General features: G+C 38.3%; 9 protein-coding genes, 1 long non-coding RNA gene and 1 pseudogene across 18 annotated transcripts in view; 4 read left to right on the forward strand and 7 right to left on the reverse strand.

The window, feature by feature from the left end:
- LOC132098391 (uncharacterized) overlaps positions 1-10,383 on the reverse strand; it is a 23,264-nt gene extending 12,881 nt beyond the window's left edge. Inside the window, exons 1-2 of the long non-coding RNA XR_009422902.1 lie at positions 10,111-10,383; positions 230-325 (exon numbers count right to left, since the gene is read on the reverse strand). This is a non-coding gene — a long non-coding RNA (uncharacterized LOC132098391). The remainder of the gene's footprint in view (positions 1-229; positions 326-10,110) is intronic.
- Positions 10,384-25,033: 14,650 nt separating this feature from the next.
- Positions 25,034-26,481, reverse strand: LOC132098990 (V-type proton ATPase subunit F). The gene is made up of 2 exons (XM_059505328.1): positions 26,224-26,481; positions 25,034-25,915 (listed from the first exon to the last, which is right to left on the reverse strand). The coding sequence occupies exons 1-2, from the start codon at positions 26,379-26,381 to the stop codon at positions 25,714-25,716; spliced, it is 360 nt and encodes a 119-aa protein (XP_059361311.1). The 5' UTR covers positions 26,382-26,481; the 3' UTR covers positions 25,034-25,713.
- Positions 26,482-26,671: 190 nt separating this feature from the next.
- On the forward strand, positions 26,672-28,741 carry LOC132098392 (ragulator complex protein LAMTOR4-like). Its single transcript, XM_059504517.1, has 4 exons — positions 26,672-26,774; positions 26,974-27,054; positions 27,497-27,614; positions 27,920-28,741. The coding sequence occupies exons 1-4, from the start codon at positions 26,772-26,774 to the stop codon at positions 28,015-28,017; spliced, it is 300 nt and encodes a 99-aa protein (XP_059360500.1). The 5' UTR covers positions 26,672-26,771; the 3' UTR covers positions 28,018-28,741.
- A 2,090-nt stretch (positions 28,742-30,831) lies between these two features.
- On the forward strand, positions 30,832-35,845 carry LOC132098992 (GRIP and coiled-coil domain-containing protein 1-like). 2 transcript variants are annotated; one of them, XM_059505330.1, is made up of 3 exons: positions 30,832-30,952; positions 32,518-33,666; positions 34,103-35,845. In XM_059505330.1, the coding sequence occupies exons 2-3, from the start codon at positions 32,566-32,568 to the stop codon at positions 35,405-35,407; spliced, it is 2,406 nt and encodes an 801-aa protein (XP_059361313.1). In that variant the 5' UTR covers positions 30,832-30,952; positions 32,518-32,565; the 3' UTR covers positions 35,408-35,845. The 2 variants fall into 2 exon arrangements, with proteins under 2 accessions (XP_059361313.1, XP_059361312.1); XM_059505329.1 differs by lacking the exon at positions 30,832-30,952 and having other exon boundaries at positions 32,181-33,666.
- Positions 35,846-36,908: 1,063 nt separating this feature from the next.
- On the reverse strand, positions 36,909-45,848 carry LOC132098993 (protein DENND6B-like). Of its 3 annotated transcripts, none has more exons than XM_059505333.1 (21): positions 45,585-45,848; positions 45,347-45,385; positions 45,157-45,199; positions 44,945-45,057; positions 44,756-44,836; positions 44,494-44,599; positions 43,992-44,071; positions 43,776-43,838; positions 42,433-42,488; positions 42,207-42,329; positions 41,926-42,021; positions 41,373-41,467; positions 41,200-41,265; positions 40,977-41,041; positions 40,791-40,880; positions 40,623-40,676; positions 40,401-40,504; positions 40,111-40,213; positions 38,428-38,464; positions 38,273-38,347; positions 36,909-38,155 (listed from the first exon to the last, which is right to left on the reverse strand). In XM_059505333.1, exons 1-20 carry the CDS (start codon positions 45,735-45,737, stop codon positions 38,301-38,303), a joined length of 1,614 nt encoding a protein of 537 aa, XP_059361316.1. In that variant the 5' UTR covers positions 45,738-45,848; the 3' UTR covers positions 36,909-38,155; positions 38,273-38,300. The 3 variants fall into 3 exon arrangements, with proteins under 3 accessions (XP_059361316.1, XP_059361314.1, XP_059361315.1); XM_059505331.1 differs by having other exon boundaries at positions 38,428-38,520; XM_059505332.1 differs by lacking the exon at positions 38,428-38,464 and having other exon boundaries at positions 45,585-45,847.
- Positions 45,849-46,447: 599 nt separating this feature from the next.
- LOC132098994 (serine/threonine-protein phosphatase 6 regulatory subunit 2-like) lies at positions 46,448-77,204 on the forward strand. Of its 2 annotated transcripts, none has more exons than XM_059505335.1 (24): positions 46,448-46,763; positions 49,349-49,502; positions 51,702-51,965; positions 56,872-57,058; positions 57,183-57,320; positions 58,632-58,697; positions 58,811-58,923; positions 59,053-59,160; positions 59,293-59,419; positions 60,473-60,625; positions 60,760-60,990; positions 68,585-68,649; positions 68,819-68,934; positions 69,040-69,125; positions 69,516-69,596; positions 69,708-69,805; positions 69,955-70,012; positions 70,100-70,227; positions 70,312-70,451; positions 70,532-70,667; positions 70,821-70,873; positions 72,746-72,920; positions 74,138-74,239; positions 74,327-77,204. In XM_059505335.1, exons 3-24 carry the CDS (start codon positions 51,739-51,741, stop codon positions 74,373-74,375), a joined length of 2,637 nt encoding a protein of 878 aa, XP_059361318.1. In that variant the 5' UTR covers positions 46,448-46,763; positions 49,349-49,502; positions 51,702-51,738; the 3' UTR covers positions 74,376-77,204. The 2 variants fall into 2 exon arrangements, with proteins under 2 accessions (XP_059361318.1, XP_059361317.1); XM_059505334.1 differs by having other exon boundaries at positions 46,449-46,763; positions 59,053-59,166.
- Positions 52,610-52,726, forward strand: LOC132099304 (5S ribosomal RNA; annotated as a pseudogene).
- A 532-nt stretch (positions 77,205-77,736) lies between the features above and the next one.
- Positions 77,737-89,058, reverse strand: LOC132098996 (protein FAM3C). Of its 2 annotated transcripts, none has more exons than XM_059505338.1 (10): positions 88,965-89,058; positions 88,110-88,171; positions 84,595-84,699; positions 84,383-84,409; positions 83,853-83,976; positions 83,658-83,716; positions 83,485-83,535; positions 81,940-82,024; positions 81,723-81,849; positions 77,737-79,041 (listed from the first exon to the last, which is right to left on the reverse strand). In XM_059505338.1, the coding sequence occupies exons 2-10, from the start codon at positions 88,123-88,125 to the stop codon at positions 78,952-78,954; spliced, it is 684 nt and encodes a 227-aa protein (XP_059361321.1). In that variant the 5' UTR covers positions 88,126-88,171; positions 88,965-89,058; the 3' UTR covers positions 77,737-78,951. The 2 variants fall into 2 exon arrangements, with proteins under 2 accessions (XP_059361321.1, XP_059361322.1); XM_059505339.1 differs by lacking the exon at positions 88,965-89,058 and adding an exon at positions 88,261-88,350.
- An 859-nt stretch (positions 89,059-89,917) lies between these two features.
- Positions 89,918-98,508, reverse strand: LOC132098995 (sortilin-like). Of its 3 annotated transcripts, XM_059505337.1 has the most exons (21): positions 98,065-98,416; positions 97,549-97,611; positions 97,260-97,336; positions 96,781-96,883; positions 96,193-96,360; positions 95,968-96,041; positions 95,800-95,846; positions 95,503-95,639; positions 95,281-95,364; positions 94,519-94,579; positions 93,835-93,990; positions 93,015-93,112; positions 92,475-92,574; positions 92,233-92,404; positions 91,924-92,117; positions 91,337-91,529; positions 91,135-91,251; positions 90,924-91,035; positions 90,573-90,679; positions 90,321-90,438; positions 89,918-90,210 (listed from the first exon to the last, which is right to left on the reverse strand). In XM_059505337.1, the coding sequence occupies exons 1-21, from the start codon at positions 98,287-98,289 to the stop codon at positions 90,196-90,198; spliced, it is 2,421 nt and encodes an 806-aa protein (XP_059361320.1). In that variant the 5' UTR covers positions 98,290-98,416; the 3' UTR covers positions 89,918-90,195. The 3 variants fall into 3 exon arrangements, 2 of the variants coding, with proteins under 2 accessions (XP_059361320.1, XP_059361319.1); XR_009423007.1 differs by having other exon boundaries at positions 90,573-91,035; positions 93,835-93,987; positions 98,065-98,508; XM_059505336.1 differs by lacking the exons at positions 89,918-90,210; positions 90,321-90,438; positions 90,573-90,679 and having other exon boundaries at positions 90,934-91,035; positions 91,129-91,251; positions 98,065-98,420.
- A 616-nt stretch (positions 98,509-99,124) lies between these two features.
- Positions 99,125-106,027, reverse strand: LOC132098997 (centrosomal protein of 83 kDa). 2 transcript variants are annotated; one of them, XM_059505341.1, is made up of 16 exons: positions 105,942-106,027; positions 105,106-105,311; positions 104,851-105,001; positions 103,832-103,924; positions 103,502-103,633; positions 103,172-103,423; positions 102,438-102,569; positions 102,211-102,325; positions 101,982-102,126; positions 101,742-101,891; positions 101,461-101,536; positions 101,218-101,375; positions 100,332-100,461; positions 100,059-100,162; positions 99,801-99,969; positions 99,125-99,652 (listed from the first exon to the last, which is right to left on the reverse strand). In XM_059505341.1, exons 2-16 carry the CDS (start codon positions 105,309-105,311, stop codon positions 99,491-99,493), a joined length of 2,175 nt encoding a protein of 724 aa, XP_059361324.1. In that variant the 5' UTR covers positions 105,942-106,027; the 3' UTR covers positions 99,125-99,490. The 2 variants fall into 2 exon arrangements, with proteins under 2 accessions (XP_059361324.1, XP_059361323.1); XM_059505340.1 differs by lacking the exon at positions 105,942-106,027 and adding an exon at positions 105,391-105,924.
- A 5,743-nt stretch (positions 106,028-111,770) lies between these two features.
- Positions 111,771-125,472, reverse strand: LOC132098998 (leucine-rich repeat-containing protein 17-like). The gene is made up of 3 exons (XM_059505342.1): positions 124,752-125,472; positions 121,404-121,559; positions 111,771-112,349 (listed from the first exon to the last, which is right to left on the reverse strand). Exons 1-3 carry the CDS (start codon positions 125,470-125,472, stop codon positions 111,946-111,948), a joined length of 1,281 nt encoding a protein of 426 aa, XP_059361325.1. The 3' UTR covers positions 111,771-111,945.
- Between the last annotated feature and the right edge of the window lie 17,187 nt (positions 125,473-142,659).

The following is a 142,659-nucleotide window of genomic DNA, read 5'->3' on the forward strand; positions in this document are numbered from 1 at the left end:
TTTTTATTCAGTGTTTACCAGTATTAGTATTTTTTGCTGTGTTCATTTTGCACCCTGCCTACCGATATCAATGCAAAACAGACATTTCAGATACATTGTTCATCAGCATACTGTATTCTGAATAAGTCCTGTGTGTGAAAGCAAAACATTTCCCAGAATGCTTTGTGCCTTTGGTTTACTCCAGGTTGGGGAACAAAACCTATCTCAAGGGGCGTTTTGAATCACAAACCTCTTAAGATGTAACAATGAGACGGACAGCAGTAAATGATGTTGGTATCCATCACAAAGACGATTTAGAATTCATATCGGTCTCTTCATGCTACACCTGGCGGGGGTAAAAATAAAGAGGTTAGCAACATTTCAAATTGTTTTCTGGCTTGACATCTGGCCAGTAATGTGTATCTATCTATATTCTTACCTGCAACCTACAGATATGATATAATTTTGACAGAGGTGTCCCTAATGGCAGCATTTAGATAAAACATGATCTGTAGACAGCTAAAAAAAACTGGCCCTCATTATTATTGAGCAGCAAATTAAATGTATTGTAAGTATTGACAGATGCATTAAATTGCCTTTAAGGACAGCCAATGTGAGAAAGCATTTCTGCTGTCTGAAGCGATATGTAGTCCCCTGACGAAGACAATTAGTTAATGAGGTTCATCAGGGCCTTCATAAGATGACACTCAGTGTGAGAGTAATGAAATAATGTCTGTGACTGAAAACACATCATATTGTATATCGGGGCAACAAATTATGATCCTGACAAAAAATGTACTGTGGCAGTATTTCTAAAGCATTACTTATACCATATAATCCAAATCAGCAAAAAAAAAAAAAAGTTTATTATTTCTAAACTATTATAATATTTATTAATATTCAGCTTTAAATTATCAGTTTTCATTTTCAATTTTGATTTAAACTTTAGTATTTATTAATGTATAGTTATCATTAAATTTATTTATAATTTACAATTTATCTATATTTCCGTTTTAATTTTATTAGTGTTACTTAAACCTAGCCAAGGCAAAAAATTTATAATATTTTTTTTCATAATACTTAAATGTAATATTTTCAGCTTTATTTCAGTTGACTTCTATTATTTTTGATACTTTTAGTTTTAGAGTACATTTTCAGTTTACAATTAAGTTCTTAAAAAAAGAAAAGGTTTTCCTTTGTATTTTTTTTTTGTTTTCATTTTATTTGGATAGAATGTTGTCAAATCAATCTACATAGATCAGCTAAAAATGCTGTATGCCAGGCCATAGTTTGCCAATGTCACTTTGTAAAGAAACACTATATGCACACATAAACATAGACTGAATACATGATATGCAATATGACATTTTTTTTTTCAAAAGTTTGTGTTTTCAGGCCCCCAAAATGCATAAAAGATTTTCCTTTTTTAGTTGAAAATTGAGCTATGTAAACACCCACTTAGTTAGCTTAGCTATGCTAACCTAATGGCATCAGATTAGCCAACCTTACAAAATCCAGAATGTTTCTCAAAACTTTTGTAATCAATCAATCAGTAATCATAATAACTATATCTATCACATGATGTGCAATATAAAACCTAAAACACCTGAGATGACCAAATAACAAATAACAACAACAAAAACCTCAGTGTGTCATAGCATGGGTGGTCTATCTTTGCAGTTCAATTTGTTTCATAATACAATGCTAGTTAAAGGTTGTGCAAAACTCCTCCTCTCAAACACAAACCCTATTAATTATCTCTGCAGGTATTTTGAGTAAGTACTTCTGAGTATACTTCTGAGCTAAATTGTACAACCTGTTAGGATCCCCTAAAGCAAACTTGTCTCATGATGAAAACAACTTCGGATTAAACAGCTGCTGAAAGGCTCAGGTAAACATCATTAAAAAGATTATAAGGTTGATAGATAAAAGATCTAAAATGGAAAATACATTTTTCACTTTCTTAGAAGTGTTTTGAAAAAAATGTGCAGTACATAAGGGTGTAAGGGTACTGTTTACTGACTGACATATCGGCTCTGATGCAGAAGAAAACAGAGGTTGAATCTAGTGCCAAAGCAGCAGGCTAACTCATAAAACCTTTAATGAAGGCACTTACTATCTTCACGAGTGTCGAGATAAAAGTTTCCAGCTGAAATTTTTATAATGTCTGTAGGGTGTTTAAGCTATGTCAAGTTTTGCTTATTGCACGTCTGAGTCTTTCAGGAAAGAGGATATTGGTTCTGCAGGAAGCATAATAATGTACAATGTTCATGTAGTGTTTACTTGAGATTTTGAATACCATCTTGAGACATGTACTACTAATGACTTCCAAAAGCATGAAAAATTTTTCATCAAATAATTCTCACACCATCTTTTCTTTTTGTTTTACAGAAAAAATAATGCACAAGCTTTGACAGAAAAATTAACTTTTACGCATTTTTTTAGCAGACACCTTTATCCAAAGCGTCTTACAGTGCATTTAGGCTATAATTTATTTTTAACCTAACTTGTGTTCCCTGGGAATCAAACCCACAACCTTTTTGCACTGCTAACGCAATGCTCTACCACTGAGCCACAGGACCTTGTATGATTTTATAAAATTATAAGCTTCTACCATCAGTTCTGCTAATAAATCTTACAAAAATGTAACACATTTGCTTCCTTTGTAAGGGCCTAACTGTAACCTCGGGGTGTTAAAGAAAAATTAATTGCACATTTTTTTTTGTGGTTATCAACATCATGCCAAAAATGGCACTGATTGAGTTCTATCGACTATCTTTAAGCCAGTCTCCAAGCTGTTCCAGCAAAGTAGAATTGACAACATAAAGATTTACCTCTTCAATAAAAGATAAAAGGTTTACATATAAACATTAAGACAGTAAGTGTGTGAGTCATTTCTAAGAAGCATTCAGTGGTAATCGCATTATTATCCTTCACATCGGTTCCAAACAGCCTCTTCTGACCCTTTAACTTCATTCAGCCTAGAAGCCTGAGAGCTCTTCCTGGTTCCCCTGCACACTAAATGAAGATGATTCGAGAAGATGATGAGAACGCTTTGCGGAACGTTTCTCTCTTTCTCTGTGTGTGTATGTGTGTGTGTGTGTGTGAGGTGAACTAACAGCCCTCCTGAACATCACAGTCATGAAACACTCTGACAAAAGGATCTCAATCCTCCACTTTGATCTTCAAAATAACACAGTCAGAATGAAATTGAAGCAGACCAACGATGCAAAGCAAGCAAATTGATTTCTTTGATATCTACATGAGTGGTGTGGCTGGAGAGCTGATTCCAGAATGAAAGAAAAAACACGCATTGATCTATTATGGATTTTCATAGGAACATTTTTTTAGAGTCTGGGTTTTACAGCATGTCTGAAGACATGGCATTTGTAACCTGTGAATTTTCATCAAAAGTTTTTTTTTTTCAGACTTAGATTCTTGGCAAATCTGAGTTTATGACAATGCTTTTAAGTTCATAGAACATTAAGTTCATAGAATTAATAACTTGACTCTATTAAAATATGTTCAATGACATCACATATATTTTACCTAATTTACTATTCTGGTCAGTTACTTTTTTATGTTAATTTTTAATTGTAACTTGTTTCAAAGGATTCCATCACTGTACTCAAGCCTGAACTTTAAATTCTAAAAGGAATTAAAATTCTGTCTATACCATTGCGTAATCATGTAACTTAATTACTTTTGATCTTTTTTGCAGTAGGATATAAAAATAATGATTGAAATTGTACATTTATTTACCTATTAAATTAAAGGTTTTTAAATATAAATGTACAGTATACAAACATATTTATAATATTATTACAATAAGAATAATTTAGACATATTTGTTTTTAGAACTCTGCATAAAAATATTTATAATATTAATATAATATATGCATATCGTTGGGTGGTAGGTGCACTGCTATAGCCCTGGATTACAATGACCTGTAGGAGTAAATGCCCACTTTACTCATCTGAACAAATCAGACTTCAGTATACAGAGTAAACAGGAGTTTAACCCAAAGCATTCAACACAACGCTTGTTCCCTTATCTCTTTTGACAGCACTGATGTGTATATATACACATGTTTGAGATCAGGCTGTTAGAACATTGCCAGACATAATATTGCCTCCCTGTAGCTGTGGCTGCACATTACGTGCTTTTTTTTAACAGTACATTTGGACTGATGGTGCACCTGGCTGTGATGGTGAAAATGAAGAAAGTAAATGGAAAGATTTAGATGACTGTGGACAGGAAATGTACTTATCGCTTCAGGACACCTAGCCAAAACAATCAGCAGCACCGAGGGGGAAAGTAGAGGAGCAGGTGTCTCTGACAACACAGAAAGCAGCTCCAGTCAACTCTGAGACACACACACACACTGAGGACACAAAATGTAATCTGTGGACACACAGTCGTGCAGACAAGCCATAAAGTGCATGGACAAGATGCACATTCAGTCAAAAACAGGTTGCCACTTTAGTTGTCATTAAGAGGGAACATCTGGCACTGAACTCAAGCCTTACTGAAAGAAAAGGGGAAAAAACTCCACACACAGCAGGTTTAACTGCCTTCTGCAAAAGGCTGTAAAAAAAAATTACATTTAATAGCATGACACTCATAAAGACCATCCTCTAATGGTTGACCATGGCTTCCCATCTTCCCATTTCATCATATTAATATGATTATATGTGTACCATGACCAGAAGAGGACATAATACATAATTCAGGACTATCGCATCTGAATTTTATATGTATATTTAAAGGATTATTCCAGTTTCAGTTCACAGATTCAACAGCATTAATATACAGTATGAAAGCCTGTTTCAACCAAGGATATAATCCGAGATTATATCTCACAATTTGAATTTTTTTCCCACAGAATTCTAAATTTACATCTCGCAATTCTGACTTTATTCTGATCTTACGTTTCACAATTCATTTCATTTCTGCCCCTAAAAATATAATTATTTATAATTAATTAAAAGTCCAAATAAGATTTTTCTTAAAAATAAATGTAAATTAAAAAAGAAAGAAAGCAAATGGGGCCAATTTTTTGAGAATTTACATGCATGAAAGTCACAGAAAGGTTACCAAGTGCAATTTTTCACACTAAATTCATGTTAGCATGCATATTATTTATATCTTAACAGCAGTGAGTTTAACATTTACAGATTTGCCCTATTTGCCAGTTTTTGGTAATCAACATTGTCACAAGTGTTGTTTGATTGAACCTAACTTGTATTGAACCTGAAATATTCCTCTCTCTCAAAGAGACATCAATTTTGATGTAGAGATGGGCGGATCAATCTTGAAATACCAGACAGAGTGTCCTGCGGATCGATCCTCACATAGCAACTATTTCTCTTTGTGCTCATCTTGACATTCAGAAACTCAGCAGTCAACAACAAACACAGAATGCATTCATACAGAAAACCACTGATGGCTACAGGTCAACATAAAAAAAAGAAGAACTGAGTCGAGTTATTTCACTCCATTAAATATCAGTGTCACAATCTGTGATAGCGAGGAACAATGGAGACAAGGAATAAGCACAGGGTACATCCGACACTGGGAACAGGAGGAAACACATGAACATAACAAGCAGACCTGACAGAGAACGACTGCACAGACTAGGACATAAATACTAGGGCAAATGGATAATTACTGGCACACACCTGGACCATAACACAATCAACGGGAGACAGAAACTGGGTCACGGAGCACATGGGAAACAAAAGCACAACAAAATCAATCCAGGGGCATGACAATCGGTGAAGCTAAATATGAGATAGGCTTTTGTGCTGTTTGATAATGGTTCACATCAGACTTTTGCCTTTGGTTTTTAGCTTATTCTGGTAAATCACCGGCCAACTAGACAGGAAGAAATCATCTGATGATGTGAAAAAATGTATAGAAAAATACATACACTACAGCAGTGGTTTTCAACCTGTGGTCCGCGGCCCGTGGTATTGCAGGTGGGCCGCAAATTATTTTCTGTTAATTTCCAGTTCATTCTAGGGCTGTGCGATTAAAAGAAATCGTCATAAAATCACGATTTGAGCGTGCGCGATTTATAAATCGCTTTATAGCACGATTTTCCACGGCCCTGACCTCCCGTAGTATGCTATCCGATCCAATTAGAATGCATTGCGCCTAGCGCGAGAACAGACTGGGCATATGCCTATTTCCAGGTTCACACACTGTCTGTGATGCGCCTTTTTTCCAAGCCCATGTAAACGGATCAGAGCGTTCACACTGCACGCGGTAAAAGGCGTAGAAATAAAAACGTGCGAAAATAATTAATATCTAACACATGAGCAAAGAGAGAATTGTGAGTGCACAGGACGCAGTTTAAGTGAGAAGAGACACGTTTTAAGTGCACACTCTCTCCGCGCAGAGCAGCGTGTATCTGAGCAAGCACGTCTGGTTTTGTGACAGAGCAAAGGAAATCTTCGTGCGAACAGAGAGATTCGCACTCGTGCATTATTTTAATGTGCTTTCACGTTATTTTTATGCGCTTTCGCTGCTGACCGCATACACCTACTGTATATACACTGCAAACACCTGAGGCACCGCTACAATTAATGAGCTCTATGAACAATACATGGCAAAAAATAAAAAAAAGTCCCTGTAGGCCTACATGGGATTTTTTTTTTTTTTTGCCATAAGTCTATACATTTTGTTACATCTTTACTATAGTGATAATTTTGACTTATGTCTGTTCTAGAGACGTTACAACTTTTTGATAAAGCTCTAATTGGTTTTCTTTTGGAAATATGTTTCAAATTAATCCAGAATGCATTTATGACTGGCACAAGACTAAGGTTGTTAAATAATCAGGTTTCTTTGTTTTGTTTTTTATTTAAAGACAATGTGGTTGCTATTTTACAGCATGTGAGCCTGACACCCTAATTACAGATCTTTGGCGTTTACTGATATCTGCCAATACACAGCAGGTTTGTTTACTTTTCTTTTTCATGCAATAAGGTAAGCACTGCATCATTTTTCTGTGCAACCTTCAGCTGTGAATATGTCAAACTGATGAATAAATAACATTTTGCATTCAGCATTCGTACAAAACTAAGCTTCCATACTACCGTTAAACCAACCAGCTTTTTTGATTCTCCGGCAAGGAATAGTGTGTGCTAGAGCAATAATTAGCACACTTTCAAGTCGAGCATGTGTGAAGTGAAGGGAAAGAAAAATGCTGTCATCCAAAATCTGTGCAACCAAATGGCTTCGGTGAAGTAGGTGATAAAGAGCTAGAAAGAGGTTAATGGAGAAATGTCACAACCTTTCCATGGATCAAAAAAACTACTTCACAAACTTACTGACTGCTCTGAACTTTGGCAGCAAAGATGTTTAATGGCTTTGTGACTGAAGCTGATGCCTTTTTGCCCTGGATACTCAACTGCTCCCGCTCTCATCACTCAGAGTAGGTGCTTTTTGTGTGAGTCTCAAGTAGAAACTCACACATCAGTAACAGCTGAAGACACGGTCACTCAGACCCTGACTAGGTCCTGCATGAGGGCGTCTGGATTAGACTCAGACTGTGAAATGGAATTTTATAGCTCAGAGAGAAGGGAAAAATGTCATTTCCTGAGAGAGAAATATCATTCTTCTTTCAAAACAAAAAGAAAAACATTTATAAATGTAAAAAAAAATTATAAATAAGTCCAATATCCCACTGTAAAAAAAATATTTGTTGGTATAATTTAATAAAGTAACCTGGTTGCCTTACAATTTTGAGTTCATTGAAACTCTCAGTTATAATAAAGATTTCTAGTCATTTTGTTGTGTCAACTAATGTTTTGTTCTAAGACTTAAAGATAATTTTTTAACTTAATGTTGTTCTGTCAGCATAACTTTGGATTAAATATTGTATGAATTTATTAAAGAAATCGAGAGGATGAAGTAAACTTTAAGTAAAATTTACACTTAAATGAAGTGTAAATTAATAACTGCTTGAATGAAAAAATTAAAAAACAAAGCAAAAAATCGAATAATTTTGTCTGTAAATGCTGAAAAGTCCAAGATAGTCTAACGCAGTACACAACCCCACAACGTGTTATAACACTAGATCATAAAGATTTATTCTTCTATTACCAGGACCATTTCATTGCAGAGTGCTCACTTTGGTCACCCACAATCAGTCATGTCCATGATGAATTCCTGCTCAGAACCTTTGTGTTTTAATAAAAACAAAGGGACTCAATATTATGTGCCTTACAATCTTAAAGATTACAGATTCAAATATGTGGAGCTTATGAAGCAAATACAAAGTCCTTATTGCTGGGCTGTTTATATAAGAAATAAACTATTATTTCTGTATAATGCAATATACTTATTCACACAGCATTTGCACAATATATGGTGTCACAGCTGCCACTATTTCTTATTATTTTGCTTTATCAATGTACAGTATTATCAAAATTTATGGAATTTTTTATGTTTTTTTTTTAGTCCAATTACTGGCACCTAAAGTTAATGAGTTTGCTTCCCAGGAAAAACATGCAATAATAAAAACTAGCTTAAAAATGCTTTGCATAAAAGCATCTGCCAAATAAACTGTCACAGGAATAAGTATGTGGGATTTGCTTAGTCCAAAGAACTGTCTGCTTAAACAATCACACCAACAATTGTACATTTTCAATAGTTTATCGAGCATACTTTTTCCTGCAAATTTAACTGAATATGAAAGATATGAAGATGAAAGAAGCTTAGACAGAGAGAAAGGTCTGTCAGACAGATGCTGTCGTAGCTCCTGCTAAGAGAACCAAAGCCCCAACAGATTGCATCACAGACCTTGATATTATATATATATATATATAGTCCGGCAGTAAACTTTAATATTTCAAAGAAAATAAAAGTAATTATGAATTTTTATATGAAACTGTTCCTAAGTCATCTTAGGTGGGTCAATAAAAATATTTTAGTATAAATGTAAACTACATTTTTATTTAATTGTAAGTAAAATGTATTTGAATGTCTGAAAACATTACATTCAACTCTCATTAAATTCATGTAAAGTATATTATCTTTCTAACTGTGCTAAAGACTACTACTTTTTCACAAGGGCAATATGTAAATGGTAATTGTTGTTTTTAGTCCCACGAGAGTACCTTTCGGTTATGAATATAATTTAATCTACTTGTTTCTTGCTATTCCTATTCAGTGACACCTCTAATAAGGGGCTAGATGACCCTCAGTGGTCCACAGGGTTTAGCAGTTAGTACATTCATTACTAGCACCAAAAAAAAAAAATGTCAATCATTGCAGTCTGGTCATTAACGTGCAGGAATTTATTTATTTATTCTGTGGCCAATCATTAATGTGGAAGAATACCTTTTATATGTTTCCAAATGGTGTTTGCACCCCACAATGTCCATTGGTCGTCCTCCTGTGGTGAGATATCGACCGCCATTTAAAAATCCCCTGGTGTCAGTCAATGGCTTCCCCAGCAAATCCATTTAGAAGTGACTTATGGGACCTCACATTTACTCGTATTTGTCAGGAGCGGGGAGAGAGAGATTATTTTATTTTATAAATGTTGTGTGTGTACATATAAGACAACATATTTTGGAAAATTGTCAAACAATAAATCAAATGAATTACTATAGTACTATGCTGTATTATTGTAAGAAGTCCATTATTAACCGAAACTCCATCTTTAAAATATTTAAGCTATTTAAAAAAAAAAAGATTTGTCCAATATATAAATTTTCCTATCATAGGCAGATGCAAAATCTTCTGTATTATATTGATGTATAGCTTCATTGCAATTAAACATCTGATTGAACCAATTCACTTTAATGAGCTGTATTTCACAAAGACATTCTAGGGAAGTGTGTTTCATCATCTAAACTCTTCAGGTTGTTCGGCTGTGTGCTTAATAATGTGTCATGAAAACAGTGATGCCAGAAATAGCTTGTTACTGAAAAAGCTAAACAGGTGTTGTACCGCTGCTTAACATGTGGTTAACTTGTATAATATAATTTAGTTGCTGGGTTGTTCTATGTGTTTGCTATCTATATGCCATCTGGTCTTTTGTGCATGTGTTCACGTTACCCTCTCCTGCCTGTTTGCCTTTTGCCCATTACTGTCTTAATCCAATAACTTGTTACCTCACACTGCCAGTTGGAGGCAGTTCCTTCGATCTAACTACATTTTGATGTTTGGTATTCCAGCGCTCGTCAGCTGCCATGTTCACATCTCCCCATGAAAGCGGCCTCCCTCACACCTGCTCCTTTCTCCCCCTCAACCATGGCTGATTGCTCATGGAGCTCCCAACCCCTGCAGATAATCATCTAATCAGGCAGCTACGGTGGACTGTGATTGCTTTTCCAATCAGTTAGCCCTCCGTCACCCTGATTCACTCACTGTTCTGAAGGTTCCCAGTGCAGCTGCCATCAGCACCACTAATTAAAACAGGAAGACCATGACTGAGTATGAGGAGTGATGATAAGATGGCTGGAAAGTCTCATGATGTTGGCACACTGTTCATATTACATCTTAAATGGATTGCATTGTTTGTATTTTTATTTAATTATAATTGTATTAAACATTCATTGAGCAATGCCATGATAGCTCTCTCTTGTTCTAATTTTCTTTTTCTGGTCTTAATAAAAATCATTATTAATAAAGCTGCAGATGCAACACAGACATTTTAAATGGTAAATGGTTAAAATGTTAAATGATTTTTAAAATCAGTACTACAGTAGTGTAGTGTAGTGCTTGAACCACAGTTCACACTGATTTTTTATATATAGTTAACATTTTTAATTAAGCAATATTATGTGCAACTCCATGCATACGAACGATTGCATCTGTAATATTGTTTTTAAACAACAGTACATAAACAAGACAATTAGTGGCTTACCCTTTAGATACAGAGGGCCATATTTTTAACGATCAACGCATAGTTTAAAGCAGGGGTGTCAAACTCAATTCCTAGAGGGCCAGAGCCCTGCAGACTGTTGTTCCAACCCTGCTCCAACACACATATCATGTTGTTTTCAAATAAGCCTGAAGTACTTGATTAGCTGGATCGGATGTGTTTAATTAGGGTTGGAGCTAAAGTTGAGTTTGACTGCCCTGGTCTAAAGCGCACTGCGCAAGTACACTTAGGCTATGTCCGAATCCACTTCTGCTAGTTAAATGATGGAAAAAATGATCACAGCACCAGACACATGGTCCAAAAGTATTTTACCTATTCTATTAATGATTCAAGTCTGTGTATTTGGCATCACATGCCATAAACCAATCAATCGCATCTCCTATTCCCTGCATGCGAGCAGACCATAGGCACGTATTACTAACGCACTCTTTATTGAACAAAAAAATATTGCCACTGAATTTAGACCAAGTTTCAGTTCGTCAAAAGCATAGTCTATTTCAGCTGCCTCAAAATAGCAAAGCACCAAGTCGCCAACAATGTGCCTGAACACCTCGTTTTCAGACCACCATGCCCATTGGCATACAAATGGTTAAGGCTAGATGGCATACAGCAAGAACTACTGGGCATGCGCATATATATGTCAGGTGGGAGGAGTTGTGCCATGCCCCCTGGACTTATGTTCTGCAGTGAGGACCATCTCGAAAATGATAAATGTGTCGAACTGAAATAGCAAAAAACACTTGGGTATTGGGCCAGGTGTATGATAGGGCCCACAATGTTAGATATCTTGCCTATTTACGGCCCATAAACAGTTTCAAACAAAGCTGCAGCAGAATCAAACACCACGCATGTCCTAGCAAAACACAGCAGCAGTGTTTCATTCTTCAATGAATCAGCGTTTTAAATGAATTAGCTGAATGAATGATTCAATGAGTCGCCAGTCCTTTGTCATCTTCTACTGGATTGTCGATGTAGCCTGCTGAAAGAGTCACTGAAATGCACTATTACTATGATAAATGCCCAAACTGACGTCTGTCTGTAATGTGCAGTCAAGCCTAGTGATAGAAAAATACAAAAATACACATATAAAAAATTGACATAAATATGGTCACTTGTGCCAATCAAAATCAAAGACTGGAACTAAATAAATTTGATCTACAAGCCTATAATCAAAAAACATAGCAGTTTTATTGACATTTGGATGGATTAACTGATTTCGTGTATGTGACTGGCAACCAGGCCAACAACAACAACATGTGGCACCCACATTCATTCGTCAGCTCCGGTTCCAGCAAGTCTGTGGCAGGACTGTAAACACCTGAGGAGGAGCAGATATCTGGCTTGGAGCAGGCGAATGTTGCTTTCTGGCAGAGCAGGGTAACAAAAGTCTTCCAACACAGCTGAGAGGTGACACCCTGACATTTCACATTTATATTCATCTGGGTTCTACAGGGACATCACACAAAAGATAGAGATTGGGAGAGCGGCCACAGGCGCAGCCTGAGGAGAGTAACAGAGTATTAAAGCAGATGAGTCAATAACGTGTGAAAAACAGATGAATGGGAGGAAAATAAATGAAGAGATGCAGGGAAAACAGAAAAGGGATTATGTATTATGGATCTGATGGTCTTGCTATGAGCATAAAAAAACGTCAATTTTACTTTATCAAGGATTTCTAATTTGCAGTCACTGTATGTCGGCTCTTGACCTCTGTGGGTAACAGGAAGGTGACATGAGCCAATATTTGTCCTTTCTTTTCAATTAGCTTGAACTTTACAACCTGATTTGTGTATTAAATTAACAGTGAATGACAAATAGTCATAGGATTCAAGGTCATTTGCCAATTTTCTTGTGACTGTGATTTCCTTTTTTATCATTAATAACCAGCATCAAAAGTTCTCCTGTTAACTTGCTCACATGTTGGCAGAGACTTTAACACTCTAGTCATCTCTGTGGGCATACGGCTCTCCTCTGTATTACTGTATAATGTTTGCCATATTTCATGTGTATAAGAGACTGAATCCCAAATACAGAGGAAGCTCAGTTGGCACGGACGTGTGTGTAGGGAGTGTGAAGGCATTTGATTGTGTCAGTTGATTGTGAGCCATGTGAATTTATTGCCAGGGTGGCTGACAGCCAACTGCCTGTGAGATTCCTTTGCAGAAATTAACTGCAATTTGTTTCCATCTTTCACATAATTACCCCACTGATAGTCCAGGTTTAAGACAGAACAGAGGGGGTACATGCAATTAAAGTCATAGAGATGAGCTTCAGTTGAGGTGAAGATTAAACTGAGGATGATTTGAGACTGAAAGATGAGGTGAGATGGAGAGGGAGATTAGTTGAGATGAAGAGCTGAATGACATAATTGAGATGAGATTTTGATTGATATGAGATTGAGGTTGAGGTTGAGACAAGATAAGATGAAGCTGTGATGAGATAAGGTGAAGTTGAGATGTGATGAGATGAGCTGAGATTAAAATTTAATGAGACTGAGGACAGGTTGAAACAAAGGATGAGATCAGACTGAGATGAAGTAAGATTGAAGAGGTGAAGGATGAGAGTTTAAAAGATGAGACTGAGAATGAGGTGAGATGATATGTGATGAGATGATGAGATAAAAGGAAGGTGAGGTGGAGTTAAAATGAGAATAAGTTTAAATGAAATGTGGTTGAAATGAGATAGAGGATGAGGTGAGATGACATTGAGGTTTTGAGATACAAGATTGACGATGAGATGAGATGGAGTTGAGACAAAATTGAGGATGAGATTTAGTTTTAGATTAAGATTAAATTGAGATGAGATTGAGGATGATATTAAATGAGATGGAGTTGAGAAACAGTTGAGATGATCTGTATGAACCATCATCACTGTATTTATCCGACACGTATCCACATGCTTCTCAATGGGGGTTAGTTTAATATAAGTCGCTTTGTGATATAAAAGCATCTGCTCAATGGCAAATTACAATCCAACACACATCTATAATGACAGAGACTAGTGCGCCTTGCCCTTGTGTGGATGTAGAGAGGGCTGGCTTGTTCTTTAGAAAATGAAGAGCCCTCTAATGAGCAGTGGCTGTGAGCAGAGACAGGTACACTGTCATTATAACCTTTAATGATCAGCCTACATTGACTGCTCCATCAGGAAGTGAGTGATGAAGATAAGGGGAGAAGGTTGGACTGATAGGATAGAGAAGACAAAGATGAGGACCATCGACCAGGCCTATTTTTAAAAAGAGAGGAAGGACTTGGGCAACTCAAGTGATTGGTCAATAAGAGGTTGTTATGAGGCAACGATAGGCATTTCAATCTGAAACTAACAACCCTTGATTACATCAAAACAGCCATAGAGAGGAAATGTGAGTAGGAGTGAGTGAGTGAAAGAAAGAAACTTCTAGAAAGTTCTACTTACCCAGAACTCTTACCCTTTCATGTCAGGATTAAAAACCACTGAAAGACTTTTCATCTGCATTTTTAGTAATGGAGTGAAATTGGCCTGGCTGTGAAGCCGACTCCAAAATGCTGCGGTTATTATGTGTGAATAGGTGCATGTATTGTGGTTTGGCAGGCATCCACTTTCGTGGCACAGCAGGAGAGCTTCACTTTTGTCTTAATCCACTTTGTGGTGACCTCACTGTGGCATAAAAAGCTGTCGTTCGACACAGAAGAAAGTAGTCCAAACTATTAAAATCTATCAGACTACCTTTAGGTTTACTGAAAAAAAAAACAAGTAAAAGAAAGAAAATTAAAGTACAACAAGAAAAGGTACATGGAAGGAAACAGATAATCTCTCAGCTAAGTCATCAAATCTAAGTAACTAATGTCTGCAACTGTTCACATTAGACCAATATCAAATGTACGAGGTTAAACATTACAGCAAGAGTTTGCATAACTCGTGTGAAATTGAAATGCTATCCAAAACTTATTCTTGTTAGGTTCGGCAGTTGCTGAAAATAATTTTACCCTGCAAACACCAATGTGGAAACCAGGAACGTGGAAGTGTGAAAAAACGATTTGGACTTGTTTCACGTCAACTGTGACAAGACTTTCCAGTGTTATGGATGTTGCCTTATTAGTCATCATGATATTCTTGGCTATATGGTGAGAACAGAAAACAAATTAACAATGGTTATTCAGTTATAGAGTGCTTTTTAAAATACAGATTGTTTTAAAGCAGCTTCAGAGTAATAAACAGGACAATAAAAGAATCAATCATGCAGATTTCATCATGAGACAAATTCAAATTCGCTTTTAAAGAAGCTCTGAAAAAACAATAGTGTCTTATTCAGCTTTAGCGCTGGTTCAGTTCAATAATAGTGTAAAGTCAATTAAGTATGAAACAAGTTTAATTCATTTATAATCAGCTCTGTAAAAGACAGTAGAGTCGTTATTCAGCTTGAGTCAGTTCAATGGAATTCATTTCAGTTCAATAACAGTGTCACTGTTGGAAAACTGATTATTTATGAAACTAATTCGATTCAGCTATAAAGCAGCTCGACAGAAGACAATAGTGTCATCATTCAGCTGAATTCAGCTCTCATCCAATAGTGTCAGTAACAGAGATAGACACACATAAACCACTTGAGGCCCCTTTTTTTAGTTTATAGCAAGATGATAATCGCAAGCAACATGACGTGTCACATTTACCTTTGAATGAAGAGTGGATGTGATGATGAAGACCCTCTGATTAACCCAGAGTAATCACAGATAATGGTTTCTATCTCTTCTGAGAGCTCAGTAGTCAGTAAATCTGTTGGCCTCTTCCCTCCTCAGCGTGTGAGTGGCAGCAGAATTATTGGAATCGTTCAGAAGGTTGGAAGTGGGGTGGAACTAATTGGCCAGAACTTAATCTTTCACAGCACTCTTTCTCATAAATCTGGAGACCGATGACAGTTCAGAAACATTGTGATGCTCTGTGAGACCTTTGTTCTTTGTTCTTGATCTTTAAAATGAGGGACAAATACCTGGTTATTAGAGACTTTATACAAATTAAAATAGTATTGTTAGATTAAATTTGCATTACCAACCTATCTTTAAGTTACTGATATCCCCATACAGGATTATTGCATAGTATAAACTGTTTTGTTTTGGAGAGTAATAAAACAACATTTTTATTATAGACAATGTTTCTTTTTGGAAGCTTGCTCAAGTAATATTCAAATATTTTAAGTGTTCCACACTTAAATATAAAGTATATAATGTGACAATATAGTAAAGGAATAATTCTGAGAAATAAAGTGATTTCAAAAGTATAAAGTCGCAGTTGAAAATTGTCATATTGGAGATTTTTAAAAATCACACTTGTGAGATGTAAAATCGTAATTAGCAGACATAATGCTGCAATTGTGAGATGCAAAGTCATACTGGGAGATAGAAACTCAAGTATAAAATAGTATAAAGTTTAAAAAATAAAATATAAGACAGTCTTCGTACAAGTTTATTCAGTGAGATATAAAGTCACAATAATGAGAAATAAAGTTACAATTGTTAGATACTGTGTAAAGTCACAATTATCTTTTTCTATTTTTTATTTTCTTTTTCTTAGAGGTGTAAGTTGATTGTTTTATTTCTTAATGTCTCGTGATGAGCCCTTTAGAAAATCTTCACTATTTTTGTTCAGCTTACTGTTAAACTGTTTATTTGTAGCTTTCATTTGGTTTCATGAAATCAGTCGACCAGAGCAGACTGATACAGTTGAACTGTGCTCAAATAAAGTGGTAAAATATCCTCTAGTGCCAGCTGTGCCACTGTTACAGTTTTTTACGATTGCTATGACAGATTTTTCAATACTTTTAACAATTTACCAAAACTCTTAACACAGTTAGCACTACATCCGCCTGTGTAAGCTATACTATTAACACATTTCTTGTTGCTTTAACACAAAATGCATACAATTAACACAAATTTAAAATGCTTGAACTTCTTTTACACACAAACTCAAACAAGACCAAAACAATGGATTTTAGCTGCCAAATTTACCAATGATTTAACACTGTATGTCAGAACAGATAACACCATGTTCTAAACCTAACCTTACAGGCTAAAGTCAAGGTAAACAGCTGTTCATATTGTGAATTGAAACACAAATATATTCCCTGACTTTTATTCCATTGCTCATGAGAAACAGCTTATTGAAGTTATGCAAATATATAAATCACAGCTGATTCCCATCTAGGAAGCACACTCAGGTGTTGAGGTTCTTTCAATCACATGATCATATGTTCTAAAAGAGGACTCTTTGGGCTGATCTTGTGTGGAAAAGAAACAATATAGAGCAACACAAAGAAAGAAAGAAAGAAAGAAAGAAAGAAAGAAAGAAAGAAAGAAAGAAAGAAAGAAAGAAAGAATGCCTGCAAGAGGGAGAGGAAGACGAGTACCAGGACAAGGGAGAGGAGTGGGGCAAGGACAAGGGCAAGGGAGAGGAGTGGGGCAAGGACAAGGGAGAGGAGTGGGGCAAGGACAAGGACGAGACAGAGGAGTGGGGCGAGGGAGAGGGAGAGGAGTTAGAATGCGTGGTGGCGCTCAAAGAAGGACCAGAGCTAGGGTAACTGATCAAATAAGAGCAACTATCATTGACCATGTCATAAACCATGGGCTATCATATAGAGAGGCTGGTGAACGAGTACAACCAAATCTCAGCCGGGACACAGTGGCATCCATTGTCCGTATTTTCAGAGAAACCAACAGGTAGGATATTGCTTCTCCTACAGCAAAGTGTACTGTAAATACTGTAATATTACCATTTACAGTATTAGAGTGACTGTATGCCTCCGGTCTCTAATATGTAACTGTATTTTGTTCCTCTAAGGATTCAACGTCTACCTCCCTCAGGGGGCAGAGGAAAGCTCCTGAATGAAGAACAGGAACTTGCTATTGTCAACATGGTGATTGCTGACAATGAAATAAAACTGAAGGACATTCAGTCCAGAGTTGTAGAGGACAACCTTGTCTTTGGGAACATTGCAGCAATCAGCATAACATCCATTTCTCGGACTCTAGCTAAACACAGAGTCCTAATGAAACAACTATACAAAGTTCCTTTTGAAAGGAACAGTGAGCGCATCAAAGAACTCCGTCACCAATACGTCCAGGTAAGGTTATGCAATACAGTCATTACTGTACTATACACAGTGTGTTTTGCAGTAAACTACTCTATAAACCTGGAGTACATTAGGACATACAGTAGATATACAGTACAGCACAGCATGTACATACACTGTGTCTAATTACTTTCAGAGAGTCATGGAGTTGGAGGCCAATCAAGTCCCACATGAAATTATCTATGTTGACGAGGCTGGCTTCAACTTGGCGAAAAGGCGTCGCCGTGGGAGAAACATAATTGGCAAAAGGGCCACAGTTACCGTGCCGGGCCAGAGAGGAGCCAACATCACCATGTGTGCCGCAATCTCCAACAATGGTGCACTCCTGCATAAATGTGAGATTGGCCCCTACAACACCGACTGCCTTCTCCTATTTTTAGAAGACCTGCACGAAAGATTGGTGCCAGAGGTAGAAAGGGGACAGGTGGGAGACCACTTGCCAATATATGTGATCACATGGGACAATGTGGCATTCCACCATTCCCGTGCAGTCACAGCATGGTTTGACGCCCATCCTAGGATGGTGTCCCTTTTCCTTGCTCCTTACTCCCCTTTCCTCAACCCCATTGAGGAGTTTTTCTCATCCTGGAGATGGAAGGTTTTTGACCATCGCCCACATGACCAAATGTCCCTCCTGGATGCAATGGATGCTGCATGCCAAGACATCACAGCTGAACACTGCCAGGGGTGGATAAGGCATGCAAAAAGATTCTTCCCACGATGCCTTGCCAGAGAAGATATCAGGTGTGATGTGGATGAGAACATGTGGCCAAATGCAGAAGACCGGGCAGATTAGAAGTTTACTTTGTTTTTTTTAATTATTATTCCGGTGCTTTTTCTGTTTGTATATCTTGCAGTAATGTCCTTTTGCAAATAAAGTCTTTACTGCAGCAATTCTGTCTCTGTCTTTTTTTTAGAACTGTAACTGTACATTCTATAAAGCTACTCTGAGATGGTCATTCATTTTTTGTGACAAAATGCATGCATTTACTAAACCCAACAAAACAAAAATGTAGAGAGGCTTCAAAAGAAACTACAGTGCAAAACACAATCTCTGATCAATACAATATACTGTACTGTCCATTGTATAAGGGCAGACCTGTCACATAAAATAATGCAGTTTCTGTAATTTCAGCTGATGATAGTGTTTTTTTTGTCATTGTGTTATGATTGACTAAATGTTCCTGTTGGAAGAGAACATGTGTTAGTGTTTTGAATAATTATTTGATTTTGAAACATGTTTGCAGTGTTTTGGTAGACATAGTGTATTGTGTTAGTGTATTATTGTATTTTGAAAATTAGATTTGGAGTTTAGTTTACAATGTGTGATTTTGAGCATGAAATTAACCGTTTTGCCAATTGTGTGTTGGTGTGTTAAGAGTTTAGGAAATTTGTTAAATGTATTGAAAAATCTGTCATAGCGATTGTAAAAAACTGTAAGTCATCGCTATATTATATTATAATATATTATATTATATTATATTATATTATATTATATTATATTATATTATATTATATTATATTATATTATATTATAATATATTATATTATATTATATTATATTATATTATATTATAGGGCCCTCTATTGGTGATCACATGCAGTTGCAGTTAGACATTTTGCCTCCACCTTTCATTCCTTGTCTGTAAAAAAAAAAAAAAAAAGGTTGTAAATTAAACAAAGATTATTAGAGTGTATTTTATAAGTAAATACTATTTAAGTCTTTCTACTTCAAAGTTTCCTTTTTAATTCAACATGTTACATGCCTTTTCTTTGTAACTGATTGTGAAAGTTATAGTTTCTGAGTAAAATTACACCAGTTCTTTTTTTCACTGTACTGTGAGTGAGAAGCTTTACAGTGTGTAACTGAAATATTTATGAAAATATGCAGCCTAGATATGTTAGACAGATTTGATTCATAAATTTTGCAGAACATATGTGCTATTAGTTGCATGGATACCTATACATAAAAAAAAGAAAATAAAAAACTTATTTGTAGATATATTTTCATATGTGATAAAAAAAATAGAAATAAAGAAAATCAGTCTATGGATATTAATAAAAATAATTGTATTCTTTATTGGTGTGACAAGATGACATTAGCAGAGTTGCTAACATATTTCTGCATCTTCTCACATGAATAATAAAACGTGTAAAGAAAGTTTGCATTTTTGAATCAAAGCATGGTTCAAAGTAAAGATATTTTACAATTAAATGAAAACAAGCAAATAAAAGTAACCATCTTTCTCCGAGATAGCTCTTATTTTTTCCCAGGTCCATATGGGTCGCTTGCACTCTCCCCTGCGTTCTCATCCCCACTCTGCAACTTGTGGCCTAGATTATGCGTGCCACAGGTAGGCAAAAGACATCCTCTGGGACTGTGAAGAACAGATATTTAGATGCCATAGATTTTCCTGGAAGAATTTTAGCTACTCATGTGAATGTGATTAATTCGTTCATAAATAGCTAAATTCATATTTCAATTTAATAATGTTAATTATAATTTCTCACCCAATGCGTCTGGTGAAATTTGACCTAAAAAGCAAGAAAAAACAAATTCAATATTACTAGCACATCTGTATAACAAACAACATGACTAAATAGACAAATCAAGACAGGACTTGGTATCATTAATATAGACTCAGATTTGTGTTCGCAAGGATAAATTATTGGATTGAATGTTGTTACGGTGACTCAGAATGAAATAATTCAAGTTAAAAAAAAAGGGGAAAAAAAGCTGTGTTTTTGTTACTGGGTACTTTATTTGCAGTCTTAAAATGTGATACAATGTTGTGTGTAAAAAATCTTTACATGAAATGATACTGAAAAAAGACACACAAGTTTAATTAAATTTTAAGAACATCTTAAACCCTCCACCTTCCCCAGCTCCACATGTCTAGATCTGCTATGGGATTATATATACTTATTCATACAGCAGCATATTTTATATGCTGACAGCAGTCTGTGTATCTATCACTAGCAAGTCCATACATGCTCTACTCAAGCATGTATATCAGATCTAGTCCACAAGACCAAATACATTAACAATGTCATGCTCATTAATATACTAAAACTATTCAGAGAGTTGTCGTGATTGACATTCTTACTTATGAACAGCAGTAAATTACTACAAATATTAGCCATATGGTTACAGTGACAGAGGAAACACTGTTTATGAAAAGAGTAGATTTCATCATGTTTATTGAAGAAATGAAGACATTTTTCTTACCTGATTTAAGGAAAAGAAAAAGAGCCCAACATGCATAAGATGGTCAGAATTCTGCATATTTACTGCTTTCCCACCCTAGTCTGTTAACATCATTCACGCTGTTTTATTTAGTCATCATTAAGCATGTTTGTGTGTATTTATACCTGGTCTGATTGGTCCCACTATCTGTGAAGTTCCCCTCGGTGACATTGAGAAAAGATTCCATGTGAGATCCACTGCTGAAAATGAATGCAATGCAGTAGAATTTGGTCTATTTTGAGGACAATATTCCAAATATGCTTGAAAATATCTTACCTTGTGCTATTAGGATTGGGAAGCCCAAGAGTGTAGCTGAGGATCAGAGAGCTGAGAGTCCAGACAAGAAACATGCTGCTGTTCATCACCAGCACTGACTTACTGAACAGAGTGAATATAAAAGTGAGGCAGACCAGAGCTGAATGAACTATGTATTTCTTTCTCAGAGGATTCAAAGCTCTTTAAATATGTTAGGCATCTGTATATGTGTGTGATTCCCACAGGCAGGAGTTGGTTTTGTCCTCGAATGAGACAGGCAGAGACGATTAATTAGACTTTATCAATGTTTTGTAGTATAAAGAGAGAAAATAAGTCACCATATATTAAACAAATCAATTCCTAGAGTCACAATGTTGGACCATAATCATGGGAAAACCTCTGATTTTGCTCTGAAGTGTGTGGATATTCATTTACTTACAAGGTATTTCAACAAAGTGTGTTTTTATTTTGAGAAAGAACATTCTGTCAGCCATATCTTTTGTTAATGTCAAACCACATAACTGCATTAACTGATCTATTATCTGTTGTTTCAGGGCTGTAGTAATCTTGTAAAGTCTAAATAAGCTTTGCAGATCTCTATTAGCAAGGGTTTAAATAATGTTCTTCATGCTTGTTCAATGAACCATTATTGCATATGCACCTGTGAAACAAGTGTAACAAGGGGTCATGTCTCAGTTCTTTATGTCTCAGTTATTTGACTTTTTATGTTTTAATGTATATGTTAAGAAATTGGCTGGAAATAAAAGCTGTTGAATTTTATAGGACATTGTATATTGTGTAAATTCATTATTAATAATAAATATTCAGAAACAGAAGTCAAGAAAATACGTTCTTTTAAAAAAATAAAGGAAAGATAATGTAAAAAAAAAAATCAGCTTCCTCTTAACATACATGAAACAAACTTAGCACATATAATGTCTCTTATAGATTTGTCATACGGTTTTGCAATCCAACACAAAAGACAATTTAATCTAATCTAATTATTAACTAAGCAGGAATTATTAACTAAGGAGACAGGAACGAAACTGAAGGAAACAAGAACAATAACTCAATAAAATTAAATGTGGCACTGGCAGTTATGAATTCCCATGGATCACTGGTCATGTCCCCAATCTCATTTCCAGTCTGTAGCAATGACCCCAGGTTCCACAAGGAGCAAGTGGACAGAAGACAAAGCCTTCGGCTGAAATGAAAGAGAATCTCAGGCACCAAGAAATACTGAATGAGGATTTCAAATGGAATATCCTGTCCTTTTGACAGTAAGGAAATTATTTAAAGGCCATTTGCTGCGATACAAATAGTGAATCTGTTGAGTGTCAAAAAGAATGAAGGTGATGCAGAGAGTGACACGGGAATAATGAGACAGGAAGTTATTTGTTCTACTTTATGGTGACATTTCGCTAGTGATTTAAAACGATTAAGGAAAGCTGTCATGAATGACTCCATTTTCATTTGGCATTTTAGATGAGTGTTCCTAACAGAGGCCGAAAACACAATGTAATTGTTATCAGCGTGATTATGAACAAAACAAGCATTCTTTGTGCATGTAGTCTTTATGTTATATGTCAGAAGGGCAGCATGCATTAATGAACTAATTAACAACTACAATGGGAATAATGATTCCATTATTTTAAATGCAAATGTTAACATTATTTTTAAATACAAGAAAAACACAGCACATTACAGAATAAATAGAGTTTATATTTATATACAAGCTACCAGTAAAAAGCTTGGACAAGTTTGCACATGCAAAAAAAAAATATATATATATAATATATATATATATATATATATATATATAATATATATATATATATATATATATATATATATATATATATATATATATATATATATATATATATAATATAATATAATATAATCTTGCATGCATTTAAAAAAATAATGATAAACGCATGACTTACAGAGAATGCCTTTTTTTATCCTTATTTCGGAACTAGGAAAAGTCAAAACGATTGGTTTAAATGAGAGAACTGTTTTGGCATTCTGTAGGACTCAAAATTTTCTATACCTTTTCGTCAGATTGGTCTTGATATACTCTGTGGAGTTCCTCTCTGTAACATTGGGAATAGTCTCCATGTGACATCCACCGTTGAAAAGAATACATCATAAGTATGGATTAGGGTTTGGGAAAATTATTATTATTATTTTTTTGTGGAAGAAATACATGTTAACTTATAGGTATGCATGAAAATATCTTGCTTTGTGCTATTAATGGTGGAAAAATCAAGACTCTAGCAGAGGATGAGAGAGCCGAGAGTCAAGACACATGCTGTTCATCACCAGCACTGACATACTGAACAGAATGAATGTGAATGAAGCAGACCAGAGCTGAATTAAGCTTATATATAATTCCCTGATTATTCAAAAGCTCTAATCTTTTTGGGATCTGAGTTGTGTGCAATTCCCATAAGCCGGAGTAGATTTTGTCCTTGAATGAGACGGGGACAGAGAAGAGTGATGTGACTTTATCAGTGTACTTTAAAAAACATTTTGTAGCTGAGAGTAAGAAACCACAGAATGATGAATCACTTCCTATCATCTTAAGGTCTTTGCACACCGAATCCGAAATTTTCGCATATGTTTTTTCCGGGGTTTTTTTTTTTTTTTTTCGTATTCATCATCCTTTCCTATCAAAATGCATACTATGGATGCGAAAACACTGAAAATTGAACCTGATCTGAATTTTTTTTTTTTATGTCCGAAAATTTCAGACTCAGTGTGCAAAGACCTTTAGACCTATACAGTAAACTTTGATGAATACGTTTTTAGTTTTCAGTTAGACTTTGATGTGTGTGACAACCAGTGTTGTGCTTGTTACTCCAAAAATTTTATTTATTACTCGTTACTAGATACTTTTTTCTAAAGTAACATTATTACTTTACTTATTACTTTCTGGCAACAGTAATTAGTTAAATTGCTAGCAACATTACTTTCCTACACGCCCCACAGAAGTTGTAATTGTGTATCATTCTTCCCCATAAAAATCTTCTATACTTCTGCCTCATCATTTGGCCAAAATCTACATTGAATCGCAGTCAGAAGTTATTACAAACACTTAGTGGTGATTGATAGTGAGTAAACGTGTTGTATTAAAGAAGTGCTCATTAACACAGATTTAGACAGATTTGTGAACAATATTTAAGAGAAATAGACCTTTTGTGTACATAGAAAAAGTCTTAAATCTTTGAGTTCAGCTCATGAAAAATGGGGCAAAAACAAAGTGTTGTGTTTATAATATTATTCAGTATAGTTAGTTGCCCAACACTGGTGACAATAGAGTGATAATATGATTTTCAAGAACTGGCACCAAAGCACTTCATTTCTCATTTCTTATGATTATTAACATCATGTGGTTTTACATTTGCTTTTTATATTTTTTATTGTATACTAATATATTGTAAATAATATACCAATATATTACTAATATAATACTAAAATAATACACATTTTTACTATTGTTTTTTAACATCAGACATTCATTACACAAAATCAAAGATTCCAGTCAGACTCCATTACTTTAATAAACTGCAAGTCACAGTTCTGAAGACATAATTTAACATTTTAATAACATCTCACCATGCAAAGTTCTTTGCAGTGCTCAAAGTGTCACCCTATAAAAATTTAAAAGAAAGATTTCAGAGATCCAAAGATGTCCAGTTAGCATTTTAAGTTATTTGAGACTGATTTAAATTGGGTCACTAAGTGAACGGTTGTTTTGCAGTCCAATATTATGATATTACCTTTCAAATGAATATATATGACATTACCTTTCAAATGAAAGAACTTAAAGGTCTAAAAATTATTTATAATAAATTATTTTAACTTAATCTCTTGTGGTATATAATGTCTTTTACACAATGGGTAAAATAGCACATATTTTTGTCATATATATATATATATATATATATATATATATATATATATATATATATATATATATATATATATATATATATAAATATTATATAAAACTTTATTATTAGGAGCACTAACAAAAATGTCCTCTTCTTCACTCTTGGGAATGGCAAAATACACATCACAGAACATCACATTAACAACACATCATTATTTAATCTTTGTAAAGGGGTTCCAGCTTCAGCAATATGGATGAGATCAAGAAGTAAAACTTGTTTCTTCTCACGTCTGCCCAGGTCAGACCATGCCCCCACGGGGGTATCGGCTTATCGGAAGTCTTCTGCTGAAAACATGCCCTTGGCCCGTCGCAGGATGGAGTCTTTGGAGGCGTCATACGGATGCTCTTTTGAAGGAATCTCCAGAACGGCCGGGATCGACTCCATGTGGGCATCTATAGCGTGACGAATCATCTCTGCGATGAACTGGTTGATGAGGATGATGCCAATGTCACTGCGAGCCAGGAAACTCCTGGAAATAGATAGAACTGATGTTAAAAATCAAGTTAAAAATGACCTGTGCTGTGTATTATAAAATTATGCAGACTACTATTCTCAGTCAAAATTTATTATTTGAAAACTATAGATAGACAGACAGACAGATAGACAGTGTGTGTTTGTGTGATGAACCTTATAACAATGATAAAAAATTATTATAATAGGCAAAATCTCATACATATATGATTGCACCATTTTTTATTTTATTTTATTTTTTATGGCTGTTATATGAATTGTAATAGGTATGATCTTAAATCATTCAGTCATCAAATCCTATCCTACTTGAAGGTCTCCTCTATCTCTGCGATGCTAGTGTCCTTTTCCACCACCAAGAAATTGGGTTTTCGGTTTTTGTTCAGCTCTCCGATCCCACCGAGGAGGAATCCGGTACACGTGTCTTCATCCCCTATAACGGCGATCAGTTTCCCCCGTCCAAGCATTTTGTCTTTTTGCTTATATTCGTTGAAATAACAGACGGAACGGATGAAATGTTTCTTTTTCCGTACTGCGGGATCATATGCTTAAATCAGCTGACTACTGGAGAGATGCACTTCCGTTTTGACTAACCCGTGAGCGCTGATCTGGGATCTGTGCTGCTTGTGTTATTGTGCAAATCTGATGGCTAAATGAGAATGATTAACTCTGTAATCATTTCGCGGATATATCACCTGTTGTACATTCCCGGGCATTAAAAAAAAAACATAAAAGTGATGTCAAATTTACAGAAAAAGATGCGACGTTGTAAACACGCGACGCCTGCGTGCTCGTCAGTCACGTGAGGCGGGGTGTGCAGGAACACAACAGTGTGAATTCATCTGCACTGCCTAAAAATGGTAAATACAAGGTTTACTATGGGAGTATTTGTCCAGCTTATTATGTCTTTTGATGGAAAGTTTTTGATGTTGTGAGCGCATGCGTACGGAAAACAGAAAAAGTGATAGAGATTGTAAAAGATGTGATAAAAATGAGAAGCCATTAGCCAGATGAGCTCTGCTGATTTTATTTCCTGTATTATCTTGTGTTGAATTGCAGACCACCGCTCTGACCCAAGGTTTAGAGAGAATACCCGATCAGACCGGCTATTTGGTTATCAGTGAGGAAGGAGTACTGGCGGTAAGTCATATGAAAATTAACCATGGTTTTACTACAAATAAAACCAAAAAACCATGGTTACTATAGTTAAACCATGGTAACTACAAATTAACCATGGTTTTGCTAAATTAACCATAGTTTAACCATGGTATTTGTAGTAAATCTGTGGTTATACAAATGGTAGTCAACACGCCAAAAAACCATAGTTTTACTATAATAAAACCATGGTTATTTTTCGTAAGGGATTAAACACTAAATGTGCAGTAAAGTTCATCACCTTACATTTTGCAACCACTTGACATGATGAAATGTCTTGAAAAACAAATTCCAGTAGAATTGTCCAAACAAACAGGACATTTTAATGTAATATATAATTTATATTAAATAAAAATACGGATGTGTGTGTAAATGGGGAAAGATAGATGGATGGATTGATTGATGGATAGATCTTGCCCTGTTACAGTCCGCAGGAGAGCTGGAGAATGACGAGCACACAGCAGGAGTGATCATGCAGATGGTCAGAACAGCTTGCCGTTTCAGATTGCATGGGACAGCTGAGCCCCCTTTTAAACGCATGTCAGGTAACAAATATACATATTTTCAAGTGGACCTCTACATCCCACACAGGTGAATCTCTTGAAGCCTGCCAGTAATGTGTTTGTCTATAATTTCTAATTTTGCTTTTTCATGATACAATTTCCCCTTATCTGTCATTACTGTAATATATAAAATAAACATATTTATAACACAAATATGCTTGCTTAATTGTAATTTAAACAATTGTGTCCTGATTTCGATATTACAGCAAAATCTATGTAAATTTGTCACTTAGTAAATATCCTGATGCCCTTATAATGTTTTTTTTTTTTTTTTTTTTTTCTCACAGTGATGTTTGAAGATTACGTTTATGCTGTGACCATCTCCGGACAGAGAATTTTTGTAGTCAAAAGGCAGAACAACCAGCGGGAACCTGTTATTGTGTAGTAAAGAGGACAATATGGACTGATCTTACTTATTATTACAAGTTCAAAATGGTGCCCTCACATTGAAATGACCCGGCCATTACCACCATCTGATGTTTAGCACAATCACACTCAATTTCTTTTGTAAAAGATTTAATTACACAAATTTGAGGGTGGTGTCCGGTATAATTGTCCTGAGCCAGAGTAACTGAATGGGTTTTTCTTGTACAATTACAATGTTACAGACTGGTTAAGGGGTTCATCTGATGTCTTTTCATGCAGGAGTAAATTCTGTCAATATTTTAGCTCCCATTTATGCTTGAGTGGTCACATTTACGATATTACTGGATGTATACTATATGCGTAAATACATTTAACCAGTACAATCCATTAACCTATGGTTTCCTCATACAAATACAGGACCCTTACGGACCTGCTTATCGCATCATATTTTTATGCAGGAATCATAATAGACTGGAATCATGTATACAAACATGCATTAGCCACGGAAGCAGTTTGTCTTTGACAGTTTTACACTGGGTGTTATAATTTCATTAGAAGTTTCAGATTCCAGTGTGAGACTTTGTAGTGGGGTGAATGTATTTTCCCTTGGATCTGTGATAGCTTATGTGCACTGAATCCTTTTTACGGTCTATTTACAAATGTGTTCAATTAACATGCTTGAAATCACATCTTTGAATTATTGCATTAACTGTAATATATTAAATAAAGTACTATGCATATTTGACTTTCCTTTTTTTTTTTTTCTTTCTTTCTTTTTTTTTGGGGGGGGGGGGGTGTTGTAGAAAGTAAAGCTTTGAATTATTTGTGGTTGAAACAATGAATGCTGAATAATTAAATATTATACTATAACCTTTATTTCAGAGCTTAAAATGTTTGTCTTGGTTTTACCATTCATTAAGCTTATACTGAATACTTAATAAAGTAAAATATAAATACATATTCAAATACATTTAAATGATTCCACTCATTAACATAATGTAGAGCAAGAATAGTTTTTATTTAACTAACCTATTACGAATTGACAAAAGTGCTTTAGTCTGACATAATCTTGACTGAATGACCGGTACTGTATCGTAATCATAACCGTTATTAAAATTTAATAGTGCTTCATAAACTTGAAGGAAACTTGTTTTCCTATAACGTAGTCAGGAATGAAATGCTTTATGAGAGTACATTTTGGAAATCACTCATTATTCCAGAAGTCCTTTATGCTTTTATCCCTGTCTTCCACTAAAATAGTACAATATTTGCCTTAATATTTCATCTCTGTTTTATAGCAATACACACTTATACTATACAAAGTCAAATGACTAATAAGGCTTTAAAAAAAGTAATATATGGAAAGAGTGACAAAGAAAGGGGAAAAGTGCTTTAGAACAGGAACTGATTACAAAGTCCCTAAATGTGTTGAAACAAACCAAGAACATTTCAACATTTACTGAACTGTAACATATGTTATTTATTTGCATCTTTGTTCTTAATAGTTAGACAGTTTTCATATTCTTTAGATAACCAGTCTAGTCCCACATTGAGATCTGTTCCTTGGGTGGCACATGTGGCCTGAACATAACACTGACAAAAAGGGAAAATGAAGCAATTCCTCAACATATGTAAAAGCAAAAGAGTAATGAAAGTAGATGTACTACTGTTAAGACACTTAGTAAACATTGCATTAAACTCACTGTCTGTCTTTCCAGATTTTGGCAGGTCAATACTAGCAGCGCTGCCTATCTCAGTTCAACCTCCTGTGGCTGAATAAAAACAGAGCAAGATGCTTTTAGAAACAGCCCCACAGTGCACAGTTTACTAAAGAAGTGTGTGATGTTATAGCACAAATCGCTCATAAGGTTTTGGAGAGTTTTTTTTTTAAGAGGACACAAGGCAGTGCAAGATGATCCACAGAAAAATAGTTACAAAAAAGAAGAAAAAAATGACAGAATGTGATAATTATTATTTTATTTTATTTTTTTGTACCGGACAAATCATGTGATTATAATTTTTTCACATATTTTAAGAGTACTCCGATGGTGTAAAATATTCCAGAATTATGTTTACGCATGCTACGGTGACAGTAGGAGGCAGTAGTGCACTTTTAATTTTGCGAATCGCAGTTAAACATAACAAAGAAGAAGAACCTTACCCCTTTTCCGAAATCAAGGTTATGGTTAAACTCCTCTAAAACTAAAACAAAGAGACGTTTTTGTTACTTGAAATAAAATAAATATTATTTAAAAACAAAATACACATAAATAAACCTATACTTCAGCCAGAAACATTTCTCACTGTCAATTAGTTAACTGAAATAAGAAGTAATGAAAAGAATAGACATTGAAATAAAACTGAGAAGAAATACACCTTTAGAATATTTTAGAATAATATTTTAACTAAAGTTAAACTGAAAGCATTTAATCTAAAAATAAAAACTAAACATTTTAATTCTTAATTATTATTATATTTAATTTGTATTAAGATTTTTGTCTTAAGGTTTAATAAACTGTTAGAATTTAAAAAGAAAAAAAAGGGGGGGGGGGGTTAATATTATTGTACATGGGTTTTAAAGGTTAATACTGCCACACTGGAATATCAAATAGAATATAATGCTAATGCCAAAATATGCACATTTGTTATACATAACTTTGATTTTGAAAGCAATGAGACTTCTTAAAGTATCAATAGGTGGCGGTACTGACCGTTTAATTTTGAGAACCGAATTAACCACAATAAGCAAAGTACTGAATTTTTCCATTTCTATTCATATTTATTATATGGATATTTTTATAGATAGCATTTTTTTAAGAAAAATTGAATATTTTGCCATATAATATCGTTTTGTAATGCACTATTTTGTAATACTCTTAAACTTTTAATTTTCACTCAAACGTCACTTCCCATCCAGGAAGCGACGGCTGCGAGTAAACAGGACACGTACCCGGGTAATGCGATATTTCTTCCTTTAAATACGTTTATATGATCAGCAAATGAAATTAACCTTACATTCTAAGGCAAGAAATACAGGATTGTGTCAATTACAGTAAAGTAATACATTACGGTCTCAATTTCTTCCATTCCTCCTTGTTTATTCCCTTTGCCAAATGTTGACCTCAGTGAACAACTTCCAATATGGTATATACAGTCCAGCATTAGTTTGAGAAACATTACCCATAATCAGTGTTTGTATTCACAGATGGATCCAAAGATCCTGAATCAGGATATGCAGGTGCAGCTGTATAACGTTATATCCCAATGAGTGTTTTTTATATTAAGAAAAGAGTAACCAATCATTTGTCAACACAATTATTGGCAGTATAATTGACCCTGCAGTGGATAGAGGAGAAGAAAATAAATAACACTCTCATTACATCTCATAGCTACTCATCACTTGAAAGTATATAATCTGGCAGGTCATCGTTTAGGATGGATATCATAGTTGAGATATTCCGTATGATGTACAATATAAAAGTTACGGGTATATTTACATGTTTCATTTGGGTTCATGCTCATGTTGGTGTGGAGGGAAATTATAAGGAGGTTATTCTGGCTAAACAATCTCTTAAGAATAAAGCAAGTAGATCTACAAGTACCATTGATAAAGCAGAAGCTAAAGGACTCATTAGAACATTATGTACAATTATTAGTATGGCATGTATATTGGCATAGAATAAAACAGGTAGACATTTATACAAAAATGAGTCATTGCTGGGAGGAGGGAGAGCAGGAATTGAAAGGAAGGAAGTATCCTAACTCAGATTAGAATGGGTCATACTGGACTTAACTACATTATATAAAACTGAAATCGCCCAGCTGGGGAATGCATTCACTGAAGCCAACTAGAAACAGCTGATCATGTAATACTTCATTGTAGGAAATAAGCCTACAACAATGGGAGACGTCATCTTATTCAGTCATTGAAAAGGTAAAACGCCTCAACTTTATCAGGTCTTTTATGGAAAATGGCAAGTAAGATATATGATGATATTATTACATTTGAAGAAAGTAAATTAAACAAGAAAGTTTTTGTTTTTGCTTGTTGTTTATTTTTTTATTTATTTTTTTTCAATCCTATATACAAGCAAATATCCTGATCCCTTCTCCGGTCCAGTTGGTGGTGGTAATGCACCAATAAATTAAGTTGCCAAATGCTGCCAAAAAAAAAAAAAAATGTTTTGCACAGTGTTTTAGTTCAAAATGTCACAATGTGGGATTTAATATAATGTATGTATTCTAACACCTTTACAATTTGGTAACTAGTTAAAGGCAACAATCAACAATATGAGCAATAAATACAGTCAGTATTTTCTTAAAATACCAGACACAAGCTGTCTCAAAGACTAACAGCAAACAAAAAAGTTTAATGACGAATTATAAGTATTTTATTTTCCTTTTATAACTTGTGCCTTCCATGGATAATTCTGAAGTGTGAAACAAACATTATTCACAAAAGCATTTTGGAGATGTTTAGGTTTGAAGCAAAACTCCGAATATCGTGTTTACTTTCTAGGTGGAAATCACATCAGAGAGTATGAAACCCGACTGACACTGGTACACCATGGAGAAGTTCGGTATGAGCTTTGGTGGAGGCCCAAGCAAGAAGGAACTGCTGGAAACCATTGAAGTGCAGAAGAAACAGCTTGTGAAGTATCAGACACGTTTTAAAGATGTTGTCAGAGCATACCAAAGCCTACTTAAGGAAAAAGAGGCATTGGAAGCCAGCCTGAAGGTTCTGACCATTTCGCAAGAGGTTGATTTAAGCCAGCATGGTGATAACCTGTCGTTTGGTGGAGGTTCAGAAAACGCTGAACGACCTTTGCCCTCTGACCTTGGGGATGACCGATCTTCACTTCACAGCGAAGACAGCCTGGATACAGCAGCCTCTGCTGAAACGGCCACTAGCGTCACCAGCAACAGTACTAAAGGAGACCAAATAGAGGAGGACCAAAGCTGTTCTGTAGATGGAGCCATCGCTGGGACTGTCGCAAACGCGATGCCCCAGCAATCTGAGGAGGCGAGTGGGTCTGAAAGTGGTATCAGCTCCAGCAGCAGTGGATGTACAGAGATGCCGCAATCTGCAGCGGACACAGACCGCCGTGTCATCCAACTAAAGACGCAGCTGTCCACTCTGACCAGTTCCTTAGCCACCGTCACTCAAGAAAAATCCAGAATGGAAGCTTCATTCCAGGCGGACAAGCGCAAGATGAAGCAGGAACTGGAGGAGCTACAGGTCAGGATGGAGGAAGAGCAGAAGCAGCACCAGGTGGAGATTCAGAGCTTGCAGGAGCAGCTGGCGGAGAGCAAAGCCCGCGTCATCACCCAGCAGCACGAACGGGAGCAGGAGCAGGGCGATCATGCACTCATGCTCCGAGAGCTCCAGAAACTCCTGCAGGAGGAGAGGGGACTGAGACAGAATGCCGAACTCAAACTGGAGGATGCACGAGAGGCATTGGCTGAAGCCATGCAGGCAGCAGACCGAGGGATAGATTATGAAACACAGCTTAAAGAGATCACTCAGGAACGAGAGAAGCTGAGGAAGAGCCTAAAGGCTGCAGCAGCGGAGAAGAGCAAACCTGATCCACGGGTCGAGGAGCTCCAGCAAGAGATTGCAGAGCTCAAAGCTCACTTCAACCAGCAACTTCAGCAGGAAATTAGAAAGGTACATTTCAAAGAGGTCATATCTTACAGTTTTGTATTGAAGTCCACGACATCTGAGGTTTCCAGTATTTATTCATACCACCCACTTGACTAAACAGGCACTTTTTCAACTTTGAATTGTAATATTGATGCACCCCTAGATAAACGTTCACTCACTTATTCTTAATTAATTAGGCTGGCTGATATAATCATTGCAGGGGTGTCCAGTCCTGCTACTGGATGGCAAATGTCCTGTCAAGTTAAGCTCAAATCTGCTCAAAGACGCTTGCCTAGAATTTTCTTGTAATCCTAAAAACTTTATTAGTTGATTTAGGGCTGTTTAATTAATATTGAAGCTAAACTCTGCAGGATAGTCGCCCTCCTGGAGCAATATTGGACACCCCTGGGCTGTTGCAAATCTAAACATTTATTCTAATTTCCTTTGTGAATCTTTGCAGGTGGCACAAGCAGATGAGCGTCTCCGAGAACAGGCACAAATGGAGGAAGCACGAGTTGCCAGCCTTGAGGAGCGAGTGTCTGAGCTCTCCGATCTACTGGGTGCCTGCGAGAAGGCCAGACAGAAGGACCAACAAAACGTTCAGAGGCTGCGAGAACGCATCCTTCAACTCGACACTGAGAATAAAACCCTCGCCATCGCAGCAGTCAACAGATCAATGACCTCCGATTTCAACATCGATGACACCAACTTGAACGTGGACGCGTTGAAAGACAAACTCGAGCAGGTTAAGAAGTTACTCCTCCTTGCTGCGCAAAAATCTCAAGACCAGAGTCTGGACATCGAAAGGCTAATGGAAGGAGAAAAGAACCAGGAAGTCTCAGAGAGTGAGAAGGCTTCAATGCTTCACTACCAGCAAGAGCTCCGGCAGCTTAGGGAGGAATTTGAGCGTTACAAAATGAGGGCGCAGGGTGTTTTGAAAAACAAGAACACAAAAGATGGCAACCAGGCCAAAGAGTTAGAAGAAGCACGTGACCAGCTGGCCGAGCTCAAAGAGAAGTACATCAACCTTCGTATAATTTCAGACGAAGCGGAAGTCCAGCACAAACGGGACCTGGAGGAGCGGCAACAAGCGCTTGTAGTTCTTCAGCAGACCCACAAACAGGAAGTGGAGAGGCTGGAGGCTCAACACAGGGAGAACTTCTTGCGGCTTGAGGAAGAGTTGCACAAACAGAGAGATCGCACCATGGCTCTTCTTGCGGAAAAAGACCTTGAGCTGGAGCGACTCCGGGCGGCCACGGTGATCGGCTTTGGAAGGCAAGCTACAAATAACAGTACAGCGATAGAAGGAGGTGACCAAGAGGAAGCTGATCCAGAACAAGAAGAAAGCGAAATTATTGCTCAAACTCTAAAACTAGCTGGTCCCAACGAGCCAACTTTATTGTTGTATGCCGAACAGCTGGCACGCAAGGAGGTGGATGTGGCCATCTTGCGCAAACAAAAGCATCGTCTAGAAGAAGACTTGCATCAGCTTCAAGGAAAGCTGATTGCTAATGGTGAGAGGCATGAAGAAGAGGTCGCTGAGCTACGGTGCCAGTTGGACAAGCGTATTCGGGACCAGGGGAGAGATGGGGCCAACCTTGAGTATCTCAAGAACGTCATTTATAGGTTTCTCACGCTCCATGACACCAGAGGGCGCCAGCAAACACTCACGGCCATTTTGACAATTTTGCACTTTAGTCCTCAAGAGAAACAAGCCGTGCTAAAGCAGCAACACCACAGTTGGTGGACGACAGGGATGAGATGATGCAAACGATTTGAGAAGAGAGACTTATGTGCTGACTTGTGTACGGTTCTATTGTGCTGAGATAAATATTAATTTATTTTTATTCACCACTTTTTTTGTGTGGAGTGTGAGAAGGTACCAAATAACAGGAGCCACAATGTGGATATGTTTCCGATAATGACATGTACTCCAATTATTGCATGACAGGATACTACACACTCTATGAATGGTTTGAATCCAGAATTGTATCATGTAACATAGCTAACCAGTCATCCAGAACTTTCCTCCTGTGTGTGCAACATAATTAGATCTTGACACCATTGTCATTGATTTTGTAGAATAACTGGAGATGTAATGTAACACTATTTGGTTAATTTGAAAGGTTAACATCTACAGAAGGGCTTATGCCAAAGAAAATGTTCTTAAAAAGCTCTAGCAGTCTTTTACAAGGGAATCTAGCAAGTAATGCCTTCAGGCAACAGCACTTTTCATATATTGACACAAGGAACTCCATGTATATATTTTAACACACAAAACTAATTCCAGGGTTATTATCGGGAATATGTATTATTAATAAAAAAAATACATGTAAAAATCTAACAGTTGTTTTGAGTTTTTAAACCTATAGCAGTTTTGAATTTTATCTTAAGCGTGATGTGAGCTTCTTTAACATCGTAAAGATCTTTTTTGGATGTGTTTTACTGAGCTGTTGTTTCCTGACAGTCTAGGGCATTTGATGACTACACTGATATCCTTTTATATAAGCCATACATACATTATGATTTTTTTAGAAGACTAATTACAGATAACTTTCACACTTATCTTGGTTTGTTTACATATTTTATCAGTCAGGTAAATGTGTGTTTTCAATTTTGCCCAAAACAATTAACTATTTTGGAATAATGTCAAAAAAAAATGTCTCTCTACTACTAAGTGCTCAGTTGATTATTATTATTATATATTATAAAAACTACAGTATATTGAGAAATCAAGTGTGTTCTTGCTGTTAAAAACATAGGCACTCCCTGCATCATTTAAAACAGTAGCCGAATATGAAATACAATACTACTCTTAATATTTCTGAGTAGTATGAGATTTAAATTCATCCAGTATTTTCAGCATTGGTCTTGGGAGTTTCACAGCTGCACATTTTGTATATAAGTTATGAACACTACTAATAATAGATGAGTCGAATAAGGTGCATCACATCATGAAGTCTTCCAAAATGTGCAGTGTTGAGGGGTTTCTGAAGGTCTACGACTGCGAAACACATTTGAATAAGCATATAGCTGAAATATAATTTACATCCAAACACTTACTGCTGGTCTGTTCAAACATGTACTTTAATAAAAACAATCCCGACCATAAAAACATAATATGGCTCTTTCAAACATATCATTATACTGCAGAAGTGGCATAATTTAAAATGAAACTTGATGATCAAACACAAAAATCACAGAATAAGCATCTACACAAACTTCTACTGAAAAAGTCAAAATATGAATAAAATGTTCAGCATGAGGTTCAAAACGGTGAATAAAGAGTGCCATAGCACTACTAAAGAGAACAACCAACATTTCCTTTTCAAATAAGGTTCAGGTTGTATCAAAAAATTAACATTCATGACTGGCAAACACTTTATATACAGACGGAGTACCTTATACATGATTGTATTGCGTATTAATGGCATTGAATTTGAAATTCTCCAATCCCAAAACTCTTTATGAATCATTTAACTCTCTCATGTGGCTAAGTTCACTGCCACGTCTCAGTCATTCATAAATCCCATTAAAATCTGTCTGGTGTTAGATAAATCTTAATCCAGAGTTTGTTAATCCGGAGTCTGTTAATCCAGCCCTCAATAAAACCTAATCTAAATTGTCAAAAAATGACCTGGATAGTCAGCTTCTAATATAAAAATAATACAAACTGGTCAAACGACACAGTAGAGGTCTACCAATGCAAAGGTAAAAGATCAGGTAAGGTATTAAATAAATAAATAAATAAATAATAGCCAAACGTGTCTCAGTGTCTTTTATGGGTCAGGTATGCAAATGTGCTTCAAAATGTCCCTAAATAATAACCAAAAACATCACTGTAATAAAAGCATTGATATTTAATAAATAATCATCATAAAAGCATCTTAAGTGAACATGTCATCCATATTTATGAACTTCACTGCATGTGCTAAATACATGCTGCATATTCCAATTAATAGTCAGTTTGTTAATCCTTTTATTAATCTATTTGACTACATGTTGATTTATAAAATAAATGTCATGCAGTGCTAACTGACTGCAGGCTTTAAATACTTGTTCAAATGCATGTTAAAATGTAATTTAGCAGACATTTAAAATCTGGTGTAAAGTCTAGCTGAGGAATTCAAAATTATGTTAATCCAAGTATCAGTGTTTTCTGTGTTCTTCATGTGTCATCTAGGACCTCATATAGCAGCAGTATCTGTTGTTTCTCTCCTGTACTGTACATCCAAAATGAAAGGCCTCTCAGGTAGTGTATGGGTTTACCAGAAGAAGAAATGTGGATTGATACCTGTGTGGGTGTTATATAGCTGGTATATTCTAGACAGACATTCTATGTATGTATCAGTGGATCTGCTGGTCAGAGTTGTTCACGTGGGTCTAATTGTCATTGTCTTTGTAATAATGTCTGTAGATCCTCTGGCAAGGAGCTGATGATAGTCTGGATGGACTGCTCTAATCTCTCCAGAAGTTCTTCTTTCACCGGAAGCTGGTGTTTTCGAGCTCTCATCTGGGTAGGACGAACAGAACAAGAGACGGAAGGCAAATGTTTTATTGCAAAACACATATAATTCACTTTTATCCCCTTCATATTCAAAAAGCGTCAGTTTCTGACTGTTTTACTCACCAGTTTCTCTCGAAGCTTCAGGATGAGGTCAACAATCTCTACCTCTGATTTGTCCTTGTTCCATGTCAGCAGCTCCTGAATTAAATGAAAATAAACATTAAAAGTCCCATTAAAGAGTAATTCATAAATTAAAATTACACTTATTATTTACTCACCCTCATGCTGTTCTGAACATGTAGGGGTTCTTTTCTTCTGTGGAGCACAAAAGAAGGATTTCGGTCGCGCTTTTCCATGCAATTTAAAACAGACTGAAATTTAAGTCGTTATTTACTACAAATCTTCACATCCTGTTCTCTTTGGTTTCTTAAAGTTCATTAGAGACATTTGAGACATGACCCAATCATTCCTTTGAGTTCCTTTTAATAATCAGTTGATACGGAATCACAAAACCTGAATGATTTGTTCACGAAATGATTCAATGATCTAGTCAAAAGTTGACAGCAGACTGGAGAAGATTCTGTGAATAACAACTTAAAATTTCAGTCTGTTCCTCACTTTGCGATGATACGGTTAAAAAAAACGCTGCTTTGGTCTTTTTTTCTTGACAAGAATTGACTTTATTTAGATGCAGAATATCTGCAGAACGCAGAAAAGGTAATGTGGCTACATACGCCAAAGCCTATATCATTTCATATTAACATGCAAAACAAAAACAAAATACGATGCTTGTCAGATCTGCATTACGTTCGGCTCTTAAAGTAATAACAGCCAATTTAAAATAAATGTCTTTTAATCAAAAAAAAAAAAAAGAGAAAGGAAATCAATATGTTTTGTAGCTTTAAGGACTCATTTATATTTATTTTAGAATTAAGTGTTTGATAACTTTAGTCGATTTCTGTATGTTTCCTACTTGCTACATGTAGCTAAATATGAGATTTATTTTAATGGGTTTATGTGAAGATCGTTTTAAGTTTACTTAAATTAGAAGTTAATTTTTTAAAGGCTAATACATTTTAAAATCAGTAGCTCTCAATTATACTATTATAGTTAATGGTTAAATATTATGGGGGGGGGAAAGAATTCATGGAGACATTATTAGTATTGGTATTAGTCATACGAACCTTCAGTCAAAAAAAAAAGATGCCATTTAACAAATATATAAAAATATATTGTATGTTGCTTCTACATTAATTTTAAGACTGAATGCAAAAATATTGAAATGTAAAAGTATATTTTTAAAACTTTTTTGTAATTTATTTACAGTCATTTCTCTTTAATTTAATGCATGCTTTCTACGGTAAATAAAAGCATTAATTTCTTTCAAGAAAAATAAAACTATGACATTAAACCTTCGAACGGTAATGTTAGTTATACAGACTACTGTTATTATCCTTTTATGATGCTTTGCTTTTTATGGTGCTTTTGCATCCTTTTAGAAGCTTTAAAGCCTTTGTTGTTGTACATTTAGTGCAGGGGTAGGCAAGTTCGGTCCTAGAGAGCCGCAGACCTGCAGAGTTCAGCTTCAACCTTAATCAAACACACCTGAACAAGCTCATCAATCCATTCTCAGGTACCACTCAGGTACAGGCAGGTGAGGTTTTTTTTTCAGGGTTGGAGCTGAACTGTGCAGGACTGCGGCTCTCTAGGACCGAGCTTGCCTACCCCTGATTTAGTGGAATTGCATGGAAAAGAGCAACCAGTTCAATTCCTCAGAATTCCTCTTTTTGTGTTAAACAGAAGAAAAAGTCATACAGGCTTGGAACGACTTGAGGGTGTATCATTTTGGGGTGAACAAATCTTTTAAATTCTTTTTGCAAAAAAATTCTGAACTGATGATAATAATAATACAATTTAAGAAGTAAAACAGAGACTGAATCCAGATCCAATATCATACTCACAGCTGCACAGATGGCCTCTAAATGAAGACATTCCACTTTCTGAGTCATCTCTCTGTGCCTGAGCCGATACCAGCCATCAAAGTTTGGTGAACGGAAGAAACGCCTGAAATCGCATATAAACATTTATTGTATTATAAGAACAATTAACAGGAAGATTCAGTCTTTAGTTCCCGAATGCCTGCCCTGGGCTGCATTTCTCATCAAAGGAGCATGTGCCTAGGTAGATTGTACAGATTATTGATGCCAATGGGCTTTTGATGATTTCAGGAAACACAACTCTGGCATGTTACCTGTACAGGCCTGTCCAATCTCCTTTCAGTGTTAGCTGCGGCCCTGCTTGCTCCAGGGTCTTCATGAACTCATCCTGACTGAAGGACCGGATCTGAGGTGGGGTCTGAGACATACATACACAACTGTTTCATTGCCGCTTGAATCCCAAGACATCCCCAACATAATCAATCCCTCATACACGTCTCCTTAATCTGATCTACTGTACATCATCTTGAACCAACCTTCCATGGAGACACCGATCTCTGTGGCGGCATTAGGCTTTCCAAATATCGTTCCTAAAGAAAAGAATGGGTGTGACGCTCAAAACTGCTTATCGAATTAAATGAAACAGTTAAGCTGTAATTAAGCTCTGAACAAAGGTGCAAAAACATTTTTAGACTTGTTTTTACCAGCGGAAGAATGAAACTCTCAGTTTGCTCCATCAGATGCCGCCTCAAAAAGGCACTCAGCACTTCTGATGGCCTTTTCTTCTGGATACCCTTAAAGTAAAGAATGAAAAACCAAAGCAAGGAGATTTACATCATTTTACTTTCAACTTAAATGTCACGTTTAAAGAATGAGAATTTGTAGCCTACCTTTAAGAGTCGCTTAATGAAGGCTTTGTCTTTGTTTAGGAAGGTCTTGTATGCTGTGTATATACCTTTATGGCATATGAGAAAAACAATATTCATAAAAAATGATATATATATATATATACAATATATATATATATATATATATATATATATATATATATATATATATATGAGTGAGTGTGTATATGCTTTCACGTTTTAGCACATAAGATTACATGCGTACCTGTTTTTGTATCCAGTGTTTTTAACTTTGCCAGTTTCTTGACCTTCACTTGCTTTGGTAAATCACCTGCAGAAAAGCTGCATTCAGACCTCTCTCATATGCAATATGCCAAAATCACATGGAATCAGAGGACTGTCAGAAAAGCCTTGTTGCTAAAATGAAGCATTATTTACCAGACATCTTCAGGTCTCCGAGGCGAATAATGTGTGGCCAGCACTGAAAGGTCTTTATAAAGAATGGATTCGTGACACCAAGTATCACATTAGGCCTGAAAGCAGAAAATAGACTAAAGAGTCATATCCTGCACTGCAAATGTTGTTTTCTACAGGGCTATTAAAGTAGCTCACATGAAGTCAAGGTTTCCTCCATAATGAAAAAGGTGAATTTTTGAAGATTATCCTGGCCGCTGTTTTTTCAGGGACTTTATCAACTACTAAAAGCACCATAAAAGTCTTATAAAACTGGTCTATACTTTAATGTGTGTTATATTTAAAGCTTCCAAGTTATGATAGCTTTGCTTGAAGGAACAGGATGATGCCCTTTTTGTCATTTTGCACCTTGACTGTTCCAGTCCCCACTCACTTGGTAAAGAATGGCTTCAATCATTCATTAAACATTATCTTTTGTGAAAGAAAATCACAAGTTTTGAAAGACATGATGGTGAATAAACAATTACAGTATTTTCATTTTGGGGTGAACTAAAGTGGCGTGTAAGTTTTTGCTTACGGAGCCTGAGTCCTGGTTGTGTACTCCTTGAATTCACTGTCATGAATGGTGAAGTATGGTCTGTAATCACCACAGTAGCGCAGTGGGGCGATAGCGCTAAACAGTGAACATAAAACAAACATAAAATATACACAATGCCCTAACAATGTGTTTTTTATTCTTTTTAATTAACATCTAATAGAAACAGACCAATAGGAACCCTATCTGCTGTCATTGTCACTATTATAAGTTCCTAATAACAACAACTTTTGTTTATGTGTTTCTGGACGCAATGTCCATACCTGACTAGGGCCAGCACAGTCTCAGAGGAGACGGTCGGAGAGGGTGCCATAACAACCACTGGCTCTCCTAGCAACATGAGCTCCCAGAGCATCTGCATGTGAATCAGGACTGACTGGAAACATCTGATTACATGAAGGTCAATTAGGGCAGCTGCTAGTGACGGCTGTAAAATCACCAGATGATTTAGTAATTACGGATAACATGTGCGACCGGTGTAATACTCACTTAAAAAGATCCAACTCATGAACTGATGGAAGAACGGTGGGGGCAGGGAGCAGATTCTGCAAAAATTAAACCACATATCAATCGTAAGTTGAAATAAAAGCATGTGTGCATGACGGTCATTGAATTATGTCCTCCTTTCTAGTCTAGAGGATTTGTGGGAGGAGTAACAAATTGGGGGCTCGTCCGGGATCAGAGGAGAGAGTGCTCAGGATGGTACAGGATGGCCATTCCAACTAGGGCTGTCACTTTTGTGAAAAAATCATTTTAGATTTTTAAGACATAGGTGTTCATTGAATCGATTGGAAAATAAATTTTCCATGTCTAAAAAAAAAAAGACGTTTCCTTTTTCAACGTCAAATAACGGACGAACGTAAAGAGAGTGCTGGAAACACACAAGTCAGCAATATTTCTTTATTTATTGGCATGAAGTTTCGTGCAGAATAACAAAAAGCAACAAGAGTGCAACATTCTCGAAAAAATATATATGCAGAGAGGACTGCTGCCATAACAAAAGAAAAACATCACTGCAGGCTTCAACCCGGCTGCATTTATGATTTAGGCAATTCAAAAATCTCCAAGATTATTTTAAATAATGATTAAATCCATTTCAAACAACTGTTCAAAAAAATGAAACTTTAAATGAGCATTTTTTATTCACTATATGTCCAGCTGTTGAGAAGACGCGCTCCGACCGCACTGATGTCCCAGGGACACTCAGGTACAGCTGCGCAAGGTGGGGGTATTACTGCCAATTTTCCATTAAAAAAAGCTGGTCGCTGTCAGCTTGCAATGGTCCTTTTCATAACTCAGAATCTCCTTTAACTAGATGCGCGAATGAGGCGAAAAACGCGTCTTTACATTGACTTAACATTGAAATCATTCGCGCCAGACGCTCTATGCGCGTTTGGTGTGAACGCAGCATAAGAGGTCGCTTTCGACGTCACTTGGTCTTATAGGCGCGTAAAATTGCTGGTATTTTCTGTCTAGCTTTTGCAAGGCATACTGCACTTTTGGAATTCTTTTTCTGCTTGTTTGTGAGTTTTGTTACATCTATATTTTTAATTGTTTAATTATTTAAAAATTAATAGTGTACATATTTGGTTAAAATCGATTCCCTATTTTCATTTTCGAAACTTTTTTTGGTTGGTCCGATCGATTGTGCAATCGATTTTCGAACTAAAAGTGACAGCCCTAATACCAACCAGAGCGAACTCGATCTCGTCTGATCCCGGACGAAGGAGAGACCGAGAAGAGCACAGCACACAACACAAAGTGCAAGGCTTACATTTATTACTATTTGCAATCACAGTAAAATATAATATCATAATAAGATATGTAGGCACCTCAGTTTGTGGTTGTTTTACCGGGCTTCCTCCTAGTGTTTCGACTTTTGGAGGAATTTGAACCTGCAAAGCCAAAATCAGCATTTGATAAACTGAATAGATGGCTGGTTAATCAACATAATTAGAAAAGACATCAAATCGGTAAGACATCAAAAAACATGTGAAAATGTATATGAGAATCGTTCTGAAGAGTTTTTCCATCAGTATTATTCTCACCTGCATCACAACACCCATAACTGGTAAGTTGAGTGTCTGTCCTGGTACTGGCGCTGGCCACTGGTCAATCTCATTACAGACTGAAACATATTGACCATATTGACTTTAAGACTTTCTGTTTGATATTTTAAAGGGAGTATATGAATGCCGGCATGCAAATGTTTGTCTCCCTGGATGGCTTTCATGTGTATGTAAATCTTTACTGAATTATCTGGTTGATTCATGTACATACATATACACATATAAACACTACCATTCAAACATTTGGAGAAGGTAAGATTTTTTCCATAAGGGTAACGTTCTCATCTCTCATTTATTGGATCCGACATATTTTAAAATGTAATTTAGTCCTATGATGGCAAAGCTGAATTATCAGTCTTCTGTTTTTATTATTATTATTTGTTATTATTATCAATGTTGAAAAGGCCTGTGCTCATTATTATTTTTTTTCTTTTGTGGAAACATTAGATGTTTTTTTTATATCAAGTCAAGCTGGTCTCACCTGTCTCCAGACAAGGTTCGTGCTTTTCAAAGTACTCAGGAGCAATGACCTGCAGCAGCGAATGGAAAAGGTTCCCAAACGGCAGTCTGGACACCACCACCAGAGACTAGGGATATAGAAATACAGCACCAGTCATTTATTCCAGGATATTATTTGACCACAAGGACCCTGACTAAATACATTTAGTGTAAAGTCTAAATAGACTGCAACAGCTCATAGTGAGAAACAACAACAAATGTGTATCTTCAGTTCACTTACATACCTTCTGAAAGTAACCCCTTTTCACAGACGCATCTTTCACTTGTCTGAAATACACATACCCATGGAAATGTGCTTGCTCCTTCTGAAAGACAGCACGGTTATTTACAGAAAGACTTTTTAGGTCCAAAGCACATGTCAATCAGCTGTGATCCTGTGAAATGTCTTCATTCAGAGCCAGTCTGTTTCTGACCTGCAGGGTCACAGGTGCATCCCTGTTGTACGCATCCTCATGTCCAAACCAAGAGCTACTGCGGCCCACGGACTGCCGCAGTCTGAAGCTGAACTGCGTGTCCCCGAGGCATCCTGGGATAGACATGCATTCATGTGATTGAGCTGTAATGCTCATGTTTCAGCTGTTTACCATGAAAGCACTGCTGAGATCAGCCTGTGCCAGCACATTACCTGAGTATGAGTCAGGAAACGATAAGTAGCAGATGCTTGTTTTCTAAAATACAGAAGGGAGCGAAGGGTTTTAGTATTTTGTTTTGAAAGAAATTCGTGTTTTGATAATCGCTGTAGCACATTTTGCCTTATATATTTATAACACTGCTACTGGAAAATAAATAAAATATTCAAATCAAATTAATCTTACCTCTTTCTCTGTGAGTTTGACATCATGGGGGTAAACGAGCTGATAACATAAAAAAAAATGTTAGAGACACGCAGTAATGCTACTGTTGCTGTGCTGATATTACAATCAGAATGATTCACACAGCATCCTTTTTTTTACCACAGTCAGATTACTGCCCACTTGTAAAGCGTTAAGCGTGTCACAAACAAAAAACCAAACAGATGTTAGGGGAACATGGACATGATTTGTGTACCGTTACCTCTATGGCTTGTCCGAGCTCGAGGTCGAAGGTAACGACGCACACGCATTCGAGCCAGGCAGAGAAGCGCGACCACGGCACCGGTGCATCTGCGTTTGTCGCCGCTGTCTTTGATGGCCCTTCCAGCGAATCAGAGCTGTCAAATGGGTCCATTGTGACCTAAAAATCCATTTGAGAACCGCTTGCTTTTGTGAATAGTGGCGTCCTCGAGCATCGTTTAAGAACCGTTGTGGATAAACAGCGCCCTCGCGCGGGGAGGAATGATTCAATCCTCTTGCAAGCTATTGGCTCTCAAGAGTTGCTCAAGAGGGAATGTTACATAGGATGACGCAAAATAACTATATATATATATATATATATATATATATATATATATATATATATATATATATATATATATATATTGATTTCTATGAACCAATATTGCACTGCAGCATTCAACATTTTAAGTTGTCCTCCTACATACATACAAGAAGAAACAGCAATTATTCCTTTATTCAGTTGTTAAGCTATCAAGACATCAATTTTATTCGAAATTAAGACGTATAAGAGTGAAAATACATGAGGAATTGTCCTATTAAAGAAGATGGGGGGAAGGTAGAGGATACGGAACTGATTATTAAAGAATATCAAACATGGCAAATATTCAAATAAAAGACGAAGCCTCTCAGCATGTGTCAGTGGATATATAATACTTGTGGTATGTGAACAATCTCCAGTTTTCATTCTTCTTATATGAATCTATGCTCGTCTTGTCAAGGCTGGTGGAATGAACGCGGCAAGGCAAGGCGAGTAATCTGACAGCACGTGCACGCGCGCGTCTGTGACAGAATTTCGCCATTTTGAATACAAACACATGAACGATTTTTTTTCCGATCCCCCTCCCCCCCTTCCCTCTTTTTGCTCGTGAGCGGCCGAGATAACTCTACGTAGTGATTAAGAGCGGAGCAATTTTCTAAAAAAAATATTTATAAATACAAGACAGTGGAAATCAACTTCGGACAGGACGATGGCTCTCGCTTTGGGCAGATAGTTGAGAGGAAACGCTCTCGTGGCAGCTGCGGGGTTTCACAGAGCGCGCGCTGCGCGGGCCAGCGGCAGCAGCACCGCTGCGCGAGCCAGACCAACACTAACCGACAATCAGCAGCCTGTCTGAAGACACACACCGCGGGGGTAAGCGTCATGCAAAACATGTTTACATGCGCAGATAGCACTGCCGGGGCCGATCCCCTCTGCGTTACTCAAAACCACTCTTGTTTATGAGTGTTTTACTTCGAAAATGTGTCGTTTTGATTCTCCTCAGATGGGAAGAAACTTCTGTAAGAGAGAGAGAGATTCGGCTGAAGTTAACCAGACGAGCTAGCAAACAAACAAACCGAAAATATCCCGGTCTTTAGCATTAAATGAAATCAAATGCAATTTGCATCTCTAGTAACCCATTTTGAGTTATAAACGGGTGTTTATTTGAGTCGCTTCGGTCGAGTTTGGGGTTGTTTTGTAAATACGGAAACCAGTTTTGTCGCTAATATTAGCCGCTGATGCTAACAGTTGCTAGCGGGGCCCAGTTGTAAACATGCAACCGCAGAGATTTTCTACTGAAACCGTTAAAATCATCGTCCCATGTGTGGATTTGATAGTGGTCTTTTCCCGTCCCGGCTTTATAAGGTGTGAAAACGATCTGGTATGTCATTGACGTCTGTTGTAAACATTTGATTCAAATCATGTTTTCATTAACAGCCACATGAGTAACTCAGAGTCAGTTCATCCTTTCCAGCTACTTAACTGTTGTGTTGTAAAACACGATCGTTCACTATGACGAATGCAATCCATTCTGAAGTTTTGTAATGCATGAACCCCCCTCTGGGCGTCCAGTGGTCAGGACAAGAGGCAGCTTCTGGACAGTTGAGCAATCAGTGCCAGTTTTTTTTTACCTCAGCTGCTGTCAGAGATCTCATGCAACATCCCCGCTCGTGTCTGTTGTTTGTGGCAGCTCGTATTGTGTGCAGATGCGGCTGCCTGCTACTATTTTTGATGATTTGCTTTCCTGTGTAGAGTTCATTGGGGAGTTCTTCACTTTTTATTGCCACACTAAGCTCTGCACGTACACAGTCATGTCCGCATAAAAGAAGGAAACAAGTCCCATAAATTTTTCTTTTTTCTCTCTTTTTTTTGGCCACTTTAAAAAAAAAAAAATGAAGTACTTCAGCTTGCACATCTGCAGATCAATGATAGATATTCTTTCCGGTATGTCCTCTCTGTATCATTTGTCATCAGATGAGTATGTAGTGCTAAAGGAAGCTGTTACCAGCTACTGTTTTGAGAGTGCCATAATGTACATGAGATGTGGAGTAGGTGCGCATTTCATTTAGGAAGAAAGTGCTTCAAACTTTTATTTTAACCTCCTATAATTTGATCTAAAGGTCCAAAAAAAAAGTATTAAATTTCAGCAAAAAATTTTAAGGCAAAAAAAGTAAACGGTCCGTATTTTATGAATCTTTCCCCCCCATCCAAGATGTCGAACAATTAGTTTATTCATTGGAACCGAGCGACCTCCCGCTCTCTCTAGTGAAGCCAATAAGGAAGTGACTAAAACTGCAATTCATCGACTGGCCGCTTGAGGCTGGCTGCAAAAGAGAGTTAATCCCATAGACTCCCTATGTTAAAATGGCCAACTTTACAGCAGAAAAAAAACATGTTTTCAGCCTGGTGCAAAAAATGATTTTGGTCTATATAGCTAATTTTGCCCTTCATGACAACTGTGAGGGGGTTGAATTTTTTTATAACTCATCAGTTTAAATTATATTAAGCCTTAAAGTCCTGCATAATTAAGGGCGTGGTCACTTGAGTGACAGGTGAATTGCCACTGCTGTCACAGCCGTCGCGGTAGGTGGGCGTGGCTTCAGCAACCAGCTCCCGCCCTTTTGCCCATTTTCGATTGTCCGGGAGAGTCGCGCGGTGACGCGCTGCCAAGATGGCAACGGCCCACTCTACACACTTTAGGCTTCAAAAACTCTCTTCAGGAGTCTACGGGTGACGTCACGGACACTACGTCCATGTTTTTATACAGTCTATGATTGGAACAGGTTTTGAGATCACTTGGATCCTTTGCAGTGGATGGGTGCCGTTAGAATGAGAGTTCAAACAAATGTTAAAAATAACCCAACAATCCACAGACGTCCAGATGATCAATTAACGCCTTATGAAGTCAAAAGTTGTATGTTTGTAAGAAACATCGTCTTAATCCATAAATTCTTCCAGTAAAAAAATTCCATCCCCTGTTGTCCTTTCATATTAAAATCCACCAACATATTTGTTTAGAACTGTTTTAGACTCTTTTCACTTGTAAACAGTGCTTATTTGTGCATATTTCTCTGTTGATTCGGGAAAGATGACTTTTGAACTGGCTTTTTTGCTTTTGGATTACTTGTGGACTATTGTGACGTTTTTAACAGCTGTTTGAGCTCTCATTCTGACGGCACCCATTTGCTGCAGAGGATCCACTAGTGAGCACCACTAGTGATGTAATGCTAAATTTCTCCAAATCTGTTCTGATGAAGAAACATGTATAGGGCTCACGAGACCTTTCATAGTTCTGATTTTAGTCTTGCACAGTATATTGTGCTTCAAGGGTCCTAGACTATATGATTTAATGTGGTTTCATACATTATTGATAAACTAACTTTGTATTATTTGTTCCATTAGTTCAAAGTTTTTCACACTGTGCCTGCATTAGTATTTGAAAATTTTCTCTTTTTTTTTTTCAGTCCGTCTGAGACGTGTATTCGAGGAAGGCCTGGTGGGAAGTGGACCTCATGCAGATTAATGCTAGGTCATTCTGTGCTGTCTGCATTCTACCACTCAAATGCCTGTCTGCTTGTGGAGGAGGTGTAACTAAGGATTCACACGTTTCATCAGCTGGTAAAAATATATTTATTTAACAAAAGCTATTAATGTTCCTTAAGAGTCTTTTACATTGGCTTACTAACAGATCTCATCTCTTTGCGCAAGCAAAGCCTATCAGGCTATGTGAAATGTATCTCCCAGGGTGTTATGCTTGGGCACCAGTCATGTTGTGGGAAAGGTCTGCTTTGTTCATGACCAGAGTTGTTAGAAAATCTTCACAGCCCAGGTGACTTCAATCAGTACTGAAAGCAGGAAAGATGCTCTTTGTGTTCCAGTTGCTTAATGTTTTGTTTCGAGTGGGATGTGTTAGTTGGATGCTTTAAAGGTCCATCAATTATTTTTATCCCCTTCCTCGTTTTTATGTTCTCCAGATTCTCTTTCATCTGTTAGTTCTGCTTTCCATCACTATTAGCGCACCCACCCCCACTCTATAGCTTTGTTCCAAAAACTATTAGGTTGCCTACATAGACAGCTGCTTTTAAGACAGCTCCCTAACCATTATGGAACTTCATAAGTGGTTCATCAGTTGTTCAGAGCCCACTAGGAACTTCAGCAAACTTCCAGGGGGCATTCAAGATGACTAAAATATGACTTAAATTGATAAATTATTATTAAAATTTTACAATCATCTAATTCTAAATAAAGTATTTTTTTAATTGGGGCTGGGATTAGTAGTAAATTTCCATCACCTGCTGTCAGATTTAGCAGCATTCACTACACAATGCCGTTGTTCACTGACAATTAGGCAATATCGGGTTCATAATTGCAGATGAATCGCATTTTATTTCTAACTCGATATTATCTAGCTTGTCAGTGAACTACGGCTCTGTGTAGTGAATGATGTCAGTCATTCACTCAGAATTCACTCAAGTCATTCACTCGCCCCCGATCAAGACAGAGACCCACCCACCGTTTCTTTCAGTGTTGAAATAAATACTATTTGGCTTGCTACCAAGTCAGATAACAGACTAATTAACTAGCTAACGTCAACTAGTTTCCTCCCTCACGTTACTTCACAGAGCTAGGAATTGGAATTGCCATTGTTTACATCTGTTCAAAATCACAACGTTTAAAAAAACTAACTTTGCCACTGTTTGAGTCTTTTACGAAGGGACTGTGTGTGTGTGTGTGTGAGAGAGAGAGAGAGACACACTCTCTCTTTCTGTGTGTGCGTGTGTGCGTGTGTGTGCGTTTGTGTGTGTGTGTGTGTGTGTGTGTGTGTGCACATCCTTGTACCTCACCGCTCCAAACTTAATCCAGGAAAGGTGAACATTCCTTGGACTGAAAGAGGAATGTGTTGAAAGTGAGCATGTCTCCAAAAACCTTGTTGAGCTGAAGTTTTAATGACTGCATTTTTTTACGTATTTATTTTTTACAAAAAGTATGTTTTGATTTATGTTTTTGATTGAGCTGCTGGTTTAGGCTCACTTAAGTGACTGCATTTTTTTCCCCATTTAGAATTTTTTTATTTATTTTTTACAGAAAATTATTTATGTTCTGATTATTGTTGTGCTGCAGGTTTAGGCTCACTTAAGTGACTGTACTTAATTTAATTAAGAAAAATTCAGTTGATTTATTTTAATTATTTACTGTTCCAAAATGTTCTACGTTTCTTAAAATTTAAAATGTATTGTGTTCAGTGAAAAAAAAAAACAAGTTGTTGTTTTTTACCAAGACATTTAAAAATAACACATTTTAGAGCTGTAAACAGTGAAACCGTGATATTTTTTTTTTATCTAGGATTAACATACTGTCAGAATCTCGTACTGGCCCATGCATACCGTGAACACACACCTGGAGCAGTGGGTGGTGTGCTGTGGCGCCCGAGGAGCAGTGTGGGGTTTGGTGCCTTGCTCAAGGTTTTGGTATTAAGGGTTAAAGGAAGCGCTGGTCATCCACTCCCACCACCGACAATTTCTGATGATACCGAATATTGAACCTGTGACTTTTGGGTTACAAGTCCAACTCTAACCATTAGGCCATGATATCAAGTTATCTTTGAATTTTGTGTTGGACAACGAGACATTTGAGTCAAAAAGCTTAAGCAATTCTTCTTGCCTGCATTTTGTTCAATGCGTCAACCACCTTGGATTTTTTTTTTATTGTGTTCATTGTTTTCATTCATAGTCTGGGATTGCCTTCTCTGCAATAGATATTTTATTTTAAAAGAAATATCCTGTGCATTTTATTTTTTTATTCATGTCTTCTCTTTAGGCCTGGGCTTCCTGCTGCAGCAGCAACCGCCACCATCATGTTCTGGAAGTTTGACCTGAACAACACCTCCCATATCGACCAGCTGCTGGATCGAGAGGGAGTTACTCTGAGGGAGTTGATGGAAGAGGAGGATGTCCTGCAGGAGTGCAAAGCACAGAATCGCAAACTCCTGCTCTTCCTCTCCAAGGATCACTGTATGCAGGAGCTGGTCACCCTTATTACAGAGGAGCCCCCTGCTGACCTGGAAGAGAAAACCCGCTTCAAGTAAGACAGAGATATGGCTTTGTGCCTTATTTTTGCTAGTTTTGACCAACCAGACATTGCAACTTTGCAGAAGACAGCACTTTAAGTGTTTATTCACTGCAAATGACCAATTACCTACATGTAAATATAGCTGGCAGTAAAAAGTATTCAGACTGGTACTGAGAATTGCAGAATTATGACTGTTATGGCATATGTAGTGTTCATTGGTAGACCCTGCATGCTTTGAGCTCTTGGTTACGGGAGGACTAATAAAACTGACAGTGCAGATTTAGAAGTGGAGAGGTGTGCATTTTAAAATGGCAAATGAAGGGGATGATGCAGAGGAACAGAGGAAATGTTTGCGTTGAAAGGTGATGTGTAACAACTAGGGTTGGGTACAAAAAACCCGTTGCCAATATGGTACCTATGTAACCGGTATGTACTAGAACTGAATCAGAATGCAGATGCAATTCAGTGCTACTTAAATGCTTAATAGAGTGATCGGTTGAAAATAATTGTCCTGGTTCTTCAAAATGGATGTAAGAAGCATGGGTATCTTTAGGCCCATTTTTAGCGGGGTTATAGCGATAAACGCTGTACACCATAGTAAGTAGGGTTGGGAACCGAGAACCGGTTTTGAAAATAACCGGAACCGTGAGTAATTTACCAGCAGCCATGTCACCCTGTAGCCCAGGACCGGTTTCCCACTGAAGCTAAGCAGGGCTGAGCCTGGTCAGTACTTGGATGGGAGACCTCCTGGGAAAACTAGGTTGCTGCTGGAAGAGGTGCTAGTGAGGCCAGTAGGGGGCGCTCACCCTGTGGTCTTTGTGGGTCCTAGCGCCCCAGTGTAGTGATGGGGACACTATACTGTAAAAACACGGTCCTTCGTTAAACGACATTAAACCGAGAACCTGACTCTCTGTGGTCATTAAAAATCCCAGGATGTCTCTCGAAAAGAGTACAGGTGTGTCCTCGGCATCCTGGCTAAATTCACCCATTGGACTCCGAACATCATGGCCTCCTAACAATCCCCATATCTGCTGATTGGCTTCATCACTCTGTCTCCTTTTCCACCAGTAAGCTGGTGTGTGGTGGGCATTCTGGCGCACTATGGGTGCCGTCGCATCATCCAGGTGGATGCTGCACGCTGGTGGTGGATGAGGAGATACCCCCAGACAATGTAAAGCACATTGAGTGCTTAGAAAAAGCGCTAAATAAATCTAAGGAATTATTATTATTATTGTTATTGTTATTTCTAAGTTTCAGTTCCGAAAATGGTTCTGGTGGGACACGTGACCAAGCACTGTAAGCAGCCTTTATCCACTGGTGTTCTGACGATTCGGCATTTCCCGTAAAGGATGTCACAAAGCAAATAACAGAAACGTTGTTTTGACTGACTGTACATGTACTGGGAGCGCGCAGCACCTGCCGCAACTAAATTACATTATATTTGTCCCATATTGTCATTAATATACATACTGACTTCAACTTGGTGCACTAAATTAATAGACTGCTATTGTTAAGTATGAGGGATAGATTATTTAGTGTGCAGGTAATTTAAAGAGTGATAAAGTGATAGAAAATATTTATTTTCATGCATATTAAATATTAACAAATGTGGAAACCACTCATTGCATCTCACCTTTTACTGACTGCATTACTATTTGTAAAATAGGAGCTTTATGGAGTTACTATAACCAGGGCCGCTGCTGGCCAAATGGGTGCCCTAAGCAGGATTGTATTGTTGTGCCCCCCTTCCTCAAATATGATGATGAAAAAAACACCTACTATAGGGGTGAAAAAATAACTTCAATCAAATAAAAAACTAAATGAATAAATTGTATTATTTTCAAATTACAATTGTAGCTCTCGACATTTACCTATGGCTATAACTTTATTATGACTCTAATTTATTTTATAGTCTCAAGCATTAAGAAATCATGCAAAAGGAAATTAAGCAGTTTTACTATGATAAAACCATGGGTTATTTTTGTAAGGGTTGTGATATGCATGTATTTTGTTGAAGAAATTATAAAGGCTGTGTCATCTATAGCAAAAAGGTGGCCAAAAATGAAAGATTAAGTGACTATTTGAATTAAATGTTTGGTCAGTAGCCTAAACAAGGATTTGATTCTCCTGTAAGTGTAACAGCAGCAATTACATGGCATCTGGCTCCCTTTTGTAGATATTTGTAATAACGTACATAAATTGTTTATTTTGTATTTGCCTACATTATGTATTTTAACAGTTTTATTATTAACCAATCATTATTGCCTCATTGTTTTTTTAAATAATGCATTTTAAGTCATTTTAAAGGCTATTGATGGCTTAGCTCTTTTTTTATTGCAACAACAACATCAAAAAAATATTACAGTATATTAATACTTTGTTAATTATATTTGAAGTAACAAAACCATGGTTAATTTGCAGTTACCATGGCAACAAGAACGATGATTTGCGGTGTTATTGTTTAAACCATGGGTAATTTTCATAAAAAAAAAATAAAAAAAACGTTCACAGGAATGTGCCTGAAAGTGATAAATGGGCCTATTTTTTACCTAAATGATTTATAATTTATTTTAATATATATAAAAAATGTATAAGGTGTGCATTGTAGCTGACACTTAAATGAACACATTACAATTGTTTTATGACTGCAAGTCTTTCTCCTCAAATGCTATTGAGTTTCAAATTTACTTTCTTTAGTTTTCTTTTCTCTGCGCCGGATTGCTGATGTCCTTTACCCGGACATAGATGTTCATCCATCAATTATGAACATTCAGCCGAAAGCATGAGGTGCGAGCGGTCGCGAGCGCAGATGGGAGAATGGCGGAAGGTTTTTTTTTTTTTTTTTTGAGCAACTGGGATGGTGCCCCCTCTGGGAGTTGGTGCCCTACGCAGACTGCGTACTCTGCGTGTAGGGAGCGACGGCACTGACTATAACAGTTTGTATTTCATTAATTTAGGGAAATGAACAAGTGTCTCATTTGGCCAACCAGCTCATTCCTGCTTGAAAAGCAAAATTTTATTGATAGTGTAAAAAACATCAACTTTGAAGCACATGCTGATTGATGGATTAGCATTACTCAACATTACTTTCTACTTTCCAGCAACACTACATTCATTGAAGGTAAAATAGTAAAAAACATAATAATAGTTCTATAAATAAAATTTCTAACAATACCAACCCTACTTATGAAGATCCGTATAGTGTAATATGTTGCATTTTGACATTGCCAACCTTTAAATTAAGCCGACAGTAAGTAATTAACAGTATTGAGTGTTGAGTATTGTGCATTTTTCCTTACCACCATTTTCTTTATAGTTTTTTAATAGAACCGGAACCGGACAATTTCTATTAATTCCCAACCCTACAAGTAACAACTCTTGCGTTCTGCAACTTTTGTGTTTTAAATCAGAGTTGCTATGTTTGTGAGGGTTGTGATGTTCAACATAAAATATATGAAAAACTCATGTTCTGAAGGCTTGAAGTTTTGGCGCTCTCTGTTGGGACCAAATGGTTAGAGAGAGAGAGAGAGAGAGAGAGAGAGAAAGAGATTACAGTTCATTTAAAACGAATCATTTGGTTCTTGTGTGTGTAGGAAGCAGAATCATTTGTCTTGAAATATGCAAGCGGATTCACTCAAAATGTCTTTTCTCTCTGAGTATTGTGAAATGCTATTACATTGAGTGATTTGTGTTCACAGCTGCACTGATCCAGATTTTTGGTTTGGTGATTTTTTTTTTTTTTTTTCAAATGCAGAATCATACAATAGAATATAAGGCACTGAAGCAGAGCTTATTACCCTCTTTTGTGGCACAGTTGACTGGTATTTACTATAATGCTATCTGAGTGACAGAATATAAGTAGTGATACAGAGTGGGGTGTGGCATATACCATCTTCGATAATACCGGTATACATTTTTACATGATAAAAAAAGTGTCATATCACGATATCAATAATATAGCGACGTGATGACGTATGGTGGCTATACGTTCTCTAGCACGCACAACAACACCACCACAAACCCAAGCAGACTGATCTGTGTTCAAGTTCATGACAAGTTCAGCATAAAGAAGACGGTCACTAAAGCTTATCAATTGCACGTGTTTTTATCCTTGCTAATTTAAACATTTAAACCAGTTTAAAGCATTCAAAACAGAAGAAGCGGAAAAACTCGACTGAGAGTTTGCGTACCAAGCTACACAAACACCAAACCGAGCTCTTCTCTTCCTCCCGTGCCTGAACGAACTAATACACTTGCCAGTTTAAACATACAAGCACAAAAAGACATGAAAAGTTTTATTCAGCAGCTGCGCGTTGTTCGGTGCGTACTAGGGTCGGGCCGAAAGACGATGCCATTTGCACAATTGCTATTTACACAATTTCAAACAGGGCCCAGCTACTTGCACTTGAGCCCCAAAAACCCCAGCTACGGCCCTATACACCAATCTGTCTGCTTCAAATCGAACACACAGCTGCTGCTGCCACTTTATGACAATAGATTTACACTTCAAATTAGGTAGTCTGTCATCGATGACAGTAGCTCATTGGAAAAGGATTGAAAATGCCTTTCATGTTGTTTGCACTAATAAATGCTGCTGCCTGCCAGCTGCAATAACCAATAAAACGTTGTTCTATGTTTTTCTTTTCGATATTGTCATAAATATCGTTATTGCAAATATTCTTGAAATATCGTGATATAATTTTGAGGCTATATCGCCCACCCCTACTACAGATCAAATTTGTTTCTTTTGAAATGCCTTCTTGGAAACTCAGAAAGTGGCTTTGTTTGTAATGCTAAAGTCCAAGTCACCATAGACTATTTTGGCATGTTGCATTTGTTTTTTGATAGTGTTGTCAGTTGTCACATGTAACGTGTAACTACTGTATGATAGACTTTTTCTTTGGTTCTGTTTATCCAGGTTTCCAAACATTGCCTGTGAGCTCCTGACCTCTGATGTGGCTCTTATCAATGATAAGCTGGGTGGAGATGAATCCCTTTTGGAGAAGCTCTACCACTTTCTGGAGCAGGAGCCACCCCTTAATCCCCTGCTGGCGTCTTTCTTCAGCAAAACCATTGGCAACTTGATTGCACGTAAAACAGACCAGGTATGCACATCTGGTACATACAGTTCAGAATATGAATGCACTCACCAAATGGCAAAAAGGAAATTATTGGGGGTTATTTGTCTGATTTGTATAGTTAGTAAGTTGTCTGTCATTGCACATGCAGGTAATCTCTTTCCTAAGGAAAAAACACAACTTCATCAGTCTGGTGCTGAATCACATTGATGCCTCAGCCATGATGGATCTTTTGCTGCGCCTCATCAGCTGTGTAGAGCCTGCCCTCTTGAGGATGGAGGTCCTCAATGTAAGCAAACTAATATATTATACATTAAAGGGTACATAACTTACACAGTGTCACCTAATCTCATGTTAATCTTGAGTATCTATAGAGTAGTACTGCATCCTTCATATATCCAAAAAGTCTTTAGTTTTATCATATTTATAAAAGAAAAATACAGCTTTCCGATTCTTTCCGGAAAAAGCCGAGCTCCTGGAGGCGTGGCGTGAGCGGAGCTATAATACTGATGTTTCATGTTGTTTCCATTAACATATATTCACTTATGTGCTGATTTCCAACAAAATACAGAAATCTGATGCAATAGTACTTACATGAATGGGGTCTTTTATCACAGCGACGGCTCCATGTTTTAATAGCAAACGATGTGCAAATCCAGCATCGACTTGGGCCTTGTTTATAAAACATTCGTCACTGAAATGACCAGAACACACAAAGGCACTTGCTACACTCTGTTGCTGCCCCGGAAAAACAAACTGCATCCACTGTTCATGTAACGCTGGGTTCTCGGGGAAGCTGAACACGGTAAAGTTTCCCTCACATCCAAAAACACACTTATTTGGAGGCATTCTCAAACGAATATCTGCCGACGATCTCGCTCTCCTCCGGTCAATGTGTGTGCGCGGGTGCGCTTTTCCGAGAGAAATGCTCGTATAAGGAGTTCCGTTCTCGTCTACGTCATTAGATCCACGATCAAACAAAAAACAGCCGAAACTTGTACCAACCCAGAAGTAAGATTTTCGGCACAGAAATTCTCAGTCATTCTTCTAAAACATTTTTTTAAACTGGCCATGTTTAGCATGAGAATACATCTCTTTAACACTGTGAACAACTCTGAATACATGAAACACCATTGTACCCCCCCTTTAATAACTGATTTAGCTGCTTAAGTACGTACATTTTATTTATAGACGGGGGCGGCAACAGAAAATCAAATGTCAAAAAAGTTACTCGAATCAATGAACAGCACTAATAAAGCCCCATTCTTGCAGATCATTTACAAAAAAAAAGTTGGTTTAGGGTTTAGTTACTCTTTAAATGGGAATGATGGACAAATAAAAAAAGCCCTGTCAGAAGATCTTAAAAATCTGTTAGATGAGAAGAGGTAAGAAGGTTTTTAAGTTAGGAGGGGGCTTGATCATTAATAGCTTTAAAAACAAACAAAATGGACCGGAAGCCAATAAAGCGAAGCTAAAAATGGGGTGCTTAAATGAGACATTGACCTGCATTTAGTCTGACTGTTATCTTCTAAGCCCTGGCTGAATCCCCACTACTCATTACGGGGCTGTGATTCTGATCTGTGAATGAATGTATTTGCAGTGGCTGAATGAAGAGAGACTCATCCAGAGACTCACAGAGCTCATGCACACAGGAAGAGATGAAGAGGTACAAAATATCACTCACTCTGCTGAACTTTTCACCTCCAGCCCACTTGAATTCAGTTATTGAAGTTTTAAAAAAGGACTGAGTACATTCTTTTCCACTTTGTTGTTCTGCAGAGACAATCTAATGCATCCCAGACTCTTTGTGACATCATTCGACTTAGTCGAGACCAGGCCAATCAGCTGTCAGAGGTCACTGAACCAGACCCCTTACTAGCTGTATTAGAGTCGTAAGTGCCTCATTTCATTATCTAAGATCACAGTTGTGTAATGTAATGAGCCATTTGTAAAAATGCTGTTTTTTTTTATATAAAAAGGCTGTTTTTGTTTATTATCCATGCATGCTTATGTCTTTGTAGTCAGGAGAATGTGGCAGAGCTTTTGAAGAACATGTTTGAAGGGGAAAGGACTGAAGCATCTGTCGTCAATGGAACACAAGTGCTTCTTACGTTACTGGAGACACGAAGGTCAGGGTGAGTTCATCCATTATGGGGCATAATTAATCCTAAAATAAATAGTCATGCCTGGATGCTTGCTGTTCTTCCTCCTTTTTAAATCTTACATTGACCTTCTGTTATCTCTGTGTCTGATGTTGTTAGGTTGGAGGGTCTGATGGACCTGTATTCTCAGGGATGTGAAAGGTCTTACACTGTCAGCAGCAGTATTTTACGTGCTATTGAGCCTCATCTAAAGGACTTCCAGCAGCTCCTACTGAACCCTCCTACGGTACCAACACACACACACAAGCAACTAAACTCCATCTGGGCATAAATGTAATCTCAGGGCTTTGAACCATTTTGTTCTAATCTTGTTTGTGTGTTAAATTAAAGTTTGTTGCTCTGTTTCCAAACTTAAGCTGCCTTGCTGAGTGCATAACTGAAATAAAACCTCATAAGTGACTGTTTTGGAATACATTACATTGGTGACAACCCTGTGTCACTTAAATAGCACTCTTCACAACAAGCTCATTGAAAAACTCTGTTTCTAAGCTAGCAACATACTTCCAGGGTTGCCAACTCTCACGCATCTGGCGTGACACTCACGCTTTCAGCATCAATCTCACGCTGAAGTCCAAGCATGAGTGTCACGCCAGATGCGTGAGAGTTGGCAACCCTGTACTTCATGAGGTCTCAAAATGCATGGCACACTCAATTATTTGAAGGAATTGACATTTTTTCGCGCAAGTCTGTATGAAAAGACTTCACCATATTTGTAAATGCATGTTTTTGATCTTAATTTGAAAGATTCATCCATACATGTAACTGTGTCAGTTGTTTTTTTTTTTTTTTTTTTTTTTTTTTTTTAATTGAAATCAAATTGCTTTAAGTCAAGATCCTGTGAAATGGCAGACTTCTCTGGCTAAACCACGGCTCTTCACTGTCGAATTCAAGCTGACAATAAATTTTTGCGTGCAGTGGCCACATCTCAAAATTTAAATCAACAACCTATGGGTAGAACCAAGTTCCCGTCCTACATTTTTTTTTTGGTCTTTTTGAATAATCTGTTGGTCTCGGATGAACAATACCAAAGAAACAATCAATTGCTACTATGGTTTCATTGCAGCTTTATCAAGTCTTTGAAGTTAACATAATATTGCTGCTGAACTTTTTGGAACAGCCTTCAGGAGCATAATTTTAATGTTGCCATAAAGTGTGTCAGTGTTTGTTGGCAGCACAATGAGTTCTGGAACAGAGCTTCAGACTTACCAATCATTGTGCAATGCTGAGAGTGACAGCCCTCTAACAATGTGTCAATCTCCTTACATTTGCTGTGGAACAGAGAAGTGCAATACTCACTACAGTGGGCGTTCTGGAGCAGCCCCTGGGGAGCGCCCGCCTTCATGTGGCCAAACTGGTGGCTTCTCTTTTGCAGACTTGTGACCTCAGCATCTGCCAAGAGATCTGCAGACTCAACACCATGGACCTGCTGTTGGTAAATCACTTGCGCACATGCATCAAATATTGCAGACTCAACACTATGAGCTGGCTGTGGGTGGGCGATCTCGCTTTTCATCATTTGTTTATTTTTTCCTCTCACTTCCTCTCTCTACCACTTTCTGGTTGCAGGATTTATTCTTTAAATACACCTGGAATAATTTCTTGCACTTGCAAGTGGAACTGTGTGTGGCATCCATCCTGAACCACTCTGCCCATGCCGACCACCAGAACCCAGGTCTGCAGAACCACGAGGAGAGACCAGCTACAGGCACAGGCAGCCAAGTGGAGGAGGGAACACCGGGCCAGAACAGCACCTCAGACCCAGCAAACACGCCTATTCAAGATGCTCTCGTTGCCAATGTAAGTCCTCTGCTTTCGATCATATCTGTTTTTGATCATGACCACTTCCTTTTAGTGCCTATTGTCATATTGGCTTAAGGAAACAATGTAGGGGGCCTTGTTAGTGGTGGTCATGAATGCATGCACCACTTTCAATACTTAACACTAGGGTTGGGTACCGAAACCTGGTGCCCATATTAGGGCTGTCACTTTTGAGAAAAATCAAATTTGAACGGATATCGAATATCATGCAATGTATTCGAATATATTCAAATATCTACGTGCCCGCCCCCCCGCGCATATAAAGAAAAAACCACCCGGGGAAATTAGATTGTGACCTGTTGTGCTAAACCTGGGCCGCTCAGATTTGATTTGCTGTGAATCTGATACAGATAGACAGGGTGAGTATCCCAACATGGCCTCTCTTGTCCACCGCCTCCACATTCAACTGCTTTCCTCTCTGAGTTCACCTCTTTATAACACATCTCATCCCTCTCTCTCCCTCAAGCGCCCATTTCTTGTGGCAACGCCTGTGTTTTGTGTGTGTTTCATCAGTCTGGCAGACTAACGTTAGTCGTCCAGTTAGCCGACTAGTCGCTTGCCGCATCATTTGACCGGCTTTTATTAAAATACATGAATATGACGATCACAAATGTATTAACAGTGAGTCATAAACAGGACTATCTGGATTTTTTTTTTTACTTAATGTTTGAAACCGCAGGTTATCAGCTTAGAATATCAATGTATAAGTGCCACTATGCATATCCCACAACATTAGGCTAAATGAAAAAAAAAAAAAAAAAAGAATCAGAACAGGCACAAACAATAACGTGACAACTTAAACAGTAACAGGAGTAGGGCTGGGTATTGTTCGAAATTTTTCGATCCGGTGCCAATTTCGATACCTCAGTTTCGATACCGGTTCCTAACGATACTTTTTTCGATACCATGTTTTAAAATCCATTTCAACATCAATACAAATATATTAAACACAGAACTTTTATTTTTCACCTTAATTAAAAAAAATTCTGGTAACACTTCACACTCAGGATTAGAGATCGACCGATATGGGTTTTTCTATAGCCAATGTCGATGTTTAGAGGTCAGAGTCAGCCGATGGCCGATATGTGCTGCCGATTTTTAGGGCCGATATCTTGAAGTTTTCCCCTTCATTTGCATGCTAAAATGTCACACTAATAATAAGTGGATGCACAACATTTCTAAACTTATCATCATTTATTGATCAGTGACTTGAACCATCTCTCTAATCTTAATTTTTTGCACTGCACGGTATTAAAATAAAAAATGTATCCAAAGTTAACCAAACAAATCAATAAACTTACCAAGTATTAAATATATAAAACAGGTAATATAATATATGTCAATCATTTACATAAAAGTTTTAGAGCATTTATCAAGAAGAATTTTTCAAGTTTGCTGGAACATAAATGTAAACTTAAATATACATTTAAATAAATAACATTTTAGAAATAAAAATCAATTATAAAAAATTAAATATATAAAAAATAAATAACAGTAGTGCTGCAAACACACTAGCAACCAGCAACATTTGTGTTTGGTATAAATGACACAGAACATCTAAAGTGCATTCTAATTTCAAACTTACATCACAGTCTGTTCATTATTAAAATAAAGTACAGTCAACCAAACATTTAAAAGGTTACACTGGTCAGTTTAAAAAGACCGTAGTATACCGGTCCACTCTGCTGTTATGCACGTTTTTGCTCATGTGAAGAGGATGATTTTTTCCGTCTAGTTTACATTAAAAAAATAAAAAATTTTATAGTTTAATGTTCAGATACATAGCGAATATGGAAACAATTGGATATGTGCAGAACGAGACGTGAGCAATAACCTCCAAATACATCTCGTCAAACCCGCGCTCGCTCGTCCTCGTATGGATCAGATCATTTTTCGGATCAGCAAAAAAAGAAAAGAAAAAAAAAGGCCAAGACAAATAAACATACGTTTTGTCTTTTTTTTAATTAACATTAAATTATTAAATTAAAATATATGAAATCAACTTAAAGTGCACATGGCATAATATCTTCTTTTTAACATAATAGCCCGACTTCTCATTTTCCAGTGTGCTGTGATGAAGTGAGCAGTTATCGTCACAGAGCTCTCCGTCCCCCTGGACGTCCACCCTTCTGTCGTGAGCCCAACAGAGGATGCTCGGGATAGTTCATCCACAACTGTTTTCTTCTCCTGTTCATAAAGATCGGGCACAATCTTTTCACTCTAACCTCTTTCCTTCATCATTATATCTGACAGGGAAGCCAAAATGCGCGGGGCGTTCAAGCTCCTCCGTTCCTCCGCTCGCCATGCGCAACTTTTTTCTTTTTTTTCATAAATCAATCCGCGGGTCACGTGTGTGCCGAACCGAAGATATTGATCCGAACGGATCACGGATCAATGATGATCCGTTGCACCACTACTATAGTGTCATTTGAAAACATTGCAGTTGCGTTTTAAAATACAACTACGAGCACCACGAAACCATTTAAAGAGACGCATTCAGCGGTCTCCCTGACGGGAAACAGTCAACAAAGTAAAATGATCTCCAACGTATGGCGCGCTCTCTTCATTTTATCAAATGATCATAATCACATCTATTCATTTTACAGTCCTGCTACTAGCATTTTATTCATACTAAAACCCCTTTAATTCGGGTGAGAAAGCTTTTTTTCCAAGTGGCTTTTGCACACAATAATAATACCGCTGCAGACGCATTTTGCAGCATTAAGGTTATTAATTGATCGTTAATTTAAACGACGATCGATCATGGAAATTATCGAATATTGACATCCCTAAATACAAATGAGTTGGATGGAAACCGGGTTATTGTCTGCATCAAACCATGCTTCCGAACAAATGTCATTCACCGTTCGGGGCAGCTCCAGGACAGCTGTCTCTCCGAGCGCGGTGCTGTCTGAGAGCGGGGCGGAGTAACGTAGCCCTCAATCACGCTGCAGTGTTTGTGAGAGCTGTCAACTTCTCCACCCCATTTACAGAATGAAATTCTCTGACTACCTTTATCTCCCAGGACTGTTGTTGAATCTTCCAAAAGTTTTGGCTTGGGGTCCTTCACATACGCAGCAGCACTTTCCACTGCAACAATAACACGGGGCTGCCCGCCGACGTGCCTGACGTTAAATCGGCGCTACTAAACACGGATATCGGCCGATGCAGATATATTAAAAAATGACAAATATCGGTCGACCTCTACTCAGGATAACATTATTAATACAACTGTTTGTGCTTTTTGGATAGGGGTGTGTCATTCAGGGGCGGACTGGGACCAAAAAGTTGCCCTGGACTTTCTGGCCCACAGCAGCCCACCACATCATAACGCAAACGCCCCTGTTTTGATGTAATTTATTAATTTAATATTTAAGTAAACAGGTTGGGGATTTTAACCAATAGGGCAACTGAAAAAAAAAGAACAGCAGCTGTTCATTTAGCGACTCCTAGTGAGCGATACATGCTCATCAAGACACAAACATTCTTCTAGAACTCACACTTTGCATTCAGTTAGCAGATCCATACGAATCATGCATGAAATAGAAGTTTATAAACTCAAACAATAGCTTTATGTGCTTTACAGATGAACTTGAAGTCTTTATTCATTCGAGATGTTCAATAATAGATCATCTTTGGCTCGGCAATACAAGTTCATGATCCGATTAGTGAACCGATGATTCTTTTTAGTCAATCTTTTAAAATAATAATTTATTTTGTTTAACGAAACCAGTGTGGAAACCAGTGTTTCACAATCTGGATAGTCTTGAAGTGCAGGGCTCTCAAAATCGTTAGCCCCACGTCCCGGGGCTATTGTGTTTTCCAGTCCGATGGGCTATCGTGAATAGTGATGTAAATTCCTAACTTGATTCGCGTTGTTCACTCGCTTGAAGGGCTGAAACGGATCGTAGCTGATTGTTTGCACTTGCTTCTAAATCTTGCTGATTCAAGCATTTTAAACAATTTGCGCGTGTTCAGAGCTTGCGCGTACTTATTCAAAGCACGTGCTGCGAGCAGCATTTCAGACAATGCGCGTACAGAGAATGAATTCATCTTTCGCGTATCGTAACTTCTGAATGAACACATACACACACAATTATATCAAAATAATTGTCTCTGCAAGTATTCTCGTAAACACAGTCGGTTATGTTTTAAGTGAACGTATACAGTGGCCTGCTGCTTAGAGAAATTCGCTGTACTGGATAAATCTGTCTCTCTCTCTCTCTGTTTTTTAGACTACGTGAAAGGGGGCGTGTTTCAAGATACGCAGTGGAGTAGACCAAATTAAACAGGGAGGGAGGGCAAAACACTCATCCAAACAAATGCTTCATTAACACCGGCTTTGGTTGCAATACTCTTATCGCATATGTTGCACTTTGCTGACTTGGCATCCACTTTTATGAAGTGTAGCCACACTTTAGACCTCTTTGGCATTGTAAAACGGAAACGTTTTGAGAAAAAACAACTACACTTGTGTTGTGTGACTGCGAGTATCTTCAGAAATCCTCCCCGTTACGTCACGTGGTGGTGGACAACCAATCACGGCGAATTTAGGTCCTTACATGCACGTATGCTACAAGCTCACACAGACACAGCCGCTTGGCAAAAAAAAAAAAAAACACCCACTTGGCTTTTGGCACCGAAAGATAAATAATTTTTCGATACTCATAGTATCGAAGTTTTTCGTTCGATACCATAAAGGCATCGAAGTTCGATACCCAGCCCTAAACAGGAGTAAGGCATATAGCCTAGACTAATTCACTTCTTAATATTGTTTGCGAGAAACACCAGTCTATCAACTTGATCTGGATTAAGTGCGACTCTCTTTTTATTTAAAATGTTCCCCCGCGGTGGAGAACACGCGTTCGGAGTGCACAGACGTGCCTTCCTGGCTACTAGCTCTAAGGAATAAAATAAAAAACAAACGGTCTAATCATAGACTGTAAAAAATGCACTACACATGGCATTTTAAAAAATGGATATTTTATTTATAGTTCGATTACGGATATTTCATGTCATGTTCGAATGCATATTCGAATATCGAATAAAAAGTGACAACCCTAGCCCATATGCCACCGGTACTTAAGTAACCGGTATGAACCAAACCCAATTGGAACGCAGATTTCTGTGCCGCTTAAATATCGGAGCGATCGATTGAAATATTTGTCCTGGTTTTGTGAAATGTATGCAAGAAGCATGGGGGTCGCTGTGCAGTTCTTTGACATAAATACAGTTTACAAAAGGTCTTAGGCGCGTTAGTACTTTCACCCCAAAGAATAGTGTTTGGCCAGTTATTTATATATTTTACTGTAGTGTGTCAGTATAAAATAGCAGTTTACATTTCCAGAAATTAATTTAGCCATTTAATTTTAATAATAATCTAGCAAGATTTTTGAATGCACAAGCAGTCTGACAACAGCCGGAGCTCCACATGGAGATCTGATCTCACCATTATTGAATCTGTCTGTGATTACATGAAGAAACAGATTAAACTGAGACAAACTAAATTAAGAAGAACTGGGTCATATCTCAAAGATGCTTGAAGAAACCTCGCTGCAAATCTACCTGAAAAACAATGTGCAAGTGTACCTGGACAAAAGCTGTTTTAAATGCAAAGGTTGGTCACACCAAATATTGATTTGGCATAGTTATTATAAGTTAATTGATAAAATCCATTTATGACAATATTTTTGAAAGCATCCTTAGTTTACAGCATATTTACACAAAGTGCCTAAAACTTCTCACATTACTGTAGCTTTGGAGGTAGGTTTCTTAAAATGTCTTGAAGACTTTGCTACAGTTCTTCTCAGTTTCATCTGTTTCTTCATGTAATCACAGACAGATTTGATGATGGTGAAATCAGATCTCCATGTAGAGCTCCGGCTGTTGTCAGACTTCTTGTGCTTTCAAAAATCTCACTAGATTATTATTAAAATGAATGTTTGGAAATGTAAACTGATATTTCCTACTGACACACTACAGCAAAAGATATAAATAACTGGCTTAAAACCCTTTTTGTGGGGTGGAAATACTAATGTGCCCAAGACATTTGCACAGTACTGTACTTTACAAATAAGATTTTAACTACTTTAAATGTATACACACACACAGATATAAATATATATAATGGTTTCCTGTTTTGTTTCCACTTTATAATTAGTCTAGGGGAATTGAGGAATACGTAATGAAATGAAAGTCTACATGAAGCCTCTCATCCCAGTCCCAGCCCTAAAGAACACTACTAACCCCTAAAAGATCCACTACAATTTGAATTATTATGTAAAGGATTAACAGGAACAAAACAAAAAGGCTTCAGGAGGAGGGGGCATAATCAAAATAACAAACAAAACAATATTTTACTACATTTTAAATCTAACTTATCTAAGTCAGGGAAAAATAAAAATAACAAAAAGACAATTAAGACTTCCTTAATACCTAGCTTACCCAAAAACAGGAGAAAGAGTTAACAAAAGAAAAATGGCACCCTCCGCCCTACAAATTATAAAGTAGACAATTTAACCAATCTTAAATGAAGAACTATAAAAGCAATATTTCGAGATAAGTTTAACAATCTAGGTGTGAGCACAGCAAAAGTACACTAACTGAAACGCGAGCACAAATTTGACATTAAATATCAGTTAACAAACACCCAAAACAACAACTAGCAACACTTGTCTGAGGCTGCAGAGAAGGTCTATGCTGAGGCTGAGATATATATATATATATATATATATATATATATATATATATATATATATATATATATATATATATATATATATGGCTCAAACCTTCTTTCCTTTTTTCCTCCACTGGGCTTTCTTGATGGCTCTTTTAGCTGGTTTTCTCTCTGGAGGAGCCAATGAATGAGGAGATAATTGTTCATCAGCAAACGAGTATCAGGTGCCGGTAATCAGCTCCTATTAGAGCAGCAGCACAGGAGAGAGAAAAAAAAACCCGAAAAACACTTGACTGACCCCAGAACAGTACAAATTATGTCACAGGACATAACATTTCCACAGAAATATTAAGCCACCATTATTATTACCAATGTTTCATAAAGCACCAAATTAGTCCTGTGACACTGAAGATTCGAGTAATGGCTACTGAAAATTCAGCTTTGCCATCACAGGAATAAATTAAATGTTTAAAAATATATTAAAATACAATAGTTATTTTAAGTTGCAATTACTGTTAATGCTGTATTTTTTTTTTTTTTTAATTAAATGCAGCCATGTTGAGAAAAAAAAGACTTTTGATCACTGTTCAAAAACCTGAAAAAAATCTTACTGAATTTTGAACAATAATGTATTGAGCTTACTTAGGCTCAGTGGTTTGTTCAAATTCCTGAACTTAAGTATTGAAATTTGACCTGTGATTCATCCCCCACCATTTGTGCTACAGAAATGAATGATAGTTCAGAAGTCATGTGGTTTCCTGAGTAGAGGTCAGTTTTATTTGCTGTCTTATGTTCTCCTATGTTTCTCTCTTTTTTTGGCTGTTCTTTTACCTACACCCTTGTGTGTTTCCTGTTGTTCATTATTCTCAATGTTTGGCTGTTTTCTTTCCTCAGCTCTTTCAGCATTGCCGGCTGGTGCAAAGGATTCTGGATGCTTGGGAGGAAAATGACAAAATCCAGTAAGAGCCTCTCATCTATTTGCTGTCATTGATTTATAAGCAGTGAGTCTCTAACACATGTGTGATATTCCCATGAAGCTCATTTTGATATCCTTTGTTGTGTCAGTATGTTTGTCGTCTGTTAGTTTCTGCTGTTGGCTGATTGTAGTTTCTCTACCTTCATCTCCAGGGCTGAAGGGGGAAGGCGGAAGGGAAATATGGGTCACCTGACAAGAATTGCAAACACTGTGGTTCAAAACCTGGAGAAGGGGCTGGTTCACTCTCAAATTAATGACCTAATTAAAGGTTTGTTGTGCATGAATATGTCACAAGAGCCACATAGTTTATAAAATAATGATGCCTGAGATAGGAGTGTGATTACTGAGATCGGAATCACTTGTATATCCACAGAGCTGCCAGAGGACTGCAGAGGCCGCTGGGAGGGTTTTGTGGGTGAGACCCTGAGAGAGACCAACAGGAGAAACACAGTGGATCTGGTAAGGAAACATTTACACAAATGTCATTGCATTTATTGCACAGGTGAATAATATTGGATACGATATTTAAATGTAGTCATTGTAATGATCGTGTCTTTTTTTTTCTCCTTTCAAAATATGTTAAGAAAGAGTTGTGTTTACTGCAATATATGATAACAGTAAATATTTCAGAGATGCTTGGTTATTCTACATTTTCATTAAAAGATGGTCAAAATGGCTTTAAAACTGGGTCACTTTAGAGGAAATCAGTTATCAGGGTTCATTATTAGCTTTATATATATGTGTGCGTGTGTGTGTGTGTGTGTGTGTGTTTAATCGCTGTCACTTTCATTCTGAGAATGTTACATTGTTTGATGCTGATTTCTGATTGGTTCTCATCCTGTGTTCCAGGTCAGCACCCATAACTTACACTCATCTAGTGAAGATGATGACATGGAGAGCCCCTTCCCCAATGATCTGTCCATCCAACAGGTTAGAAGCAACAAATAAATAGCCAGCACAAGTCTGCTTTAATTTCCTTACAGCTGATTGGAAAACATTTAAGCAATGTTTTTATTTATTTATTTATTTTCTTACTTTCAGGCATTCTCTGATTACCAGATTCAGCAGATGACCGCCAACTTTGTGGATCAGTTTGGTTTTAATGATGAAGAGTTTAGTGAGCATGATGAAAATATCAAGTGAGTGCTATATATCAATGTTTCTCATATCCAATGTTAAGTGTTGCCATTTGTATCAGAATGCTACAGAGACTGATGTGCAGTGCTGATATGTTTTTGTGGTAAAGATTGTCAGTATGATCTTTGAGAGACCTCTTTATATCTTGCAGTGCTGCGTTCGATCGAATTGCTGAAATTAACTTCAATATAGATGCAGATGATCATAGTGTAAGTGCTGCCACTGAAACATTGTATATTATTCAAATGATGAAGTGTTTGTTTTGATGCTTTATTCGGATTGTTGTGCTCCTTTAGGCCAATGCTGCAGCTTTTGAAGCGTGTTGTAAAGAAAGAATCCAGCAGTTCGATGACTGTGAGGAAGAAGAAGATATTTGGGATGAGAAAGAAATAAACTATGCAACACAAATCAAATCCAGATCGAGGTACAGCACATGGATGATATGCTTGAGGAAATGGATTCTTCTGTTTTGTTCATTGAATTCACATTCTCTATTTATTCTTTCCAGGTTCGGGGTGTCTCTTTCTTCAGATAATTCACCCAAGAGTGCTGTGAGGAATGGGGGTGGAGGCCGCGGGTCGGGCTCTGAGGAAGAGGATGTTGAGGAAGAGGCCAGTCCTCAGAAGTCTGCAGCAGCTCAGACTCAAAGTGAGTGCTACAACATCACCCACAACTCTGAATCATTCAGGTAAATTTGTTCATTGAACATTATTTGTGTATGTGCACAGATCCAGGCTGGACGGCGAGTTTTGGCGAGACCGAGGTGAGCTCCTCTAGCGCCTGGGGTGGTTCCCCTCAGCAGGAAGGTGAGGGTCCGCAGGACACAAGCTGGGCAACTTTCACTGAGTTCCAGCCTTTCAGCAGGTAAAGAACACTCCGCTTTAAAGAAAGTTGTATTATGCTACATACGACACTGTTTTGTAATGTTAGTTAAAGTGAGGTAATATTGGTTGGTTTGGATGTTTGAATTATGGGTATACCTTTATCTGTTCTAATCCATTGGCTTTTATACTACAGCACAGAGTCCAGCCAGAGTGAGGGACAACCTCAACAAGGCCAAGAAAAAAAATGTAAGTATGCAGTGTTTGAGTCTGTCTGAATATTAACTCTGTTAATACACAACGTGGGAAGTAGTCGTTCACTGACAGTTTTAACCAAGATTTATTTTTTAAATTTACCTGATGAAATGTTTAAAGTGGTACTATCTTGGGGAATCACATTTTCCTTGATCTTTAGAGTACCGTATTTTCCGGACTATAAGTCGCACTTCTATTCATAGTTTTGGTGGTCCTGCGACTTGTAGTCAGGTGCGACTTATTTATCAAAATTAATTTGACATGAACCGAGAGAAATGAACCAAGAGAAAACATTACTGTCTACAGCCGCGAGAGGGCACTCTATGCTGCTCCAAAGTGCTCCTGTAGTCTACACTAAGCAGCATAGAGCGCCCTCTCGCGGCTGTAGACAGTAATGTTTTCTCTTGGTTCTAAATAAATGCGACTTATAGTCCAGTGCGGCTTATATATGTTTTTTTCCTCGTCATGACGTATTTTTGGACTGATGCGACTTATACTTAGGTGCGACTTATAGTCTGAAAAATACGGTACTGTGAAAACATACTGTAACTTTTAGGGGTGTAAGAAAATATCGATACACGTGAGTATCGCATTATTTTGTTTTGCTATACTGTATTGATTCTCAAAAACGGAATATCAAGATTTATAAAAAAAAAAAGAAAATAAAATCATACAAGAGTCATGCCAGTTGTTTGGTTTTGAGTTCATATCCTGATCGCTAGATTGCAGTCTTCATCTGTGAACTTAAACAGTGACAGGAAATACTAGCATTAAGGCGCGCCACTATCATTAGCGTTAATATAGTTTGCTGCCAGTTATAGAGGATGAAAGAATTCTTCCCATTCCCGTCTCTGTGTATAAAGCTGAAGTGTGACGTCATTTGGGTGTTTATGTGATCGCGGGGTGGGTGGCACCTTGGTTCTGCCACTTGCCGCGTCCACACGGGGGCGTGGCAGGTAGTAGGATCACCTCATGGATGCAGCTTTCTCTTGTGATGGGGGCGGGGCGTTTTGTGCAGTTGGGGCAGTGCTCGCATCGCGGTCTCTGTGATTCCACGCGAAACATTAATACAAACTGAAAAACCTGTGAAATCCAAGTTGAAAGGTTCTGAGAATGTTCAACATCTGTATTTATTTTGTTTTACCATTGTTTTGTTTTGTTTAGGAATCCTGTAAGCACTTCATTTTCCATTGATATTAAGCAGATGTAATTCTTTTGTTCTGATCAAAATGTTATGACATTGTATGTCACAATTGTAAACTTAAACTGTGAACCTGTAAAGCAGGGTATAAGAATATATATTGTCTTTTTATAAAATACATATTATGCATATACATTTAACCAAAGAATCCTGCAAGCACTTAAATTTTTTCTTCCCCTTTACCCATACTCCACAAAAAGTGTTTCAATAACGTTGAATGTTACAGGGACTAATTATTGCAAATTCAGATCACAGTGTGTTCTGGTTAAACATATTTTTTTGTTTTTGCTAAGGTTAGCTTATGGTGGTGTGTTCTTAATGACAGCTTTCCTAAAAATATATTCTATTCCTAAAATAAAAAATATCTCAATATATCGCCTTACATACAGTATCGCTACCCCTGTATTGTGATATGTATCGTATCGCCAGATTCTTGGCGATACACAGCCCTAGTAACTTTTAGAACTCAAAACTTATCTAAATATACCTATTTAGAAATGCATAATTTTAAAGTCCTTGACATCAGAAACTCCAAAACATTAACAAATAACCGTCTACATTTACGTGCAATGGCATGGTGCATTAATATGGATAAGGTAAATACACTAGAAAAACAAAAAGGGTTGAAATTTAGTTGTTATATTTTTATTTAATTTTTTTTGTAGTGGCTGGCAGTGGTTCGGCTACTGGAGCGTTGGAAGGAAGTCCTGGGCAAAAAGTCCCTCTGGTGGCCTCAGACAGCAGCTCGTCTGGAGGCTCAGACAGTGAAGAGGACCCTGGAGAAAATAAGACAGAGGGTTCCCCTAAAACACCTGCCAACCAGACAACAGCACCCATGAGGTAAGAACATGGGTGCATTACAGCAGCATTACAGTGTTTTAATGTAGATCCAGAAAAAAAAGGTTTCTCATGACTTTAGCAAGGGAATAATATTCCCTTTTTTTGCTCTCTAAACAAAGCACTTAAAGGCGAGATAAATATGACGGACCAGACTGAAAAGTGAATCCCATTCGGGCTCTTGCGGTCACATTTACTGTAGTTTGGTGAATTTTCACAGACAAAATTCAGTCATTTCAATATGAATCAGTTCAGTCAGAAATTTTGTGAGGGTGAAAGATTTTGCGGGGTTTAAATTGGTTGTTGTGAATTTGAATGTGAAAATTGGTTTGAAAGTGACTTTGTTGTCATGCTTCATACATCGCTATACTATTGACTGTTTTTTGTTTTTTTTTGTCTATAAAATTTTGCTAATGTGACTGCACCTTTAGAATGACACTTAATCTACTGGTCCAAAGAATTAAATCAAGTTTTGAATGATTTAAAGGGATAGTTCACCCAAAAATCAAAAAAATTTCGCCCTTGCCCTCAAGCCAGTCTAGGTGTATATTACTTTTTTTCTTTCAGACGGACACAATCAAAGTTGTTGAAAAGGCCAGCGATGCATATATTGAGACATTAGCGCCCCCTTGTGACTTAAGACGCATTACTCTAATGACTCACAATCAAAGTTATATTCAAAAATGTCCTGGCTCTTCCAAGCTTTACAATGGCAATGATTGGGGTTGAGTTTTTAAAGCCCAAAAAATGTGCATCCATCCATCAAAAAAGGGCTCCACACTGCTCCAGGGGTTTGATAAAGATTTTCTTATGCAAATCGATTTATTTGTGTTAGAAAAATATCCATATGTAAAAGTTTATAAACCGTAATCTCAAGCTTCCGGAAATAAGAGATTAAAGTTTATAAAGTTTTAAATATTTATATAGTTTTAGTTTTTCATACACAAACGCATCTTTTCGCTTCACAAGGCCTTTATTAGCCTCTATGCCCCATTTACTGCCATTTATGAAGCTCGGAAGAGCCAGGGCATTTTTTTTTTAAATCAACTCCAATTAAAAGAAGAAAGTCATATACACCTATAATGGATTGAGGGTGAATAAATCATGGGGTAATTTTAATTTTTGTGTGAACATTCCCTTTAATGATGAAGAGTGATCCCTGTCAGTGTCGTAATTGTTATTTAGTGGAAAACGTTTGTGCTGCACTCTTTTCTGTGCAGCGAGGTGCCTACTGAAGCTCTGGAGAAGCTCAGCATTGCAGACAATAGCGAGTCTTCAGCACCTACAGAAGAGTCGGATGCCACCACTGTGACGGACATGAGGTAATAGTGGATGTGTATCAACCAGATGTTATATAATAGATAAAAAGCGCCCTCCACCCTCTCTTACTCTCTCTGATGCCTCTACAGAGTCAAAACCCCTTCTTCAGCTGAGATCACACCTAACGGACCGGTCTGAAGGCTCTGGATAGGAATCCGACCCACTCTCCGCCTCTTCCATTCTGAACCCCCAAACCTCAATACCACTTTTGGTGTTTAAATAAAGAATGCTGCCATGTTATTGGTCCTGGATACTGCCAATCAGCCCATAATTGGAGGAGGAAGCCAGGGGCATATAACACAAACCAGTACAGTGCTCAGAGGTGTTAGTCTTTTAATCCTATCAACTATGTATGAGATATGCACAGTTTTAAATGTAGCAGTGACCGTGTGATTACAGGATCTGTCAGGACTTCTTTTTTCCTCGGTTTGTGTCCCTTCCTTAATTTTTCTGGATTTGTTTTTTCGCGCTCAGCCTTGGATGGTAGGAAACAGGGATGTTAAGGTCCTAATTGGAAAGCACAGGGTCATCCTTCACGGCATAACGTTTGGAACATCCTCATGCAAAACCGAAAGCCTTGTTGCCTGTCAACAGCCTCTGCAACAATTTACTGTATGTTGAAGCACAACTGAAATCTTCTGTAATGCTTGTCATGTTTCTGCACAGGTCACCGCCCCACCAAGTACACTTTGAAACATTATTATGGCCTGATCTTATTAAATCATGTATTTGAATGTTCTGAAGTGCTTTGGGGCACAAATGAATGACTTAATACTCTGACATGGTGTCCATGTTGGCACTTGTGCAGTAATGTTTAGCCATGTAATTTAAATTTGACTCATTTGGAAACTAGACATTAATGGTGGGGGTGTGCCTATTTGATTTTTGTTTTTATTTGGACTTTTTCATTGCATGCAAAACGTTATTTATCATGCATATACAAGCAGCCATTTTTTTTCTTCCATTCTAGGTAGGTTGTCAAGACCTTCTGATTGTATTAAATTACATTTGTCCATTTTTTTTCCCTCCACTCAGACCAACTAAACAGTTTCTACCTAATTTTCTAGTGCATTTTTCAAGCTTGCCAAAAATTTAATCATGGGTTTAAAGCAAAAAGCTTAAAGTAATCATAATAACCTTTGCCTTAAGTTACAAATCCTTCAAAATCCCTGTAACAGGACAGAAGGGTTTGCCTCAAAGCAGACATGCTTGTTTTTGTCTCTTTTTAAATGTCTTCCAGTCTCTAAAAAACTGGCCCCCAAAATGTTATTTGTATCCGTGTCAAACACCAATGCCCAATTCCCGAAGAGGCCAAAAACTCTAGTATATTATACCATAAGAAGTACTCCACAGGACAGTGTTATGCTTTTTTTTTTTTTTAAATCAGAACTCTTGTTATATGCTGCCAGACAGACATTTTGAACTTGTCTCAGAACCTTCCAGTAGCTCTCGTTGAAAAATACCAAGATCATCCTCTTTTAATATTTTTATTATTATGTGATTATTTTTCCCCGCTCCAGGAATTTTTTGGCTATCACATTTCACATCTCTGCAAGCTTACTATGGTACCAAATCTGTTGGATTATAGGATTGGGATATTGCATTATTTATTTTGCACTTAATGTGGGGTTAGTGTGGAAAAGTGTTCTCTCATCAAGCATTGGAACGCTGTGTATTTTTTTTTTTTTTTCTTCGCTCTTCACGATCTTTGCCCCTGGAGTGTAAATCCTCCATTGACTCTCATTGCTTCTTATATCTATGACGTGTTCAAATAGGTTTGTTTCCAAAGCCAAAAGTATGTATTTTTTTTTTTTTTTTTACTTTAACCAATATTATTTTACATATTTGTAGAGATTCTAATTTATGTGATCTTCAGCAACCAAAATATTGCTGTTCAATTCAGTTCCTGTGTCTGGACTTTCTGTACATTTACAGCTATAGGTTGAGAGTCTGAAGCCTTGTATTCAGTTATCAAGTCTGTTACACAACTATAGATCTTTAACAGATTATGGCTGTATTATTATTTAATTTAAAAAGCAGCAAAACGTTTATTTTTTATATTAATATGTCTGTCCCGGGTTCGATTCTATTTATTACCACGTAAGATAATTTTGTCTCGTTTCTCAGATTGTACAAGAATATGTGTTCACAGTCATCCACTTCCAGCAGAAGTTTACTTCAAGACGTTGCTCTGGTATAAACTTTAAATGTCCTGTTTCTGAAGTAAAGCTTTAGCCAAGTGTGATGAAACCACTTTATAGGCGCCCCTTGTGGAAGTGGAATACTTGATTGTTATTGGCCATGTGCTGTCGCGAGTACGCTCATCCGGGTAACTGAACTGCTCACTTTCCTTTACTAGAACGTAAATGGCGCCATCATGTGTCTCCGTTATCAATTGTAGAAAAAAAAATCAGGTACAGAGATTTTAAATATTTATTGTTCGCGGTCCCCCCCCCCCCCTTACTGATAAATGGCGAGTTAGACCACAACCACGTATTAAATATAACACGTTTTTTATTTAATTGAAACTGAAAGAGGTCGAAATTATTCTGTGGTAAGCATCGAACCTGGAACATTTTTTGTACAGCTGTCCAAGCCCCCTACAATTCTCTCCCGCTAGAACACAATGAGCTCGATTGGATTTCACGCACTTGTAAATAGAGTTTCTATATGTCCTTGCCATAATAATAATGCTGGGTTTGAGCAGGTGGAGGGGAAGGATAAATGAATGAACAGTTCCCATGTTTCACTCAGAGCACTTCCCGCTTGTTGTCATTAGCTTTAGAGAATGCGTATAATGAGACGAGGAGTTGGTCAGAATTGAAGGTATCCATTGACGGCATAAAAAGTAGTTCTCAGCACATTTGACATTTGTATAGACTGGGTCTGTACATTATATTGTTGCCTACATCAGTACCTATATATTTTGATATTTTCAGAATGGAATAAACCTGTTATTGAAAGAAATGGTTTTCAGTAGCTAAGCTGGCGGAGTGAAGTTTGCCGTTGCTTTCTTGTGCAGCTGTGTACTTTGAAACCTTCTCTGGTCTTTTCTTAGGGCTAATGAGAGCCGAATGGATGCCTTCCAAGAATCCACAAACTACTTTATAAACACATGTACCATTTTGGATGTGTGCATCATGCTTTGATGAGGCAGAACAGATGCTAGGGTTATTCTTGGGGTCCTCAAGCCTTAATCTAAACAGAGGTAAGACAAAACCCAGGAATGAAACCAACAACCATTTGCTCAGCTTTATTTTAATATGAAACTTTTATTTCTTTACAACAACAAAACAATCCTAATGTCATTACAAAAGACTCTTCAAATCACACAAAACAAAGTCTACTTGATTTAAATTAAATTTTGACTATATAAATCCTCGAAACAGCTTTACACATTAAGGCCTTGCAACATGAACGATTTCACTCAAAACTCTAGAAAAAATCTAGATAAGATCGCTTGGCATACTTAAGTGTGGTAAATAAGGCACATAACTGGTCTTCTTACAAAATAAATGGGTTTTAATCCACAACTTAACAGTTAAAATCGTGCAGGGAATTATAAAATCATTGACTTTGCATTATAATTCCTTAATAATTATGGGACATTTTACTACCTGGTAGGAAAGCGCATACTTTTGACACTGCAGAAGGCACAGTTAGGAATAAAATCAGTAGCTGTTAAATATTCATTGTTTGCTATGAACACTAATGGCATGTAATCAGACTATCAACCCAATAATGGATGGAAATCTTCTGAAGTCGCTATATGTAACAACATTCCCAAAGGCTAAGGATTAAATGGCAAAAAACAGGAGACAGTAGAAGGTCAAAACCCAACACTAATCAATAACCAATTGCACAGCAGAAAATATGGGCAGTTTTTAAATTCAAGGATAAAAAAAAAAAAAGACTCTTCATTATCTATCTTCAGGAATAAAGTCCAGCAGTCTAATTTGCCAGCAGAAAAAAATAAATATTTGAACCATAAAGAAATAAATACATTTTTGGTGACAGAGGCCCTTAGCCATTTAACTTCAATCCAGTTTGATCAACATTTAGAGTGTCTTAGTGCAGTGATAAATATGAAACCCTCTCCCCACATCTTCTGGAAGAAAAAAAAAATAAAATAAAAGGCTGTACCCAAGAAAACATGCAGTAAATCTCCTGATTCAACATCTGTCTTTTCCTTACAACACTGGAGCCTCACAAATGGATAACAACTTGCGGTTTATGGACCAGTTAATAAAAAATCCTACAAATCAGATTTCCAACAGCCATGAATTGTTAAGAATGTGATTTCCAGGGCTGGGAAATTCACAACGATTGACGTTGTGGGTATTTCTATGGTGAACATACATTTTTATAGTGATTTTAAGCTGCAAAATATTGACCTGGCTACATACATTTCTTTTTATGAGTGCAATCAGTTTAGTGTTCATGGACAACTGGAAGAAAAGTAATGAAAACTTACTAGTCAAAAGTACTGGGAATCCTTTAAAAGAAGTACAAACATAGAGCAGCAAATGCTCGGGAGCACTAATGGTAAGATTTAAAATACAGTAAGTTTAACATCAAATTTAAAGTCTGTTGTATTCTTAATTGCATCATTGTCGGTGCTAATTGAACAATACAACATTGCATATGTTAAATTTTAAATTCTTCAACCATCTCCAAGCTGAACATGAAAATGCTAAATAATTAGAAATTCCTTCTACTGATGTTTTATGGGAATGCATCCTTCCATCTCCAAAACCTCAGGCCAGCCTTCATACTTGTTGGTCTCTGCATTGTTCTTGATATGCTGGAGACATAAGAGATGGTTTATTAGATTTTTAAAATACTATCCCAAAATTGAATATCCCAAAAGACATACAGTCATGGCCAAAAGTTTTGAGAATTACATAAATATTAGTTTTCAAAAAGTTTGCTGCTAAACTGCTTTTAGATCTTTGTTTCAGTTGTTTCTGTGATGTACTGAAATATAATTACAAGCACTTCATACGTTTCAAAGGCTTTTATCGACAATTACATGACATTTATGCAAAGAGTCAGTATTTGCAGTGTTGGCCCTTCTTTTTCAGGACCTCTGCAATTCGACTGGGCGTGCTCTCAATCAACTTCTGGGCCAAATCCTGACTGATAGCAACCCATTCTTTCATAATCACTTCTTGGAGTTTGTCAGAATTAGTGGGTTTTTGTTTGTCCACCCGCCTCTTGAGGATTGACCACAAGTTCTCAATAGGATTAAGATCTGGGGAGTTTCCAAGCCATGGACCCAAAATTTCAACATTCTGGTCCCAGAGCCACTTAGTTATCACTTTTGCCTTATGGCACGGTGCTCCATCGTGCTGGAAAATGCATTGTTCTTCACCAAACTGTTGTTGGATTGTTGGAAGAAGAAGTTGCTGTTGGAGGGTGTTTTGGTACAATTCTTTATTCATGGATGAGAAGCAACCCCACACATGAATGGTGTCAGGATGCTTTACTGTTGGCATGACACAGGACTGATGGTAGCGCTCACCTTTTCTTCTCTGGACAAGCCTTTTTCCAGATGCCCCAAACAATCGGAAAGGGGCTTCATCGGAGAATATGACTTTGCCCCAGTCCTCAGCAGTCCATTCACTATACTTTCTGCAGAAGATCAATCTGTCCCTGATGTTTTTTTTGGAGAGAAGTGGCTTCTTTGCTGCCCTTCTTGACACCAGGCCATCTTCTAAAAGTCTTCGCCTCACTGTGCGTGCATATGCGCTCACACCTGCCTGCTGCCATTCCTGAGCAAGCTCTGCACTGGTGGCACTCCGATCCCGCAGCTGAATCCTCTTTAGGAGACGATCCTGGCGCTTGCTGGACTTTCTTGGACGCCCTGAAGCCTTCTTACAAGAATTGAACCTCTTTCCTTGAAGTTCTTGATGATCCTATAAATTGTTGATTTAGGTGCAATCTTAGTAGCCACAATATCCTTGCCTGTGAAGCCATTTTTATGCAACACAATGATGGCTGCATGCGTTTCTTTGCAGGTCACCATGATTAACAATGGAAGAACAATGATTTCAAGCATCACCCTCTTTTTAACATGTCAAGTCTGCCATTCTAACCCAATCAGCCTGACATAATGATCTCCAGCATTGTGCTCGTCAACATTCTCACCTGAGTTAACAAGACGATTACTGAAATGATCTCAGCAGGTCCTTTAATGACAGCAATGAAATGCAGTGGAAAGGTTTTTTGGGGATTAAGTTCATTTTCATGGCAAAGAAGGACTATGCAATTCATCTGATCACTCTTCATAACATTCTGGAGTATATGCAAATTGCTATTATAAAAACTTAAGCAGCAACATTTCCAATTTCCAATATTTATGTAATTCTCAAAACTTTTGGCCACGACTGTAGACTATGATTGGCTACAGTTCTCAGTGCCGCAAAAACACTGTAAAAAGACCCCCACCCCACCCTTCACCACCACCACCACTAGAGCTGTAATCGGGCCTTAAAAGTTAGGCCCGACAGGACCCGAGCCCGACAGGTTTCGGCCCGAGCCCGACAAGTACATTTTGATTGACAGATTTTTAAAAGCCCTAACCCGTTTACAGCCTGACATTATTCAAATGTGCGCACACACACAGCTCTTTTGCCTTTTGTCAAGAATGAGTCATTTATACATGTTTTAACATAATTTATTCATAACCAACGTAGACTAGACCACTTGAAAGTTGGAATAAAGAAATAAAATAAGTCCTCTGTGACATCGTAACATCTCAGCATTCTAGACATAGGCTCATTTAGCCTATAAATAGACCAACGCACCAATAAAAACGAGTCATTTTTAACAAATTAAATTAAGATAAATTTTAAATTAAGATGGGTATTTGGCAATAACGAAATTAAGATAAAGGCTCCGCCAGATTTGCTTCGCAATAGCAGCTGATATTTAATAAAAGAATAATGCCAATAAATACTCGGTCCACAATATGCATTTAAGACTCAATGAATATTTAGTTATCATTTGAAAAACCTTTACTTACAGAGATTAGACTAGCCTAGATGTTTTTTTGTAGGAAAATGATTGAATCCACTGTAGATGGCTCAGCTCGTTCCTGCGCTCACTGATGGTGCATCATTATTCTCATTATTCTCATTATAAACACGGTCAAAACCTTTCCACACCTCAGACTTTGCTTGTGCAACCAAAACGTAATCAACAGAGGCAAGCCTCCGTTACACCTACTCAGCATCCATTTTCGCATCTTTCTCGCGCTAATCGAAACACATCACATGACCACTGCGACCAGCCCGAGCTCGCGTAAGATGATATAAATTAAGCCCGAACTCGTCGGGTCCCATCGGGTTCAGGCAAAGATCTTCAGCTCTAACCACCACCACCCAAACAAGTTAAAAACTCACCGGATCTACACATAATACACAAATGACCCTTTTTTGACATGTTTTTAGACATGTTTTCATCACTGTATAAAGCAAATACCTGCTCAAAGGGGCTCTTTGTCTTGATCCCTTTGCCCCCTACAAACACCCAATTGTCTCTGAATCCCAGTATGCCGATGCTTGAGCTGCCCAATTCGGCTATCATATTTCTGGCCTCGTCGTTTAGCCTGTTCACACACATACAAAAAAAATTATTAATTAGACAACCCAATACAGATCTGTAAAAATCTCCCCAAATATTTAGAGAAGTGACTCACTTTGTTGCAGGGTCATCAAAAGTGGCCATCATGACAATACTCCCATCTTCTATTTCCTTCAAGAATTTGATAAGCAGGTTGACATCTAGACAAGAAAAAAACATTCAAAAGGATATTTCAGTTACTTGACTCTGCCCACTTTGCAAATACAAACAAGCTCTTACCAATGAAACCATAAGTGGCCCTGTTTCCAACTGGTATTAAAATCAGTCTCTTGCCATCCAAGTAAAACTCAACTGGGGGGCCCGGAAACTACTAGGGGCCCTCAACACACTTCCAAATGGGCCTCAAGATAATTTGAGCTTTAAAATGCACTATAAAATTTAGTTTCATTTTTTCCCTCAACAACTGCCATTTTTTATGTAAGAATTAATTCATAAAAAAATAATTAAGAAATTCTTATCTGAGAGTAAAAAAAAAACAAACAAAAAAAAACAATTTTTACCTTTTCCTCAAATCATCAATGACAGTAACAGCAATGTAAATTCATTTGTCATAAATAGCAGTTCGTGACGTTCTAAAATTATGGACCTTAATGATTCTCATTTTTAATTATAAAATAATTTTATAGAATCATTTAAATATATTGAGACTCCTAGTTTCTGAAAATACAAGAAGTTGAAAATGAGCAGCTTTTTTTTTCATTACAGCAGAATTATCTGAAATATCTTAGCCTGCATGGGGGCATTCAAATATTGGATAATAAGGGGCCTCAAAGTCAAGAAGTTTGGGTACTACCGCTAAATAAAAAGCTAGTTAGACGAGTTAGACGAGACGAGGGCCTATGAGTAACTGCCCACAATTCTCACACATTTCTCCTATGACTACTTTTTTAGTACAGTGGTTGACAGAGGCGAGAAGGCAGTCCTGCACCACTGTCCGAGGACAACATTACAATACAAATGTGATCGTATGCGTTTCGCACTACGTCTGAATTTGGTGTGAGTGATCATGGTGCATTCAAGTCATGTCAGATACATCGTATTTATAAGTAAAATGCACATGAACGCCACCACAAAGTCATAATAACAAGTGGCAAACTGAATTTTTTTTAATTTAACTCTGAATTTTTTTAATTCAGGCGTGTCAACGAGAAACATGGCGGAATCGATGGATGCAGCGTCTGTTGTTGATGGAAATGTTTTGTCTAAATCAATATTTTAGTTACGTTTGGTTACGTTCTTGTTATGCAGCTAGTAAATGAAATCTGAAAAAAAATCCTTTCTTTTTTGAACCTATCTGTAAAAAATCGTTTGATTTGCCATGTGGCATGTTGCATTTCGCTAACTGCTTTTAAAAAAAAATATTACTACTATTATTCTGTGATGCGGTTATATTAAGATTATATTTTCAGTGACATAATACGGTCTTAAAATTACAATACTATTGTTTATCACATTTATTTCTGGGTCAATATAATCGCAGAACAAAAAGTTGTTATTGTAACAGGCCTAAATACAAGGTTTAAACAGAGAAGCCAGATTGCACTTACATGTACAACAGTCATAAATGTAAACAAGATATAAGGTGTAGAAACAGATATACCTCCAGACCACATGTCAAACCATTGTGTCCTGATGAGCTCGCCGGTCTTCCCTGTAAAAAGACAGTGGATTAATACAGGCCAACTTCTCTCAGTTGCCTTCAAAAAGTCACTGTGATCAGTTAAAAAAAAGTTTCACTATCAACGCGTTTCTTAAGACAAAAAGGAGGCATACCATTGATCAAAGCAATGTTTATACCCCGTCCAACATTGTTCTTTACTCCACTCATTAGTCTGATAAAAGATAAAGAAGAAAGAGTTCAAACAGCAGCAGTCAAATTATTCACGTTTCCTCTGAATTCAGGACATCCCCAGCCAATAAAAAAAGTTCGTAATATGTACTTTTTTCTTTAGTTTTTGTGCAACCTACACATTGTCCTGAAAACACATTTTCGGGCCGACAACGCTGGCTGCTCCGCTGGTGATCTTGAAGACAAAATGATCCTCCGGACATGATTTAGAAAGGCCACATTTGTGGTGCGGAGGCCTGGTGGCTGAAAACAACATCAATACATCCATAAACACAGATGCCTGTACTTTTTGAGAAACAACATTTTTGGCTATGTTCTAGCCTTCTTTCTGATTGCACGATTTCTTAATCGTTTAAATTATTTTCACATGCACCAGACAGGTGTCTTCACGCTACACACGTCTTAAGTAGATCTAACACACCTACATGCCATTCATGTAATTTCCGGAAAGTTTCACTACTTCTGAAATTATTGATTTCTGCACATCTCCAAATTACATTTAATTTATTCCCTCATTGGCATCTACACATTTCTAATCAAAGGTTCAGGAGGAGCTTGTTCATCCAGTCCTGGGAACTCATTCACCATCCTCAGTTCTCATTTGTAGTAAAAAAAAAATAAAAAATAAAGATAGTAAATATGTACTCACGGACAGTCTCTGCAGGTGCATATCGTGCTGTAGAGAAACAGATGTCTATTAACAAATAGCAGTGTGCCATGTCAAACACTTAAAAATGCTAAATCATTCTTTAACCAAACTAGTGTATTATCTTTACTGACAAAAGGCGTGTACAATTTCGGATCAATATGTTCTGTGTGTTTAAATGAAGTTGCAGAAAATGGCTGCATGCATGAACTCACCAAGTACTTTGCCCAAATTAAAATTCACTTTGCTCTCCAAAAGCTCAAATGCCAGGAACACAGCTAGAAACAAGATAGAAACCAGCAATGCCAGTTTCAAAAGTCCTGTAAAAAAAAAAAAAAAAAAAAACACAAAGTCTCAGCTTTCAAATTTTGTCGATTTTTTTTCCAGGAAATTCAAACAATAAATGCCATTGTGACTCTCTTTGATTTGGCACGAAAGATCACTGTATAGGCGCCTCGGTTCAAACATGATCGTCCCTTCCTCTATACTACTATTTTTAATGCTAAATAAATATGAATGAACATCTCATGCCTCATGTAATCACTCAATCAGAGTTTCAAATGCAGAAAGACGGCAATATAAAAGCTTGTAAACAAAATGTCATGTAGCATTTAATTTACCTAAAGTCATTAGTCATTTCAAAATATTAGAAATATTAATATTTTGAAATATTGGATTATACAAATTATATTTTACTTTACCTGTTAGTGACATCTTAATTATTAAATGTATGTTTAAATAATTCTGTTATGAAACAAATTATGATAGCCATTATTTAAAGAAAGAGCCATTTGTTCAGTAAACCACTTTTAAATATAAATTTGCTTTTCTATGTTTAGTTTTTTACCCTGCTGTACCTAAACTGTACCAAACTATCGGTTTTTAACTTGTTTAACTGAAGAAAATTCTGACACATCCAACTGTTAAATTCATTGATGCATTGGCAGAGGGAGTCAATGGGGCTGTAGTCATTTGGAGATAAGGCTAGGTAAATCTGGGTATCATCAGCATTGCTGTAAAAGGGCAATTTTGTTCTTTTTCATTATTTGACTTAGTGGGAGCATATACAGGTGCTGGTCATATAATTAGAATATCATCAAAAAGTTGATTTATTTCTCTAATTCCATTCAAAAAGTGAAACTTGTATATTATATTAATTAATTACACACAGACTGATATATATCAAAAGGTTTCTGTGCATAGTGGTTCTTGAAGCAATGACTCCAGCTGCAGTCCACTCTTTGTGAATCTCCCCCACATTTTTGAATGGGTTTTGTTTCACAATCCTCTCCAGGGTGCGGTTATCCCTATTGCTTGTACACTTTTTTTTCTACCACATCTTTTCCTTCCCTTTGCCTCTCTATTAATGTGCTTGGACACAGAACTCTATAAACAGCCAGCCTCTTTTGCAATGACCTTTTGTTTCTTGCCCTCCTTGTGCAAGGTGTCAATGGTTGTCTTTTGGACAACTTTCAAGTCAGCAGTCTTCCCCATGATTGTGTAGCCTACAGAACTAGACTGAGAGACCATTTAAAGGCTTTGGAGGTGTTTCGAGTTAATTAGCTGATTAGAGTGTGGCACCAACTGTCTTCAATATTGAACCTTTTCACAATATTCAAATTTTTTGAGATACTGAATTCGGGATTTTCCTTAGTTGTCAGTTATAAACATCAAAATTAAAAGAAATAAACATTTGAAATATATCAGTCTGTGTGTAATGAATTAATATAATATACAAGTTTCACTTTTTGAATGGAATTGGTGAAATAAATCCACTTTTTGATGATAATCTAATTATATGACCAGCATCTTTACAGGCTAAACAAGAGTGGTGCTAGAATTGAGCCTTGTGGGACTCCACATGTCATGGACGTCCACTTAGACTTATGCTCTCCTATACTCACATTTTAACCTTTCCCTTCTAAGTATGGCCTTAACCATTTGAGGACCATCCCAGAAAGCCCAACCCAGTTTTCCAATCTCCGTATAAGTATGTTATGATTGACAGTGTCAAATGCAGCACTGAGATCTAGAAGCACCAGCACTGATATTTTGCCAGAATAATAATTTATGCGTATATTATTTATTATCTTAATGAGTGCTGTCTCTGTGCTGTGATGTGATCGGAAACCAGATTGAAAATTGTCCAGGTATCCGTTTAAGTATTTGTTCAGCTGATTAAAGACTACCTTTTCTATAATCTTTCATATAAAAAGGAAGATTTTATATTGGTCTATAATTGCTGAAAATGGTGTTATCAAGATTGCTTTTTGAGAAGAGGTTTAACAACTGCAGTTTTCAGGGAGTTTGGAAAAGTCCCAGAAAGAAGGGAGGCGTTTTTAAGAGATCTGCTTTTAAACAGTTTAACACCCTTTTTGAAAATAATATGTGGGAATCGTGTCAAGATAGCAGGATGACGATTTAAGGTGCTGTACTATTTCTTCCAGAATTTTGCTATCAATTTTTTCAAAAGCAGACCTAGTATCTTCTGTTCGATATTGCGGTCGAATCTGTCTGACCTCTGCATAACTTGGGGATGTGCTAATCACCTTTCATGATATTATTGATCAGAAATGAAGGAAGCAAACTCATAACATTTGCTGTCGGAGAGCATTTCACTGGGAATCTGACTTGGGGGGTTTGTCAGTCTCTCAACAGCAGCAAAAAGAGTACGTTGTTTAAGTTACTGTTTATGAGGTTTGAGGAAAAGGCCTGTCTAGCTGTGGCTAGTTCCACGTTGAAAGCACGAAGGCTAACTTTATAGATGCTAAAGTGAATTTCAAGTGAGCAAATCATTGATAGCATTTCTGTGAACTCTTCAACAAAGGCTGGAGAATATTTTGGAGGCCTGTAAATAATAATGATAAACAGAAAGCGTGGAGCACCTTTCAACACAATCCCTAGATATTCAAAAGACAAGTACTGACCAAATGACACTTGCTTGCATTGATAGACATCTTTAAATAGAGTAGCCACACCTCCACCTCCACCTCTCCTAACAGTCCTGCAGAAACTCATGAAAGTAAAGTTAGGAGGGGCTGTTTCATTGAGGACCGTTGAACTGCAGTTTTCTTCAAGCCATGTTTCGTTTTGAAACATAAAATCCAGGTTGTTTGTGGTTATTAAGTCATGGATTAGAAATTTTTTTTTTTTTTTAGTGAGTGAATGTTTAAAAATGCTAATTGGAAGGCACTGCATTTTGTCTCAACAGCAATATTAGTTTGATGCATAACAAGCCACAGTTTATAGACGAGTCAGCCGTACGGCTTGAGAAAGCCTTTCATGTGATAAAACAGAAATAGGGAAAACTACAGGCACGCTGCGTTCCCGCTCGTTCTGTAAACATTTGTGAATATTTCTGCTATTGTAGCAGGGATCCAACACACATCACAGAGAGCCTTTATCAGTTGTTTTTGGTTCACCCACAGCAGATGGAGGGTTTTGGCCCTGGCATTGTGGATGTGGCCGGAGCTCTTACAAGAGGAGGAAGACGAGCTGGGCCGAGGGTTTGGCAGAGGGTCAAAAATGGGCACAACACCATTACACCTCTAATTTCAACTATTTTGTTCACTTTTAAACACTTTACAATTATTAGGATTCCTGCAATTATTCAGTTTCTTAAAGCACAACTATTTTTTCACTGCTATAATAAACACGACAAAAGAGAAAATATTTGCCTTTGGTTACACGTAACATATACCGAGTTCATACAGAAAGAAACGGAACAAACCTCCTGCTCGCATCATCCTGATGGCTTTGCAAGCAGCAGTCACCACACCGAGATCCAGACCCCTGAAATGAGATCAGATGTCATCATGATACAAACACCTGGATTCCTAAGTAATCCCAACACAATACTTATATTCTCTACAGGAACTTACTCAACATGATCAAGATGATTGTGAAAAGTCACACAACGAAACAACGGCCAGGCTGACTATCCTACCTATATTTTGGCTGAATCAGAATGAGATTCATAATTAATATTTCCGAGCCTCATCCATTTGATTTATTATATATACACACAGAGTAACTTGATTCAGCTAAGCAAATATTTATGTTTAACTACTTTCAGCTCCGTTAAATAAACATATTTTAAATTTAACTCAACATCACAGAATTCTATAATGTATTCAATTGATTAAGATTGTTTCAATTGTTTATGAATTAATTCAAATATTTCATAAGCCGGTTTTACACAAACCAACCTATAAGATTTACATGTATATATCTGTATCAGTCTACACCTGTCAGTATTTCTTAAAATGACTATGAGCCAATAAAATATTTTAAACAAAATGCTCAAGATCTAACATGTAAACGAACACATAAATCCCGAAATCCTCTAATTATGCCTGAAAAATATGCCAGAAGCGAACTACTCGCTTGTTAATTTTAAGTTTAAGTGTGAGATGACAGCAGAAAAAGTGATAGTAGCCATTAGCATAAGGTGAATATGCAAACAAAAACACGATAATAAATCTTGCAATAGATATATAATATAAAGCCAAGGACATCATGTAACCCAGCGAATATATATTTTAGACTGATATTGAGTAAAGAAGAGGAGAATATAAAGAAATACCTGGTGCCACGGCGACACAGCGCTGAATATCTCCTGACATCCGGGTTAGCTAGAGAGGAGGACCGTGCGTTTGTGCAGATGTGTACGTGTGTTTTGTAAATGTGGGGGCGTGTCTTATATGACACCCGCCCATACTGCGTAGGGGTTTTAAGCATAATTTGTTAAAATCTAGTCTTACTAGTTTTAGTCTAGATAGTTCAAACAGATGGCAGTACAAAAAGAATAGAATAATTGTTACTTTTAAGACGTTTGGGTTAAATTAAACTATGTTCAAATAGGAAATTATAGATATTGTATTTATACTATATGTTATAATATGCATAGGCAATAGTCTGAAAAACACTCATTATATTTAGGCAATGCAATTCAAAGACAATAGTATAGGCTACATACTTTATATATAATGTAATTAATTTGTTTTGTTATTATTTTTATTTTTCCTATGCCCTGTATTGCTTAAATATTCTTGAATCTTGAGTGAGATGGGTGTTTTAGTGAAGATGTGTGAGAGTATGATTCATGTTGGTGTGTAGTGTGGTATGTAGTATATGTGTGAGAGTGTGTGTTAGTGAGGAGGTGTGAGGTGAGTGTATGCTCTTGTGAGGTGTGTGGTTTGTTTGTTTTTCGAGATAGACAACTGTTTGTTGTCTTTCTCATTTGACATTTGTCTGTAGTGGTATTGTATATTGGTATTGCATTTGAGCAATTTTCTGCCAAATTATGCAGTATGACATTGCCTATATATATATATCGCTTAAAAAATGCCTTTATCTTTTTTTTTTTTTTTTTTTACTAATTATATACTAAACAATATGTTTATTATGGTGTATTATGGATAACACAATAAAAAAAATAGGATACGCATAAATAATGCAGATTTTTAAATGCATTTTAATTAATTTACAGTTCAAAAACAGTAGATTGGTCTATTTGAAAATACATAGTCCCAAATCTCAAGGAGGACTGCCGGCAGCAGCCTGAGGAAATGCGAATGATTCCAGTGCAAAAGACAAAGAGGGTGAAAATAAATTCACTCATAATGATAATCCTGTATAAGACACTTCATAGGACAAAATAAGAACCTGATATCATTTGCCTCGGCTTGAAAAATGTAGTTCACCATTATTTCCAAGCGTTTATTGTCCGGTTACAGTGCCTGGGTTTGAGATTCATTTGAAACAATTCACACTTGTCTGAAAATCAGGAGTAGTTCCTAGAGTTTAAATGTTGTTCATTCAATGAGTTCCTAAAGAAGATGTAAAAAAAAAAGTCAGCAAGCAAATGCTAAAGTATATAAAAACAGACAAATTCATTGGATACAGGTGAGGATAATGTTGATTGATTCATCAAACTCACATCATCGGAATCCTCCTGGATGTGGAAACCATTTAGTTTGCCATCGGGCCTGCTGTCATTGCTAACGGACAGATCATCATCTTGGAGTTGCAGAGCAGAGAAGCGATAAGCAGGTGACCTGCAGAGGGCAAAATTTGACCAATAGAGAATCTAACTTCTGCAATGTATATCTTGTGTGAGAGATACTGAATGTGGCTTCAAATGGATGTTATATCCAACAGAGGCCAGTCAAGTTCTATCATGTGATCTTACCTTTGCCTACAGTTTATTCTCCTTGAAGTGATTATTAAAGCTGCAGTAATAACCAAACCTATGACTCCCACACAAGTACACACCACAATAAGAACCAGCATGCCCAGCTGCCAATAGAAAGACAATAAATGTATAATGAATCCAGTTCATCAACTCTGTTTCTCTTTATGTATTCTTTTAAAGCTCTGATTCATTTCTGAATGAAATTCATATTGATATTTAGAAATACAGCACTTTTCCTCATATTGGTTAAGCAAACTGTATTTATGTTCTTTGTATTGTAACATACATGATAAGTAATTTTATTTCATGTTTTTTGGCCACTGTATAGTCAATAATTATTGTCATGACAAATGGGCCACTCACACTGTGAGATTTTGAGGAGGCTGATAAAATGTCCTTCCCTTCTCTTCTCGGAGGGCTGAAACCCCCCTCACATTTATCACCAGGAATCTTACGATACCTGTTTAACACAGTGGTATAATTATAACAATTAAGTGTATGCGTGTGTGTGTATTAAAAGAAAAAATATATGAAAAATAAAGATATATTTCACCATCACCCTGTATTCTGAAGGTCATCTAGCTCCCCATTTAAGCTAATATACTGTGTTTGATTCAAGAAGTCTGGTTGCAGGAGACACTCTGAGGTGTTTTCATGCAGATAGAAACCGTACTCACTGTTGACAGGAGAGATGTTCAGAAAACACTTCTGTTTGGCCACAAACAGAAGTCCAAACCTGAGTGTGGTGCAATTTTTCCTACCACATGTACTCATCTCTAGTGCAAGGACAAGGGTGCTGCTGCCTGCTGACCACATATCCTCTCCCATTTCTACATGCTGACAGTTTCTTCAGTCTTCGAAATGTTTCTTTGTAGCCCAAGAGGCATCCATCTGTTTCTGGGTCAGAGTCATAGTCAGAGTGCGCCAACCACTGCACATAGTCCTGTTCATCACCTAGGAACCCAGAGAAATTGTAAAACTGTAGTTTTTACAAGGGAACTTTTTCGTTCTTAAGGCAGCGACATGAAGCTGATGGGCTGCTTGGTAAGAGAGATCACTTCGATTGGCTATTCAGCTAAGTGAACCAGTGAAAGCAAAAAAAAAAAAAATGGAAGTGACGAAAGCTGATATGGAGAGCTGTTTCCTCTCATGCAAGTTTAGAAAGTATGTGCTAGTTGCCCATTGGCTGTAGTCTTTGTGGTGTGTTCAAGTGCAAAATTTGGTTCAGATGCAGGCGTCATAAGGCAACACCACAGTTGGTTTTCATCGCCACTATGATTTGTGTTATGTAGTATAACACTTATAACAGTATTTAAAATCTGCCTATAATTCTTGAAATGTTTCTTACATTCTCTAGTGAGCAGGTGCTCAAAGTCTATGGTGACAGCCACCCACATGGGCTGATCATCATCATCTGGTCGGTAGCCGAAAATGCTGATATTCATTGTCTTAGTGCCCGGCTCGGATGCCAGTCCGGCCAATAAGATCGGGTGGCTGGTGAAATTAAATATTTTCCAGCACTGTCCTTCATCTGTGGAAAACCTGAATACATTCAGACACACAGTCATACATGACAGTGACTACATATTATACATTTTTTCCTTTTAGAACAAGAACAACGTGTAATACAACTCCAGGGCAAGTGATGGTGTGTTACTTTATTGAGCTGATCTGTCTGTCTCTATGCGCCTCCACAGCCACTATCAGGCCTCCAGAGTCCAGGATGGTGTAGTGGTGAGGTCCTCTCAGAGTCCCCCACCAGGTGTAACCTCCGTCCCCAGACACGTACACATCCGGCCGAGCGGCTGAAATGGAGTCACCGACACTACCTGCAGTAACATTTAACATTCAGACAAGTTTGATTGTTGGGTTGTGGAGACTGGTGATAGGGTCTACTACCATGAGCGATGATCAGACCAATGGCGGTAGGTTCAGAGAGAGGCAGCATGGGAGTGATTCCACTGAAGTGACTGTGCTCTCCGTGGATATGCAGGTTACACTAGAACAGAAAACGGATACAATCACACATTTACAGTAACCTTCAAAGTCGTCATGACATGAAAAAATTTAACCTCATAATCCAATCAATAACCGACATATAGAACCAAGTCACTGCCTTGATTTTTTTTTTTCTGACATCCGTTATACTGTGATATGTCACATAATGACATAGCTACTTTGGTTTTAAGGAAACCAAAATTTGTCTTTTAACTTTGAGGCTAATCTGAATTAATAAATGCTTTTAGCAGATCATTTATTATTGCCTTGTGTAAAATGTTTGTCCAGTTAGGGCTAATTTTACAATGTTCAATATGTTCTTGCCCAACTTCCTGTTTGAACAGGAAATACGTCAACAGAGCAGGGAAAAATTTGTGAAAAAAAAAATGCAACTTTAACAAATTAAATACATTTTCTCATAATTCATTCCTCAACGGTTACCTTTTTTGAGCTGTTTGGACAATTCACATTCTCTGGCTTCTTCAGGAATCTCCATCGTCTACCTCTGTCGAACGAAATGACTGAACGAATGCGTCCATCTGCGGTCCAAAATGAGTTTGACATCTTTTAGTAATGACATAAAAGCATCACCAATACAAGTGAGACTGGAAATTTACCACTTAATGCGATAGTTCACCTGCCGAAAATGAAAATTCTGCCATCAGTTACTCAATCCCATAACACTTTCATTCATCTTTGAAAGAAAAAACAAATGTCATTTTTAATGAAACCTGAGAGGTTTGTCCCTCTCCACTCCACTTAAATGGTGATGCTTCAAAAAATTTGTAAAAGATATTCATATGATTACATTAGTTTAATCCAAATCAACCAAAGAGACACAATCGCCTTATATACGGGGGAAGTCGTGGCCTAGTGTTTAGAGAGTTTGACTCCTAACCTTAAGGTTGTGGGTTCGAGTCTTGTGGTGGCAATACCATGACTGAGGTGCCTTTGAGCAAGGCACCGAACCCACAACTGCTCATAAATGGCTGCCCACTACTCCGGGTGTGTGTTCACAGTTTGTGTGTGTGTTCACTGATGTGTGTGGCAACTTTCGATTGGTTAAATGCAGAGCACAAATTCTGAATATGGGTCACCATACTTGGCTTTTTTTTTAATATATATATATGATAACATATTTAATTTAGGCCTTTTCACATACATGCATAAAGCACACCAAATATGGTAAACGGAAGCTGAAAGGTAATTTTCAATTCTAGGTGAACTAACCCTTTGGGCACCCTTTAAGACAAGTTCATACCCTCCTCCAGTCTATTGGTGAAATAGACTCCTCTCAAAGATGTAACGTTAGTGAAATCGCTCTCCCCCTCGCTGCCGAACATGTGGCGCTCCAAAGACTTCGAATACAGGATTCCACGGTCATCAGAGGTGTAGATTGTCCCAAAATGTGTGTCTTCTGAAAGCATGCGAGATCACATCACATACAAACACTCGGCTGACACCACTTTCTCTCAGACGAGATAAGAGATCAGCCATAAGCTTACACAGCAAACCCATCTAACCAGCTTCGTGTGACAAAATGTGAATCGAATATCCGGTGAGAAACAAATCGACATGTTAAAAGCATGATGGGAAATAAGATAACTGTTTACACGAGCCATGGACTGTATGTCATACATACATGTAAATACAGTGAAGGGTGTATGTGTGTGTAACTTTCCATTATAGTGTGACAGCGGAGGCCTGACTGAAAGACTACACCATCCTCACTCTTATCTCTTTCCAGTGATCGTCGTAGCACAAAGTCCTCAAGACTCCAAGATGAATAACGTACACACTGAACCAAAAGATTCTAGAATTCTATGATATGTCAACACAAAGTGGAACTCGCTTGACATGTCCAATCTATAATACTGATACTTTTCTTTTACACCTCTTACAGGACGGAGAAAGATAGAGGAAGCTGAAAAGCGTGAAGCGGCACCTCCAGGGTTGTCCACATGCATGAAGATCATGTCCTCGTCGCCGTCCAAAATGGAGTGGAACTGCAAACACATCAAAAGTGAATCAAACAGTTGCACACAGCTCAGTCATGTCTGTGAGAGGTTGTGACAGGTTTTTTATTTTTTTGCCAAATCAGCAGGCCAACTTGAAAGAGGGAGTAGCAGCACAACTCCCATACATTTCCCCAAACATATTTATGAAAAAAAACAATAATAAAAAATAAACCAATTTTATTATATGAATAAATGATAAAATAATACATTATTAATATAATCAAACTATTATATTTATTATATGTAATTCTATTTAATTAAATAATTAATAAATAAACTTATACACTATTGATAAAGTAACAAATTATTAATGCAAATCAATAATTATATTATTTATTATGTTGCTATATTAATTATATTCATATAAAATGTCTCATATGTATTAAACATTTGTTATTTTTTCATATTTGTTATTTTCAATACTATTATGATACATTATAAATTCTAAAAATATATTTTATTAAGCGTGTTCACCCTAACATAAAAGATAGTGTTATAATAAAGAATAAATACATTATATCATTACATAAATCATACATTATATAAATTAATACATTAATTAAAATTATTACATTGCTAAATTTGTGTTATTATTAATCAATAAATCATTTATAATTATTAATTAATTACATTTATATATAGATATCTATGTAGAGAGAGAGAGTGTTCAAACTGTGTGTTTTTCACACCTGCTCTGTAGTTGCTGATGGTAGCTGAGCTTTTTGGAAATGGTCACCCTGGTCCGAGGACACATAGATGACACGGGGAGAGGCCTGTAAACACATCATCTCATAACTCAAGCAAGCTTTGATGATTCTTACAGAAGGGAAAATGAAAAAGGGTGGGCAACATGGTTTGTGTTTATGTGGGAGAACACATGCTTGAGTGTGCACGTTGGCTTAGTTCCACACCAGTTTTTCCATGACAGAGGTAAACAGGAAGCCACCGATATATCTGAAGGAGAAGATGTTCTTGGCGATGGTGGTGAAGGTTTTGCCGAAATCCTGCGTCCGTCTTAGAATAAGCTTGCCTCGTCTCGCTGCCTCCACTGGGTCAAACCCATTTAATAGAGATCACTAATTTATCATTCAGTTTATAAACACGGCCAATTTTCTGTGCTGTACATAACTCAAAGAACATCAGCTATTTTTGTCTAATGATTCCTTCAATGTTATTCAATGATGAAAAACCTAGATAAAATCACGCACCAGTTCCTTTTGGGCTGGAACTGAAGAAAAGAGTGATTCCAGATCCCCTTTAAAAGAAACAAAAAATGGAAAGCATATTTTAGTTACAAAAATTAATAGCTTTTTTCAAATAGGAATATGTTTCTGATTGAAAAACCAATATAGAAAATATATTTTTAAATAGATTACCATGTGAACGTATGAACTCCTTCATGAACTTTAGACCAGCTGTTCCCAAAGTCTTCTGAGAGCCATAGCCCATCCTGAAGAGAGAGAGCATGTCAACAAACTGTCACATATGACATTTTAAGTGTCTTAACTAATAAAAAATACAAACAGGCGGTGTAAGAAACCTGAATCACCTCGCAAGCTGTTAAGGGGGCTTCAAAGAGTAGGAGGTAAAACCTTACTCACGTCATTGCTGATGGCCACGAGGTATCTTGGTTCTTGGTAGTGGAACTGAATGGCCTGAGCTGGATGGAATGGAAGCTGCACTGATCTGAACGTCACACCAGCATCCATTGACGTAAAAATAACTCCTCCTGGGGTCTCGGTGAAAGGCAGGTTGGCTGTTAGAATCACCTATAATGGTGACAAAACGTTACATACAATTTACTTATAAAACAATAAAGGACAGACATCATGAAGAGGAGGAATTATGGTGTTTTTTTTAGATGATGACAAAAGTTAGTTCCAAAGAACTAACACACAGCAGGATATTAGCTTCACACCAACCTCACTTCAGAGGAAGTTATAAAAAGTGTGTGGTTTCATGATTGGTTTTAACACAGAGCGACTGCTGTCAATAGCAATGTCTGTTAAAACCATGAGCTGTCATGAGATAATTATAAATGTCATGGCCTGTTGTTTGAACGGAATCTCTGATGTCAGATAGAAAAATATATACTACATCTAATATTATTATTAGTTATCACAATTAGCTAAGAAAAGTTTGACTCGCGAGAGATAAAGCTATGGCTTCAGACTTGATGTCAGCATTACCTGTTGCGGGTTCCCAGGCCCAGCACTTATCCCAAAGTCCTTCTTTATGAATGTATTTTTAATGGCATTGGAGACATCATGAAAAGACTTTCCATAGTCTTCACTATAGAAAGATTCAGCTTATTAGTAAATAAGTCCAAACTGGTTGCATCTTTTAAGAAACAGCTGGCTAGGCCAATAAACAGGATGATTTTTGGCTGGTTTGAGATCAGCTTAAAAGAAGCACCAGTAAAAGCCTGAATTGGCCACGTTAGTCTACATCCAGGGTGCACTGTCCTGTTCCTGGAGATCTACCTCACGCAGAGTTTAGCTCCAACCCTGTTCAAACACACCGGAAGCAGCCAGTTTAGATCTTCAGGAGCACCTGACAATTACAGAATTACAGAGCTGAAGTCTGCAGGTAGATACTGTAGATCTCCAGGAACAGGACTGGGCAGCGCTGGTCTACATGGTGTTCAGGTAAAAACTGCACCACTGACCTCCTGTAAAGACGTGATGAACCGCCTTCATAAAATGAGTCAGAGGGAGTGCTCAGTGTAGAAAGGACCAGGATTACCTGCGATGGACAGAAAAAAGCATTCAGACCAGCCCTGCATAATTTCTTTGAATAAAATAATATCAATTCTTTACATCAAAACTGACTGATTATGAATGAAAAACTACAATGTTCATCCAAATTTCCGAGATAATGACCCTAAAACAGAGAACTTAGATGAGATAATGATTAGTTACTGGTAATCTTTAGATGATTTGGTAAGACTGATTTACCCCAGTTCCATCTCCAACCCATGTGAGGGTAAAACTGGATCCTTCATCACCTTGAAACACGGTCTGGAAAAAGACCACAGGACAGGGTTGCACTTATACTGATGGAAGTGGACATTCCTGCTCTGCCTGTCATTTTAAGGGATCGTTCAGACAAAAATTTAAACATTTTACTATTACTAGTGTTGTTCCAAACCTCAGACCTATAGCACATTATTATTTTTATTTTACATTATATAATAGATAAGAATTGTTTCAGTTTTTTATTTCAGTGCACTGGACAAATAAACAGTGAAATAAATAAATAAAATGAAAGACTTTTAATATTCCCAACAGTCAGTTCAAATCTCTAATATCTAATTTTAGTAAATACATAAATATTTTTAGCATGACTATAATCTGTGTCACCTTAAGTGTTGGAGTAGGATAAATGCAGGTAAATTGGGTCACCTTTTAAGATTCATCTCAATGTCAAAAGACTTTAATCGGACTGAGTGAATTTCAGTATGTCGTCCTCACCTCGTGCGTGTGGCTGAGAAGAAGCGCTTGGTCTCTGGGTGACAGTGGAGACTTGCATGCTGTGAAACGCGCTTGTCCAGTCCAGGTGTCCCGTCTGTGTCTCGGGTGTCCGCGTGCAGCCCGAGAGAAAGTCACCGTCCGAGCGTTGCGCTTCCCGTGAACGAACGCGTCCTGTCCGAGGACAAGTAAGCACACACTACCCAATACGAGCAGTGTCCAGTTCATGACTGTTTGACAGATAGAAAAAAGTGCGTCTTGTTTCCTAATGCCTCGGAAGATGCGCGCGAGGGGAGGAGGAGTGAGCGCCACTGTCCGGATTCAGACTCACTGCAGAGTCAAGGCAAGTGCGTCAAAGCGATGTGAGCTTTCTAACTCAACAGAAACCTATAGTTCCAAGTCAGCAAGCATGATGCTGCACAAGTCTTTAATGCCCAAGCAACATTCTGGGACATTATAGACGTGAACAGAGCATTTGGGCATCAGGTGGAGGATTGTGAGCATCAACGCGTCCGCATTTGAATAGTGTGCGCAAATTATAATTAAGGTTTGTGTACATTTAGACACGTGCATGCCTTTATATGCCAACATAGCAATTCGTAACTATTTAACGTTTTGGCACATTCTCATGAGTTGGTACGACTTCGACTTAAAATAAGTTTTTATACGAGTCAAATCGTATGCATCCGCCAAAACGTGAAATAGTTACGTTTTCTTTTTAGATCAGGTTGTGGACCCTATGCTATCTGGGTGGGACGCTCAGTAGGGTTTGAGACACAGTCATACACTTGACATCAAATTTTTACTTTATAAATAAATGTATCTTTGTATTGTTTTTTTTTCTTTTGGCAGACAGTTCGTTGAGTTGTTGCGTTATTCATTTAATTATTTGGTCACAAGTAAACAATAACAAAATGAAAAGATAATGATAAAATAAAATAATGATATCACGGGGTTGGCGTGAGTTCATTAAATTAAATCATTTTTTTTTTATCATAATACCCGCTACACATGCACTGTCAGGCCTTCTGAAAGCTATTGTGATAAATAAATCTCAAGATCACAAATTACAAACAGTTTAATGAGTTTGGTTTCATTCTCTTTTTTTCCAAAAGATGAAAAGGTGATGTCTCCTATTATAGTTGCCCACTTGGACTCATATAAATATGGCTTCTCAGGTTGGAAACAAGTTACAGATCATTTTCAATATGTACAACAAAATTTATGAAAGCTTTAGGAGCCCCTCCCTTCCAGTTAAAAAAAATATTGTCCCACCAGACAATTAATAAATAATGCAACAGGTTTTTCTTGAAACATCTCTGACCTTTCTGTTGCAAAGCATTGTGAGTCGTTTCAAATAAAACCACTTGCGAATGTCACAGTATGTTCAGTTTTTGGCACATGGTGAATGTAAACACACAGGTAGTGGTCAAGAAAGGTCTGGAAGCACGTCCCGTGGGCTTGAGAGTCTCTCTTGGTCTCGGTCTCTGTCCAGAGGAGCAGCCAGCTCTTCCAGCTGCTTTTGCTGACTGTTTTCCAACTCTTCCAAGCGTCTCCGCAGCACAGACAACTCCCTCTGGTGCTGATCCTCCTGAGAGACGAAATGCAGAAACAGATGAGTGGGATGAAGAAGGGGAAAAGAGAGAGGGGAGGACGGGAAAGCAGCAGATTTGTATCATGGGTTTTGTTATGGCTGACAAAAGAATATTGTATATTGTGGACGGGATGTTTGCAGACACCTGTATATTCGAGAAGATGGATTCTGCTGGGATGAGGAGGGATTGGGCCAGAGGGGTGGAGGAGGTCATCTGGTTCCCCAGCAACAGACGACGAAACTCATTGTGTCTCCTCTGCAGCTCCTTCAAACGCTTGCTGAGCTGAGTATGTTCTTCAGAGTATGAGGATTTCCTGAAAATATAATATAATATAATAAACACATACATTATTCTCTATAGCAAAAGGCCCCTGATGGTGTTATAAACTGAAGACAGAAATACTTTCTAGCCGTGCTTGCTTCAATTTCAAGTTCTTCTATCTTGGCTTCCAGGAGCTGAATCTTGTCTTGAAGTTTGTTTTCTTTCAGTTCGGTCATGGTTTTTCTCTGGATAAGAAAATAGACCAATAATGCACCTTTATAATAACAATAGTAGAGACAATAAGTACAAAGAAATATAAAAGTACCAAACAAAAACTTAAAGATAGTCAAAGTATGAGAAAGGTCTTAACTTTTCACGCTCCAAAAAGAAGTTTGTAGAATTTAGACACACTACCTTTTTCTGAGCAAAAGCTGCCCTTTGCAGACGCTCTTTAGCCTGGCTGTATTTCTCTCGAAGTTCTGCTTCTCTTTCCTGCAGTTTGTGTTTCTCCTCCAACCATTCCACCCGCCTTTCCTCCACCAACCTGTGACAAGAAAACATTGACGTTTCACTTAATCAACTTAACTGAACAATTCACTGTTCACTATATTGTTACCATTTTTTGTCTATTTTCATGGAAAGAACAGAGTAAAATCATTAACTATTAATAATAAAAAAGATAAAAATAGAACAATTAATAATAATTGTAATAAGGAAAATAGGGATATACAAACAGGATAATTTACATACATACAGAAAATAATAATAATAATAAATAAATAAATATATATATATATTGTGCTTTGTAACTTTCAAGAAGTTGACCTGTTCAGTTGAAAGTGAGTAAGGGAGAAGTGAAATCAGAAAATATCACTATCTGGATTTAAGTCACATAATCATAATCCTGTTTAATCATAATCAATCCACACTCATAATCACCAAGAGTTAACATGAGTAATATTTGCTAAATATTAGGCCATGACTCTGATATATTCACATATGATAATATGTTTGTTTTTCGAGATGATTTAATATAGCTGTCAGGACAAAAAAAGAGAGATCTAATGTACCATTATAAACAAATAACCCATATTTGTAATAGAAGGAAAATATTTCTGTCAAGCAGTTTTATAGAAGCTGAATCTTGCTTTGAAACAAATATTTAATCTTACCAATCAACTCTACCTCAAGCTTCTAACCTGAAGATATGCTAAATGGCACGTTTTTTCAGCATTCTCTGAAATATTTTTTGTTTCTCATTTGACAGTGACACTGGTGTGCAAATTACAATTAGGCGTACCTCTCGGCTTCCTGTTGGGTCCGTTCTATTTGTGTGCGAGTGCTCCGTAGCTCCTCTCTCACTCGCTCCAGACTTTCTCTCAGTCTGCTATTGGTGTCCAGCAGCTCACTCTCCGAGTGAGACAGGGTTCCTATCTGTAGATTCAACTCAGCGTTTTGCTGATAAACACAATTTACAAAACAGATTACGTCTTGACTTCCATCTCTATATTCACAGTAATTTTACTTATTTTCCAGTGCTTACTCGTCTCAGGTCCGCGTTTTCTGCTCTTAAGTTTTCTAGCTCTTCCAGCTGTTGGCTCTGCTGCTGAACCTTGACTCTGTATCACAAGCATTCAGACAGGAAATCAAACAGGGATTGAAGATCATACCATCTTACTGCAATACAGCTACTGAGCATTTAGCAATTTCTTCTCACTTAGTTGAAGTCAACGTGAAATCAATATTAATGTGAACAATTCATCCATGTATGTTTTTATAAAAAAAAAAATGTATGTGGATGTTAAACAATCAAATGACCCTTGCCTCAGATTTTGCAGTTCCCTACGAACAGACTCCTCCCCCAACTGTGCAGCACGGAGACGCTCTTCCCACTCCTCTTTCTGAGAGCTCCCTGCTGCCTCCTGAAGAGCTCTCTGCTGTTCAAGCTCAGATAAACGATTCTCCAGCTCCAGCCTGATGACAATGAAATTAATTTACTTGAATGTAGAAAATCCTATGAAGCTTTGAATCAGTTCCTCATCTGATATTACCAATAGTGCTTACTTTTCTTCCTGAAGAGCAGCCATCTTGTGTATATCCTCCTCTCTTGCTGCCTGAACCCTTCGCACCATCTCACGCTCTTTTTCAGATATCAACTCTTTATTTCTCTCCAGCACTGACTTCATGACCTCAATATCTGACTGTAGACCTAAGAGAGAGAGAGAGGAGAGACTTATTATTGTAAAATAGGTTCCAAGAAAGTAAATGAAAGAAAGGAAAGATGTTTGTTTACCCTCTACTTGGCACTGCAGTGTTTCTCGGTCTCTTTCTAGGTCTCCTTTGGCTCTGACACACTCTAGTTTTAAGTTACTCAACTCCAGCTTATGTGTATGCTTCATCTCTTCAATCTGGCCAAGAAAGCACACACAATTGATGGGATATATTACTATAGATATGAAGCATGGGGAAATGTGGTGAAAGAATCTGACTGGTCAAGTCACTCAGGCTGTATTTGTGCACCTGACTGTTAAGCGAGTTGATCTCCCGTTCGGCTTTGTGCAGTTTGCCTGTGAGGAGTGTGTTTTGTTCCAGAGATAGTCGGAGTTCACTTTCTGTCCGGTCCAACTGCATATGAATAGACTGCTTCTCTGCCTAAACACCAACAGAGGGGGACAGAAAATGGTCTTTAAATGCCTTTTTTTTTTCAAATGTGATACGTGTATGTCAAATGTTGTGATATATTCAAATCATATCTGAATAAAAACATTAAATGCGCTCATTTGATTATAGAAATACAACATAATACTTGTAAAAATATTTAAAATCAAATATTCAGAATGAAATAAATAGTTAATATTAAAAACTGCAATCATTTTAATGTGTTTTTAAACTTTGTACTTCACTGTTCATAAATTACATTATACTTAATACATAGTTTATATATATATATATATATATATATATATATTTCCAAAAAAATGTGAAATCCCTATGATAATTGGAATTATTAATATGAAATTACATAATTACTTCAAATGAAAAAAAGCAGAATTTAATTAAATTAATACATTTAGCAGACGCTTTCATCCAAAGCGACTTACAATGCATTCAGCCTAACAATATATTTATATATAAAATACAAAAAAATAAAATAAAAATATATTTTTTTTTTACACTGAACTTGCCTCACGAACTTCCTCATCAAATCTTATTTGTTATCAAAAATCTACAACTCTTCAGTTTAATCCGCTCACCTCCAGGGCTTTTACTGCAGCCTGGGATTCAGCCAGCTGTCGGATCTGGATCCGCTGCACATTTTCAGCCTGTGCACCTGAGTTATTTCTCTCTGCCCTGAGTTCAGTGACCTCTGCCTCCAGGCCTTTGAGCCGCTGGTGGAGCTGAGCTTTCTCCCTCAGCAGGGCTTCGACCCGTTTCCCGTCCCGTGCCGGGTCTCCGCTCTGCAGCTGAGCAGCCAGATCCTCCTTATCACGCTCGAGTCTGACCACCTGCACAATCACACATATAACACTCCTTCATAAACAGACACTCTGTGTCAGAATCCAATTAAAAATGATAAAACATACATCAGCTTCATGGCGTATCCGCCTCTCCTCCAGGACTCGGCCGTGCTCCTCTTTCTGGTGATCAAACTCTGACTTGAGGAAAGTGAGGTCATAACGGAGCTTATTATATTCAGACCTGTAATTCTCTGCTTCCTGTCACAGAGAAATAAAGAAGGACATTTCAAGACTACTTTGTAGATACTGTGTTTTTTTATAACGTGTAGAAAAGACAAAGCAATCATCTGTAATGGACAGGATTGTGGCTGTGGCATGTACTTAGGTGGTTGTCATAAGAACAGGAGTTAATAGTTGTGGAGTGGGAGTCAGCTGGTGTGGAGGGGCATCTTTTACCTCCTGGAGTTTGTTGAAGCGTTCTCTGACGGGAGTCTCCAGCTCCTGCTGCACCTGTGCTTTCAAGAGCTCCAGCCGCTGAGGGGTCAGCACCTTAAACGCACGATCAACACAACACAAAATGTCTAATTCAAGCATACTTATGTTTATCTTTGCAGCTCCAAGATATATTCATATCTGTGCTGTTATTGTTAACTAAAACTATATATATATATATATATATATATATAAATAAAAAAAAATGGTAATTGAAATGAACTGAAATTAGATAAAAAAAAATGTTATTTTCATGGCAACTTACTGAATTAAAGTGGAAGGTGGAAGTACTAAAATGACTAAAACTGAAATAAAATACAGCTACATAGAAATAATAATAATAATAAAAATGACAAAACTCAAATTTTAATAGAAAACTAAACTAAACGCTAACTAAAATGCTGTAATATTACATGTATAAAATACTAAAATGAAACTGGTTTATGTATTTCTTACATAAAAAAAGCTTCATATGCATCTACAAAAATCCTGATTTCATTGATTTCCATTTTGTCTGTGAGTATACTTTCATTTTTTTGTAATTTCTACAAATAATTTAGACAAAGTATCGCGACCTAGTGAGAATATTACATATAAGATGTATTTTTTTTTTATATGTTTAATATTTTTCCTAATCCCCATATTTCCATTTGCGTTATTTCACAATTTAAATAGACGTTTCGCTATTATTCTAAAACGTGGAAAACAAAGAATGAGTAGATGTGCCCAAACATTTTACTTGTATTTTAATAATTATTTATCAATGTGCAATAGTATTCAAATCATTAGAATTTTCATAAAAGTTTAAATATTGTCATATATATTCAAATCAAAATATATGAATGACTAGGATTATTAATTAGTAGCAACTAGTATGTAAGACTACAGTTTTATATAGTACTTTTGAATTTCATAATGAAATGTAGCCCACGTGTTCCCAGTAAATGTAAAAAGTCTAAAGAGTAGTGTACAGTAATGTGTACCTGCAGTCTGAGCTCCTCCAGCTCACGTGTTTTATCCAGCAGTTCTCCTCTGAGCTCGGCCAGCAGCAGCTGCTGTTTCTCTTGAGCGACCTGCCGATCACTAAGCAGGCGTTTCAGTTCACTTTGCGCCCGGGTGTATTCATCCTGCAGTCTGCACACACACACACACACACACACACACATCTGAAGTTGAACAGGGTATCTTACAGTATATAGATATGCAGTATTCATTCACAGCACAGCACAGTTCCTCACCTGGTATGCTCCACTTTCAAGGTCTGATAGTTGGTCTTGTGGTTCTCACAGCGCATTCTCTCGTCAATAAGCATTTTCTGGAGCTCCATATCGGAGCTGGTGAGTCCCATAGAGCCGCTCAGGAGGACTGGGGCTTTCCCACCTCCTCCTGCAGGCTCCAGGTTTGGGAAAAGGGCAGATGACTGCCTTAACGCTGGAGGGTTCATCTGGTCCATAGCAGAAAAAAAAATAGAGCGAGGGAACAAAAGCAAAGGATTTTATACCTCTCCCAGAAACCACAAAGACCTCAATCAACACAAATGACTCCACTTCAGCCAACCAAAGACAAGAGATGCAGTCATATCTCATCAGGAATGACTGTTTAAAATCACTTGTAAGAGCCTAGTTAGCACGAACAAAGCATCTAATCACTGCATGTGCTGCACAAGAGTCCTTGTGTGCTCCTCTGCTCTCGAGTGATTAGAAGTGAAGCTCAGGCTGGTCTCTAGTGATTCCCTCTGTGTTGTAGAAACAGAGGCACTCCAGCATAAACACATAACGGCTTCCCATGTTGTCCGAGCAACTGAGCCACTCGGGAAAATAAGCCAGTGCATTTAAAACAGCGCTAGATCAAGCATTTCGTGTTGTCTTTTAACTACGTTATGGTTTTAACTGCTGAAATGTCACGCAAACAGTTCTTGGTAAACAGTGCACACAGTGCAGTTATTTCATAAATAAACACCTCTGCGAGGCGTAAAGTAACGTTACTGCATGCGTTCAAGACTGTACAAAATACAATAATACATTTGTGCATTAGGGTACAAAGTAAATGATTTGAAAAGCTGTTGTAAAGTTACCGGATCAAACCAACACTGACAGCGACGCACTGTTACGTCTTGAATGATGGCGGCCTAAGTCGCCTTTCAAAATAAAAGTCCATTATTTTGAAACGTTCCCTTATATAAAGTTAACAAAATATGAATTTCAACAAAATTATTTTGTTTAAAATATTAGTTATAATATTGCATATTTGTGTAATGTGCAATACGAAATCATTCGAATTGTATTTCTTTCATATATACATACATACATATATATATGTAATAAAGTAATATTTTATTATGCCTAACAAGTTGTGGTCGAAATGAAGGAAAGGAAGGCATACGGGTTTGAAACAACATGAGTATTCGTGTATGCCAGTGGTTCCCAACCTTTTTCAACTCGCGGCCCACACAACCAAACTCATATGTTTGTGCGGCCCACTGAAAAAAAAAACTGATTCTACTATTGCTGGGTTAATAACTTAGTACTCAGAAGCTGTCTTTATTGAATGAACTGGCAATGAACAGAAAATAACTCGGGCTGGCACCGCTTGGCACAACTGCTGCTGTTCTGTAGCATATACAGCAAATGTTATTTAATTAAATTTGTTATTTAATTATATATTATATATATATTATATATGATGTTATTATGTTATGACTTAGGCATTTTTACATATATTAACAATATTATTGTTTCTTTTAATAGTAATTGGCGGCCCACCCAGCTGCAATACCATCGCGGCCCACAGGTTGAAAACCACTGGTGTATTTCTCCTGGTGTAGCAGGCTATATCAAATGTATTTTGGGGATGAACGTCGCAATATCTGTTCATTTTGCAACAACGTTTTTATGTCAGCAGAGGGCGGGAACTGACAGTATATGAATTTTGTCCTTCAATGCAATTTGTTCTGTCAAATACATACACACAACTCTGTGGTAATACCTAGGATAGTGTTGGACCTGTAACGGAAAATATATTATCTGCAGGACACAATAACCACATTAAAAGCAGAGTTTATGCGCCCTTGGCTGTGTTCAGGGTTTTGTTTTAGTTTCCTATTTGAGTTTGCATGGGTAGTTTCGTTGCTTCTCCTATAAAAATAAGATGTGTTGAGATTGGCGTGAGTGTTTTTATTTTGGCACTGCAGTCCCTGAACCCCTTGACATCTTTGGGCATCAACCAGCCCTCATGCTGAGCTTAAAGTTATTTATAGATTTTGGTTAGTATTTTATCTTTAAAAGGACAAGGGAATAAACCCCTCCTGAAATAGACACTGCTTTTCCCACAGTTTATGTTATGTGTGAGTGAAGAGAAAGAAAGCGTTTTCTTTTTTAACCTGACCATTTATTCAGGAGCTCAGAGAAGTATACTAAGTGCTTGTGATGCTGCCTGTTTAGACAAAAGGTACATTAATGCTTTTTGTATTTTCTTATTTCATAGCATAAATATTATCAAATGTAAAGGTGCTGCATTTTTTGGAATTCCACACAAGAAATGTTACTATAATCTGGCAGATAGCTTTGAAATAACACATCTGTGCCAGCAGTAGTCCATCACACTAGCTTGCCGCTCTCTTTAGCCAATCAGAAGCTTCTACGCCTGCCAATCTTCTCGCATTTATGTTTGGAACATTTTTGCTCCCTCTTTCCTCATTTTAGCAAACTATGAAACTTAAGTTGTGTCCCAAAAGACTATGACTATGCACTATGAATTCTACCATCTAGAGTATTAATTTTAGGTTGTTATGAAAGTTATTATAGCCCCTCCCGTTCTGCTACATAAGGAAAGCTCAAATGTTTATAGCACATTTAATACAATAACCTGTTCTCATTTTCTGCTCTGCATTGTGGGTCACAGTATGATGGTTAGTATTCACTCCTATAGGAGCTTAACCAGCGCCTCTGTTTGCACTTACTTGGGGCATTTATCACTCAAACTTCTTGTCAGCTTTCCAAGAGGAACTTCGCTGATGTCACAGTGGTGCAGTTATACAGTTTTCTCTTAGATAAAGCAAGTATCTAAATCTGTTGTCTTTTTATAACTTTCAAAAGAGGAAAATAAACCAAGACAGACGTGGACAGTAGCAGAAGAGCAACGCTTCTCCATGTTTAAAAGGTTAGTTCACCCAAAAATCTTGAGATCTCCGTTTATTTTCAGAACACAGTTTAAGATATTTTAGATTTAGTCCGAGAGCTCTCAGTCCCTCCATTGAAACTGTGTGTACGGTATACTGTCCATGTCCAGAAAGGTAAGAAAAGGATCTTCAAAGTAGTCCATGTGTCATCAGAGGGTCAGTTAAAATTTTATGAAGCATCAAAAAAACATTTTGGACCAAAAATAGCAAAAACTACGACTTTATTCAGCATTGTCTTCTCTTCCGTGTCTGTTGTGAGCGCGTTCACTACAGTGTAGTGATATACGGTTCGCGAACGAATCACTCGATGTAACCGGATCTTCTTGAACCAGTTCACCAAATCGAACTGAATCGTTTGAAACGCTTCGCGTCTCCAATACGCATTAATCCACAAATGACTTAAGCTGTTAACTTTTTTAATGTGGCTGACACTCCCTCGGAGTTAAAACAAACCAATATCCCGGAGTAATTCATTTACTCAAACAGTACATTGAATGAAACTGATGTGAAGAGAGAACTGAAGATGAACACCGAGCCGAGCCAGATAATGAACAAAAGATTGACTCATTCTCGAGTCAAGAACCATTTCTGTTAGACGCGTCCGATTCGAGAACCGAGGAGCTGAGCATGTGTGATTCAGTGTGAAGCAGACTGACACACAGAGCGTCTGAACCAAACTGATTCTTTTGGTGATTGATTCTGAACTGGTTCTGTGCTAATGTTATGAGCGCGAGTAAACCGAAGGCTTGAATCAAGGGCAATCGTCGCAAATGACGTCATTACGTCGAGTGCAAAAGAACCGGTGAACCGTTTTCTTCAACCGGTTTATTGAATCGAACTGTCCGAAAGAACTACTGGTGATCTGAAAACCGATGCAACCGGTTCTTGACTCGTGAACGAGTCAATGTTTCGCTCATTATCTGGCTCGGCTCGATGTTCATCTTCAGTTCTCTCTTCACAGCAGTTAGGTCAGTGTTTGAGTACATTAATTACCCTGGGATATTGGTTTATTTTAACTCAGAGGGAGTGTCAGCCCCATTAAAAAAGTTAACATCTTAAGTAGTGGTGGGCCTTTATCGGCGTTAACGTGCTGCGTTAACTTGAGACTCTTATCGGGCGATAAAAAAAATATCGCCGTTAATCTATTCTCAAAGTTGGGTTGGGAGCTGGGTCTATACTAAGCAAGCTATGATGACTTTCACCTTGATATTTTATATAACCAACTGGCTGAGGTCAGCCTAAAAAGATGCTCAGGACAGTTGACGGGCCACTGTTGCGCATTGTCCAGAAAGCTTTTTCACGTGTTTTTAAGCCTTACCGCTTGTCGATTTAAACATTAAAGCATCCAAACACAAGACGCGGAAAAGCTGAACATTTATTCGCGAGCTGTGTTCGGTGCGCACGAGAGAGAGCTGCATATCACGGACAGCGACACTGAACCGAGCTCTCTTCTGTGAAGTTCTCCTCGAAGTCCCTCCTGCACCTGAACGAACAAATACAAATCTCAGTTTAAACAAACAAAAAGATGTGAAAGAGCCCAATCCTGATGTTCAGGGCTCACGCAGAGAAAGGCGTCTCAAAACACTTGAACATAGAATTTGCTTATTTTTGCTCTTGTGCCGACAAATACATACAAAATATGTCAAAATATCCACCTTGGAAATTATGCTCGGAAAAACTGTCAGTTATTTCTTAAGTGAAAGTAAACAGTTGAGGAAAAAAATGGGATGTGTATTATATTGGATGCGTTCATCGTCTCTTAAAGTGACCGCGCCTAATTTAGCTACTGGCTGCTGTAATGTTAATCCAAGAAAATGAAAATGAAAATCACTCACTGCTCTTGACTGCACTGCACTGCTCTAGTTTTAACAGTCAAACCAAAAATTATTCAGGCACCAGATATAATTTTTTATATATATAGCAAAACTGTAATAATGTGAGAAATGTTGAAGGTGTCTGAATAAATGTAGGTTTGATTGTATATTTCATTTTTACATTGAAGACTATCCAGTGCTATTTTACATTTAATTATTTGGTTTCTGTACCTTGACACCTACAAACTTGAAAAAAACTTAAACATTGTGTAAATAGCACACATAAATAAAAATAAACGAACATACAAATTAAACAATTTCAAACAGGGCCCTCTGGTACAACCTTCACTGGGGCCCCGCTGACCCCAGCTACGGCCCTGCTCTCGCCTGTTTCACACATACTCCGTCTGCGTATGTGGTGCAGCACGGACTCGATGTGCTTTCACACAGGACGCGTTTGCAGTTCGCTACTCGGTATGTAAACGATCGCTGCACTGCTGCAGACGCAACGCTCCTGGAACGCAACTGGAATCCGTTTACATGGGTGCGGAAAAAATATGCAATGCATACGCACTGCAGACGGAGTATGTGTGAACAGGCGTAAGGTTGTTTGCACCTCGTGCAATGTGGAATTAGTTTACAGCTTTTTCAAGCACTTTTTGATGCATTTTGGAAACAGGAGATGAGCCCCTTTTCTAATGCACCTACATTGATAAACCCCTTCTTAAAAACTTACTGTTTGTCAATTTTATTTGGGTAACACACATATTCTGAATGCCTTCGTCAGAATTCGAATGAGCCATTTTAATCTAGATTAATTTCAAGATCACAGTGAGATTAATCTAGATTTAAAAAATTAATCCATGACCACCACTAATCTTAAATCATTTGTGGATTAATGCTTATTGGAGACGCGAACCGTTTCAAACGTTTCAGTTCGATTTGGTGAACTGGTTGAAGAAGATCTGGTTACATCGAGTGATTTGTTGGCGAACCGGATATCACAAACTGCTTTTTTTTTTAACTCTCTCACAACAGATACGGAAGAGAAGACAATGCTGAATAAAGTTGTAGTTTTTGCTATTTTTGGACCAAAATGTATTTTCAATGCTTCAAAAAATTCTAACTGACCCTCTGATGTCACATGGACTACTTTGAAGATGTTTTTATTACCTTTCTGGACATGGACAGTATATCGTTCACACAGTTTCAATGGAGGGACTGAGAGCTCTTGGACTAAATCTAAAATATCTTAAACTGTGTTCCGAAGATAAACGGAGGTCTTACGGGTTTGGAACGACATGAGAGTGAGTTATTAATTACATAATTTTAATTATTGGGTGAACTAACCCAGATTTTTCTCTCATTGCATTCTCTCAAAGCAGTGCATAAACTCCAGACCTGTAATCTTCTCGCATCTGTTTCTTTTCAGACAGGATGGAGATAAAAAAGCGGCCCTGGAGAAAAACTGTGGTATTATGCTTTCCCCTCCCCCCTCAGAAAAATGCCTTTCTTATGTTTCAGTCACTTATGGCCAACGTTCACATATGCATCACAGTACTGACTTCATGTGGATATACACATCACCACTTTATAGACAGGACAGTTTCTCTTTGTGCTATATCTTGTTGGAGAACAAGTGGGCTTCAACTTGTTTTTAACACCATTGTGGGTGCCATGCAGGGAAAATTAAATTGTATTTATTCTAACGTGAGCCTAAAACATACTCATATTTTATGTGTTGTTGAATCCAGAAGTGTGTCTGAATGAAATTGAAAACATTGGCTACTCAAATATGTGAATGATGAGAAAATAATGATTATATATAAAACTATTTATATTTAGATTAACTATCCCTTGATGCATTTGTGCATATAGATAATGGATAAACATCAGACTCATCAGTGAATAATAAAAAAAAGTATTTTTATTTATCACGATTCAATTTACAAAATTCTCATAAAAAATATGTAAACGTTCTGATGGAACTCAATGAATCTGCATATGTGACAGCATATTAAAGTTTAATCTCTCAAACAGTTTGCTGGGAAAACAATTTTGTTCCCAGCAGCATCACAGTTTCCGTCTTAATTCAGACGGATGATCTCAAATTTCTTGGGCACTCTGTAAGGTCTTGGCCCCAATTGTGTTAACAGCTCCTCTTCTGTCTCAGCAGTGAGCTCCTGACCCGTTATGTCCTCCAGCTGATTGTCTTTAGGACAATCTGCGCTGTAGGTCTTGACGTAGTTTTCTACCGGCCAGCCGCGAAACTCCTCTGGTTCACTGCACACCAGACCTGTGTGGGACACACCGGGGTGGTGCTTCAGCCAGTAGTTCAAGTAATGAATGTTGTAATCACAAACCCAGGGGTTGTCCTCCAGAGACAGTTTCTTCAGGAAGTACAGGTCCTCCAAAACGTCATACTGAAAATAGCGCAGGCTGTTGTTGGACAGGTCCAGTTCTCTCAAGTACAGCAGGCCTATAAAGGCAGCTACAGAAAACAGAAAAAAGACTCTTTTCAGATTTCATTCAAAACTTTGTTCATACCTATAAATGACAGTAAAAAAAAAAATCACATTATTTCATTTCATTCATAAGACTAAATTAAAAAAGTACAAATGAAACCATATTAAATCGATTATTCAGTGTGTTTCTGGTTATGCGTTGTTATATATAAAATAGATTCATATGATTCTATATATTTTATTTTATTTACATACTGTTAACTGCATTTTTAGGCAGTTTAGAAAGGCGGCAGTAAATTATAGCAGCATCAGTAAATACTAAGTTTTTTGTTTGTGATTCTCTGAACGGTGAGAGAAAATATGTTTTATATTATACTATATATATTTTTTCACTATATTATTTAGATGTATATTTGCTTCTGTTAATCTATCTAATCTCTTATTTATTTTTTTATTTCTAGTTTATATACTTAAATGCATTATTAATTCATTTTGCACATTATTAATACTTTATAAATTATTATTATTATTACTATTATTATTATTAGGATCTGGAAATAAAATTAAAGAAAGTCAGAGATTCAACCCTTCTTAAAGACTGAAATCCTTACACTGAAGTTATTGTATGGCTTTAAAATAGGGATTTTCAACCTTTACAGTTCAGGGACCCACCACCAACTCTCAGCCAACCCTGGGACCCCAAGTGTGTGTGTGTGTGTGTGTGTGTGTGTGTGTGTGTGTATATATATATATATATATATATATATATATATATATATATATATATATATATATATATATATAGTGGTGGGCATGGATTATTTTTTTAAATCTAGATTAATCTCACTGTGATCTTGAAATTAATCTAGATTAAAATGGCTCATTCGAATTCTGACGAAGGCATTCAGAATATGTGTGTTACCCAAATAAAATTGACAAACAGTAAGTTTTTGAGAAGGGGTTTATCAAGCTAGGTGCATTAGAAAAGGGGCTCATCTCCTGTTTCCAAAATACATCAAAAAGTGTTTGAAAAAGCTGTAAACTAATTCCACATTGCACGAGGTGCAAACAACCTTACGCCTGTTTCACACATACTCCGTCTGCAGTGCGTATGCGTTGCATATTTTTTCCGCACCCATGTTAACGGATTCCAGTTGCGTTCCAGGAGCGTTGCGTCTGCAGCAGTGCAGCGATCGTTTACATACCGAGTAGCGAACTGCAAACGCGTCCTGTGTGAAAGCACATCGAGTCCGTGCTGCACCACATACGCAGACGGAGTATGTGTGAAACAGGCGAGAGCAGGGCCGTAGCTGGGGTCAGCGGGGCCCCAGTGAAGGTTGTACCAGAGGGCCCTGTTTGAAATTGTTTAATTTGTATGTTCGTTTATTTTTATTAATGTGTGCTATTTACACAATGTTTAAGTTTTTTTCAAGTTTGTAGGTATCAAGGTACAGAAACCAAATAATTAAATGTAAAATAGCACTGGATAGTCTTCAATGTAAAAATGAAATATACAATCAAACCTACATTTATTCAGACACTGTGGTAGTGAGGCTGTTAAACTGGTAAGATGAGTGAGGTGGAGGAACATCTGCCTGAGGAACTCTTGACTCTTCGGGAAGAAGTGCAGAGATTACGAGTGGCTAATGAACAACTTCAGAGAGGAAGATAGTTAGAGATCAGTTCATGGAGCATGTATGTGATGTTTCCTTAAGACGAGAGCTAAAGAGCATTGTGCGTCAAAATCCGGCTGTTGCTTTTATAGCACTACGGCATGAAGCAATTAGATGGATGGAAGAGGGTGAGCGCCCCTCTGGAAAAACTCGAGCCGAGCTTCACCACTGTTGGGTGGATCTAAATGTTGAAGGGGCTTGTCATGCAGTGGGGATGGAAAAAGGGTTTGGAGTTTCTGTCTTGCAGGAACAGCTTAACCAACAGCAGTCACAGATTAATAAAATACTACTGAGTCTGTCTAAGATAGAATCTGTGTTAAACCAGCCTACTTCTCGTCCTCATAACCCCAATTACCAGTTTACCCCAGAAGGCCAACCCATCTGTCTCCGATGTCTTAAGCCTGGGCATGTCCTCCGTCAGTGTCGACAGGGACAGAGGCAGCGAACAGCCAGTTTACCCAATGTCCAGCCCGAGGAAAATCCTGCAGTTACAGGTATGCATCATATTGATCCAAGCACTGTGACAAACAATCCTAGTCCCTCTAATCAGGTCTTGCTCTCTTCAAATGAGTCAATCTCACTTGTAGGTAAATGTCCTGTAGTGGAGGTAAAGATGGGGGGTGTTAAAGTAAAGTGTCTATTGGACACTGGTTCTATGGTGACCACAATCACAGAGTCCCTTTTTAAGGAAGTATTTCAACATTGGGGAGCACCTAGGCTCAAGTCATGTGGGTGGTTGGCATTAAAAGCTGCAAATGGTTTAAATATCCCCTATGTTGGATATTTAGAGATGGATATCCAGGTACTGGGTAGAACCTTTCCAGGATGGGGGGTTTTGGTGGTGAAGGATGCCCCTGGCACACTACAACAACATTCCATTCCTGGGCTGTTAGGAATGAATGTCATTTCTCAGTGTTATAGGGAGTTGTTTGCACAACAGGTTGAGGAATTATTTGCTTCTCTAGGTGCTGTTAAGGCAGAGGCCTGTTGGGAGTCTGTGCTCCGCTACTGTCGCCGCCAAGATGTGTGCCATTTAACTCATGAGGGTCAGGTGCGGGTCCTAGAAAGGGGTGGGGAATTCATTCCAGCTGGGTCACTTAAGTTTATTAAGGTCACCTGCCCAAAAGTCCCTCATACGCCACCTGCCACAATGCTGTTGGAACCTGGAGTCTCCGATCTTGCCCCAGGTTTGCTGTTGTCCCCGTCGTTACTCAGTGTTTCCAATAGTGTGACATTTGTTCCTGTAGTAAATGTAGGAGCCACTGGTGCTACTGTCCACTCAAAGCAGGTGCTGGGGATGTTGCACTCAGTGGTTGACATTCAGGCAGAGGAGCTGAAGTTTGAAGGGGAGAATGGTGATGTTTCCCTAATTAATATACATACTGCTGGGGGGCCACCTGCCTCCATCTCAGAAAGTCTTGCAGCTTTACACTGGTCAGAGCTTTCACCTGAAGAGGAGGGCCAAGCAAAACAGCTGTTAGAGAAGTATAGTGATGTCTTTGCTAGATATGATGGAGATCTGGGTTGCACTGATGAGATTGTACATGAGATACCTCTTTTAGATGATGCCCCAGTCCGACAAATATATAGGCGAATACCCCCTACACAGTGGCAGGCTGTAAAGGACCATATAAAACAGCTTCTGGACAGTAGAGTGATCAGGGAGAGTAGCAGCCCTTACGCATCACCCATTGTCCTGGTGCAAAAGAAAACTGGAGAGCTACAGATGTGTGTCGATTACCGTCAGCTTAATGCCAAGACAAGAAAGGATGCCTACCCATTACCTCGTATTGAGGAGTCGTTGGATGCCTTGTCAGGGGCCCAGTGGTTCTCAACTCTGGATTTGGCTAGTGGCTATAATCAAGTTGCTGTTGCTGAGAGAGATAAGCTAAAAACTGCATTCTGTACCCCTTTGGCCTGTTTGAATTAGAAAGGATGCCATTTGGGCTATGTAACACTCCCGGCACGTTTCAGAGGCTCATGGAGCGAATATTTGGTGATCAGAGCTTTCACTCAGTTCTTTTATATCTGGATGATGTCATAATCTTTTCTTCTTCTGTGGCCCAGCACTTGCAGAGACTGGAGATGGTCCTTAGCCGACTCCAACAGAAAGGGCTTAAGGCAAAGCTGAGTAAGTGCCACTTTTTCAGGAAGGAAGTGCAGTACTTGGGACATCGCGTGTCCAAAGAAGGTGTGGCCACTGATCCAGAAAAGGTGTCTGCTGTGAGTAACTGGAGGAGGCCCTGTGATGTGACCGAAGTCCGATCATTTCTTGGATTTTGCAGCTATTATCGTCGCTTTATTAAGGGGTTTGCTCAGTTAGCGGCCCCACTTCACCAACTAGTGGCAGATGTAATTAAAACTGCAAAGGTGTGTAGGACCAGGCCAGCTGCCGTCCTTACCAGTATGTGGACTGAAAAATGTGAGAGAAGTTTCACTGAGTTGAAGAGCATGTTTGTAAGTGCTCCCATCTTGGCATTTGCCGATTTCACAAAGCCCTTTGTCTTGGAGATAGATGCTAGTCACCAAGGGCTGGGTGCAGTCCTTTCTCAGGAGAAGGAGGGAAAATTGAGACCGGTGGCATATGCTAGTCGCTCATTGCGTGGTTCGGAGCGTAACATGGAGAATTATAGCTCCATGAAGCTGGAGTTCTTAGCATTAAAATGGGCAGTTTCAGAAAAATTCAGAGAGTACTTGCTTGGCAGCAAATGTAAGGTTTACACTGATAATAACCCTTTAAGTCATTTTCAGACCCTGAAGTTGGGGGCTACTGAACAAAGATGGGTTGCCCAGTTGGCAGCTTTCGACTTCACTATACACTACCGACCAGGAAAAAATAATGCTAATGCTGACTCTCTCTCTCGCCAGTACAGCATGCAGGCAGAGACCACAGATCTGGAGACTGACCAGCTGAGAGTTGAACCTTACCAGCCCTTCATCCCTGATAGGGCTGAGGGAGCTATATCTCACCAAATCGGAGTCCTTCCAAGTCGATCCAATGCCGAACTGGCAATGTTGCAGGGGGTGGATCCTGTTTTGAAAAGCTTTCTGTCTCTTTGGAGACTAGGAAGGCCTCCCAGTAAGGAACAGCGGACCAAGCTCACCAAGGATGTACAACATCTCCTCCGGCAGTGGGATCGTATCTTGGAGAAGGACGGCCTGCTGTACCGGAAGACAACTGCCCCTCATGGAGAGCCATACACCCAACTACTCCTGCCACAGTGTCTTCACCAGGAACTTCTCCGGGGTCTCCATGACCAACATGGACATCAAGGAGTACGGCGAACTACTGACCTGGTGAGGCAACAGTGTTACTGGCCAGGGATGGGAGTAGAAATTGAGAAGTACTGTCAGAATTGCCAACGCTGTGTGCTGTCTAAAGCTGTCCAGCCCAAAGTCAAGACTTACCAGGGGGCTCTGCTGGCAGGTCAGCCATTAGAAGTACTTGCCATAGACTTTACCCTGCTTGAGTCTGCAACAGATGGCAGGGAAAATGTCTTGGTCATGACTGATGTTTTCTCAAAATACAACCAGGCAATCCCAACCAAAGACCAAAGTGCCAGAACAGTGGCGAAGATCCTAGTTGACTGCTGGTTCAACCGCTTCGGAGTGCCTAAACGAATACATTCCGACCAAGGGAGAAACTTTGAGAGTGTGCTCATCGCACAGTTGTGTCAGCTATATGGGATTGAAAAGTCTAGAACAACAGCATACCATCCCCAAGGGAATGGCCAATGTGAGCGATTCAACAGGACCCTCCATGACCTCCTCCGATCGCTCACTGTGGAAAAGAAACGGGCGTGGCCAAAGTACATCTCTCAGTTGGTGTGGGCATACAACACTTCTACCCACCGCTCCACTGGTCATTCCCCTTACTCGTTGATGTTTGGCGTGCTAGCTCGACTCCCTATAGATTTCCTCTTGGGGGCTAACGACACCGAAGAAACAAGCTCTTTAGATGAATGGGTCATACGGCATCAGGAACGGCTTCAGGTAACTCGTGAACTAGCCCGCAAGAACATGGAGGAGGCAGCAGATTACCGGCAGCGAAACCACAATCAACAGGTGTGTGATAAGGGTTTTACAGATGGCCAATTGGTCTACTTAAAAGATCACCGCTGCCAAGGTCGTCGCAAGATCCAGGATGTCTGGTCACCAGCACTGTACAAAGTCGTCAGGACACCAACTGGCCCTGGTGGGCCCTTCACCGTCACATTGGCTGATGGAACTGGTAATGTCCGGCAAGTCCACAGAACAGAGATTAGAGCATCACAGTTGGATATTATACCATCAGTACCAAAGGTCCCTCAGCCATCTACAAAAACTACTCACCCAGAAGGTTATTCAACTTGCAGTGACGAAGATGTCCTTACCTGGATAGAAGCAGCAACACCTACTCCAGTAGATGCTGTCACTCCAGATCCGCCACCAACGGCCCCCAGTGAAGTTGCAGAAGTACCTGTGGAGGAGGATGAGGGTTGGGACGAGGATGACGAGGATGATGATGATGATGATGACAGTGATGAAGGGCACCCCCACCTTCAAAACAGGTCACCAGGTCTTAGACGCACCAGGCGGGTAACAGCTGGAAAACACAAGAATCCTCACAATCTGCCAAGGTCCACAGTATCCAGTGCCAATGTGGGGGTGGTAAGGGCTGCTGCATTCCTTGGGGCTGAGGTTTGATCGTCGGGGGCGACGACACCTTTTGGGAGGAGTGAGTGTGGGGATCTACACAGGCAGGCACACAACATAGCTGCATCACGTTCACACAACACCCAGGATAACATGATGTTTTGAAAAGTCACATGACCAATTAGGAAGTGATAAGTGTTTGCTGGTTGCAAGGCAGATTCTCTTTGTGTTGGTGCTGGACACTGTTGTGTGCGTTGGGCTTCCTTTTCATGGTAATTTCTAGAAGTGCATGTCTACTCTTCATGGAGGACACAGGCTTCTGCATGGAGTTTTAAAATATGTTGTGATCCATCTCATTGTGACCTGAGCTGCTGGGCTGCATCGCAACGGAATGTTCACCTTTGTCTTATATCAATGAGCCGTGGGACAGTTGAGCATACTGAAAAGGACCAGGCCAGCCACTGTTTTCTTGTGATTAATATGCATTTATTTATTGGTTTGTTGGTGTGATTGTGTGATGTGATTTTGCTTCTGGGCCTACCACCCATGTGCCCTAATTGTAGTAGCATTGTCCCTTAACTTCTGGCACTACTGCTGGTGGTTCTCCTCCCTAACTATGTCTCATGCTTAGTCTATTCCTGTACAAGGCCGGATCCACACTGATGCTTTGCCCCTTCTTGCCAAGGGACCACATTGTTAGAGACATTGGTTTGGGGTGTATTTATAGCCATAACACGGTGTGAGATTTTTGTCGTGGTATCTGAAGATCTTGAATGTGTGGTGTTTGCTGTGTTGCATGCTTCTTCTGGTGCTGGGTTGCTGTCTCCTGTTTCTTTTTGTCTCACCAGGGTCCTCCCGAGCAGGGGTTTCGCATTGGCTGATCCGATCTTCCTAGACTGAGGAGAATCCACCAATTGTATAGCAGTATTTAAGATCCATTTTAATAACTTTTCCACACTTTTTGTACTAAATTGTAATAAATTTGAAATACATCTATATATCTGCTTCTTGTCAACTGTCCCTTTGCAGGGAAAATATAAAGTTAGCTACACTACATTAAGGGAGGACTTGTGGGTCCTCCTGGCCATCATCAGGGGGTGGCGTAGTCAGACCGTATAGATTTACTGCTTGACGGGTACCACAATAAAAAATTATATCTGGTGCCTGAATAATTTTTGGTTTGACTGTTAAAACTACAAAGTAATTCAGTCAAGAGCAGTGAGTGATTTTCATTTTCTTGGATTAACATTACAGCAGCCAGTAGCTAAATTAGGCGCGGCCACTTTAAGAGACGATGAACGCATCCAATATAATACACATCCTATTTTTTTCCTCAACTGTTTACTTTCACTTAAGAAATAACTGACAGTTTTTTCGAGCATAATTTCCAAGGTGGGTATTTTGACATATTTTGTATGTATTTGTCGGCACAAGAGCAAAAAGAATCAAATTCGGTGTTCAAGTGTTTTGAGACACCTTTCTCTGCGTGAGCCCTGAACACCAGAACACCGCGAGTACTGAATTGGGCTCTTTCACATCTTTTTGTTTGTTCAAACTGCGATTTGTATTTGTTCGTTCAGGTACAAGAAGGACTTCGAGGAGAACTTCACAGAAGAGAGCTCGGTTCAGTGTCGCTGTCCGTGATACGCGGCTCTCTCTCGTGCGCACCGAACACAGCGCGCGAGTAACCAGCTACTCTGTTCAGCTTTTCTGCGTCTTGTGTTTGGATGCTTTAATGTTTAAATCGACAAGTGATAAGGCTTAAAAACACGTGAAAAAGATAAACTTTCATGACGATGCGCAGCAGTGGCCCGTCAACTGTCCTGAGCATCTTTTTAGGCTGGCCTCAGCCAGTTGGTTATATAAAATATCAAGGTGAAAGTCATCATAGCTTGCTTAGTATAGACCCAGCTCCCAACCCAACTTTGAGAATAGATTAACGGCGATATTTTTTTATCGCTCGATAAGAGTCTCACGTTAACGCAGCACGTTATAATATATATATATATTAACTATACTGTCTTGGTTACACTTTATAATAACCATCATTATAATCATTTGCAAATGTTCATTTCGACAGATCCCACTTCTTGAAAACACTAGTCCTTCTGTGTTTCATGGAAGAAAGATTACTGGAAATCCAAAGCTGCTAAATGTGTCTGCTCAGCAAGAAATAGGCTACACATTTTTATAAGCAATTCTATTCCGTGAACCCCTTGCTCTCTTTGTTCTAATTGGAAAAGGCTTAAAATTAATATGCTGATGTTTATACTGCTTTCTCCACAATAACAACTCTTGATAACTGTGCTGAATAGTTCAGGCACACTGTGATTTCTCTCATGATTTAATTACTTCCCTAACAACCTCATAATTTTCTTAAGTCCTTTCACCTACCCATTCTTTTGGCAAATGATTGTCAGGCATAAAAGCTCTTCAGCCTGATGTAGAGGCAAGAGTTGATTCCTTCACTATTCACTCACAAAGAGAATGTGGCCTATTTTCTAAATGCTATGGAAAGGCAACAACAACAACAAAAAAGGCTTCTATAGTTAACCTTTCATGAATTCCCCAAGTGGTGTCTTTTCAATCAGTGATTGACAAGATGTTTTAAAACTTTAATGTGAGTCTTCTTTCTGTTGAGACTCCTTCCTTGTCACATATTGCTGTGCCAAACACATCCATTTCCTGCATTTTGTACATCCTCTTTGTACTTTCATTCCTCAGCAGTCAAATGTCTTGAAGACAGAATTTGGTTGTGTACCACAGGCTTACCTGTGCTGATGTTTTCCAGACTGTTTCCGCTCAGGTTCAAGAGCTTTAGGTCTTTAACATTTTCAAATGCCTTTGGTCTCAGCTGCTTGATGTTGTTTCTGGATAAGTCCAATCTCACAATATCCAGCGGGATGTCAGCCGGCACAATTTTAAGGTCTACGGAAGAGAGAGTTGAATTACTGTAATTATGTAGGTTTATTGGAAAAGGTACCTTTGTAATTTGCACAATTACATGTTTGATTGACAGTGCATTCTGCAACAGATGCTGCTTCGTTATGAGTTATTTTGATTCCCAAGGGAATGTTATAGGACAAAATTTTCCAAGAGCTTGCAAAACACTTTGATGGGCTTCTGTATTTCCAGATGATTTCCAGCAGGGCTAACCATACATGGAAAATTCTGCCACGACAACTGTTGGAAGTTCTGTACAGTCGGTTCCTCGTAGGTGGTCTCCCAAAGTCATTTTCTCAGACACTTACTGATAATGACATTCAAACTAACTCGTATCTGTATGTGGATCTTAAATTATACACAAAGCAAGTTGCGACAGTAATAGCTCTATTTATTTAGACACTCAAAAGTGCAACACTTTGGATGGCTCCAGCAAACCATGCCTAGATTTATATATTTATAAAAAATGAGAGAGCTTTTAAAACTGTACACATAGCACACGTTTGCCGGTAACACTCGAAACTCTGATATTCGGAAATGTTATCGTGGGACTTGACATGTGCGAAAGAAATGCGGCATTGTAGAACAGATACAGCTGCACTTCCTGCTTTGACCTGCCAGAGCAACTGTTTTAGACCCCAGAGAGCCCTCAATAATAAATCTTTTACATTTTGCTTTTGATCTGCCACATATATAAACACAGGTTTGAGCCGCAGTTAATACTATAGAGTAGATTTTACATTGTCTGTTGGATCTGGAGGCTTCTGAATTGCACCTAAAGAAATAAACGTGCCGTTATTCTTGTAAAAAATTCAGGGAAAAGCCTTCCCAGAATCTGAGATCACTTATACTTGGCTTTTCGTCTCCTGCTCTTGCCATAGGATTCCTTCATGGGCTTTCTGCGATTAATGCTGGCAGAATAAATAGCCATTTATCCCTTAGGTCCCAGGAACAGATCATGTAATGTTACAAAAGGGTGTTTTTGTGTGAGTGTGTGTGTGTGTGTGTGTGTGTTTGACAGAGTGATTCAGAAAGCCTCCCTCAGCTCCATACTGCTTACTCACTATTTCTGACAAGTGGAGAAGTCCAAATCCCACTGACTGATTTCAATTATTTCACATTGACTGGTTTATTACATGGGTTATGCTTGCCTCATCTAACCCTGCTGACTTGGTCTTTGGACTGGGAGTGTTTCTCGTGTTGTTATGGATGTCTGAGCACATTTATGTAGTTTTTCAAAACAAAACTTGCATATCAAGATGGATGACTCAAAATGTATGTACAGTAGATTGAAACTGAGGGTTCCAGAGAAAAGAAAACAAATGATTACTGATAAAGAGTTCTTTCATAGTCATATCTTACAGCCATCTCTTCATCAGAGAAAAAAAAACTCTTGTCCTAAGTCATTTCCTAAAAAACTATAAGATATACATAAGACACAGACCAGCACAGTCCTTGGATTCCCATGGAGATTTGCATGTATAGCCGTAGTAATGTGGTATTTCCTTTGCTTTTGGAAGATCATTTTTAGGGAACTGATTCACAAAGGGATCTTTTTTATGTGAATTTTGCAATTTGTTTCGCAAACATGCTTTTGAAATATAATACTGAGGTTCAAGATTCAGAAAATTTATGTTTTCTTGATAACAGTCTAAATATGATATTAATGTCTCTCTAGAGAAAAGGCTGCAGATGTTGAAGCTGGAAAGATACTCATTCCCTTTCTGCTAGTTCTCTGCATCTTATATTTCATATTTCCAGACATTTGTTCCACTCTGCTGTGAATCTATATATCTGTCTGTCTGTCAGTCAGTCAGTCAGTCAGTCAGTCAGTCAGTCTGTCTGTCTGTCTGTGCCTACAGTATGAACTTAATGTTTTCTTTTTTTATAATAATTTTTCCCTCAAACTGACAACATGTTTCAGCATATAGTGTATTGTTTCTTAACAGTTTAGATGAAAAGCAGCTTTACACAATTAAAAGGAAGTGTCTAGGGATTTGAGGAAAGCATTACTTATTGTGTGAGTGCTTATTGTGAAATAAATGTCAGTTTTCCCCAACTGGTATACGGCAGAGAAACCACTTCAACAGTACAATTTGCTGAAAAGAAACCACAGATTTTCTATGGAAGCACATGGGTAGCGATATTCAATTTGGAATGTAATATGCAAAATGACAATGCAATATGTAAAATGACAATGCATTTCTGTATTTACATTTTCATTTTCCAATACATTTGTGCAACGTTTGGTGCAAAATGAAAATGAAAATTAAATTACATAGTTTTCATTTGCCATTTCATACATTAGTTTTAATATGTAAAATGAAAACTAATTTTAACGCTTTATAAGTTGCAAAATTAAAATGAAAATATATTACAGAAATTATTAGATATGTATAACATGTTCAAGCAAAAACTGTGGCAAAATTATCATTTAAATGCTATTTTTCTTAAATGCATTAACACTCACAGTCAAGACACTTACGATTGCATTTTCATTCATTGAGTCTCAGACCTTCTGCAAGCCCCGCCTTGTTTAGTCCTCTGTATATATGCTTTCCAACTGAAGGTTTATGAGATGCACCTTTGAGCAATTTCAGAGAACTGATTTATCATTTCCTGATCTACATTCTCTTCATTAATGAAAGTCAAGATTCACCTGCACAACTCATGACAAATGCAAAAACTCGAATAGAAATGTTTAGAAAATGTGCTTGACAGTTTATGACAACTAGATCAACCATTTTGCATTTAATGACTTATACGATGGACTAAAGTCTATATATTTTGAGGGGTACATAAGACTGTTGCACAGAAAATTATATAATACATTTTGAGCAACTTATAATGTATGAAGAATATGCAGACAAATGTACATAATCAACTGCATGAATGTACCAAAGCCATCGCAACTTGTTCAAAAGAATGAGAAACTGGTTTTATGATGTGTACAAATGACTAAATGATGTGGAGGTAGTTTTGAGAATTTCATTTCTGACTTGAGAAACGCACCATGGTGATATAGTCACCATGGTATGCCAAGTCAATTGTGAATCATTGGATTTTCCCGAAAAGGGTAATGTGTTCTGTTTCTTAACAGCCACAACTTACAGTAATTCACTCCCACCTCTTCCCAAATGCCCCACTGCAAGAGAACCTAATCAATAGCTTTCTCACCTCTGTTACTGCAGTCCATACGGGTCACAGGGTGGATGTAGGTGTGGCATAGAGCAGTCGCTTCAGACTTTTTTTGTGAAGCTGGTACGGTTTGATTTTTCTGCTGAGGAGAGCACAGCAGCTCTGCATCCAGCTTCTTCAGTTTCCTCCCTGAGAATTCCATGGGCTCAGCACACTGTGCGTAATTGCCAATGTTACGGTTACTGGGTACTTGTATGAACCTGACCAGGCTATCCAGCTGGCATTCACACCTCCAGGGATTGTCATAGAGTCGCAAGTACTTGAGTTGCGGCATGGGGATCAGCATGCCTTCACTCGCCACACTCAGACGGTTGTGCTGCAGCAGTAAAGTGGTGAGTCTGCTCAGGCCGTCGAACGCTCCCTCATCTATGTGGGAGATTTCATTTTGTTGGAGATCAAGACTCCTTAGGTTTCGGAAGTGACTGAAGGTGTTGTCTCGCAGCACCTGGATCCTGTTCCGTGCCAGCAGCAGGTGGTGAATGTCCTCCGGCCAGCCCAATAGAACGGCTGTCAGATGGCACTCTTGGCAGTCAAAGAACTTTTCCCCATTGACTGTACTTTCCTTGCAGTCTGGAGCAAACCGCCTGATGGTGTTTGACCGGTTTCGACTCTGCATCCGGCGTCCCTTTCCACCATTTCGTGCCTCAGCTGCCCAGACTACCAGGCACAGCAGCAGCAGCAGACCGCAGAGCAGCCGCATGGCAAAAAGCAGTAACTTCGATAAACCGAGAGCTTGCTTTAGTCAGACTGAGGGTGCACAGCTGCAGTCCCTGAGAAAAGGAAAACAAAATGTAAATAGCTGCACTACCAAGAGCTGCATTCCAAACAGAGAGAGAGGACATACACAGGAATGTTGAAGGTTTAATGCAAGTTCAATTCACAGCATACAAGTTTGTGTTCCCTTCTAAAACATATTCAATATAAAAGGTTTATATAGTTTTGTTATATAGTTTATCTATAAGCATTAAACCCTAGAACAGTTAAAGTTAGTTAAAACACACTGACATTGACATAAAGGAAGTTTGGAGCATTTTTTACACACATATATGTGGCAGTCCTATTACATCGTCCCTTGAATCTATTGTGCTGCTTACAAATCCTCACCTGTGGCAAACATTAACCAAGGAATTCATTATCTTTGGATATGTTGAATTCTTTATATTGATGGGTTGACAGATGTCACAAGGTGTTTTCTGTAACAGCACTGCTGTGAAATAGTTCCAGGTTTGTTGACCTACCATCACTATCACTTTGCCATATTGTATCCAAGTTAGTAACAGTAGACCATAAAAAGTAGAGTAGAATAAGCATTGAATTATTGAAATGAATGCACATTTGGCATCCACTTTGTGTCATGGCTGCATTTCCATCTTTTTTTTAATAATTTAATAGTCCATCATAAATTGTTCCTGACTTGGTGTAGCAAAACTTTTTAAACTTTCATTACCGTATGTCAAGGATCAGTGCAGTGTACTGTTCTAACTATAATTAAAAACATATTTGGATGACCGCTTTCCCCAGTGATTGCATAAAAACAGAATGAATTACAATCTGATATCTAGCATAATCCCTTTTATGAACCCACACCCCGCTATGCCAATATTTGCCTTGCTGGAAGACACGCTGCATTTTACTATTTAATAACAATCACAAATAAGTCCTCTTCATTTTTCCAACATGGTTTTTTTTCTCAGTTTGATCATGCATTGGCATTTTAATGACCTTGCATAGACTTGCCCTGAGTCACTGTTCCCATTTAAGTGTGCAGAGACATTCATAAGCCATTTGTTGATTGACTTCTTAAAAAATATAAAGACTGTGTCTCTGTAGCACTTTCAAAACACTGTGCTTTTTGTTTGAGTAGTCCGGCATGTGAATTAAGATGAACAGGAATGCTGACAGATATATATATATTATTCATTATTCAGCCCTTTTCTATGAGACAACAGTTTGCTGAAGCACACTTTTAATTCGCTAACAGGAGAAACAAGAGTGAGGTGAAATGGCAGTGCTGAAAACACTCTAACTTGAACAGGTATGCAGTACTCATTCTGCCACCAGCTTGATAATTCTGTTTGTAGTGAGTCTGCTGTGAACAATTCACAGTGCTAGCACTCATTGGTCCTCCTCATTAGCAGATATCAGTGAAAATCAGTAATTCAGCCTTGGAATTTGGGCCTTCTGGGCTTTCCCTGTAAATCAGGTTTTGGCATGACTTGTACCTCTGACAGGCAACACTCTTCCAGTCTGTAGTCATGATGCTTTGCAGCTATTTTCACAGATGTATCATGCAATTAAATTGTTGAAATTGTATTAGCAGGACCTGTTGCATGTTCTCTGTTTCCAGTGATAAAACAGCAGGACAATGACATCATGTGAACATGCTGTGTGATAATCACTGGTCCATTTTTATGTCCCCCCCCCCCTGCTTTTTCTTATCACAGACTTGTAGCACTTGTTGTTATGTCAATGGAATAGGTTCTATATCTAGTGGCGCATATCATGCACCAGGACAATGGTGCATTGCATTGCTGTACAGGGGTGTGTTTCCCGTGCAGCAATGTAATTTGCATGGTACGATGCATCGTTAAAGAAATCAACTAGCTAGTCACGACTGTTTCCCAAAACAATATTCCCACAAATGTGTTGTTCAACCACATTGTTTAACTATGCAACGCAGGTGATAGAGTTTAACTTCTTTTAATTAATCTGTTTAAAATAAATTTATGCCAGATTTTTTTCTATAAATTATTGAAAAAAGCTGTCGTTCCAACCACTCGACTTTGCGATGCTGTTTGCGAATGTTCATTAGAACTATGATTTTAGGAAACAATTATGCTGATAGCGATGGAATTTGTGACCATAAGTTGGCTAACAATGCTTTTGGAAAACGCACCCCAGATCAGTGAATTAACATGTGTTTATATCTTTACATTTATACCTTATACATTTGTTTATACCTATGTGATCGGATAGACTTCCAATTGTGTAGCAATTCAAGCAAAACAGAAACCACCACTGAAACTGTGGTTGCGTTAACAAAAGAATTTCCTTCAGAATTTTGATCTGGAGAAAACAGCTTTTGCGATGTTGAGATCTATAATGCGATTATGAGATCTATAAAAAAGAAATTTGAATCGAGATCACAAGAAAACGTTTGTCAACATGGAGAGTTTTTAGATGGAAAAGCTGCTCAAAACCTCTGTTTTCTTTGTAATAATAGCATAACGAAATAGATTTGGCAAACAAACCAGGGTATCTTCTTTGGAAAGCATCAAATCATTTTACATTTTCGCAGAGGTGAGCGATGTAGCCAATCACAGACATGTTTGTTGACTTCTAATACGCAAAGGCCAATCAGAGGTGTTTGGGTTGGAATCCACGCAATCACCACTCAGTTTTCTGTCCAGTGTTTGGGTTCTATCATGCTTGTAACTTTTTTCTAACAAAGACATTTAAAAGTGTAGTCACGTTCATTGTATTTTTATTTTTTATTTTATTTTTTTACTTTGTTAGATCATGATGAATGAGTGACAGTTTTTAATAAATTTAAAGGGAGCAGTCTTTGCATGCTGTATTGACTACAATGTTTTATTCAGATTTTAAATAAAACTTCATGCTTGACAAGCAGCCACGTTTGACACAGAGAAAGCCAACTACTACACTATATAGAAAAAGATAATAATTTCAGAAACACATGTATTGGCTGCCACACAAAATCTTGCTCACCTGCTTGCTATTTGTCAACATAGCCTATATATACTTTATTAACAAGTAATTGTAATACTTTTAATAAGGTTCGATTAGATGCTAGTTAATGTTAAAGTCTATTATTATTGTAAAGTAGCCTACTACCTAAAGCGTTCACTTGAAAAATATTATCAGCATCCAAGTGCGATTCAATCATTGAACCGCATGTTAATCCCAGGTATAAAGGTAGTCTGTGAGCAGATCTGCCTGGGATATATAATCTCTGCTACTGGAGCGGACATTAACAGGAAGCAGTCAGCACTTCATGTGAATGAATCAGCATAACGCAGTCCTTATGTGAGTGCCTGGCTGCCACGGCCTTGGTTTACTACAATAACAAAAAGAAAGAAGTACCAAGGGATGGAAAACGTCAATGGGAAATGGAGCAGAACGCAGACATTGTTCATTGTCTAACATAAAAAGGGGGAGTGTGTATTTTCTTTTCAACTTTATTTTATTTTATTCTTTTATGCCACCCACATTTCAGGTCACCCAGTATGTCCGAAAGACTACTCCCGATTATTTCAGGTCCAAAGTGAATAATTTATGTTAGAGATCTTGACAAGAATTTACCCCCCCTCTGACACACACACACACAACGTATAAACCCATTTATCAGTGTGTGCATGTGTGTGAGAGAGCATGCTTACATGGCCAGCAGTGCTTAATTAAAACCATTTGAACTTCCCTCACAGGGTGGAAAAATCTTTTTTTTCTTCTGTTTTATTTTTTTCTTTTCCTGAATTAATTTTAACTCAGCCCTTCAAGTGATAAATCAAGTGATACAGTTATTAAACCTATACTTTTAAGTGAGAAACCTTATCAGCACAATATTTAAGCAGAGGAACCTCTGGACTCACATAGACAAAAAATCTATACTTTCTTATCCAGGCTTTTATTATTATTATTATTTTTTTTTAAAGAAGACCACAAACTTGCATTTCAGAATAATCACCCAGTCTTGCTCCTCTCATTTTTTTCTACTTTCCTGACACAGCATGTGGGGTTTGACAGTGTATCTTGAGTAGAGACACAATTGCTAAACAGTTGCTTTTCACACAAACTGTCTCCAGTCGAAACCATGCCAAAATTAAGATTGCAGGAAACATGCAGTCCCTCTGTTACGAAACTGCAGCCGAGTCAAGAGTGCACAACTTAATGTACATCCATCTGCACTGGCATTCCTAGAAAGATTTACTCACACACATGCAAACATGCACATGCATAATGTAAGTCCTCAGATACCTGTGCACAGGGAAATGCATCCAAAATCTCATCCAATCTGGATATGTCCCGTTAGCTGATCTTTAAGTCCTTTCATGAGCTTTGTGCAGCGCTGGATTTTTGAACTCAGCGTGCTGTTCGGTCTGACTGTATGTGTCTATGTGCATGAGCATATGTGTGTATGAGGCTCAGTGCAGCCCCCAAGCTTGTGCCTGGTTTTAAATTACACATTTTGTCTGTGTGCAGGCGAGCAGACCCACATGTTCTTGTTAAAACTGTACCGCCTCCAGGCTTCCAGCACTTTGTGAGTCTCTTCATCAGTGTGATGTCAAAGAGACTCTGGATGAGGCAACCCCATTCAAACAGTGTGGAAAGTATGCTTCTGGACTTATTTTAAAGGGGTGGTTTACCCAAAAATGAAACTTGTGCCATGACATGATGACATCATGACATCATAACTTTATTCATGAGGAAGTTATGAGGTCCTATTTGTAAATCATTTACAAATGATCTCAAGTTCTCAAGTTCACTAGAATTTGAACTCACAAGCAACACTCCAAATTTCTCCTTTAGTGTTTCAAGGAAAGAAAGAACATCATAGAAGTTTGCAACAACACAAGAGTGCATAAATGATAACAGGATTTCAGTTTTTGAGTAAAATATTATTTGTGAAGCAGAAAATGTGGGCACATCTGTCTTACATCTTGAACAACTTGACATTGCAGCTTTGAGAACCTTCTTGCATTATTTAGATGCATTTTACTTTGTGCTCAAAGTTGCGTAAACATAAAACAAATAAAATTTCCACAGCATGACAGAATGGCATCTTGCTTTCTAGATGAAATGATGATTGAAGCACCGGGAGACTTGCTTGCTTTTATCCCTGGCATGCCCTTGGGACTGTTTTCAGCTCATAGATAAACAACACTTACCTATTACTGGGTCCCTTTATAGAAATACAACCTTCCTTGAGTTTTAGTACAGTTCCTGTAATTTTGTCTTGTTCTTAGTTAAAATATCTAAAAACCCCTTCTGGATAAAACTGGTTTATCTGAAAATATCAGAAAATTTTTAAAGTGTAATTTACAGACTTGGGGAGGGGGGAGTGGAAATCAGTACAATCTTAAAAAGCCCATGGGAAATTTAGTCAGTCTGATTTTTTTTAGAATACTTATTTTCTTGAGCTAAAAATGACTGTGTGAGTGCAATCTCTAAACCTATCTTTATTCAGCCATCAGTTTGTTTGTTGGTTTTTCAAGCAGGTTAATTTTCACAGTCTGGACCATTTTAAAAATCCGTCCTGGTCCAGGTTTGAAATGTTTTGACCTTTGGGAGGTAGATTAAATTTCTAAAAATGACTGCCAACTCTCAGTGTTCTATCAGTTTTAATTGTGGTGTATTCATGATTTAAGCTGCAATTCTGGATAAAAGTCTTGTATCTTAAATAGTAGATCATGGCACTAACAATGCCAAGGTCAAGGGTTTGATTCCCAGGGAGTGCATGAACTGATCAAATTATAAAATGCCAGTAAATTATGAAACTTTTTTTTTTTCACAAGAGCATTGGAATGTAGGGATCCAGCCAAGAGTTATGTTTTGTGCCCCAAACTAACCTTTGTTAACAATAAAATAATAAAACTTTTCAGTTACCGTTACATTTTAAATCTGACTTATGTTTGTGATTTTTGTCTCCAGATGTGTGTTTGACATAAAAAGATGTTTGATCATTCAGATTTGGACTTGTGTTTACTGAGTGAGCATCTGTGTATAATTTGTATTGTGTAGTTCAGTAGGTGGAGGACAGAGACAATGCAAACATTTAACATTTTGAAAGATACGATCAAAATGTTTTATCAAAACCAAGTTATATTTTAGCATTTATCCTATATGTTTCTCAGAGAGAGAGAGAGAGAAATACAAATTTTGTATTACTGCTGTTGGCACAGCTACAGTGCTTCCATAGGGATATGATTAATCTGTATAGTCTGTATTAATAGTCATCTGAGGTCATTAAAATATACTGAATTCTGGAAAATTCTGTGTTATTTTTACGTTCATGGACTTTCTGTTTCCCTATTTTGGTCATGTCCCGTTTCTTGTTTGGTTAATTGATTAATCCCCACCTGTTCTCCATTCCCCAGATTACCTCCCTTGTGTTTAAAACCCTGTCTGTTTGGTTCCTTCTGGTCCACGATTGTCTATGTTACTTCTTATGATGTTGTTGATGTTAATTAAACTCCTCTTTTGATTTACGTATTCCTTGTGCGCTTGATCTCCATGCCAGCATACACAGTATTGTAACAGAATTGCGGACCGAACAGTTAGTTTAGCTGCATTTTTCTTTCTTTTTTGTTATGTTTTGTTTTCCCCTCTCCCGGAATGGCTATCCCGGCCATCCGACTCCTGTGCCTGGAGCAACTGGACCGTTCGCTGGAGGGCCACACCAGGGACTTTATCGATCTGGCAGCCTGCCAGCGAATGGTCCAGAGAGGATTTCGCCGCCTTCGTGGAGTGGGTGGTGGTGAATAACGAATCCCAGTTCACCATCTGCCCTGCTGAAGAGGATATCTCCAGCCCCACTCCCGAACCAGAGACCAGCCAGCCGCCATCCAGCTGTACGGAGCAACTGCCTGAGCCCACCGTAGACGGAGAGCCTGAACCCACCACGATGGAGCCGATCATCGCCATGGAGCCTGAGCGTCTAGCAGCGTCTGACCAGGTGTGTGAGCCGGCAACACCGTGCTTCTTGGGATTGCTGGTGAGCATCGAGGGCGTGGAGGAGAGCCCTGCCTACACTCCTGCGACTTAGGGTGAGCTGAAACCAGTTTCTGTGAATTATGTAGAGAAATTAATGGACATTTTTCAAATGGACCTTATAGACTGGTTCAATGAGGTTTTACCCGAATCCCCGGTGTCTCCGCTTGTTCCGCCCAGCCCTAAATTTCCTGTTTCTCCACTGATTCCGCCCACCCCTGAATCTCCTGTGTCTCCGCTGGTTCCGTCCAGCCCTGATCCTCCTGTGTTCCCTCCCAGCCTCCCTCTCCCACCTCCTCCTAGACCAGTCAGTTCCTCTGCTCCATTTCCGCTGGTTCAGTCCAGCCCTGAATCTCCTGTTTCTCCGCTGGTTCAGTCCAGCCCTGAATCTCCTGTTTCTCTGCTGGTTCTGTCCAACCCTGATCCTCCTGTGTTCCCTCCCAGCCCCCCTCTCCCGCCTCCTCCTAGACCAGTCAGTTCCTCTGCTCCATTTCTGCTGGTTCAGTCCAGCCCTGAATCTCCTGTTTCTCCGCTGGTTCCGCCCGGCCCTGAATCTCTTCTTTCTCCGGTGGTTCCGTCAAGTCAAGTCAAGTCACCTTTATTTATATAGCGCTTTAAACAAAGTACATTGCGTCAAAGCAACTGAAAAACATTCATTAGGAAAACAGTGTGTCAATAATGCAAAATGATATTTAAAGGCAGTTCATCATTGAATTCAGTGATGTCATCTCTGTTCAGTTAAATAGTGTCTGTGCATTTATTTGCAATCAAGTCAACGATATCGCTGTAGATGAAGTGACCCCAACTAAGCAAGCCAGAGGCGACAGCGGCAAGGAACCGAAACTCCATCAGTGACCGAATGGAGAAAAAAAACCTTGGGAGAAACCAGGCTCAGTTGGGGGGCCAGTTCTCCTCTGACCAGACGAAACCAGTAGTTCAATTCCAGGCTGCAGCAAAGTCAGATTGTGCAGAAGAATCATCTGTTTCCTGTGGTCTTGTCCTGGTGCTCCTCTGAGACAAGGTCTTTACAGGGGATCTGTATCTGGGGCTCTAGTTGTCCTGGGGCCTCATTTATAAAGCGTGCGTACGCACAAAACGGGGCTGGAAACGTACGTACGCCAGTTCCCACGCAAAGGTTGTGATCTATAAAAAACAAACTTGACGGGAGAATGTGCGCACCTTTAAGCAAACTTTGAGCCGTGCGTACGCACATTCTGGAGACAAAGGGAATTGGCGACACCGATGGTGAGGTCGTGAACTGAAGTTAGATTGTAGAAAATAAATGTGAGAAGAACGATTATAAGAATGAATGACATTTAATTTTCACTCCATTTCATACGTTATATCCACATTATCATGAAGATTAAATCCAACAGTGTTATTTGTGCCGATTGTTTTAGGCTATATACATCTAGTAAAATCCAAACGTAATTCAAAATGTATTAAAAGTAAAATAAAATAATAATCAGCGCTGCCTTACAGTCACATTGTCCACAACGGGAGCACAGGAGGACATGGCGCGATACATGTGATAGCCTACAGAATAGCATGAAATACCCTTTTATTAGAGAACTGCAGAACACAGTGTAAAAAGGAAATATTTTCCTTAATGTACATAGCCTATATCATAAAATGTCAAAGTCTGCAAATACAGTCATGAAGCACAATCGCTACTCATCATCGGTCCTAACTATTACGGTGTTCATTACAAAACCGTCAAGAAGCATGTGTTCACTATAACATTTTCGTCTTAAATTTTCGCCCACAAATTAATTAAGTGATTTTGTCAAGGTGTTAACGATCAGTCTATTTGCTAGAAACATATAAATTCTCCGGTGACCCGGGTATGTAATGCTTCATGGTGGCACTCCTGGCACTGTTGGAGGATTACGCTAATGGCAGAATAAGGAGAGAACGAGTTTTCAGGGACCATGATGATTTCCTGGCCCATGATGATGACTGGCTAATAAGCCGATTTAGATTCCCTAGAGCTGTGCTCTTGGATCTATGTGCTGAATTGGGTCCAGTATTAGAGAGGGCAACACGCCGGAACCATGCCATCCCAGTCCAAATACAAGTCCTCACCACTCTGGGGTTCTTGGCAACCGGCTGTTTCCAGCGGGAATTGGCAGACAGGTAAATTAATAATATAAAAAAACTATAAGTAATCCTCAAATTTGTCTCTAAGACCTTTTTGTATATGAAATAATTCTATTGGAATCTATCATCTCACCCTATAGGTCTGGTATATCACAGCCGTCCCTGAGTGCCATAATATCTGTCGTTTTAAATGGTATACTTAATATGGTTAGTCGATACATCAGGTTCCCCTACACTGTGCGAGAACAGGCCGAAATTAAAACGCAATTTGCAGCAATGTCTGGTTTCCCAAATGTAATCGGCGCAATTGACTGCACTCATGTTGCTATAAGGGCACCATCTGAAAATGAATTTGCTTATGTTAATAGAAAGCATGTGCATTCTATTAATGTGCAAATCATATGTGACTCCAACATGACCCTCACAAACATTGTGGCACGCTGGCCTGGTTCAACACATGATTCCTTTATCTTGACACATAGCAGTGTAGGGAACAGACTAAATGCAGGCGCAGTACGTGATGGCTGGCTTCTTGGTGAGTTTAACAATATTAAAAAGTAGAAACCGTAACAATTTTGTTTTTAATATAATTATAACCTGCAGGCGACAGTGGCTACCCCCTGAGACGCTGGCTCCTCACCCCATTTTTAAACCCGCAGAGGAAACTCATTATAACGAGGTCCACTCTCGTGCCCGCGCAGTTGTGGAGCGTGCCATCGGCATCCTGAAATGCAGATGGCGTGCTCTGGATGCCTCGGGTGGCAGACTTTTATACCATCCAGCAAAAGTGTGCAAGATTGTCAGGGCGTGTGGTGTTTTGCACAATATAGCACTGAGAAACGGTATTCCTCTCCCTCCTGATCTCCCTCTACCCCAGCATTACGACCCCGAGCCACAGCCCCCTGGCCGACAAGAGGGATATCAACGAGGTGCAAGAATCCGTGAGGATGTCATGCGGCGTTTGTAAAGAAAGACAAAACTCAAGGTTCATGTTTTAACTGCATCTTTTAATGATTGTGCAATTTCTTGCATCACTTCTCTCATCTGCCGTAGCTCATCTGCAACCCTGTTGACAGCGTTTATTGTCTCTCGCTGTAACTGCAGGACTGCGTCAGTGAGTACCCGACCACTTTTGGACGTGCCAGACGCAGAAGGGGCACTGCTTTGAGCCGGACGCTGTGCATCTGCATCTGAGAACCCCTCACCCTGAACCTCCTGTTCATTTACAGCTTCAGACTCCGGAAGGACTGGAGGACAAACAATTGGCAACATTTATCCATTTATCACCCCACACACTCAAATGTACAGCGTTAATGATTAAAAATCGGTTTAACCTTGCTCCTCTGTGGTTTCAGTCACGTCAGTGTCTCCCTCCTTTTCCGACACAATACCACACACGCTGACCTCCCCAATTATAGCCGCGATTTTGCGGTCCACTGATGTGAGATCAGCTGTACATGGGCCCCCACCAGTTGCAGCCACGCTCTGGCGGTGGGAGGACAGTTTTCTCTTTGCCTCCACCTTGAATGAATGAGAATCTTTATTTCACATATTTTGCATACTGTAAGCACATGTAAATAAAACTTTTTGAAAATCAATATTGCTATTTATATAGGTATATAGCCTAATAAAACACAAATGTAATATGTTGGTAAAAAAAAAATTTGTATACCTTCAGGTCGGACCATTTTTTCTTTAATTCTGCAACTGTCCGTTCTGTCCCACTGACACAATTGACGGCAGAAGCAATACTTTGCCACTCGCACTGCTTCTTTTTATTAGTGACCCCACTGCTGTGGCCACCAAATAACACAGTTTTCCGAGCCTCCACCTCCCCTACAAGTGTTTCAATCTCAGTATCTGAGAAATTACGTTTTTTTCCTCTTTTCTCACCTGTCGCCATTATTAAAATTAGGCTAACAGAAATGCACGTTTTCACTTTCTTGGATTAATTAATTGGCGGGTCGCATGCCAGTTTTCCAGGTATATATGGGATTCCACTCTCATTTACATGCTGATCAGCAATCATGAGGTGATTTGCATTGACTATTTATGGTTAAAAATGGGCGTGTACAGGGCGGGATATGAGGCTGGTTCACGTACGCACATCTGCGGGTGATCTGTGATTTATAAAGGGAACATTGCTTACAGGTGTGCGTACGCACGGTTTTATAAATCGGAATATTTTTTGGCGTACGCCATTTTTGGCTTTTGGGCGCACGTAAACTTTTAGTAAAGATCCTACGCATAGTTTTATAAATGAGACCCCAGGTCTCCGCTGTCTTTCAGGGCAGTAGAGGTCCTTTCTTAGGTGCTGATCCACCATCTGGTCTGGATACGTACTGGATCCGGGTGACTGCAGTGACCCTCTGATCTGGATACAGACTGGATCTGGTGGCTACGGTGACCTCGGAATAGGAGAGATACAGACAAATATTAGTGTAGATACCGTTCTTCTAATGATGTAGCAAGTACATAGGGTGTTATGGGAAGTGTTCCCGGTTCCGGTTTACCTAATTAATGCAGCCTAAAAATCCTTTAACGGATTTGGATATTAAAAGCACATTAGTATGTTATGTGTAAGCCAGGTTAAAGAGATGGGTCTTTAATCTAGATTTAAACTGCAAGAGTGTGTCTGCCTCCCGAACAATGTTAGGTAGGTTATTCCAGAGTTTAGGCGCCAAATAGGAAAAGGATCTGCCGCTCGCAGTTGATTTTGATATTCTAGGTATTATCAAATTGCCTGAGTTTTGAGAATGTAGCGGATGTAGAGGATTATAATGTAAAAGGAGCTCATTCAAATACTGAGGTGCTAAACCATTCAGGGCTTTATAAGTAATAAGCGATATTTTAAAATCGATCCGATGTTTGATAGGGAGCCAGTGCAGTGTTGACAGGACCCGGCTAATATGGTCATACTTCCTGGTTCTAGTAAGAACTCTTGTTGCTGCATTTTGGACTAGCTGCAGTTTGTTTACTAAGCGTGCAGAACAACCACCCAATAAAGCATTACAATAATCTAACCTTGAGGTCATAAATGCATGGATTAACATTTCTGCATTTGACATTGAGAGCATAGGCCGTAATTTAGATATATTTTTCAGATGGAAAAATGCAGTTTTACAAATGCTAGAAACGTGGCTTTCTAAGGAAAGATTGCGATCAAATAGCACACCTAGGTTCCTAACTGATGACGAAGAATTGACAGAGCAACCATCAAGTCTTAGACAGTGTTCTAGGTTATTACAAGCAGAGTTTTTAGGTCCTATAATTAACACCTCTGTTTTTTCAGAATTTAGCAGTAAGAAATTACTCGTCATCCAGTTTTTTATATCGACTATGCATTGCATTAGTTTTTCAAATTGGCGGGTTTCACCGGGCCGCGAAGAAATATAGAGCTGAGTATCATCAGCATAACAGTGAAAACTAACACCATGTTTCCTGATGAGATCTCCCAAGGGTAACATATAAAGTGTGAAGAGTAGAGGCCCTAGTACTGAGCCTTGAGGTACTCCAAACTGCACTTGTGATCGATATGATACATCTTCATTCACTGCTACGAACTGATGGAGGTCATATAAGTACTATTTAAACCATGCTAATGCACTTCCATTAATGCCAGCAAAGTGTTCAAGTCTATGTAAAAGAATGTTGTGGTCAATTGTGTCAAACGCAGCACTAAGATCCAATAAAACTAATAGAGAGATACACCCATGATCAGATGATAAGAGCAGATCATTTGTAACTCTAAGGAGAGCAGTCTCAGTACTATGATACGGTCTAAATCCTGACTGGAAATCCTCATATATACCATTTTTCTCTAAGAAGGAATATAATTGTGAGGATACCACCTTTTCTAGTATCTTGGACAGAAAAGGGAAATTCGAGATTGGTCTATAATTAACTAGTTCTTTGGGGTCAAGTTGTGGTTTTTTGATGAGAGGCTTAATAACAGCCAGTTTGAAGGTTTTGGGGACATATCCTAATGACAATGAGGAATTTATAATAGTCAGAAGAGGATCTATGACTTCTGGAAGCACCTCTTTTAGGAGCTTAGATGGTATAGGGTCTAAAATACATGTTGTTGGTTTAGATAATTTAACAAGTTTATACAATTCTTCCTCTCCTATAGTAGAGAATGAGTGGAACTGTTCCTCAGGGGGTCTATAGTGCACTGTCTGATGTGATACTGTAGCTGACGGCTGAATGGTTGCAATTTTATCTCTAATAGTATCGATTTTAGAAGTAAAGTAGTTCATAAAGTCATTACTGCTGTGGTGTTGGGAAATGTCAACACTTGTTGAGGCTTTATTTTTCGTTAATTTAGCCACTGTATTGAATAAATACCTGGGGTTATGTTTGTTTTCTTCTAAAAGAGAAGAAAAGTAATCGGATCTAGCAGTTTTTAATGCTTTTCTGTAGGATAGGTTACTTTCCCGCCAAGCAATACGAAATACCTCTAGTTTTGTTTTCCTCCAGCTGCGCTCCATTTTTCGGGCTGCTCTCTTTAGGGTGCGAGTATGCTCATTATACCATGGTGTCAAACTGTTTTCCTTAAGCGTAAAGGAGCAACTGTATTTAAAGTGCTAGAAAAGAGAGAGTCCATAGTTTTTGTTACATCATCAAGTTTTTCTGAGGTTTTGGATATGCTAAGGAATTTGGATACATCAGGAACACTCGCGTAGCTACGGGTGGGCCTGGGCCCACCCACCTGTCAGTCAGGACCATCCAGTCATTGGCCTCACAATGTAGCCTAACAATATTCAACAATAATGTATTTTTGACACGAACATTAGTAAGTTGCTCGGTTTCATTTTAGTTTAACATACTTAGCTAAACTTCAGTGTCCCTCTGTGAAATGTGCTCGTCGTTGTGAAGGGGGGATGGGCTGTTCGCAATCTGACTGCGAAATGCGCTATGCGGGCATTTCATCATCACCATGACAACCAAACAAGAATCAAGAAACATTAAGATTTATTTTTATAGGTCAAGTATTGTGATAATCGCAACAGAAGGATTAAATTATGTTGCAATTATCACAATACTTGACCTATAAAAATAAATCTTAATGTTTCTTGATTCTTGTTTGGTTTTCATGGTGATTATGAAATGCCCGCGTCAGATTGCGAACAGCCCATCCCCCCTTCACAACGACGTGGTGCACATTTCACAGAGGGACACTGAAGTTTAGCTAAGTATGAAAAATGAAACAGAGCAACTTATTAAAGTTTCTTTTCCACTTTAAATCGGATAAAAACTAGTATCAGAGCAACAATGTTGACACATAGACTGAACTCTTTGTCCCTTCTCTCATTTGAGAGAGAATTGACTGAATCCTTGGACTATAACGAAGTCATTGCAGTGTTCAACTCAAAGCCCCGTCGTCTCCTGTTATAAGCGCATCAAAAGTAAGCCAATCTATGTTTACTATGTACACTAGTTCCCTAGTTAATGTTGTTATATAACGTGGTTTATGTGGCCGCTGAGCCAGACCAAGCATTGTTTTTACACACTGTCCACTACTGTCCTGCTGATTTAATGATGGTGTTTTTTGCATCTGTCAGATGCGCGTGTGTGTGTGGTGTGGCCGCGCGCAGTGGAAATGCTTATCGTTATGTTCTTAACACTGCTTATGATGACATGATACATGCTTGTGCTCTCATTAAACTGTGGTGTATTCAAGAAGCAGGTGTGCTGTAGTTGTGTTGGCCTATTTTGATAACAGATGCATTTTAGGCTGTGCCCACCTGATTTTCTCTAGGCCCACCTACTTTGTAATTCCTGGCTACGCTACTGATCAGGAAGATAACTTAAAAAGCAGTCTTTTGTGGTAGAAGTGATGGTTCTACCATACTTGTAACAAGAAGTAGAATTTACAATTTTGGCTATATGAAGTTTGCACAAAACTAAATAATGATCTGAGATATCATCACTTGGCTGCATAATTTCAGCACTATCAACTTCAATTCCATGTGACAGTATTAAATCTAGAGTATGATTTCGACAATGAGTAGGTCCTGAAACGTGTTGTCTAACCCCAATAGAGTTCAAAATGTCTATAAATGCTGATCCCAATGCATCTTTTTCATTATCAACATGGATATTAAAATCACCAACTATTAAAACTTCTGCAGCCAGAACTAACTCAGATGTAAAGTCACCAAACTCTTTGATAAAGTCTGTATGGTGCCCTGGTGGCCTGTATACAGTAGCCAGTGCAAACATAACAGGGGATTTATCATTAATATTTGTTTCTCTGGATAATGTTATATGAAGCACCATTACTTCAAACGAGTTATACTTGAAGCCTGCCCTCTGAGAAATCCTGAAAACGTTGTTATAGATTGAAGCAACAACTCCCCCTTTGCCTTTTAGACGCGGCTCATGTTTATAACAGTAATCTTTGGGGGTGGACTCATTTAAAATAATGTAATCATCAGGTTTTAGCCAGGTTTCTGTCAAACAGAGCACATCTATATTATGATCAGTGATCATATTATTTACAAAAAGTGTTTTCGTAGAAAGGGATCTGACATTCAATAAGCCAAGCTTTATCATTTGTTTATCCATATTGCATCTGTTTTTTATTTGTTGAACCTCAATTAAATTGTTAATCTTAACTTGGTTTGGACGTTTTTTGTATTTTCTAGTTCGGGGTACAGACACGGTCTCTATAGTGTGATATCTAGGTGAAAGAGTCTCTATGTGCTGAGAATTAGCTGACCTCTGTGACGTGAGGCAGCTAGCAGATGGTCCGTCCAGCCCTGATCCTCCTGTGTTCCCTCCCAGCCTCCCTCTCCCACCTCCTCCTAGACCAGTCAGTTCCTCTGCTCCATTTTAGCTGGTTCCGCCTGGCCCTGAATCTCCTGTTTCTCCGTTGGTTCTGTCCAGCCCTGAATCTCTTGTTTCTCCGGTGGTTCAGTCCAGCCCTGATCCTCCTGTGTTTCCTCCCGGCCTCCCTCTCTCACCTCCTCCTAGACCAGCCAGTTCCTCTCTGCTCCACTTCCACTGGTTCAGTCCAGCCCCGTATCTCCTGTTTCTCTGCTGGTTCTGTCCAGCCCTGATCCTCCTGTGTTTCCTCCCGGCCTCCCTCTCTCACCTCCTCCTAGACCAGCCAGTTCCTCAACCCCATCTCCACTGGTGCCAGTCAGTCCCGCAGCTCACCCTCAGTCAGCTCCATCTGGGTGCTCCGGTCAGCCTCGGGACTGCCAGTCTCCAGCTCTGCCTTGGCGTAAGGATTCCCTGTCTCCGCCTCCAGCCTCCAAGCCCTGGACTCCACCTCGGTCCTTCGACCCAGCGGCTCCGCCTTGGCTCTTAGCTCCCTTGTCTCCACCGTGGCCCGGCATCCCACCAGCTCCACCGGGTTCCCTCGTCCCTCCGGCTCCACCTTGGTCAGTCATCAACCATCCGCTGCCTCGGGACTCCATTCCTCTGGCTTCGCCTCATCACTCCATCCCTCCGGCTCTGTCAGGCTCCTCCTTCCCTCTGGTTCCGCCTTCTTCCTCAGTCACTCCGGTTCCGCAGTGGTCTTCAGAGGCCCCGCCTCTTGGTTGCCTGAGCCTTCTGCTCTGCCATTGGCCCTCCGGATCCTCGGCTTTACCCTGGCTCTCCATCTGCTTGGCTCCAACCTGGGCTCCTGATCCAACGGCGCAGTCTCCATCAGTCGAACCCCTGGTGTTGTCAGCTCCTCTTCCACCATGGCTCCTCCCGCCATTAACTCCACCGTGGGTCATCTTGGCTGGTCTCTGGAGGACCATCTGGCTTCTCCTGCTCCAGGCTCCTCCCTGGCTCCTCTCTCCAACTCCACCTTGGTTCCATGCTCCATGCTTCCTCTCCATTGCCTGCCCCTTGCCTGTTCCACGCCCGCCTCCAGAACCCCCACCCTCTCTCCGCTGGAATTTCTCTTTCGGTGTGAGGACGCACCGTTCCGGGAGGGGGCGAACTGTTATGTTCATGGACTTTCTGTTTCCCTATTTTGGTCATGTCCTGTTATAATTGTTATAATTACTAAAGTGTAAAAATACTTTGTGGGATTAAACTACGTTTAGTTGCACAAGAC

The sequence above is a fragment of the Carassius carassius genome, chromosome 22 (assembly GCF_963082965.1).
Source record: "Carassius carassius chromosome 22, fCarCar2.1, whole genome shotgun sequence".
Classification (NCBI taxonomy): domain Eukaryota; kingdom Metazoa; phylum Chordata; class Actinopteri; order Cypriniformes; family Cyprinidae; genus Carassius; species Carassius carassius.

What these genes read in the sequence shown, in the direction of transcription:
- LOC132098994 (XM_059505334.1), top strand. Translation starts at nt 51,739, where the DNA reads ATGTTCTGGAAGTTTGACCTGAACAACACCTCCCATATCGACCAGCTG. An exon ending in TTACTAGCTGTATTAGAGTC is followed by an intron (nt 58,924 to 59,052) that starts GTAAGTGCCTCA and finishes ATGTCTTTGTAG; the next exon opens with TCAGGAGAATGTGGCAGAGC. An exon ending in GAGCATGATGAAAATATCAA is followed by an intron (nt 69,806 to 69,954) that starts GTGAGTGCTATA and finishes TATATCTTGCAG; the next exon opens with TGCTGCGTTCGATCGAATTG.
- LOC132098992 (XM_059505330.1), top strand. Translation starts at nt 32,566, where the DNA reads ATGGAGAAGTTCGGTATGAGCTTTGGTGGAGGCCCAAGCAAGAAGGAA. An exon ending in TTCAGCAGGAAATTAGAAAG is followed by an intron (nt 33,667 to 34,102) that starts GTACATTTCAAA and finishes GAATCTTTGCAG; the next exon opens with GTGGCACAAGCAGATGAGCG.
- LOC132098990 (XM_059505328.1), bottom strand. Translation starts at nt 26,381, where the DNA reads ATGCTTGGACGGGGGAAACTGATCGCCGTTATAGGGGATGAAGACACG. An exon ending in GAGATAGAGGAGACCTTCAA is followed by an intron (nt 25,916 to 26,223) that starts GTAGGATAGGAT and finishes ATCTATTTCCAG; the next exon opens with GAGTTTCCTGGCTCGCAGTG.
- LOC132098995 (XM_059505337.1), bottom strand. Translation starts at nt 98,289, where the DNA reads ATGAACTGGACACTGCTCGTATTGGGTAGTGTGTGCTTACTTGTCCTC. An exon ending in TTCCAGCCCAAAAGGAACTG is followed by an intron (nt 95,640 to 95,799) that starts GTGCGTGATTTT and finishes GGTTTGACCCAG; the next exon opens with TGGAGGCAGCGAGACGAGGC. An exon ending in GTCCAAACAGCTCAAAAAAG is followed by an intron (nt 92,575 to 93,014) that starts GTAACCGTTGAG and finishes TTTCTGTTCTAG; the next exon opens with TGTAACCTGCATATCCACGG.
- LOC132098998 (XM_059505342.1), bottom strand. Translation starts at nt 125,472, where the DNA reads ATGCGGCTGCTCTGCGGTCTGCTGCTGCTGCTGTGCCTGGTAGTCTGG. An exon ending in TATGGACTGCAGTAACAGAG is followed by an intron (nt 121,560 to 124,751) that starts GTGAGAAAGCTA and finishes TCTCTTCCGTAG; the next exon opens with ACCTTAAAATTGTGCCGGCT. An exon ending in TCTGGAAAACATCAGCACAG is followed by an intron (nt 112,350 to 121,403) that starts GTAAGCCTGTGG and finishes TGTTTTCTGTAG; the next exon opens with CTGCCTTTATAGGCCTGCTG.
- LOC132098997 (XM_059505340.1), bottom strand. Translation starts at nt 105,453, where the DNA reads ATGAGATATGACTGCATCTCTTGTCTTTGGTTGGCTGAAGTGGAGTCA. An exon ending in AGTCATTTGTGTTGATTGAG is followed by an intron (nt 105,312 to 105,390) that starts GTCTTTGTGGTT and finishes GCTATGGACCAG; the next exon opens with ATGAACCCTCCAGCGTTAAG. An exon ending in CCATCTTCTCGAATATACAG is followed by an intron (nt 99,653 to 99,800) that starts GTGTCTGCAAAC and finishes TTCGTCTCTCAG; the next exon opens with GAGGATCAGCACCAGAGGGA.
- LOC132098392 (XM_059504517.1), top strand. An exon ending in GTGAGGAAGGAGTACTGGCG is followed by an intron (nt 27,055 to 27,496) that starts GTAAGTCATATG and finishes GCCCTGTTACAG; the next exon opens with TCCGCAGGAGAGCTGGAGAA. An exon ending in CCCTTTTAAACGCATGTCAG is followed by an intron (nt 27,615 to 27,919) that starts GTAACAAATATA and finishes TTTTTCTCACAG; the next exon opens with TGATGTTTGAAGATTACGTT.
- LOC132098996 (XM_059505338.1), bottom strand. An exon ending in ATGTGTTTTCAGGACAATGT is followed by an intron (nt 83,717 to 83,852) that starts GTAGGTTGCACA and finishes ATCTTTTATCAG; the next exon opens with ACTAATGAGTGGAGTAAAGA. An exon ending in TTTGATGACCCTGCAACAAA is followed by an intron (nt 81,850 to 81,939) that starts GTGAGTCACTTC and finishes GTGTGTGAACAG; the next exon opens with GCTAAACGACGAGGCCAGAA.
- LOC132098993 (XM_059505331.1), bottom strand. Translation starts at nt 45,737, where the DNA reads ATGGACCCATTTGACAGCTCTGATTCGCTGGAAGGGCCATCAAAGACA. An exon ending in TCAAACTCACAGAGAAAGAG is followed by an intron (nt 45,200 to 45,346) that starts GTAAGATTAATT and finishes TCTGTATTTTAG; the next exon opens with AAAACAAGCATCTGCTACTT. An exon ending in TGAAGCTTCGAGAGAAACTG is followed by an intron (nt 38,156 to 38,272) that starts GTGAGTAAAACA and finishes CGTCCTACCCAG; the next exon opens with ATGAGAGCTCGAAAACACCA.